This window comes from Vigna unguiculata, chromosome 4, assembly GCF_037176805.1.
Source record: "Vigna unguiculata cultivar grain cowpea cultivar isolate G323 ecotype 2 chromosome 4, ASM3717680v1, whole genome shotgun sequence".
Taxonomy (NCBI): domain Eukaryota; kingdom Viridiplantae; phylum Streptophyta; class Magnoliopsida; order Fabales; family Fabaceae; genus Vigna; species Vigna unguiculata.
This window is the reverse complement of record NC_140795.1, coordinates 47,425,296-47,539,871: the sequence shown is the minus strand read 5'-3', so window position 1 is coordinate 47,539,871 and position 114,576 is coordinate 47,425,296. Positions and strand designations below refer to the sequence as shown.

General features: G+C 29.6%; 9 protein-coding genes and 1 long non-coding RNA gene across 15 annotated transcripts; 6 read left to right on the top strand and 4 right to left on the bottom strand.

Annotated features, from left to right (window-relative positions):
- The first annotated feature begins 10,273 nt into the window (after positions 1–10,273).
- DOX1 (Peroxidase superfamily protein) lies at positions 10,274–14,010 on the top strand. Its single transcript, XM_028066691.2, has 10 exons — positions 10,274–10,448; positions 10,616–10,879; positions 11,063–11,212; positions 11,393–11,526; positions 12,002–12,215; positions 12,319–12,464; positions 12,570–12,797; positions 12,884–13,086; positions 13,174–13,417; positions 13,614–14,010. The coding sequence occupies exons 1-10, from the start codon at positions 10,326–10,328 to the stop codon at positions 13,837–13,839; spliced, it is 1,932 nt and encodes a 643-aa protein (XP_027922492.2). The 5' UTR covers positions 10,274–10,325; the 3' UTR covers positions 13,840–14,010.
- Positions 14,011–24,010: 10,000 nt separating this feature from the next.
- On the top strand, positions 24,011–28,580 carry LOC114181753 (putative boron transporter 7). The gene is made up of 11 exons (XM_085672228.1): positions 24,011–24,217; positions 24,596–24,734; positions 24,816–24,981; positions 25,426–25,592; positions 25,780–25,953; positions 26,050–26,145; positions 26,236–26,352; positions 26,441–26,748; positions 27,564–27,822; positions 27,914–28,061; positions 28,508–28,580. Exons 1-10 carry the CDS (start codon positions 24,105–24,107, stop codon positions 28,040–28,042), a joined length of 1,668 nt encoding a protein of 555 aa, XP_085528354.1. The 5' UTR covers positions 24,011–24,104; the 3' UTR covers positions 28,043–28,061; positions 28,508–28,580.
- Positions 28,581–39,106: 10,526 nt separating this feature from the next.
- On the top strand, positions 39,107–44,272 carry LOC114181682 (alpha-dioxygenase PIOX-like). The gene is made up of 10 exons (XM_085672803.1): positions 39,107–39,252; positions 39,411–39,674; positions 39,856–40,014; positions 40,140–40,275; positions 42,378–42,589; positions 42,695–42,840; positions 42,948–43,175; positions 43,263–43,465; positions 43,569–43,812; positions 43,917–44,272. Exons 1-10 carry the CDS (start codon positions 39,130–39,132, stop codon positions 44,140–44,142), a joined length of 1,941 nt encoding a protein of 646 aa, XP_085528929.1. The 5' UTR covers positions 39,107–39,129; the 3' UTR covers positions 44,143–44,272.
- A 4,532-nt stretch (positions 44,273–48,804) lies between these two features.
- Positions 48,805–50,891, top strand: LOC114180911 (alpha-dioxygenase PIOX-like). The gene is made up of 4 exons (XM_085672110.1): positions 48,805–49,174; positions 49,280–49,425; positions 49,533–49,760; positions 50,347–50,891. Exons 1-4 carry the CDS (start codon positions 48,857–48,859, stop codon positions 50,504–50,506), a joined length of 852 nt encoding a protein of 283 aa, XP_085528236.1. The 5' UTR covers positions 48,805–48,856; the 3' UTR covers positions 50,507–50,891.
- A 7,730-nt stretch (positions 50,892–58,621) lies between these two features.
- LOC114182678 (uncharacterized) lies at positions 58,622–60,531 on the bottom strand. Of its 4 annotated transcripts, none has more exons than XR_014994669.1 (5): positions 60,378–60,531; positions 60,137–60,214; positions 59,648–59,802; positions 59,244–59,471; positions 58,622–59,093 (listed from the first exon to the last, which is right to left on the bottom strand). It is a non-coding gene; the product is annotated as an uncharacterized LOC114182678 (long non-coding RNA). The 4 variants fall into 4 exon arrangements; XR_014994670.1 differs by having other exon boundaries at positions 59,181–59,458; XR_014994668.1 differs by having other exon boundaries at positions 59,244–59,458.
- On the top strand, positions 58,653–62,170 carry LOC114182677 (alpha-dioxygenase PIOX-like). Its single transcript, XM_028069591.2, has 10 exons — positions 58,653–58,787; positions 58,904–59,113; positions 59,292–59,441; positions 59,637–59,779; positions 60,043–60,256; positions 60,369–60,514; positions 60,647–60,874; positions 61,163–61,365; positions 61,459–61,702; positions 61,807–62,170. Exons 1-10 carry the CDS (start codon positions 58,665–58,667, stop codon positions 62,030–62,032), a joined length of 1,887 nt encoding a protein of 628 aa, XP_027925392.1. The 5' UTR covers positions 58,653–58,664; the 3' UTR covers positions 62,033–62,170.
- Positions 62,171–66,549: 4,379 nt separating this feature from the next.
- LOC114181181 (uncharacterized) lies at positions 66,550–67,523 on the top strand. The gene has a single exon (XM_028067541.2). It carries the CDS (start codon positions 66,743–66,745, stop codon positions 67,295–67,297), a length of 555 nt encoding a protein of 184 aa, XP_027923342.2. The 5' UTR covers positions 66,550–66,742; the 3' UTR covers positions 67,298–67,523.
- A 3,183-nt stretch (positions 67,524–70,706) lies between these two features.
- Positions 70,707–71,567, bottom strand: LOC114181307 (uncharacterized). The gene has a single exon (XM_028067727.2). It carries the CDS (start codon positions 71,354–71,356, stop codon positions 70,802–70,804), a length of 555 nt encoding a protein of 184 aa, XP_027923528.1. The 5' UTR covers positions 71,357–71,567; the 3' UTR covers positions 70,707–70,801.
- A 145-nt stretch (positions 71,568–71,712) lies between these two features.
- LOC114181309 (xyloglucan O-acetyltransferase 4) lies at positions 71,713–76,447 on the bottom strand. Of its 2 annotated transcripts, none has more exons than XM_028067728.2 (3): positions 76,071–76,447; positions 75,480–75,769; positions 71,713–72,757 (listed from the first exon to the last, which is right to left on the bottom strand). In XM_028067728.2, exons 1-3 carry the CDS (start codon positions 76,381–76,383, stop codon positions 71,975–71,977), a joined length of 1,386 nt encoding a protein of 461 aa, XP_027923529.2. In that variant the 5' UTR covers positions 76,384–76,447; the 3' UTR covers positions 71,713–71,974. The 2 variants fall into 2 exon arrangements, with proteins under 2 accessions (XP_027923529.2, XP_085528818.1); XM_085672692.1 differs by having other exon boundaries at positions 75,480–75,764; positions 76,071–76,306.
- A 5,546-nt stretch (positions 76,448–81,993) lies between these two features.
- LOC114181292 (uncharacterized) lies at positions 81,994–89,025 on the bottom strand. Of its 2 annotated transcripts, none has more exons than XM_028067710.2 (4): positions 88,447–89,025; positions 87,156–87,527; positions 82,795–87,071; positions 81,994–82,473 (listed from the first exon to the last, which is right to left on the bottom strand). In XM_028067710.2, exons 1-3 carry the CDS (start codon positions 88,555–88,557, stop codon positions 82,827–82,829), a joined length of 4,728 nt encoding a protein of 1,575 aa, XP_027923511.1. In that variant the 5' UTR covers positions 88,558–89,025; the 3' UTR covers positions 81,994–82,473; positions 82,795–82,826. The 2 variants fall into 2 exon arrangements, with proteins under 2 accessions (XP_027923511.1, XP_027923512.1); XM_028067711.2 differs by having other exon boundaries at positions 88,486–89,025.
- Positions 89,026–114,576: the final 25,551 nt, after the last annotated feature.

The following is a 114,576-nucleotide window of genomic DNA, read 5'->3' as shown; positions in this document are numbered from 1 at the left end:
TGATGATGAAATAGATTGAAACAAGTTTAATTGACTTATTTTATCATCTTGATTTAAATAAAGATTACTTGTTGAATATTATCGCATACATGTTTAATGTTTAACTTACATTTTTTCTACTCTTTTACATAACCACTGATTCCCACTCGGCACATAGGACATCAACACCTATTTATGCAGTTCAATTATTACCGAACATATTTTATCACTTATAACCAACTGAGGTCATTAATCATCCAAAATTACATTTATTTATCCAAACATACATGTTCTTTATTACGGGATTTACTTCCTCCACCTCATTGATGAGCAAATATGTATTTGCATTCATGCATTATACATTTGGATTTGTACATTATTTGTGTAAACGGATGTTTTAAGATGTGTAATCATAGTTTGGAAGGAGTTGGTGTTAAAAGTGAGAAATTCAAAACAACAAGTTCCACATGTGATTGACGGATTTTTTCATAACTTGTGGATTCGACCTAGAGTGCAAAACTCAAAACAGCAAGTTCCACAAGTGTTTGGTAGATTTTTTCACAACTTGTGGATTTAACTCCAAAATATAGAATGCAAACCAGTGAGTTTCATAGGTGGCTTGTGGATTTTGTCATAATCTGTAAATTTTTTAGTAAACAATTTTAATATTACGTGGATTGACACAAATTTAAAACGAAAAAACAAAAAGGAAAGAAAGGGGAAGCGGTTATGAGAGAGATGTAACCACCTCAATAAAAGGAGGAAACCTAGAGAGATAAAAAGGAAGAAACGAGACTACACGGGGCTCTCTTCATCATCTTTTTCTTCTTCTTCTTTGGTAGTTTTTAGTTTTTTGGCATTTTTTTACATTATGCAGAATTAATTTTCCCTTTTTGTTGGAGGATTGATGTATTACTCTTGATTATAATTTCTACTCTTCATGTTTAATGTTTGGTTAATGTGATTTATCTCAGTGTTTTGTTTATGGTTCTATTGTTTATTCTATGAGCAATTCACAATTGGGAGATCAGGGGTAAAATAACTCTAAATAAACTCAAGTCGATAATTATATTTCTTGCATAAATTGAAATGAATGAAATTCTACGGGATAAAATATGAAATCAATCTTCTGAGAATTTTATCTTAATTAAAGTTTTTTTTATAATTTTATGTTTGGTATTCTATTAGATAGTATTTATTTAAAAATTACTTTAATTAAAAATCTAGTATTCTAACGAGTTCAATTTCGGAGGACGTGATCTTAGTACTACGTTAACGATGGATGCACTATCTTCTTATCACTCATCAGTTTTAAAATCAAAACACTTGTAAACGAATGACAAATCTGTTTAAATTTGTGAAATCATTGCTTGCGGATATAAATAAAATTAATATAATCATCAATAAGATTAGTAAACGCTATGTAAGAATAATATAATTAATAACTTATATTGTGAGGATTTTCAGATTTTGTGATACTGGGTGGCTCAATATAGACAGTGACATAAATTGATGTGTAACTTCCATATTGTTTGGTCAGAGCTTATAAGTTACAAGTCTCATGTTAGCAGTTATGTCACCCAAATAAATATGTTTTATACTTAATTATACATTTTATTGCGTAGTTATTATTATTATTATTATTATTATTATACTTTGTTTATTATTTTTTATATTTTATCTTAAAATTTCAAAATTTTCAAATTTAAATATCTGGTGATTTTAACGAATAACAATGTATCATAAAAAAAGTTAAAAGTAAAATAAAATTACTTTTAAAACGATGTCATTTTGATTTTTATATATATTTTTACGAAATATCTTCCCTTTAATAAAAAAAATGTAATGAATGAAAATAAAAAAAAAATTCATAAAGAAAGTTTAGAGATAAAATTAATTTTAAAATGCTAAGATTTAACGATATAAAACTCAGAAACTAAAGTCAAAATACAGTGTAAATGTTCATTTCTACCAGAACTTTGAGAGAGAAAATTAAGAAAAGACAATGTAATGACCTTTTGAAATTAGTTTATACAAGCTAAAAATAATAATTTAAAGAATTCTTATAAGAAAATTTTTATACATTATTTTATGTATAAATTAATTTAATTTATAATAAACTTTTTTTGTTTAATATATGAAATTCTTCTGAAAATAAAATAGAAAAATTGTGTGACTAACTTTAAAAAAAACAGCATACTCAAAATTCATATTATGAATATAAATAGTCTTAAATTACAAGTTCAAAACATTTTATTTACTTGTTTTGTTTGTGTCCCTTGAAAGAAATTAGGGTTAATTTTTTAGTTTGAAAAAAATTGGAAATGTTTTATATATCTACATTTGTTACGTAGCCTTATGATGCACAAATACGACACGTGTGTATCGGATATAATACGTGTTCGATATGTCGATACATTTATTCTTAAAATAATAAGATACAATACGTGATAGATATGCGATATATGAATATTGAAAATTATATAGTAATTCTTAAAAATATAGTAAATATATGATTTTTTTTTGTGCGAATCTAAATTAAAATTACATGTATTAAAGTTGTCAACATAAAATATATAAATTATTGTCATCATAAAAGTACTATTACAAGAAAACTCTTAAACAATGACCGATTTTAGTAATAAAAAATACGTTAGAGACCAATTTTGTAATTAGAGATCAATTTAGAGACTAATTATTTTGGTAGCCAAAACCTGGTAACTAATGTTAAGGACTGATTTATAAACCAATTATTTTAGTTGCTAAAACCTTGATAGCTAATGTTGGTGACCAATTTAGAAATCAATTTATAATTGAAACTCTTAATTATCAATTTAGAGATCAATTATAATTTTTTAGAACTATTTTAGTTGTCGATTTGATTACTAAATAGTGACTAATTATATTTTGTCACTATTCAAAGATTTTCTTGTAGTGCACTACAACTTTATATATTAAATATTTTATTGATAAGTATTGATAAAATATCCTAAAATATTGGACACGATACGTATTAGAAACGAATACATGACCTAAATTGAAATATCGGTACATCATAGCTAATATTACTTCTGTAATCAATTTTCATTTTCGTGATATTAATCACAAATGAAAATGGTTGCTCTATTTGTAATTTTATTATTTTTGTTCGTATATTTATGCATGTGTCAAATCAGTTATTATTTAAGCCGGCTGACTTTTTATGATTTGATTTTTTTTCGTATGCTCAAATTAAACGTTTTGAAAATTGGAAACGTTTTTGCTTTGTTATCAAATTTACAAATTTTATAATTGAAGCAATATACATATTTGTCTTTTGCGATAACTTGTGTGGTATGCACACAAACCATTTGCACCAAAAATATTTTATTGCAAAAATTTTATTAGATTGATTTCTTCCTATTAATTTATTTATTATGCTAACTACTTTTTTTCTCTCTTTTTTTAGCCAAAATATTTGGATATAATACATCTAAAAAAAGATTAAAATTATTTTTAATCTGAATTCTCTATTAGTTTTTTTTTTTTTTGCATTATCTTACTACTAAATTTTCAAATTATATAAAACTGTATTAAAAATATGTTTAATATGTTAAAATTAGAATTTAAGACACGATAAACAATTAGGAAAGACTCTCTGGAGTCAAACAACTTATTGCAATATTGACTAAAGTTATTTTGGTTGTTAAACATTAGCTAAAACAATCAAAAAGAAAAAAATATATTAAAAATCATAGAAATAATATTTTTTTTTGCATCTAATAAAAAATATTTTTTTCATTTCTTAATCATCTGAGGGCACTAATTAAAGTCGTGGATTATTTACTGATAAATTTAGGTTTTTTGCTAAGTTTAAAGATATACTTGCAATTTTGTTTTTACAGAATGATATAATTATAAAAACTTTTTTATGTATTTAGTCAAATTTGACGGGTTTTCATTTTCTCTATTCACGTTTTTGTATAAAACAATTCTTTTCACGCTTTGTATTTAATTTAATAATGATTTTCGCATTATTGATCTAATACACTTCTTTTGTAAAATAAATAATGGACGTTGATGGCACGTTTTTAAATTTGATTCGCTGCATATTTATTCCTGAAGGAAAAAAAAAATCTATACACTATTATTCAATTTGATCTGATAACATTATCTAAATAACACTTTCGTACAATTAAAGAAAAAAATAAACATGTCTTTATGGAAACTTGATTACTTTCAACTACTTGATAATGTATCGTCTAACACCTATGTTCATAATTAATGAGACAAGCAACTAACAACTAATCTGATAGTATGTGTCATTACGAGTATTTTTAAAATGGAGAATGCTAACAGGTGTCTAAAAATATAAATTAAGAATATTAATTTATGGATTAAATATGTTTTTGGTTCCTCAAGTTTCAGCGAAATTTGGAATTAGTCTCTCATCAAAACTTTTGACTAATTTAGTCTTTCATCTCTCAAAATGCGTTAATTTAGTCCTTTTAACCAAATTTTGTTAAGTTTATTTGACGTTTCGAACGCATTTCACGATAATATTTAAGTTAACATTGAAGCAAAAATGTGTCAAACAATATAAATAATTTAAATACTATCATGAAATGCGCTTGAAATGTCAGATAAACTTAACAAAATTTGGTTAAAAGGACTAAATTCACGCATTTTGAGAGATGAAAAACTAAATTGGTCAAAAGTTTTGCTGAGGGACTAAACCCAAATTTCGCTCAAACTTGAGGGACTAAAAACATATTTAACCCTTAATTTATATTAATTATTTTTTTATATTAAAAATTGAAATATTTAAATATATTAATTAAAGTATATAAATACATATAATAAATTTTAAAAATATAAAAGTATTTTTTTTAAATTTTTAAATAATAATATACTGATATAGAAAAATAATTTTAAAATTTTCAAGGTCTCTATTAAAATGAAAAAGAAAATATTTCTAATGACACTTTAAGAATATCTCAAAATTTAAGTTTTATGAAAACAATAAATCTTTTGAATAATAATAAATTTTGATTTATATATCGATTAAAAATATATTTAACATTTGAAAATTAACTTATATCTTCTTTTTGTAGAAATTTATTTTAAAATTAATTCTTTTACATTTAACACTTTCTTATATACTGTTTACACTAACAAAAAAATAAATATTGTTTTTTTCTGAAATGGTGATTCCGCAGCCAGTGATGGAATATTCTTCGCGATCTTGACACATTCATTTGCCTCACTTCGCAGCCCCACGTGTCGTATTGGAAAACTCTTTCATCAAACACACTTTTGATAAAAAGAAATTTGATGAATTTCAATAACCTTTTAACTAAAATCATAATATATTTAAAATATCTTTTAAAAGAGTATATTAATGATATTTCTTTTTTTTAAGTGGAGGGAAATATTTAGAGAATAGAAGAATGTTAATAATGCACTTTTATTGTTTCAATACACTTTTGCAATGCATTTTTTCATTCACCGATAAAATATATTAAAATTATAATACAATAACAATACTATTTAAAACAAAATATTATAGAGTATATTAATAGATAATGATATTTTAATCTTTTTTTTTACCCACTTTTAACTTACCACTCCAATCACTTTTTAATTATTTATTTTAATTTTTTTAGTGATGTGATAATTTAAGAGTAATTGAAATCATAATTTAAAAATATGTCAAAAAAAATGAGTTAAAATGTCATTATTTTTAATACTATTATCCTAAAGTGGCGAGAGATTATAAATGTAAATATCACATTTTTTAATACAGTATTTATAGTTATTTTCTATAATAGGTTAAAACTTATTAAAAGCTATAATATTATAAGTGATAACGGTATAGCTTTATAATTTTAATAAACTCTAACCACTAAAAATATTATATATTAGATAAAAATTTTCAGAATGTTATTGCCAGCAATGTAAGTTAAGATAGTTAGAATAAACTAAACAGTCATTAATTTATGAGTTTTGAAATTAGGATTGAATTACACTTAAAATTAAAACGAGATTATGATTAGAATTATAAGAATTCATAAGATCGTAAATCATAGATTTTAATTTCCTTAATAAAAATAAAATAAATTTTTTTGTCAATAGTTTATCAGAATTAGTTTGCAAAATTAATCAACTCCTTACTATCATAAGATCATAACAGTAAGATTTAAGAAGCGTAAAAAGTTTTCTTTTATTTAATTAGGTTTTATTTTAATTGATTGAAATTTATTCAACCAGGTAAGTCAGATAAAAAGTAACCCCTTTATTTTTAATTGAATTTGAATTTAAAAGTAAAAAAATTAAACTTTAATTGTATTTATTTTTAATTTAATGGTGTTGCGACAAGTAATACATACGTGATAATATCTCTTTGATTGTATTAAATTTTATTTGAATTTAATATATTCACCTAAGAGGTGAACATGTGATACAACAACAAAAAAAAAACGATAATTTACAAAATTTTACAATTTTGTTTGAGAATTTAACTGATATAACCGATTATACATGTGATTCAAATTGTAAATACGATGTAAAATCATAAATATTATGATTTTACTATTTAAATACCGATTTTAATTATTGGGCTATAATTTATTTTTACCTTACATAATTGCCCTTGTAACAAATTATTTAAGGTTAATCCATATTAAAATTATGTTTTTTTTTTTCGAATAAAATTATCTAAATTAATTTAAGTTTAATTTTTTTATTTAGACGAAGTAATTTAGTTGCAATAAATATGAAAGTTATCATTAAATAGTACTAATAATAGTAGTTGAAAAAATTAATATATATTGATAAAGAAATTACCAGTTAACTTTAATAAAAAAATTCATTAACATTGAACAAGAAAACTATAACAAATATTAATGAAAAATATAATTATAACTTATATCTATATGTAAATAGCCTCAATACTATAAACTAAAAGATAATTTTATGATCATCATTGATTTAAAGATCTTGATTTATATAAACGTAAAAAACAGTCACGGAATAACTTTCGTCTAGTTTCTAGAAAAGTCCCTTGTTTTTTTTAATCAATTATAACGATAAACTTACGTTCATCAAATAATTTCACTTTCCCATCATAACATAAACAAAGTTGAAAATAACGTGCGAAAAAAAGAGTCCCCAATTAGAATATTATTAAATGACAACTTTGATAAGCAAGAAATATTAGGAAGATACACTTATACATTTGGTATATCATAGAAGCATGCTACTCAGAATTAAAAAATTTGTCAATCATATATTTGGTCATATCGTATCAAAATCAAATATTTTTAGTCGTGAATTTCTAAATAAAAATACATAACTTTCCATATCAATTATATATATATATATATATATATATATATATATATATATATATATATATATATATATATATATATATATATATATATGATTGAACTAGAATCGTAACTTCTCAATGAAAGGTGCTTGTGTCTCATTTTTTGTGTACTTAGTTCTTCTTTTGGCTCAATTTTTCGGTTTAATTTGTCTTTAAATGTTGTTTGATAAGTTATAGAAATGGTTAAATAGGTTTTTGGTTTCTTAACTCTTAGTGAATCTTGGAATTAGTTCATTTCAACACTTTAAAATAATTTAGTCTTTTATCTTTCGAAACATATGGATTTAGTCATTTTAATCAAATTTTGTTAGGTTTATTTGATGTTTCGTACCGTAATATGTGAATTTAGTCTTTTTAATCAAATTTTGTTAAGTTTATTTGATGTTTCGTACCATTTCAGGATTGTATTTGAGTTGTTTATATAATTTGACACATTTTTGCTTTAATGTTAAGTCAAACACTATTATGAAACACCCTTGAAATGTCAAATAAACTTAACAAAATTTGATTAAAAGGACTAAATCCACATATTTTAAAAGATGAAGCACTAAATTGGTCCAAAGTTTCGAAATGGATTAATTCCTTATAGAAAGTTAAAAGGACCAAAAGATATTTAACCCTAATGTATATTTATAAATCATCTTTACTTTTCATTAAATAAACCTAATATTTTTTAGTCAACCAAAATAAATATAAATGTCATTTTTTATTTATATCAATGAGAATTTATTATGATATTTTTATTCATATCACTATGAAGTTCATTATGGTGTAAAATAGATTTTGGTAAAAAATAATAATCAATTCTGTTAAAAATACTAATATTTGTTTTTTCTTTGGCGCAAGTATATTTCTCCGAAACAATTATATTAAAAACACTATTGAATATTAAAATTTGTACCCTCCTTTCAAAGAAAATTCAAATTACATTAATCTCACAACTTACCCCTTTTGATTATTTGATCGTTAGCGTCATTTGTTTATCGAGATCAATCACTTTTAATTAGTTCAACTTGCATTAAAATAAATTGAGTCTCTAATCTAAACTAAATCAATCCCATTATGGCTAGATTATATTATGATCGATTCATCCAGTTTATTATTAATAATTCCATAATCAAAGTTTAAAAAATAAAATAAGAATTTAACTATGGGATGTGCACATGTGTGTGTGACTTGGAAGAATGATTTTTTTTTTTTTTTCAATTCAACGTACAATAATCGTAATATTTTTATTTGAATTGATCGAAGTTATCAAATTAATTAATTTGGTGACCACTTTGCCCCTTTTGTACTGCTAGCGTGTAATTTCCATAGATGTTTGTGAGTTGACTGTTTCCTAGCCTTCGTTCTTGACTTTAACGTTTTTTTTTTTTGTTTTTTTTCTGCTATAAAAACTTGCTTCTTTTTATCACTATTCCACAATTATATGTTTTAACGATTATTTTTTCTCTTAATATTAAGAATATTTTTAATAGTTTTATAATATTTTTTTCAAGTATATATTATAAATGATACGTTAATTATAGATAACATATTAATATAAAAATAGTTTTATAAAATTGAATAAAAAATTCCATCAAACAATCATTATTGTTATAATAAAATTATGATCTTTGCTGCTCTAATCAATGATTAAACAATTCCCCACAAATCTTTAATCTTTATCTTGTGTTTTCTTTTTGTCATGTATCTTGTTCGTTTAAAATTAAATTATAAACATAACATTATTAGCTCGTGGTTTTAAAAACAAAATATTATAAATTACTTCATATGTTACTTTTCATTTGTTTTAGTTTTTATATAAAACAAATACATTTTATTCATTAGCTTATCTGTTACCGTTTATGTTAAAGATCTATAACTATATATATAAAGAAAATATTTTTGTTTCACTTTTCTATTTTTTCACTTTTATCTTTTAATATCTTTTTAAATTTAAATAATTATTTATAATAAAAAGATATTTTCAATTTTATCATAATAACTACTTTTTAAAATTTAAATAATAATTCATAATAAAAAAATTCTTTACACAATATTATTTATAATCTTTTTTATTTCAATAATTAAATTTATTTTATCAAAAAAATATTTACAAATACTACTTACAACTAAAAATTATTTTATCTATAGGTATATTATAACTATATATATAACTATATATACACTTTACGTTTTCAATTTTACTCATTTTATAACTTTTAAAATTTGAAAAATTCTTAGATATTTAAAAAAAAAATGTATACACACACGCCTTCGCTGGTAAGGATTAAAGCGACAATATTTGTCAAATAGATATAAAGACCAAAATGTTAGAATTTTAGTGTGCAGCCATTAAAATGAGAAGTAAACAGAACAAAAGTGGCAGTAAATATATGACCAAATCTAGTGTCTTGGAAGTTTTCAAAAGCAAGAGATGAAGACATAATTTTTTCCGTGTAGAATTAATAAAAAAAGATGGAATATTTGTTTCATAAAAAGAATAAATGAAAATGGCATTAATGCAAGGATTACGTTTTTCATTTAACCACTTTTAAACAACGACGTTCATTGACTACAATGTTGTAGTAATATCGGGGTTCATTCACTATGCAAACTGGGTACATAGTTTTGTATAATGCTTAAATTAATATATATAAATAAAAATATTTATTCATAAAAAAAAATGATGTTCGTTTTACTGTAAAAGAGAGAAAAAGAATATTAAAACCTGATGAGAAAGAAGATTAGAGGAAATGAGAAGGAAATGTAAGTCATCAAAATTCTTTTTGTAACATTTTCCTCAGAAAAAGACAAGCAAATAGTTGTTTTTCGATTACCACGTTAGGGTTTTGACTATGTGGTGAGTTCAGCCTCAGCCACGGTACAAAATTGAAAGTCAAACTTTAAGAGCCTATAAATACAAATGCAACCTTAGAAAACAATACACATTCATTAATTCTATCTTTGCTTTGTACATCATCTAGGAAACATGTGGTCTGTGATAACGGATCCCATCAGAAACCTTTTTGCAAATGTTCTTCACCACTTCATCCACAAAGACTTCCATGAAGCAGTGGCCAAAATGACCATAATAGATGCTTTTCTCTTCATTGTATGCACACAATTCCCTCTACATCATATTAGCATAACATGAATATTTGTTACTTTAGTGTTATGACATCATCTATATTCATTACCTAGTAGGTTTTGAAAGCATGAATTAATTATCAGAACTTTCATTAAGTTGTGATAATCATGAAATGACTATGTTTTCTGCAGATTGTTCATTCCATTGACAAGCTGGGGATATGGCCACGCTTACCTGTTTTCTTAGGGCTATTGTATCTTGCTATTAGACGTCACCTTCACCAAGAATACAACCTCTTCAACGTTGGAACAACACCAACCGGGGTTAGGTTTAACCCTTCAGATTTTCCTTACAGAACAGCTGATGGAAAATATAATGATCCTTTCAATGAAGTTGTTGGCAGTGAAGGCACTTTCTTTGGCAGAAACATGCTCCCTGTTGATCAGAAGAAAAAGGTCCACAATCATATATATATATTATATATAAAGCTAGTTATAGAATTTCATAAAATATCAGTTTCTTTTACTACAAGTTGAACTTACAATTTCACTTTCAGTTTTTTTGTTGACTTGTTCTTATATTATTTTGTTCCTGTGTTGATGGTGAATTTGAAGGCATGGTTTTTTGTTTTTGTGCAGCTATTGAAGCCTGATCCAATGGTAGTAGCCACAAAACTACTATCCAGGAGGACATACAAAGACACGGGGAAGCAATTCAATGTGATTGCAGCTTCTTGGATTCAGTTTATGATTCACGATTGGATCGATCATCTTGAGGATACCAAACAGGTCCTAAATCTATGACACTGTAACTTATTTCTAAAGCTTATTTCAATATCACTTTTAAATGTCACATATAAAACAATATATATATATATATATATATATATATTTATTTATGTGATAGCTGCACATAATATATGAAGAAGATATTTAATATGTTTATGGGATTTTGATACATATATGCAGATTGAACTCACTGCACCAAAAGAAGTTGCAAGTCAATGCCCTCTAAAATCTTTCAAATTCCTCAAAACTAAGGAAATTCCCACTGGATTCTTTGAGATCAAATCTGGATCATCAAACATTCGAACACCTTGGTGGTAAGATTTCTACTTCACATGAGCCAAAAGTTGAAACTTAATTTTATCAAAGAAAAAGAGAAGAAGATAACTTAGATGAAAAGAAAAGTGGAAGTTTAATTTTAAAAATACAACTTGTGTAATGGTTGGCTTCTGGGTGCAGACGTACATGCATGCACAATGTTCAATGTGTGGGGCACGATAATAAATATTAATAACAGTTCGGAGGCTTCAAAGGGCGGCGAAAGTTTTGTGATTTGGTTAGAGTTAGGTTGTCTTACACATGTGTACATATCCTTAGTGGGGTGGTTTTATAACAGTGATGCTTCTATTTGGTTTCAAGTGTACTTTTCAAGTTTATCAACACAATTTGTTGCTAATGAAAAAGAAAAATGACGTTTTCATAAAGAAATATAAAAAAAAAAAAAACTACTTAAAAGTAGCATATGAAAGTTATAGATGTTTAATAGTTGCATGGATTTGGTTGGTGAAATAGGGATGCAAGTGCTGTGTATGGAAGCAATGGAGAAGTTTTGCAGAAAGTGAGGACTTTCAAAGATGGAAAGGTAAAGATATCAAAGAATGGAAACCTTCTGCATAACGAAAATGGAACAGCAATTGCAGGTGACATCCGCAACAGTTGGGCTGGTGTTTCAACTCTGCAATCCCTTTTCATTCAAGAACACAACGCAGTTTGTGATTCTCTCAAGGTATAATGATCATAAATTTCATCATGGAAAAAAAACATTAACCAATCTTATTAATGAAGAGAAAACACTAACTAAATACCTGTTTTTCATTGCAATCTTTCAGAAATATTACCCTCATTTGAATGATGAAGAACTTTATCGCCATGCAAGATTGGTGACTTCAGCTGTGATCGCAAAGGTTCACACCATTGATTGGACTGTGGAGCTTCTTAAAACCGATACTCTACTTGCAGGGATGCGTGCAAATTGGTAAGCCTCTCAGCACCACACAATTTTCTCACCGTTTTTTTTATTTATATTGAAAATGTAAAACAATTTATTTATGTTTTTTTGAAATTATTGTTTGTATTTCAGGTATGGGCTACTGGGGAAGAAATTTAAGGATACATTTGGACATGTTGGTGGATCCATCTTGGGAGGATTTGTTGGTATGAAGAAGCCAGAAAATCATGGAGTCTCATACTCTTTAACTGAAGAATTTGTGAGTGTCTATAGAATGCACTCACTCCTACCTGATAACCTGCAACTGAGAGACATATCTGCAACTCCTGGCCCAAACAAATCACCACCAGTAATCAAAGAGTATGATTATAAAATCTTATATCATAGTCAATGACTGAACTATTATAAATGGTTAATGACAAAAGTTTCTCCATTTGGTATTGCAGAATCCCTATGAAAAACTTGATTGGACTACCAGGAGAGAAAACATTAACAGAAATAGGAGTTGAAAGACAACTTGTATCAATGGGTCACCAAGCTTGTGGGGCATTAGAGCTTTGGAATTATCCACAGTTCCTAAGAGATCTTGTACCACAGAACGTGGATGGCACAGAAAGATCTGAACATGTGGACCTAGCTGCTCTTGAAAGTAAGATATTTATATAGAAGTTTATGTATAGTTTTAATCTTAAGATATATACTATATATAGTTATGAACCCTAAAATTATGATGCAGTTTATAGGGATAGGGAAAGGAATGTGGCTAGATACAACCAGTTTAGGAGGGCATTACTGTTGATACCAATCACAAAGTGGGAAGATCTAACTGATGACAATGAAGCGATTGAAGTGTTGGAAGAGGTATATGGAGATGATGTTGAAGAACTTGATCTACTTGTAGGTCTCATGGCAGAGAAGAAAATAAAGGGTTTTGCAATCAGTGAGACAGCTTTTGTAATATTCCTCCTTATGGCAAGCAGGTAAAAGGAATAAAAATCGAAATACTAATTAATATGTTTGTTATAAAATGTTTCTTTAAGAAAAACATATGTAGAAGTTCTTAATTCTAAAGGATTCATTGAGTGTTTTAAAGTGTAATTTTTGGAGATTTGTGAAGTGATTTTGAAAGGGAGATTAATTATAACAATGAATGAAACTTTTTTTGTCAATTTGCAGGAGGCTAGAAGCTGATAGGTTCTTCACGAGCAACTATAATGAAGAAACATACACTAAAAAGGGACTTGAATGGGTGAACACAACTGAGAGTTTGAAAGATGTGATTGATCGTCACTATCCTGAAATGACACACAAGTGGTTGAACTCTTCTAGTGCTTTCTCAGTTTGGGATTCACTCCCAAACTCACCCAATCATGTTCCTCTTTACCTTCGTGTTCCTCATTGATGCAATTTCGATATTATGTGTTTTATTGGGATCTATCTTTTGTTAAGTTTGGATTAATATGTATATTTATATCTTGTAAAATACTATGTTTTGACCTATGTGTATTCTGTCTTAGTTCAATGTATTTGAATTTATTAGTGATTATGACAACATGATGAGAAATTCTAAATTTATACAGTGCAACCGAAAACTTTGTTTACATATGCTTTTATTATTATAATAATTCTAATCCACTTTTATCATAATAAGCACTAGAAAAAATATTGATTTGACCAAAGCCAAATAGAACAAAGTTGTGGATTGTGATCTCCGATGAGCAAAGTGAAGCTGTGGGTGTGATCTTCGTCGTGGGTGTCGTTGCCGTAGTTGCTGGAGTCGCTGCTGAGGGAGGGAAGAATTTGTCTTGCATTTTGTTCTCTTTGCGCGTCGTGTGGGTGTGGGTTTTGTGTTGCTCTAGTAGAAGAAGAAGAAGAAGAAGAGCAACAAAGGTCGTATGAGTTGTTTGTTTAGGTTGTTATGACCAAAGAAGAAGATGAACGAAGGTGAGACTTTGTGTTTTGGTTGAAGAAGAAGAAGAGCAAAGTTGAAGAGAGGAAGATAAAGGTCTGTTGAGTGAAGAATGAGAAACACCAAAGGAAACGATCTATCGGGTTGACCCGTCTTATAACCCGACGGGGTTGGTGGGTCAGACGGATGGGTTGAACGGGTTGAGAAATGAAATCCAGCACCCTTTTTCTTTAGCGGGTCAGTTCAGCGAGCTAAACTCGTTTTAACATTCCTATTTTTAAATTTCACCAAATCAATTTTATTTCGTATCAAAATCAAATCTTTTTAGCGGTGCATTAATAAAAGTAATGGATTTTAAGTTGTTATTAAGCATAGAATAAATTTCCATATTAAGTATATATATGTATTCATATGTATTCATGTGTATGTATGATTGAACTAGAATTATAACTTCTCAATGAAAGGTGTATGTGTGTCATTTTTCGTGTACCTTTGTTCTTCTTTTGGCTCAATTTTCCTGTTTAATTTGTCTTTAGATGTTGTTTGATAAGTTATAGAAATAAAGTATATTTATAAATCATCTTTACTTTTCATTAAGTAAACATAATATTTTTTAGTCAACCAAAATAAATATAAATGTCATTTTTATTTATATCAATAGAAAATTTATTATGATTTTTCTAACTTCCAACTATTTGATTCTTATTTTGTACTTCCTAATGTGATTTAGTGTGGAACATTGATTAATATACCTATATCTTTTCCTTTAAAAGAATCAATGCTCAATACTATCTACCTCAAGGAGTACAAAATAGGAGTCAAATTGTGAAAGTTAAAATATCATTGTCCTTTTATTTATATCAATAGGAAGTTCATTATGATATTTTTATTTATATCAATTGGAAGTTAATTACGATATTGGTGTACATTAGTTTTTGCTAAAAAGTTTTTTTTTTTTTGTTGGCAAAAATATGTATACATATATAATAGAGTATTTGGGATACTCTAACCCTTATACACACATGCTTATAAGATTACCAAAATACATAATATGCATATGAAAGACCTTAAAGTTTATACTTAAGCAAAAAGTTTACGAAAATTTTCCTCATGCCTATCAAAACTACCACAAACTATAGTATATAACCAGACAACCTACTAAGAGGAGAATACAACACATTGATCTACTAAGATACTAAAGCAGAACACAAATCCTCCACTAAAAGCTCACTTCACAAAATTTGCCTTCATACACATGCCTATATAGAGCTTTCCATCTTATTTAAACACCTACAAGAACTTTCTTAATGACCCTGGCATGAATGATGTTGCGTCCATGAAAGGTATCCATAAGTGAATCTTCCTTGGTAGAAACTGAACACTACACCTATAACAAAACAAAGCATTCTAGACCACAAAGTCTAGGTGATAAATCATAGATATCCCTTTACAAATACCATGTTAATCTTCCTAACTCACGAATGCCCTATTCCTCTCCCATGCTACACCTTTTAATGTAAAATCATCTATCGCAACCTAAATCACGATGGGACGGCGATATAAAAATAAATTGGTTTGGAAAAAGATATTAGAGTCACCACCATGATTTATTCTAAAAAACTATGGAAAACCATCAAGATGAAACAAAGTCCATGAAAAACAGATTTTGGAATCGGAAGTCAGTTACGCGTAAGGAATGTACTAGCACCCTACAACGTTTGTCCAAGGGCGACACCTTTAGTTAAATTTGCACAAAAGATGTGTTTATTTTATAATATTTATTTTCCCCCTAATAAATTGAACAAATATATTTTTTTAATAAAAAGGACCCGACAAGGGTTAACTTTTGTCCTACGTATTCTCATTAAAAATGAGAAATCAAAACTACGTAATTCTTTGTAAAAAAAAGTTTGATTAAATTATTTAATTTTTGAAAGTTGTCATTTTTCATTTTTCAAAATGAGTGTCATGTGACGCGTGTGGCCGAGTTGACACCAAAAACATCTTTTATATTTTTGTGTTTTCGAAGAGGTATCGTGCGACGCGAAAGATTCATAAGACACCAAAACATTTCTATGGTTTGTATATTTTGAAAAGGAGTGTCGTGCAACGCGAGCGGTCGATTAGACACCAAAACTATTTTTATAATTTTTGTATTTTAAAAACGAAGTGTCATGCGACGTGAGCGGTCCATTAGACACTAAAAGAAAAAATAAAGAAAAAAATTTTAAATTTTTATGTATTCTTATTTTTATCATTTTTTAAGATTATTTTAATTTTTATTTCAATTTAAAATATTGCTATTTTTTAAGAAGTAATGTGATTGAAATATGAGATTTAATTAGAAAAAGGGTAAAATTAAAAATAGAAAATGAGTGTGCATACGTGGGTATAATGAAAAAATTTACTACACAAATGAAAATGAGGTGCACATAGGAAAAGGACGTGGTACAAGAAGTACATAAGTCCACTAACAAAATTAAAGAAGTGAAGAAGAGAAAATGCAAGTATAGGAAGTAAAAGCAATAAACATGAAACAAAAAATGCAAAGGGGTCGGGATTATTACATTCGAGAATCCATGAAAAAAGAATAAATAAATTAAATGCCCAATTATTAAACAAATTTGAGAGGTATGAAAATCAAATTATGTGAGGTGCACGAAGTGATTTAAATCTGCCACTGTTCTTATGGGGCCAAGTTGTAATCCGTAAATCTGCTGAAGTACTCGGATATCTGATCTCTAGCTGTCTTCTCTCACTTCAGTCGGGTATAGAAAGCGGCGCAGGGGGACCTACAAAAGACACTCTGATGCTTAAGTTAGCACTGGTGATGTCAAAACCTTCAGAGAATATATTAATGCCTAATCAATGCATGGGATAACGTGCTATATATACTATTTTACCTGTGGGTCCTACCTGCAGTGGGCTTTGGAGGCCCAAATACCTATTTACCTTTCTTGGGGTCCACTGGTATGGGGCGAAAATACCAACGAGCTCCTGAGGTTTGTTATGCAATGAGTGTTGGCTATGAGTATGGGTGATAAGTTCCCTCTTTAGTATGGGGAACTCGGCATTCGGTCATGTGGATCTGAGGGGTTGGTTACTTGGTGCTAGCTTGGCTAGCTTAGGTTGTTGCCGCTGGGTGGGGGTCGTCTGGTTTGTGATCTGGGAGGTCCTAGGCGTTTTGGTGCGCGGGAATTGGTACTCAGCCTAGGGAGTTTGATGGTGGTCGTGTACCGCTAACATCCTTATCCTTGGAGGTGCTCTTAGTGCGCGGGGCTTGGCCCTCGGCTTAGGGAGTTTGATGGCGACCGTACACCGCTAACATCTTTGTCTTTGGAGGTGTTCTTAGTGCGCGGGGCTCGACCCTCGGCCTAGAGAGTTTGATGGTGGTCGCGCACCGCTAACATCCTTGGGAAAATAGCCTTGGTTAGGTTGCGTGTCGTGTGTCACGTGCATCTGAAGTGTGACTGGTAATGAGAAAAATTACTACACAAATGAAAATGAGGTGCACATAAGAAAAGGACGTGATACAAGAAGTACATAAGTCCACTAACAAAATTAAAGAAGTGAAGCAGAGAAAATGCAAGTATGTAAAAGCAATAAACATGAAACAAAAAATACAAAGGGGTCGAGATTATTAGATTCGAGAATCCATGAAAAAAAGAATAAATAAATTAAATGACCCGATTATTAAACAAATTTGAGAGGTATGAAAATTAAATTATGTGAGGTGCACGATGTGATTTAAATCTGCCACCTTCTCATTAATTCCTCAAAAATTAAAACAATGCTTCTCCTTTATTCTCATCTTCCACCTCACGACAGTTCTCCACCATGCGCGACTATCAACCACAAACATCAAACGGCCACCATCATCGTGCCACCCCCAATGGCAGTGCTGGCCATCACTCTTCCCCTCTCAGTCGCGCAACACATAATGGCACAACCCTTATTCGCGTCGTCTCCGCCTGGCCAACACCGTGCCACTCCGACGCCGTCAAGCCATTGTCGTCCGCGCTGCCGCGACATTCGAACCACGTCGCCATCTCTTATCAACAACCAAACCTCTTCACGGTGACCAGCCACCACATGCTTTCGAACCATCTGCTTCATCGTCACATTGACAGTAGCATCAGAACGTGCCACCAAAGTCCATCAAATCGGAGGAACCGCTGTTTCACCAAGACCGCGGCGGCACTGCTGCAACGGAAATTGAAAAACACTATTCTATCACTCCAAAACGGCGTTAGCACCGTTCTAATCGTGAGCGCCCTAAGATTCCTCTTCGTGCGGTGGCCCAAACCATAAAGAAAACCACACTCTAAACTCCCTCTATTTCAGGCTCCTGTAACCCAATCTTTCCTTCCCATTCAATTTTATTTTTGTTCTTATCAGTGATCATTTGTAATTGTAATAAAAAAAGGAAGAAACTGAAGCATTGTATACTGGCTTTTTAATTCAAAGTGGGAACAAGAATTCACAACATACCCTCACTGCGATTCTTCGATTCTCTTGCTGCACTGCTTCTATGTTTTGATTTTTTTATGCCCTCTGTTTTGGTTCTACCGGTTACTGTTTTTAATTTGTGCTTTCCAAAATTGGATGCGATAGAGGTTTTAATGTGTTGACTGTCGTTTGTATGAAGAATGATTGAATTGTTTTGCATAGAAGTTGTGTAAATGGATGAAGAGGGAGATTGATGATGGATTAATGTGTTACTAAGAAGATCCTCACGTAAATTAAAGAAACCTTTTTTAAAGATTTTATTATTGTTAATTTTTTTAGATAATTTAATTTTATTTTTTTTAATTAACACTTATTTTTCAATTTTTTATTTAATATTTTTATTATTTATTTATTTTATTTTTTAAAATAATTTTTTAAAAATTTATATGATTTATAATTTTTAATACGTGTTTTTGAAAAATTGAAATAAAATAAAAGTTAGAAAATATAAATTTTAAAAAAAATAAAAAATGTTTAAAATTGATTTAATTTTACTTACGGAAGTCAACTTCCGTAATGTTTTTTGATTTTCGGAAGTCGACTTCCGGTAATGTTTTTTGATTTTTGGAAGTCGACTTCCGGTAATGATTTTTGATTTCTGGAAGTCGACTTCCGGTGATATATTTTGATTTTCGGAAGTTGACTTCCGGCGATACATTTTGACTTCCGGAAGTATTTTTGAGGTATGATGTCCGTGAGTTTTCTTAAATGGTCAAAGAGTATTTGGAGAATTTAAAAAAATTTTGGAGGTGCAGAAGAAATACTTGGAGGTGTAGGAAGAAGGACCCTTGCCTCTTTTGTGATGCTGGTGTGTGATTTCCATAGATGTTGTGAGTTGACTGTTCATGCATGTGTTCCTAGCCTTCGATCTTGACTTCAACATCTTTTGTTTTTGTTTCTGCTATAAAAGTTTGCTTTTTTTTTTTATCACTATTCCACAATTACATGTTTTAACGGTTATTTTTCCTCTTAATATTAAGAATATTTTTAATAGTTTTATAATAATTTTTTTAAGTATATATTATAAAAGATACGCTAATTATAGATAAATATTAATATATTAATATAAAGATAGTTTTATAAAGTTGAATAAGAAATAAAATTCACTTTTTAACCGGTAAAAAAATATATGTTACACACGGCTTGAGGAATTACATTAGTTTTTTCAAAAATCGGGATCAAATTGAGACTAAAAAAATTGGAGGACCAACTTAACATTTTTAAACCAAGACATGAATCAAAAGAGTAATTAAACCAAATATTTATTAACATAATTTTTATTTTCCTTTTTATTTTCTTTTTAATTTTTCACAGATTGTAATAATCTCTCACTCTCATATGTCTTCTTTTTGTTTTTAAAGAAAAAAAGTTAGACATAAACTCGTTATATTTCTCATTTATCCTCTTCCTTTCCCGTCTCTTGTCTTACTTGATAATGAAAACATTATTTTTTTATTTCATAAGCTTTTTGTATAGTTTTTTTATGAATATAGAAAAAAATAGTGTATTATGTATTAATAATAATTAATATATTTTTCTTTTAATAATTACATGTCTCAATTTTTTATTAAATTATGATCAATTATTTTTTAGTATTATTTACAAAAAAGGTATATTGATAAATAATGAAAGAATAAATTAATCGTTTAAGAGTGATGAAAATGAAATTATTGATTAAAACAATATAGATTCTACCTCTTCACATATTTTGAAGCATTATACTAATGATAAAAAATGTTCAGTTAAAGAAGTCATTTTTTGAAGCATTATACTAATGATTGAATCTAATGATCTCAAAATTATATTATTTTGGCCCCTCCGACGCTTTTGGTCAAGATCCGCCACTGATGAGGATGTATATATCCCCGCGATAATACCCGTCCCCGCCACATCTCCCTTCGTATTTAAATTATTAAAATATTAATTAATTAACTATATATATATATATATATGTATATATACTTTCTATTTTCATTTCTTCTAATTATTTGGTTTGTCATGAAATCCATTTGCATCTCCAATATATTTTTCATCTTATCATAACCTTTATGTAATTATGTTAAAATGATGCATGTCAATTAAAAAAAATTATGTCTCACATTTGATTATTTCTATTATTTTTTAATATTTTTATTCATTATATATTTTCCTTTAACATGAGAATGTTTAATACTCTCAATTTAATTGTTTAATAGCATAAACCTTTCATTTACTAGTAATAAAAAAATTATTTACTTACTATTATTCATTTTTGTTTCATTTGAAGAACTCTTTTGTTTCGCTAAAACAATTTTCGTTATTTCTCAACCATTGAGTATATATGTTAATATTTGAAAACATTTCTTAAATTTCTAAGGTATTTTTCATCTTATCATATCCTTAATTATACATTTGTTTTTCTTTATGTGATTTCTTTCAATAGTCTCTCAAATTGTTTTTAAGACACACATTTGTTAATTTTTTTATATTTTTATTTGCTGTTTATTTTCATCATGTAGAATACTATTTCGATATATTTTATCTAATTATTTTTTATTTTCTAACTTATTATCAATCATACTGTAATTTTTTCACTATAAATAAAGAACTTTTATTTACTGCAATAAAAATTTAATGTAATTGCCATGAATATTTTTTTATCACCATCCAACATATATTGGAGTTCAAAAGATACAGGATCTATGTCAAAAATTTATTATTATGTTTATTATTTGTTCTTTGCATCATTTTGATCAAGTGACGTATTATAACTTTTATTAGTGTATACAAAAGAGATTTATTAGAATTTAAAAAATTGAAGTAAACAAACATTTAAAATGTATTTTAATTTGAATATTCGTTTCCTTTTATATTTTTTTAAAATATTTTTAAATTTTATCAACTAGGTTTCATTAATGTTTGTAAATTTAGTAAATATTTTAGTTCTCATCAAATTTTATTTGGTATTATAATCTAAAATGTAAACAATTATAATTTATTTTAAAGTATTTGATATCGAACAAACAATCATTCTCCTAATATTGAATATTTGATAATATTATGTTTCATTTACATAATTTTTTATTGTTTTATAAAAATTAATTAAAATTAATATTGAAATATAAGAAAACGGGTACGAGTATGGGTACAAGATTATATACGTTACCTGGTGGGGATGGAGATGAGAGAAAAATTCGATACCCGTTGGATTTGGGTATGTGGATGTTGATGAATTTTTTCTACGAATATAAATATGAAAGAGCGAAACCCATCCTCACTTCGTCCCGTTGACATCCCTACCTCCCACCTTTATATATTGGAAACAACTATATATATATTTTTTCCTAAATATAATTAACATAAAATTATTTTCAAATGCATTGTTTTTTCATACCATTAATTTATAAGGAGACATCCACTCGTCTCCGATGAAGGTTATGTCATTATATATTGGTTAAAATAACTTATTGAATTATTAGTTATGTCATTAAATATAATCCCTACTTAAACTATTTTATTCGATGAGTATCTCTTAAATAAAGTTTAAATTTATAATATTATTAATTAAAATGAACCCATTAAACTATTTTTATTAATCTTAATGATTTAAAATTATTGTTATTTGTAGTACACGAGCAAGACTTAATGAGTGGATTCCATTATTTTTTATCAAACGTAAATGAGATTAAAATATAGTAATGAATTAGGTGTTTATTCATCTAAAACCATTAGAAAAGACGAAATAAAAGAGAACACGAGCGATGATGATTAAGTCAACTTTTCTGATATGTGTTAAACGTGAGACATTTAAAAAAAGAGTGTATACTTTGTATATGTATTGACAATCACAGATTGTCGTAGGTATTGGTCTCTAAGGATGTTACAAATGGATGTACACCACACAAAACACGCTTGTCTGTTTTTCCATCACGTCCTTATTTCTGCATGCATACATGAAGCCACCCTCTTTTCATTCCTTCTCAACCCTGAGACAGAGAGAAACATCCAACAATAACACTCCTCTGGATCCTCCGGAGGGAATACTTTTTCTTCCACCTGTTCCTCCCACAACGAGACCTAGGGATTCACCTAGGCTCGTAATTCAAGTCAGTATTTTTCTTTCTGTTTTTCCCTTCTGCAGATCAAATATATATATTGTGCACTTTTATTTATGAAATGAATCTCATCATGGTTGCATGATTCATAGATAACATTGTTTTTTGTAAACATATGTGATCAAAGATTCAAGTTTTGTGGAAAAGCATTGGTTGGAAGTCCATCACAATCCATTATTTAGATATCATTACCACACCAAATGTCTTGATTCACAATTTTCTGCAATATTAAGGATTGTGATGAATCCACAATCCTTACCAACCCATCATTTAAATTAAAAAGTGTTTGCAAAGAATTTAAGAGAAGATTGTGATATATGGTGTTCAATGTCAGGAATAACAATGATGTCTATCGATTTAACCTCAGTTTGATTTTATATATATATATATATATATATATATATATATATATATATATATATATATATATATGTTCTAACACTGAATTCAATTATTTAAATCATGGTTTATGTGGCTGGTGTAGGCATTAATTGAAATCTTTAACTGGGTTTTTTTATGCATCTAAGTTGTTTGATACAGATGCTCAACCAACAAAATTATGGAAGTCCTTTATTTCATAGTGCTTAAGAAAAATGAATCTCCAAACTTTCATCTATTTTCATCTCAAGATATATTATAAGTTTTGGAAGTTTGTGATTTGATGATCTAATTTTTTTTGCATCAGAAATGGTACCTTTTGGAGGAGTCATTAGTGATATCAAAGGAAGGGCTGCTTGCTACAAACATGATTGGACCAGTGCATTATTTTCTGGGATTAAGTAATTCTTGTTTATTAAGTACCCTTTAGTTTCATATTGATGAGACTTTTTTCCCCCTTTTTACTTTTCACTTTTATCTGTGCTTAATTTTGATTTGTGATTCTCTGAGTAATATGTTAGGATACTGGCTCCAACTTTCTACATATTCTTCGCTTCAGCTCTTCCTGTTATTGCTTTTGGAGAGCAACTTAACAGGGATACAGGTAAAACATTTCTTCAACAATATGTAGTTACTTTCAGTGGTCAATGCTATGCTTTTTGTTCCATAACCAAGCATCCATATCATGTTTTTATAGGTGGAAGCTTAAGTACAGTTGAAACACTGGCATCAACTGCTATTTGTGGAATTATCCAATCAATATTTGGTGGTCAGCCTATGTTGATTTTGGGAGTTGCTGAACCAACTGTTATAATGTACACTATTCTGTATCAGTTCTGCATAAAAAGTCCAGATCTTGGCGTTGGGATGTTTCTGCCTTGGGCTGGATGGTATGTATCTATCTATGATGCTTGAATATCATGCACAAATATGATACCACCATATGATTATATATTCTAAATACATGTATAAGATATACATATGTACATAAATTCATATCAATCATATCTTACTAGACATCACTATGAATAAAAGAAAAACTGTGAATCATTTGTGTATCACAAGTAATAGTATCATATTGTTATACATACTTTATGATTCATATGTTGGTATATTATGTATATACGTACATATCAGTAAAGTATTAAAAGTTATCCTTATTTATGTGAAACAAATCAAATAATCGATGCTTCGTAGTTATATGTTAGACATTTTGGTTTTACCATGTTCTTAGTTTTTGAACTACATTATGTTCACTTGTGTTTCAGGGTTTGTGTGTGGACAGCTATCATGCTGATTTTGCTTGCAACTTTCAATGCCTGCACAGTTATCACGAAGTTCACAAGACTCGCAGAGGAGTTATTTGGCATGTTAATCACTGTCCTTTTCTTCCAAGAGGCTATAAGGGTACATTGCCGACCCTTGGAAGCAAAATAGAATGTTAATTCTGCACTTCACGATCTAACCAAAAAATCATGTGATCCTCAGGGAGTCAAGGGTGAGTTCGAGACACCCATATCTGAACATGCTTCTGCAGAGGATCATCAATTCCAATGGCTGTATATAAACGGACTACTTGCAGTCATTTTTTCTTTTGGAATACTTCTCACTGCCATGGTCAGCAGAAGAGCAAGAACATGGAGATATGGAACAGGCAAGTGGCTCCAAATATCTGCATATATACTGTCAGATATCGTTGTTTGTGATATCATTAGATATTGTTAGTTACATTATTATGTGTTAGTTTTAGATGTAACAGGGATAAAATCATCTCTTTGTACTTTCCTATATATAAATGCATAACCCTACATGTTCAACCCAGGATTCATTCATACGAGGCCATGTTCAAAGTTTTAAACTTTTCATGTAAGATTTGGGGACATTTGGAAGAACTTTGCCATAAGAATTTCTATAGAAGAAAAGAAAGTGAAAAAGGGTTATTTCTGTGAAGTAACCTATCTTAAAGTAAATTTAGTGTTTGAAGTGCTTCTCTTGTTTTCTTTTCTAGAAGTGTTTGTGGAGAAACTCTTCCAAACATGCCAATGATTTATATTTTTTTTTTCACTTTTTTTTATCTTCTTTGTGGCATTCAATGCAGGGTGGATGAGAGCTATTGTTGCAGATTATGGGATTCCATTGATGGTTCTGCTTTGGACTGGACTATCCTATACTGTACCCAACAAAGTTCCATCTTCTGTTCCTAGAAGGCTGGTTTGTCCACTTCCTTGGGAACCTGCTTCTCTCTATCACTGGACAGTGATAATGGTATTATTACCCATATTATGTGCTTTTTCTTATCTTCTAGTGAAACAGAACATGTCCTTCTTTCATGCTAGAATTAGTTTTAGTCCTTACGTTTTTGAAATGGTCAACATTGTATACTATAATTAGTAATTTTATGTCAAACATGTTCTAGAAAACATATAATATGGTTGATGATGGCAAAGTGCAGGATATGGGAAAGGTACCGGTGCTTTACATCTTTGCAGCAATTATTCCAGCTATTATGGTAGCAGGTTTATACTTCTTTGATCACACTGTAGCTTCTAAGATGGCTCAACAGAAGGAATATAATCTTCAAAAACCAAGTGCTTATCACTATGATATGTTCCTTCTTGGTATAATGGTATACCATTTTCTGCAAAACCTTGCAACCTCAAACATCACTTTGTTAACTCCACTAATCAGTTCTCTGACATATCTATATCATTTTCATGTGTAGACTCTGATTTGTGGTTTACTTGGCCTTCCTCCATCAAATGGAGTCCTTCCTCAGTCCCCCATGCATACAAAGAGTTTGGCAGTTCTCAGGAGGCAGGTAAGTATCATCTTAGTTTTACATCAAGACCCTTAAGCCTAAAACACTAACTATAATATATTCTTATATAATTACTGTATCAATTTGTAGATGATCCGAAAGAAGGTGGTAAAAAGTGCCCAGGATTGCATTAGGCAACAAGGAACCGGCACTGAATTATATGGAGCGATGGAAGCTGTGTTTGTAGAAATGGATTCTGAACCAAGTGTTAAGTATTGCTGACTTGATACTACTTATATGTGCCTATTTGTTCAAATCCAACAGCAGTTTGATAGACATTTTGAATTTGGTCCAGACTAAAGACTTGAACGATTTGAAGGAGGCTGTAATGCAATCTTCTGATAGTAATGGAGAAACGCCTGCATTTGATCCTGAGAAACACATTGATGCCTACATACCAGAACGTGTTAATGAACAAAGAATGAGTAACTTCTTGCAGTCTCTCCTGGTTGGCCTATCAATTTTTGCCGTTTCTATCATCAAAATGATACCCACTTCAGTTCTGTGGGGATATTTTGCATACATGGCTATTGATAGTCTGCCAGGAAATCAATTCTGGGAAAGAATATTGCTTCTCTTCATTGCACCAAGCCGGCGCAGCAAGTAAGTATCCCTAAAGTTTCAAGAGAAATTCTGTTATCCGGGAAAATTTAAGGATTTTGGTACTGTTGTTAAGGCACTCTCTCCCTCTCTATCTCTCTTGGTGTTCTCAAACTCATTCAAACTGGTCCAGTACCAAAAACCTTAGATTTCTAAGGGTAACTAGACCACTCAACTCAAGTTTTAGTCTATAAATAATGGTTTTGAAATAGATATATTGCTTCATGGTATTCAAAGCTTTCTTTATTGCTGGGTTTCAAGTGTGAATCTAAGTTTTACATTGGATAAAAATGGTCCCTATATAAAAAATCTTCCTAGCAAGGATTCCATGTAAGCGTGTCCCGTTAAGTTGAATGGTGGTATGAAACGATACAAAAAAAGGTACTCGTGGTTAGGAATGATTCTGATGGAGTGTGTACCAATGTGAAAGGGGCTTACCCTTGAAGGAGAGATTGTTGGATTTAAAGTGTGAGTCTAAATTCCACACGGGATAAAAAGGAGAAAGTTGAGCAAGTTAGGAAAGTTAGAAGACCTATAAATCCATTGTCTTAATGTTTTGGATTAGAAGTGGTGTTAATTCCTTACTTGGGTTAGGCTGATGTACCCATCATTTCCTTGTGGTGGAAATACTCGTTTGTAGCAGAATTGATAATCTGGCCTTAGTGTACAAAATGTAGTTAGCATTTTCACAAGGGTGCATAGTGTAGTAGGTCTTTCATTTTTCCCTTGGTGTCCAATCATTGTTATTTTCATATAGTACAAGAAGCTAATAACATTTTAAATTTTGTGATTGCTCTAATGTGAGTACTTTTTGGCAGAATTTTGGAAAGTCCTCATGCCTCGTTTGTGGAATCAGTGCCATTCAAGACCATAGCCTTGTTCACAGTCTTGCAGTGTGTGTACTTTTTAGTATGTTATGGAGTGCAATTGATACCTATAGGAGGAATACTTTTCCCATTACCTTTCTTCCTTCTCATACCCATAAGAGAGTACTTGCTTCCCCGCATATTCAAGCCTGCTGATCTTCAAGAACTAGATGCTGCTGAGTATGAGGAAATTCTTGGAGTTCCAAATGAGGTATGTCTTGTGCTCAACAATGTAGTTATATGTTTGTACACAATAATTTCAAATCCAAACCTTTTAACAATCTTCAAAACTGTTTGATCAGATCAAAGATCCAAGTGAGGATGACAACAACGCAGAGATATTGGATGAGATAACAACTTACAGAGGAGAATTAAAGCATAGAACTGTAAGCCAAAGGAAAAACAGAAGCTTCAATGAAGACAAGCAATAGACAGATATGTATGCATAAGGTATTCATGATAACATGCTGATAAGAGGCAGAAAACCTGACCTTTTTTCTTCGCAAATGATGAAAATTGAGTTTAAAATATACAAGTTTGGTTTGTTCAAATTCATCTTTGTTGAGTTTTATGGGACCTATCAAGTGAAACTTCATCTTAAATGTGACTATAAATTTGTCTGATGTATACAACCATACTTATATCACCAAAACTAAAACTTAGCTTGTAATCAAATGACTCTGTAAAAATGTCATCCACATTTCTTTTCATCTGACTATTCAAATCTGATAAACAGTCTATATTTATAGTTTTCATTTCACAAGAGAGTTCTGACTGACTACATAACCCTTTACCCTTTAAGGGTTTGAATAAATATATGCAGATATAGTGTTTGTTTTATTGTTTATCTTTGAATGATGAGTTATAGTGTCTAAACATGGAATGGTGTTGGACAGGTTCAGCAGCTTGAAAAAAAATGATGAGTCTCTCTCCATTGGCATGTTGAAACGGGCTTAGTATGACTATAATCATGAATGGAATCCTCTAGATAATTGTGAAGTCAACAAAAGTTGAAGACATACAATGTATGGAAACATAATCAGAAGAAATATGAAATGCAAATTGGAAAGAAAAAATTTTGAACTTTGATTATTTGGCCTCAATATTGTTACAAGGAAACTACATATAATTAGCTTGTTTTGTTGAAGGATCATTTTTCCTTCATTAATTGGTTACAAAGTTCTGAAAATAAATAGATTCAGCACTTGTTTTCAAGTGAAAATATAGACAATGTCTTATTTATTTATATATATATATATATATATATATATATATATATATATATATATATGTATGTATGTATGTGATGTATGTGTTCACGGGGCACTTTGAGGATTTTGTAAGCATTCTTTGACCCAAGGTTGTAGATGTAGTGAGCGTTGCATGTTAATTTTGTAGCAAAGATTTTGACAAAAAAATGATTTCATATTAGTATTTGGGAAACATAGAAGGTTAGATTTTTTTTAGGTATGATCATGTATTTTGACATCTAAGCTGAACTAATATAAAAAAAAAAATTGAATTTATTAGTTTAAGTAATGGATCATCATAAAAAAGATGAATATTCACACATAGTAACTTACAATAATTTGTTTAATTATTATCATAATGTGTATATATATTTTTTTTAATTAGGATTTGTTATCTCATGTGCAATTTCAATGGATAAATTTTTTCTGAACCCAATTCGTGACTCTATTTGTAATTTGTCCTACTTTGTGCCACATTTACACTCTCTCGGTTCTTATGTAACCTATTGTATTCCATCAAGTATAGCTACCTTCACTTCTCCATTTATGTTTTTATTTTGATTAGGATTTTTAAAATTTTTTAATTTAAAAAAATAGATTTAAAAAATGGTTGAATTAGAGGTTAATTTTTTTTAAAAAAAATAGATTTAGTATTGTGTTTTTAGTTATTTTAAGTGTTATTTGGAAAAATAAAAAAATAAATGTTACTTTATTTTATTTTTAAATTTGTTGAGTTAAAAATAGATATAGTATTGTGTATTAAGTTATTTTAGGTATAATTTGGAAATATAAAAAGTAAATTTAATTTTTTTTTTGAATTTGTTAAGTAACTTTTTTTATAATAGTGATTTTGGAAAAAAACTTTATGAATTATAATAGAGGTAATAAAAGTAAAAATAATTAATATATAATGTTTGAGGTGGTGTTGTACTATTTATTTTTTTTGTTTATTGAATATTTAAAATTAAAAAAGTATGTGGAAGTACAAATTTATATATATATATATATATATATATATATATATATATGTATATTTTACTTTGATTTATTTATAAGAATTTTATTGGTCAAGTGTTTATTTTTTTACACAAATAAATAATGTAAAATTCATCTGTATATGGTGAAATAAAATAGTAGCTATTAACTTCAAAATATAAAGTTAGAATTTTTTTTTAAAATATCCTAATAAATAATCGACCAAAAATTTGGTTGAAATTAATTAGTTTTATTTTAACTTGAAATTTTGTTTTTGTAATATATGTGTTTTTTAGTTGAAATTTATAAAGTATAATTGAACATAAAATATATTTATTTAATGAAAGACATTACAAGTACCATAATTGACATAATTATAAATAAAATTGACATAATTGGACTTTCACCGTGGAACTTGACACCATCTTCACATTGCATCATTTGACCATTGAAAAACAAGGCTCCAAGGAAGGAATTTGAATAGTTCTTTTGGGTGTTGATGCCAAAGTGTTCCATGTCAGACATTTGGATGTGTTGATCTTTTGATAGTGGTTTTTTTATGCAATACCAGAGTACACTAACTTGGTTTTGAAGTTTTTGTATTTATAGGGGAAGTAGTTGTGGGTCTTGGTATGGATTCAAATTAGGTGTATAGGACCCAGTATCCCAATAAAGCTGATACATCTTTTCATAGTGGCAGAGTGCATCTTAGCCCATTAATATGTAATGTGAATCAGGGCATGCATTGTAAGACTACTTACCTTTTACAATTCAAGCTAGTAAAAAACTTGGCACGGTATCCCAATGAAGTTGATACGTCTTGTCATAGTTTCAGCATGCATGTGATACCATTAATGGTTACACTGTGTATGACCATGTGTTCACGTATTTGTCAGCTTTTGAAGTGGTCAAATTATGTATTTTTATTGGCACACTATCCCAATATCATTGACAAGTCTTAACGGTTATTCCACAATTCCACAAATTATGTATTTTTTATCACTATTCCACAATTACATGTTTTAACGGTTATTTTTCCTCTTAATATTAAGAATATTTTTAATAGTTTTATAATAATTTTTTTAAGTATATATTATAAATGATACGCTAATTATAGATAAATATTTGATTGATTACTATTCGGTATATTCCATTTACTATAGAAGTTCCCAGAGAATTCATTAGAGGAATATTTCCAACAAAAATAGTTTGTTTTTGTATATCTTTACTACTTTTCCAAATTAATCCCGCGGATATATATAATTCAGCAGAATATGTAAGTGATTCATATACAACATCTTTTTCGCTTTTTCGTTTATCAAGGGTTCTAATAATTGATATGTTTCGACAAATAATTGAAATTCAATTTCTTGATCTGTATCCTCAATTTTTGGAAACTTAAAAAGCCCTTCTGTTAAGCCCCGATCAATGAACCTACAAAACCCTTCAAATTGTATCTAATTCAATCCAGGTAATGTAGACATTTCTTCATTTTCACTCCCAAGCATTTTCAATTTCCCCGTGAATTTTATCGAAAAATATTCCACGATTTGCTGTCATGCTTCATCAAATCACATGAATCCATTTAGCAATACTGGAATTTCTATTCTTTATACTGAATTACATGAAATCTTACCTAATCCCGTGTATCAAATATTTCTTAGTGTATGAAATACCTATTATGAAAAGAGAAAGAAATATTAGAATTTGATACTCAACTTCGAAGGAATTTGCAACAAAACAAACAGATAGAATCGAAATTCTAATCTAAAAAAGGATTGGAAATTTCTACAGGCATTTCAATATTTTTTTTAGGAATATAAAAAAATGCATTTCATTTCTATCATTATTATGATATTACATATTCAAATTCAATTGGATACAAAAATAAATCCATTCGAAATTGTCAAGAAAAGATATATTTTGAAGTGAAGTATTTTGGAGAGAATTGGGGAGAATATGATTAGAGTATGTTATGTGTAATGTAATAAGGCTTGTATTTTTGAAACATGCATATATTTAACTGCAACTATAGATCTGTCTCTAACTTTATTGCAGTCATATTTGTTCAGGATAACAAACACATAACATGTTGTGTGAATTTTTACAAATTTTCTATTGAAAATTGTAAAAAAAGGATAAGCACGATAATTTCTTGAAAATACCGTATAGTATTGGTATTCTATATCTATATAGATATGGATAAGATACTCGATTAGATAATATCTGTGTAACAGATCAAATTGATATTCTAGGATTTACATATATTGAAAGTTGCTGTTATAATTAGAATGAACAAAGTAAAAAAAAAAAGCAATATTGATTGGTTATGTATCAATTTTTATTTTTTGATCTCATTAAGAAAAAAACAAATTTCTATTCAAATATTCAAGAATAATTCATAAAAGAATAGTTAACAGTTGCGATTTGTCTCAAGATTGTTTTTCAATTTTTCAATAGAAAGAAAAGGGGGGAGTATTCTCAAAAACTTCATATCTATATTTTTATTGGCGGCATGACCGAGTGGTAAGGCGGGGGACTGCAAATCTTTTTTCCCCAGTTCAAATCCGGGTGTCTCCTGATCGATAAGAAACTGTAAATGAAAGATTATATTACGTTTTTTTAGAAAACTTTTTTTCCAACAGAAGCAAGCGAGGGAAAAGGAGTCTTGAGAATTGCGTTTGATTCGAAATTATAAGCATCAGTAGCTTAAAAAATGTTGTAAATATTTTTGTCTCGAATTCAAGGAAAGATTCTAGTAGTGAAAAGGAATCCATAAATTTAGAAATGATAGTTCGTTCACTAGACAACTATTGTAGTGCCTGTCTCTTGGCTGGGTCTTTTATTAGATTGGATTAAGAATAAGTCGGATAGGAAAGTCCATTTTTAGGTAGAGAAAAGGCAGAAGAAAAACCTTCTATACAGACTAATTTAAAATTTATGAGTGCTTCCACATTTTATCAATATTATTTAGATCAATTCTATTTAATAACTTTAATTTAGCTAATTAGCTTTCGTAATATTCAAAAAAAGTATTCTTTAGATTTTCATATTCTATATTCTAATAAAATTAAAAAGTTTTGATTCTAAAATCGAATAGAAAAGAAAAAAAGTTTTTTTAATTAATTTAGAGAACGAATTGGGAGACATTTAAGGGACTATTTCAAATAGAAAGAAGAGTATAAGTATGCAAATGAATCTGTCTTGATTCTTTTTTTATGAAATCCTTAAGGAAATGATAAAAGAGAAATCTTAATATTCCCACCTGGTAGTAACATTCATTGACTTATAACTTCCTATAATTTTTTTTATGTTTAATGTTTTATGATTTTACTAAAAATAATCAAAAAAAAATTTTTAGATGTTCTCATAACTAATAAATAGAATTAATTCTTGTTTTTCGTGAATGATGTTAGCCCAGAGTCCTTTTTTTGACTCTGTAATAGCAATTCCACTATTATAGTATTTTTAGCGAATAATACAAAGAAAAAGAATAGAATAAAAAATTTGAAACAATAATGAAATGGTTCCTTCATATTTATAGAGATAGGAGACAAAATTTACATGGATATAGTAAGTATTGCTTGGGCTGCTTTAATGGTAGTTTTTTCATTTTCCCTTTCCCTCGTAGTATGGGGAAGAAGTGGGCTATAGGGATACTAAAAGTTGAGTTAAGGGATCCAAGTAACCTTGTTTATTTCTACCTGAATTTTTGAATTTCGAAACTATTGAATGAAAATATTTCATTTAAACTAATACTAATTAATTGAGTTCAAATAGAAAATCTATCTTGATTCTATTATATTTTAGTAGTGTAATGTATTCTATGTATCTTATAGGAATTGAAAATACTCTTTCAATCAAACAAATATTTTCATTATTCCCATATTCCTATTTTGAGAAAAACAAGGGAATCAAAAAGAAGAAGAAATGGATTCCTATTCCAATCAAATTTTTCTTAAAATTTCTATTTCGATGAACTGACGCTTAACCTGGTTATATATATATATATATATATATATATATATATATATATATATATATATATATATATGGAAAATGGCGGACCGTGTAATAACCATTCCTGTTTTTTTATCCCTTTTTTTTCCTAAGATACCGAAATTGTTTGTAAAAAGAATCTGAAAAAAAAAAATTGGACGCAATTCTCAGATAGTAGAAATCAAATTGATTTCTACTATCTGAAAATTACGTCCAACACTGCTTCTATGTTTTGATTTTTTTTATGCCTCTGTTTTGGTTCTACCGGTTTCTGTTTTTAATTTGTACTTTCCAAAATTGGATGCGATAGAGGTTTTAATGTGTTGACTGTCGTTTGTATGAAGAATGATTGAATTGTTTTGCATAGAAGTTGTGTAAATGGATGCAGAGGGAGATTGATGATGGATTAATGTGTTACTGAGAAGATCCTCACGTAAATTAAAGAAACCTTTTTTAAAGATTTTATTATTGTTAATTTTTTTAGATAATTTATTTTTATTCTTTTTAATTAACACTTATTTTTTGTTATTTTTAAAAATATTTTTATTCATCCGGACGAAATTGAGTGTTGACATCACCTTATGGTAAAAATTTCTCAAGACTAAGTACATTCCTACTTTCTAAGATTCCAACAACCTAAGTGCGTGATGGGTATATGAAAAGGTTACATTTACATTTTTATGTTTCAACCATGCACATGCTTTCATTTGGGCCATACTCAAGATTTCATCTGGATCTGGTAATAATGAATAAATGACTTATGCTCTCTTCATGCTTACCACACATAGCACAATTATCGTTGTTTAGGATGACCCCCTCTATGTCTTAAATTAACCTTTGTGAGTATTCCATTTAAAATAACCCACCACATAAAAAAACTTCGTAGAAGGGATAATATTTACTCTCTAAAGGTAATTGAAGTTGATATGCAACATTTGCTTCTTGTAGCTTTTGATATGCTGATATAATAGTATAAACCTTATCTTCACCATCATTCCACATCCAACAATCATTTATTACCCTAGCAAGAATTATCTTATGAATGTCTTTTAAGAACATTTGAATTTGAGGTCTCTCCCATTCAAACTATTCTCTTCTCCAAGCCAAATTTCATTCCATTTGTCGATGTCTCATTTCCCACATTCACTTATTGTTTGTTCTTTCTTATTAGAGTTGACATATGTTAGGAATCCAAGTGTGATTCTAAGTCTCACATTGGCTAGAAATGAGAAAGTGAAGCACTATATAAGAATAAAGACCCATAAACCTATTGTCTTAAGGTTTTGGGTTGAGAGTGGTGTCAGTACCTTATGTGGTTATGCTCAGGTCTTATTGGTGTTGTATCTCCCTAGTTAAACCCCCTCCTTATAAACCCTAACAGCATATAACCTAGGATAAAATTCTTTAAGTGATTTATCACCTGCCCATGTGTCTTCCAAAAATAAAATCCTAGTTCTAGATCCCACTTTCCAATACACACTCTTTTCAAATAATGTTTGTCCTCACTAGAATCACAAATTTTTTTTAAATCTTTCCACAATTTAGATTCTCTTTGATCATTCTTTTTACATATCCTTCAGACTTTTTCAAGACCCATACTTAGATCAATTATCAATTCTATTGAAACATTGTTAACTGAATATTTCTTTCCGACATAATATATTTCATATATAAAATGATATTAATCGCATATTAAAAATACTAATATTTATTGTTTATTTGGCGCAAGTATATTTCTTGGAAATAATTATATTAAAAACACTACTGATTATTAAAATTTGTACACACTTTCAAAGAAAATTCAAATTACATTCTAATCTCACAAATTACCCTTTTAGAAGAAATATATGTATCGTTTTATTTGATCGTTAGCGTCATTTGTTTATCGAGATCAATCACTTTTAATTAGTTCAACTTGCATTAAAATAAATTGAGTCTCTAATCTAAACTAAATCAATCCCATTATGGCTAGATTATATTATGACCGAGTCTTCAGTTTATTATTAATAATGCCATAATCAAAGTTTAAAAAATAAAATAAGAATTTAACTATGAGATGTGCACATGTGTGTGACTTGAAGAATGAATATTTTATTTTGACTTCGAAGAATGAATTTTTCTTTTTCAATTCCACGTTGAATAATCTTAATATTTTTTATTTGAATTCATCAAAGTTATCGAATAACTAGTTTGGTGACCACTTTGCCCTTTTGTAATGCTAGTGTGTGATTTCCATAGATGTTGTGAGTTGACTGTTCATGCATGTGTTCCTAGCCTTCGATCTTGACTTCAACATCTTTTGTTTTTGTTTCTGCTATAAAAGTTTGCTTTTTTTTTATCACTATTCCACAATTACATGTTTTAACGGTTACTTTTTCTCTTAATATTAAGAATATTTTTAATATTTTTATAATAATTTTTTCAAGCATATATTATAAATGATACGTTAATTATAAATAAATATTAATATATTAATATAAAGATAATTTTATAAAATTGAATTAGAATTAAAAATCACTTTTTAACAAGTAAAAAATAATATGTTACTTGAGGTGAAATTTATCATTAATCTTTTTTACACTTTTGTTTATAATTAAAAAAAAATTGCTTACACATAAACAGTTTTTTCAAGTATAAATATATAAGTTCTTAAATTATATGGAGCAAGAAACATAGAAATGGTTAAACCAGGGATCTTACCTACCGGTACCTGTTAATAATTAATATACATTGAATTCTAAAAAAAATACATAAATAAATATAATAATAAATAAAATCTGACCTAATAATTATTCATGCAATTTTATTTTATTTAAAAAATAAAATTTTTAAAAAATATTATATAAGTATGTTTAATATTTTATTTAATACGTATAAAAATTAAAAACCAATTAAATAATAAAATAATTATATTTTAACGTCGCAAAAAAATAAATATAATTAAGTATAAGAAAGTTTAAATTAAAAAAAACCAACAAAAAATAATATTAAACATGTAAAAGTTTAAAAAAATTTAAATTAAGAAAAAAATCGATAAAAAAAAAGTGTTAAATATCAAAAATTTAAAAAAAAAATTAAAATATCAATTTGAGATTTTATTAATTTTTTTTTATTTTTTAGTATAAATCTTAAAAGTTTTAAAGTCTTTATTTTGTATTTATAATTTAAAAAATAGTTTTGTTTTTATAAAATTTGTTATATATATTTATAATATTTTAATTACTATACCAATTATTTCAAATTTTAATATAAAATTCATGATACCAGAACACATTAAATGTTCGTTAATAAGTAACTTAGATACTGATCAGCATGGTCCTAACAAACATCACTAATAGTATGTTTTTTTATTAATGTTTATACGGAATTCAATGCATCACAACAGATGGAGTGATAAAAAATTGATAAAGTTCATTATATTTATAATACAATTATGATCAATGATTAAACAATTCCCCGCTAATATTTATCTTGTGTTTTTTACTTTGTGTCAGGTATCTTTTTCATTTAAAATTAAATTATAAACATAACATTATTAGCCAACGTTGCCAATCAAATAATGGATAAAATACTGCAACCCACTCCTTATTATTATCCTCGTAGTTTTAAAAACAATTATAAATTACTTAATGTGTTACTTTTCATTCACGTTTATGTTATGATCTATAACTATATTATATGTTACTTTTCATTTGTTTTAGTTTTTATATAAAAAAAATACATTTCATTCATCGGTTTATCACGTTTATGTTATGATCTGTATCTTCTTTATATATATATATATATCTATAACTATATATAAAGGGGATTCCCTCTTTTGTGTCCACATTTCATAATTCCAACTTTACCCTTTATAATTTAATTATTTATTAAATTTTTAAAATTTAACGGTTACTTTTACAAGTTTTTATAAAATTATTTACTTATCTCCTTTTTCTTTTTTTCTCTTACTATTCATCAACAGTTATTTTTCTCTTATTTTCTCCGTACATTTTATTTTATTTTTTATAAATATACTTTTATTTTGTTATTTTGTTTATTAAATTAATAACATTACAATATCATCAATTATTAATATAATTCAAAAAATGCGTACACACAGGCGCGATAGCGCCTGTGTTTACACTAGTATATATATATATATATATATATATATATATATATATATATATATATATATATATATATAAAGAAGATAGTTATTTTTGTGTCCTCTCTTTTATTTTTTTAATTTTATCTTTTAATAATTTTATTTTTAAATTTAAATAATTATTGATAATAAAAAGTATTTTTTTAGTTTTATCATAATAACTACTTTTTTAAATATAAAGAAGATAGTTTTTTGTGTGTCCTCTTTTATTTTTTTCAATTTTATCTTTTAATATTTCTTTTATAAATTTAAATAATTATTTATAAAAAATTATTTTTTAGTTTTATTATAATAACTACTTTTTTTAAAATTTAAATAATAATTTATAATTAAAAAAATTCTTTACATATAGTTAAAATAATACTTACACTTTATGTTAAAAAAATTCTTTACATATAGTTAAAAAAATTTAAATAATACTTATAGTTAAAATTTATTTTATCTATAGATATATCTATAACTATATACACTTTATGTTTCTTTCAATTTTACTCATTTAATTACTATTTTTAAAATATAAAAAATTTATAGATATTTAAAAAAAAATTATACACACCTGCCTGCGCGGGTAAGGATTAAAGCGAAAATGATTTGTCAAATAAATATAAAGACGAAAATGTTAGAATTTTATTGAGCCATTAAAATGAGAAGTAAACTGAAAACCAAATCTAGTCTCTTGGAAGTTTTCAAAAGCAAGAGATAAAGACTATTAAAACCGTTCATTGAATACAATAATGTTGTAGTAAAATCTGGGTTCATATTCAATACAAACTCTGGGTACATAGTTTTGTATAATAATTAATATATATATATATAAATACAAATACTTTGTTCATAAAAAAAATGATGATGTTCGTTTTACTATAAAAGAGAGAAAAAAGAATATTAAAACCTGATGACAAAGAAGATTAGAGGAAATGAGAACGAAATGTAAGTAATCAAAGGTCGTTTTCTAACATTTTCCTCAGAAAAAGACAAGCAAATAGTTGTTTTTCGATGATTACCACGTTAGGGTTTTGAACATGTGGTGAGTTCAGCCTCAGCAACGGAAGCCAAACTTTAAGAGCCTATAAATACAAGGCAACCTTAGAAAACTATACACATTCATTAATTCTATCTTTGCTTTGTACATCATCTAGGAAACATGAAGTTTGGGATAACGGATCTCATCAGAAACGTTTTTTCAAATGTTCTTCACCTCTTCATCCACGATGACTTCCATGAAGCAGTGGCCAAAATGACCATAATAGATGCTTTTCTCTTCTTTGTATATACCCAATTCCCTCTACATCTTATCATCATTACATGAATATTTGTTACTTTAGTGTTATGACATCATCTATATTCATTACCTAGTAGGTTTTCACAGCATAATTATCAGGGTTTTGAGTAGTGATAATCATGAAATGGGTATGTTTTCTGCAGATTGTTCATTCCATTGACAAGCTGGGGATATGGCCACGCTTACCTGTTTTCTTAGGGCTATTTTATCTTGCTACTAGACGTCACCTTCACCAAGAATACAACCTCTTCAACGTTGGAACAACACCAACTGGGGTTAGGTTTAACCCTTCAGATTATCCATACAGAACAGATGATGGAAAATATAATGATCCTTTCAATGCAAATGCTGGCAGTGACGGCACTTTCTTTGGCAGAAACATGCTCCCTGTTGCTCAGAAGGAAAAGGTCCACAATCATATATATATAAAGCTAGTTATAGAACTTCATAAAATATAAGTTTTGTTTTTACTACTAGATGAACTTATAATTTCAGTTTATGAGTATTATATAATAGTTTGTTGACTTGTTCTTGTATGATTTTGTTCCAGTGATGATGGTGAATTTTGAAAGTTTTTTATATGTGCAGCTATCGAAGCTATCGAAGCCTGATCCAATGGTGGTAGCAACAAAACTACTAGCCAGGAAGAAATACAAGGACACGGGGAAGCAATTCAATGTGATTGCAGCTTCTTGGATTCAGTTTATGATTCACGATTGGGTCGATCATCTTGAGGATACCGAACAGGTCCTAAATCTATGACAGTTTCTAAAACTTATTTCAATATTATTACTTTTAAATGTCATATATAAAACAATTTATATATATATAAATATTTCATTTATTTATGAGATTTTGATACATATATGCAGATTGAACTCACTGCACCAAAAGAATTTGCAAGCCAATGCCCTCTAAATTCTTTCAAATTCTTCAAAACTAAGGAAAGTCCCACTGGATTCTTTGAGATCCAATCCGGATCATCAAACATTCGAACACCTTGGTGGTAAGATTTCTACTTTACATGAGCCAAAAGTTAAAAGTTAATTTTATCAAAGAAAAAAAGAAGAAGATAACTTAGATGAAAAGAGGAGAAGAAGTTAAATTTAAAAAATGCAACTTGTGTAATGGTTGGATTTTGGGTGCAGACGTACATGCATGCATGCACAATGTTCAATGTGTCGGGGAACGTATCCGTAATAAAATAAATAATAAATATTAATATCAGTTCGGAGGCCTCAAAGGGCGGCGAAAGTTGTCATTTTTTTTAATTTTTTTTCAAAAAAATTAAAAAACTGTCACGTGTCAGTTTATCATCGTGCCACGTGGCAGCTTACAAGCATGACACGTGGCAGTGTAATAGTTATTTTCAATTTAGTACCCCAATTTAAATTTTTGGTTCAATTTAGTACCCAAATTTTTTAAAATGATCCAATTTCGTCCTTTCCTATTTGAGACCAAATTAGTAAATAAGCTTAATTATAATTTATATAAACATGTTAAAATAATTGTTTTGAATTTATATCTCAAATCACTACACCTAAATATTCAAATTATTTTATTTTTTACAAGTGTAAAAAATTTTATGTATAAAAAATTACAAAGGTTAAAATGAAAAAAATAAAATAATTTAAGTATTTAGGTGAAATGATTTGATGTATATATATTATAAAAAGTTATTGTAACATGTATATATAGGTTGTAATTAAGCTTATTTACTAATTTGGTCTCAAATGGAAGATGACGAAATTGAATGATTTTAAAAAATTGGGGTACTAAATTGAACAAAAAATTTAAATTGGGGTACTAAATTGAAAACAACTATTACACTGCCACGTGTCATGCTTGTAAGCTGCCACGTGGCACGATGATAAACTGACACGTGGCAGTTTTTTTTAATTTTTTGAAAAAAATTAATTTTTTGAAAAAAATTAAAAAAAATAAAAATTTCATGGCTTAACACGTGTCCTGTACGGACACGGTGTTAACTCCAACTTAACGGAGAGGACCAAATTGAACCTCTTTAGAAAATTGGGGTACCAAATTGAATATTCCTAAAGTTCGGGTACCACATTGAACTTTCCAAAAAAGTTTGGGTACCAAATGTGTATTTATACCTATAAATTACTATAAACTTTCTTTGCTTATTATCTTTGTCACGTATTCAATTAATTAAATTAATTTTAAATATTAAATTAATGAAATAAAACTCCAACAAACATATATCATTAAAACATTAATGAGATTACAACTGTACCTACCAATATATTTCTGAATGTTATTCATCATGAAATTTATTGTCAAATAAGAAAATTTTATTTTTGCAGAGTCACTAGTACTAGAAACTATATTTTACACGGGTTATTTTTACCCATTACATCGGTTAAATTGTCGATGTGGATACCAACAATGTAGAAAATGTATGACATATTACATCAATTAATAACCAATGTGAAAACACTAAAACACTAAAAAAATAAAATAAAGAGTAATAGTTATATTCTAAAAGAACTTATTTTTTTAATTAGCAAAATATTTGTTAAATATTTGTTATTCTTTATATGTATTTAAATAGTTTAATCATAATATGTTAACTAATGTCACTTCTTCAACGCATCAGTTTTCTTGCTTCAATTATCTATCACAACATGCATTCATGAGTTTTCATGATATATAATTTCATGTATAATCTTTCTTTCTTTTAGTTGGAACGGTTATATTAATAATTATATTGATAATTTATTTTCATTAATTTTGTCTTGATAATTGATTTTTAATGATATAGACAAATAATACAATGATATTTCGTTTTATAATTACTATTTTGGTAAGAACAATAATTGTAGTGAAGTGATATATAAACCAATAGAAATAGAAAAGAAAGAAAGAGATATAAGCTAATTTTTGGGGAACAATCTTTCTTTTACTTTTTCTTTCTTCTTCCCCCAGAAATTTGTCACGAGCACTACACGTGGGCACCATCACTCATAATGAGAGACCATACATGACTTCTCATCATTACACTCTAAGGCCCTTTCAATTTTCTCTTCTTATAACGTACAGATCCACTCCATTTTCACTCTTCGTACACTCCACCATCAAGGTTCGTCTCCGCAGTGCTGTGTATGGAAGCAATGGAGAAGTTTTAGCGAAAGTGAGGACTTCCCAAGATGGAAAGATAAAGATATCAAGTGATGGAAACCTTCTGCATAACGAAAATGGAACAGCAATTGCAGGTGACATCCGCAACAGTTGGGCTGGTGTTTCAACTCTGCAATCCCTTTTCATTCAAGAACACAACGCAGTTTGTGATTCTCTCAAGGTATAATGATCATAAATTTCATCATGGAAAAAAAACATTAACCAATCTTATTAATGAAGAGAAAACACTAACTAAATATACCTGTTTTTCATTGCAATCTTTCAGAAAAATTACCCTGATATGAATGACGAAGAACTTTATCGCCATGCGAGATTGGTGACTTCAGCTGTGATTGCAAAGGTTCACACCATTGATTGGACTGTGGAGCTTCTTAAAACTGATACTCTACTTGCAGGGATGCGTGGCAATTGGTAAGCCTCTCAGCACCACACAATTTTCTCACTGTTTTTTTTAATTTGTATTGAAAATGTAAAAGAATTTATTTGTATTGTTTTTGAAATTATTGTTTATATTTCAGGTATGGGCTATTGGGGAAGAAGTTTAAGGAAACATTTGGACATGTTGGTGGATCCATCTTGGGAGGATTAGTTGGTTTGAAGAAGCCAGAAAATCATGGTGTCCCATACTCTTTAACCGAAGAATTTGTGAGTGTCTATAGAATGCACCCACTCCTACCTGATAAGCTGCAACTGAGAGACATATCTGCAACTCCTGGCCCAAACAAATCTCTACCAGTAATCGAAGAGTATGACTATAAAATCTTATCATAGTCAATGACTACTGAACTGTTATAAATGCTTAATGACAAAAGTTTTTCCATTTGGTATTGTAGAATCCCTATGAAAGACTTGATTGGACTAACAGGAGAGAAGAAATTAAAAGAAATAGGAGTTGAAAGACAACTTGTGTCTATGGGTCACCAAGCTTGTGGGGCGTTAGAGCTTTGGAATTATCCACAGTTCCTAAGAGACCTTGTACCACAGAACGTGGATGGCACAGAAAGGCCTGAACATGTGGACCTAGCTGCTCTTGAAAGTAAGATATATCTAAAAGTTTGTGTATAGTTTTAATCTTAACGTTGACCACCGATTTACTGACAGATTGATAATATTAATTTAACCCTAAAATTATGATGCAGTTTACAGGGATAGGGAAAGGAATGTGCCTAGATACAACCAGTTTAGGAGGGCATTACTATTGATACCTATCACAAAGTGGAAAGATCTAACTGATGAGAAAGAAGCAATTGAAGTATTGAAAGAGGTATATGGAGATGATGTTGAAGAACTTGATCTACTTGTTGGTCTCATGGCAGAGAAGAAAATCAAGGGTTTTGCAATCAGTGAGACAGCTTTTATAATATTCCTCCTTATGGCAAGCAGGTAAAAAGAATAAAATTCAAAATACCAATATGTTTGTTAGAAAATGTTTCTTCAATGAAAATTAATTATAACAACAATGAGTTTTACTTTTTTGTCCATTGCAGGAGGCTAGAAGCTGATAGGTTCTTCACGAGCAACTATAATGAAGAAACATACACTAAAAAGGGACTTGAATGGGTGAATACAACTGAGAGTTTGAAAGATGTGATTGATCGTCACTATCCTGAAATGACACACAAGTGGTTGAACTCTTCTAGTGCTTTCTCAGTTTGGGATTCACGTCCGAACCCACCCAATCATGTTCCTCTTTACCTTCGTTTTCCTCGTTAAATGCAATTTCGATATTTATGTGTTTGAGTTTGTTAGTGAGTACTCTAGTTTGTTTGAATCTTGAAGTCTTCAAGAACAGAATAAAAGTGTACCCAATTATGTCTTTTTAAAGTGTGTTTATTAATTTCACTTGTTGATGTTCTAGTCTATTTAAAACTTCTTGAAATTTGATCAAGTAATATTCTTGTCTTAGTTAACTAGGTTTCCTATATTTTAAAGGGGATTATTTTTACTAATTTATAATTTTATTACACATACAAAGAAGACACATAAAAATATTATTACTTTCTTTTATTAACTCAAATGTATACATTCATTCGTTATTAATTATATATAGTCATTAAGCTTTTATAAACAACCTCTATCTAATGAACTATTTTAAATAAAAAATATTAATGTAAAAAGAAAATACGCACTTACTTTAAAAAGTGTTACAAGAAGTTATAAATAAAAGTTATAATCTAAAAATAAACGTTATTAAATCAGTTTATGGAGAGGTAAACAATTTACATTTATTTTCAATGGAATAAAACAATCTAAAGTTATTATATTCGATCATAAAATCCTCGAGAAACCATATTTTATAAACCAACCCCTTTGTAGACATCCACCAGAAAAATGAGAAGTGTTATTCTAATTGATTATGTGGTATTTTTTCATGAACACGACGAAAATAATGGAATGAAGGAAGATGACCCAATAAACTTCCATCAAGCTAAACAAGATTCAAACTCAAAAAAGTTGATTGAAGAAATGAATATGTTCATATAAGACAACAAGGTTTGAGAACTTGTCATAATGTGTCAAACTCATTGTTTGCAAATGGACGTTTAAGACCAAGTGAGATTACAAAGGTAACGTAGAAAGGTATAAGGTTCGTTTATGGCTAGGGGATATACCAAAAAAGAAGATATTGGCTTAAAGAGATTTTGTCTTCAATTTCACCGAAAGACTCTTTTAGAACAATCGCAACTCTTGTTGTTTATTATGATTTAGAGCTCCATTAAATGGATATCAAGATAGAGTTTCTCAATGGCCACATTGATGAAAAAAAATCTATCTGGTGCAACTAGAAAACCTTGTATCAAAGTAGTGAAAAACATGATTTTATGACAGCTTATTATTATGACGGTTCTAATCCACCACTAATATATTATTTTAGGCTTTTTACGTCTATGGTAGGTCACACGTAACATCGGGAGACGTAAATGTACGTGTGTTGCGTTTATGATAGACGTAAATTTACGTCTGTTACAAAAGTAACAAACATAATTTTTTTTTTTTTTCAAATCTACATCAAATTTGTTCGTCTTCTCCTCCTTCGCTTCTTCCTTTTTCTCCTTCTCCTTGTTCTCCCTTTTCTTTTCTTCTTCTTCTTCTTTCTCTCATTCTTCTTCTTCACATTATAATGTAAAATTACACAAACCTAACACATCTAATATAAACCAAATTTTATGAGAGAAAACATAGAAGAAAAATGCAAAAATCAAGCTTTTGGTATGGAGAAACACCACTGTAGTTCTCGTAGTCACTATAGTTGGGTGAAAATACTTTCGTCGTCGCTCCTCTTGGAAGGAGACCCATTGTCGTGTCGCTGTTGTACTTGGAGCAAACACTGTTTCTGCCATCACATAGCAGTGTCCTTCACCGCCTATGCACAAAATGGGAGGGTTTCAACGTTTCGGGAAAAAAAAGGGAGAACCACGTAAATGGAGGTACACAAAAAATGGAATCAAAGAAAAAACAAACCTTTGAAATTGCTTGATAATGTCGTCACCTATGCGCACCACGAAAACCATAAAAAATTAACCCTTTAACACAGTCGAAGCCACAGGAGAAGAAGATCTGAAATATAAATTTTAGCGTTTACGTCTGATGCCCTATTGTCAGACGTAAATTTATGTGTGACTTTACCCAGTCAGATGTAAATTTATGTCTGACCATAAGGCGTCAAACATAAATTTACGTGTAACCTTATGCAATCAGATGTAAACTGCGATATTTACGTCTGACTCTAGGACGCCAGACGTAAAAAATTGATCACTTGTTTACAAGTTTGCCACCGGTCATTTTTAATATCTGATTCTTCTATATTAAACGTAAATTCATAGACGTTAATCGTTTATTTTGTGTTAGTGCACCTATCATGATAAGTGACATAATAATGTTTTTGTAATATCTGCAAAACACACTGTGACAATTGTAATTTGTCTGTCATAATAAATGACATTGTGACACTTTTATAATAATTTACACATTTATTGTGTCAATTATGACTACAAATGTTATAGTAAGATTTTAAGTAATAGTGATATGTCATGTATATTTTTAACTATCATAATAGAGTTAAATTTTATTTTTAATTAAAATGGTCTAATATTAATATATATATATATATATATATATATATTTTTTATTGAAGTCGCATGGTCAGCACGACTTCAACACTTTATTTTCATAATTTTATATTTAACCTTTCAAAATTTTAAGTAATTTATATTAATAAAATAATTCAAAAAATTAATAAAATAAATAGTTTATTAATGTTGTAATTAATTTGTAATATTTTAATTAGCTTGATTGAATATAATTATTTATATTAACAGAATCAATAAATTAAAAATTTTATTATAATAAGACTAAATATAATTCTTAAGCGATATCAAAAAATTTAATTGAGTGAGCAAATAAAAAATACAAAAATATGCATCATTGTTTATATTGTTTATATGTACAATTTCTTTGGTTATACATCCTTTTTAATCTTCCTAACATTCTTACTAATATAAATTAGGTATAAATACACATTTGGTATCCAAACTTTTTCGGAAAGTTCAATGTGATACCTGAACTTTAGGAATGTTCAATTTGGTACCCCAATTTTCTAAAGAGGTTCAATTTGGTCCTCTATGTTAAGTTGGAGTTAACACCGTGTCCGTACAGGACACGTGTCAAGCCATGAAATTTCTTTTTTTTTTTAATTTTTTTTCAAAAAAATTAAAAAACTGTCACGTGTCAGTTTATCATCGTGCCACGTGGCAGCTTACAAGCATGACACGTGGCAGTGTAATAGTTATTTTCAATTTAGTACCCCAATTTAAATTTTTGGTTCAATTTAGTACCCAAATTTTTTAAAATGATCCAATTTCGTCCTTTCCTATTTGAGACCAAATTAGTAAATAAGCTTAATTATAATTTATATAAACATGTTAAAATAATTGTTTTGAATTTATATCTCAAATCACTACACCTAAATATTCAAATTATTTTATTTTTTACAAGTGTAAAAAATTTTATGTATAAAAAATTACAAAGGTTAAAATGAAAAAAATAAAATAATTTAAGTATTTAGGTGAAATGATTTGATGTATATATATTATAAAAAGTTATTGTAACATGTATATATAGGTTGTAATTAAGCTTATTTACTAATTTGGTCTCAAATGGAAGATGACGAAATTGAATGATTTTAAAAAATTGGGGTACTAAATTGAACAAAAAATTTAAATTGGGGTACTAAATTGAAAACAACTATTACACTGCCACGTGTCATGCTTGTAAGCTGCCACGTGGCACGATGATAAACTGACACGTGGCAGTTTTTTTTAATTTTTTGAAAAAAATTAATTTTTTGAAAAAAATTAAAAAAAATAAAAATTTCATGGCTTAACACGTGTCCTGTACGGACACGGTGTTAACTCCAACTTAACGGAGAGGACCAAATTGAACCTCTTTAGAAAATTGGGGTACCAAATTGAATATTCCTAAAGTTCGGGTACCACATTGAACTTTCCAAAAAAGTTTGGGTACCAAATGTGTATTTATACCTATAAATTACTATAAACTTTCTTTGCTTATTATCTTTGTCACGTATTCAATTAATTAAATTAATTTTAAATATTAAATTAATGAAATAAAACTCCAACAAACATATATCATTAAAACATTAATGAGATTACAACTGTACCTACCAATATATTTCTGAATGTTATTCATCATGAAATTTATTGTCAAATAAGAAAATTTTATTTTTGCAGAGTCACTAGTACTAGAAACTATATTTTACACGGGTTATTTTTACCCATTACATCGGTTAAATTGTCGATGTGGATACCAACAATGTAGAAAATGTATGACATATTACATCAATTAATAACCAATGTGAAAACAATAAAACACTAAAAAAATAAAATAAAGAGTAATAGTTATATTCTAAAAGAACTTATTTTTTTAATTAGCAAAATATTTGTTAAATATTTGTTATTCTTTATATGTATTTAAATAGTTTAATCATAATATGTTAACTAATGTCACTTCTTCAACGCATCAGTTTTCTTGCTTCAATTATCTATCACAACATGCATTCATGAGTTTTCATGATATATAATTTCATGTATAATCTTTCTTTCTTTTAGTTGGAACGGTTATATTAATAATTATATTGATAATTTATTTTCATTAATTTTGTCTTGATAATTGATTTTTAATGATATAGACAAATAATACAATGATATTTCGTTTTATAATTACTATTTTGGTAAGAACAATAATTGTAGTGAAGTGATATATAAACCAATAGAAATAGAAAAGAAAGAAAGAGATATAAGCTAATTTTTGGGGAACAATCTTTCTTTTACTTTTTCTTTCTTCTTCCCCCAGAAATTTGTCACGAGCACTACACGTGGGCACCATCACTCATAATGAGAGACCATACATGACTTCTCATCATTACACTCTAAGGCCCTTTCAATTTTCTCTTCTTATAACGTACAGATCCACTCCATTTTCACTCTTCGTACACTCCACCATCAAGGTTCGTCTCCGCAGTGCTGTGTATGGAAGCAATGGAGAAGTTTTAGCGAAAGTGAGGACTTCCCAAGATGGAAAGATAAAGATATCAAGTGATGGAAACCTTCTGCATAACGAAAATGGAACAGCAATTGCAGGTGACATCCGCAACAGTTGGGCTGGTGTTTCAACTCTGCAATCCCTTTTCATTCAAGAACACAACGCAGTTTGTGATTCTCTCAAGGTATAATGATCATAAATTTCATCATGGAAAAAAAACATTAACCAATCTTATTAATGAAGAGAAAACACTAACTAAATATACCTGTTTTTCATTGCAATCTTTCAGAAAAATTACCCTGATATGAATGACGAAGAACTTTATCGCCATGCGAGATTGGTGACTTCAGCTGTGATTGCAAAGGTTCACACCATTGATTGGACTGTGGAGCTTCTTAAAACTGATACTCTACTTGCAGGGATGCGTGGCAATTGGTAAGCCTCTCAGCACCACACAATTTTCTCACTGTTTTTTTTAATTTGTATTGAAAATGTAAAAGAATTTATTTGTATTTTTTTTGAAATTATTGTTTATATTTCAGGTATGGGCTATTGGGGAAGAAGTTTAAGGAAACATTTGGACATGTTGGTGGATCCATCTTGGGAGGATTAGTTGGTTTGAAGAAGCCAGAAAATCATGGTGTCCCATACTCTTTAACCGAAGAATTTGTGAGTGTCTATAGAATGCACCCACTCCTACCTGATAAGCTGCAACTGAGAGACATATCTGCAACTCCTGGCCCAAACAAATCTCTACCAGTAATCGAAGAGTATGACTATAAAATCTTATCATAGTCAATGACTACTGAACTGTTATAAATGCTTAATGACAAAAGTTTTTACATTTGGTTAATTAGCAAAATATTTGTTAAATATTTGTTATTCTTTATATGTATTTAAATAGTTTAATCATAATATGTTAACTAATGTCACTTCTTCAACGCATCAGTTTTCTTGCTTCAATTGTCTGTCACAACATGCATTCATGAGTTTTCACTATAATTTCATCATGTATAATCTTTCTTTTATTGATAATTTATTTTCATTAGTTATGTCTTGATAATTGATTTTTAATGATATAAACAAATAATACAACAATATTTCGTTTTATAATTACTATTTTGGTAAGGACAATAATTATAGTGAAGTGATATATAAAATAATAGAAATAGAAAGAAAGAAAGAGATATAAGCTAATTTTGGGAGAACAATCTTTCTTTTACTTTTTCTTTCTTCTTCCCGCAATTGTGAAATTTGTCACCGGCACAACACATGGGCACCATCACTCATAATACATGACTTCTCATCTTTACAATCTAATACCTTTTCAGTTTTCTCTTCTTATAATGTATCCAGGATCCACTCCATTTTCACTCTTCATACACTCCACCATCAAGGTTCGTCTTCTCCGCACCGCCTAACCCTTGCCGGAGTGCCTCTACCGTTCTCAGGTAAGCCCGATCCTCTCCTGGCCTTGCTCTCTATCAAATTCACTGCTTACCATTTTGTTTCATAATTTTTGGATGGATATGATTTTAGTTGGTACATGTTTTTATGATTCTGTGAGTTTTATTTGGAATCGGAGGAAGCCTATTTTGAATGTTGGTGACGTGACCAGTTTTCAATGGAAGGATGCTTTTGGTTGTTGGAGTGAGGTTCTGGAAAATCATTGATTATTTGTTCATTATGGATTGTACCGGTTGCGTTTTTCTGAGTTCATTTTTGTGGTGCGTGTGACTTTGCTAGGAGATCTCTTATTAATCCTTTAAGTCACGGTTCTACTTGATACTGATCTCGCATATAAGAAACATCATTTGACTCTTACGATTTAAACATCATTTTCGATATGATTATGACACTGTATACACTATAATGTACAATATGTATAGTATTTATGTATATTAGGATGACTATAAACACTCTTTGTGTTCTATATTAAATCTTAGATATTTTGTAATTTTAATTATTATATACGAGGAGTTGTTTTCATGGATATATATATATTTTTAAGATACTTTCAAGAATTAATTAAAAAAATTTAATAATATTTTTTTAATTTAAAACAACGAACAAAGTATGTCTTGCTCATGCTTTGGAAGCATGAACTATGTTTATGATTGATTAGGATCTTTATAAGGATTCATCCTATGTCTAAAAGTTGAAAAAATCATAAGTTGAAATTATTTATACTTTAAAATTAAATCGATAATATATATTCAATTTGAATATTATGAAAGTAAGTAATGAAATGGTGGGAAAAAAAATGTTGATAGTTTTTTATTTTGATACCAAATTATAGTAAAACATTTAGGAATAAAATTTTGTTCAATTAACAAATTACAAAATTTAAAAACACTCATTTGTTAAGTTTGTTTAATTAGCTCTAAAAAAATACACGAGATTATAAATAAAGATCAATAGTTAATTCATTTTCCATTAGCATTCCATCATAATGACTAACTTCATTTTTTCTTTTATAATGTTGTTTTTACTACATGGTATTACTAGAGGATTTAATTATTGGAAGATTGCAAAAACTTGGCCACTATAATTCTGTCATAAAAGTCTCTTTATAATTACAAAAACAAAATCAATAAAGTTTATTATACATGGTTTATAACCATCCAACAATTTCTTCTCATGACACTCTAATTGTAAATCTAATAAACTATTAGAAAATTTTGACATAAAGTTTTCATTTAAATTTTATATATACAATAATATTTTAATATAATACTGAAAATATGATATATATTTTTTATGTGAGAGTATATATATCATACTCACCACCTTATAAAATAAAAAGGTATCATTTTTCCAATATCATATCAAAATATTATTGTATTTATAAATTTAAATGAAAACATTATGTCAGAATTTTCTAATAATTTATTAAATTTATAATTAGAATGTCGTGAGAAGAGATTGTTAGATGGTCATAAACCATGTATAATAGACTTTATTGATTTTGTTTTTGTAGTCATAAAAAGACTTTTGTTACAGAATCTTGGTGGCCAAATTTTTACACTCTTTTGATGATCAAATCCTTTGGTAGAACCATCAAATAAAAAAAAAACATTATGAAAGAAAAATGAAGTTATTCACTATTCATGGAGAATAAATGAATTATTAATAGCTATTTATAGTCTCATACATCTTGTAAGAGCTAATTAAACAAATTTAAACAGTGAACGTTTTTACATTTTGATTTTTTTTTTAATTAAACAAAATTTTATTCTAAAATGTGTTACTATAATTTATATCAAAATAAAAAAAAAAAAAACATTGAACTATATGTTTTTCTCCCATTTCATTAGGAATTATATCTTTTTCTCACATTTCATTTGGAACTTTCTTAATTACAAAATATCTGACACTTATTTTTATAGCTATCCTAATATACCCAAATACTATACATCTCATATATTTAGTAATTTTAATTATTATATACAAAGACTTTGTTTTCATGGATATATATATATATATATATATATATATATATATATATATATATATATATATATATATATATATATTTAACATGTTTTCAATAATTAATTAAAAAATTTCATTAATATTGTTTTACTTTAAAACAAAGAACAAAGTATATGTCTTGCTCATGCTTTGGAAGCATGAACTATGTATACGATTGATCAGGATCTATATAAGGATTCATCCTATATCTAAAAGTTAAAAAAAATCATAAGTTAAAATTATTTATACTTTAAAATTAAATCGATAATATATATATATATATATATATATATATATATATATATATATTCAATTTGAAAATTAAGAAAATAACCAATGAAATGTGGGAAAAAATTATTGTTGATAGTTTTTTATTTTGATTTAAATTATACTAAAACATTTTAGAATAAAATTTGTTTCGATTAACAAATTACAAAATTTAATAAAACTCATTTGTAAGTTTGGTTAATTAGCTCTAAAAAAATACATGAGACTATAAATAGAGATCAATACTTCATTCATTCTCCATGAACATTCAATCATAATGAATGACTTCATTTTTGTTTTTATAATTGTTTCCTTATTATATAGTATTATTAGAGGATTTGATTATTGGAAGATTGCATAAACTTGGTCACCAGGATTCTATTATGAAAGTCTCTTCATGACTACAAAAACAAAAGTAATAGAGTTTACTATACATAGTTTATGACCGTCCAACAATTTATTCTCACAACCATTTAGCTAAAAATCTAATAAACTATTAGACAATTCAGTCATAATGTTTTCATTTAAATTTATGAATACAGTAATATTTTGATATGTTATTGGAAAGATGATACCCTTTACTTTACAAGGTGTTGAGTACAATATAAATAATAGGAAATAGAAAAATGATATTATGACTCCCAATTTTTAATTCCTATCTTTTATTTTTTGACGTGACTTAGTGTGGACTATTGATTCTTTCGAAAAAAAAGAGAATAGTATATTAATCGATGTTTCATACTAAGTCACATAAAAGAGTAAGTAATAAGAGTAAAAAAAATAGGAGTCGTAATATCATTCATATCACTTGAATTAGACATGGAGGACTCTAAAACTTATATTCTGTGACCACAACAAATATTTTATTGCAATTTAGTTGCTATATAAATAAATGTTAATATACGCTAATTTGTGACCACTATTAGGTGGTTATATCAGTCATATATTTCCAACCAACTTTTTCTGTTGCAATTGAGATGATATGATTTATATCATACTCTCACGTAAAATAAAATGTATCATCTTTTCAATATCATATCAAAGTACTATTATATTCATAAATTTAAATGGAAATTTTACATCAAATTCTCTGGTAGTTTATTAGGTTTATAATTAGATGGTTGTGGAGAAAAAAAATTTCATGGTCATAAATCATGTATAGTGAACTTTATTGATTTTGCTTTTGTTGTAGTGATAGATTTTTGTAATATAATTTTGTTGACCAAGTTTGTGCAATTTTCCAGTGATCGAATCCTTAGTAGATTATATAATAAGAAAAACATTATGAAAATAAAAGTGAAATTATTTATTTAAATCGATTTAATGTTCATATAGAATAAATGAAATGTTGATTTATAATCTCATATCTTGTAAGAGCTAATTAAACATGCTTAACAAATGAACATCATTAAATTTTGTAATTTATTAATTAAAAAAATTGTTCTAGAATGTGTTACTATAATTTGTATCAAAATAAAAGAAAAAAAAAACTATGAAGTATATTGTTTCTCACATTTCATATGTGACTTTCTTAATATTCAAATTGAATATGTGTATATATTATCATTATAAATTATAAATAATTTCAACTTATGTATTTTTTTTAAATTGGTAGACATAGAAAGAATGCTAATAAAGACTCTGATCAATAATAAAGATAACTCATGCAACATGGAAGACATATATCTTGTTCTTTGTCAAAAAGTAAAACTATATTATTAAAAACTTTTAATTAATTCATGGAATTATGCTAAATTTATATCTATGAAAACCAATCCTAGTGAATAATGATTGAAATTACAAAATATCTGAGAATTAATTTAAAACACAAGGAACATTATTAAATTCATACCAATGAAAAATAAAATTATAATTGCATTTAATCAAATATACAAATTATTGAACATTAATATTAAGAGACTTTACCAAGTTCAAAGCTTCTTCAAATCACGTTGACAACAGCTTAGTCCCAGCCAAGTGCAACTGGTTCGAATTGCTCACTGCACATAATATCACTACACACAAAATAATCCACGTTAGACTCTCAAGTGAATTGTATTATCACATATAATAGAACCTAAAAACACTAATTGAAAAGGTGATATGCACATTAAAAATTGGCTTAGACTAATTAAGATAATTAGAGAAAAATTAACAAAATCACAAACTAAAATTTACTTTAGAATTAAGAATTCTTGAGTAAATTTGATTAAATGCAATTATTAATGTTTATGTTCAATAATTAGTATATTTGATTAAATGTAACTATAATTCTTTTTCATTGGCATGAATTTAACAAATTCCTTGTGTTCTAAATTAAATCTCACTTTGTAATTTCAATTATTATGTAGGAAGGCTGATTGTTAGGATATAAATTTAACATTCTTCTATGACTTAATTAAAAGTTTTTAATAATATTGTTTTACTTTTTGACAAAGAACAAGGCATATGTCTCTCAACTTTGTTTATGATTGATTAGAGTCTTTATTATAATTTATGTTATGTCTAAGAATTTATAAAAAAAAAAAAATCATCCGTTAAAATTATGTTAATAATATATATATATATATATATATATATATATATATATATATATATATATATATATATATATATATATATATACTTCTAAGTTGATGGTTTGTTTGTCCACTTTAGAGTAAGACTATGTCACGGTTTTGTCCTTAATAGACATCTCGGTGGGTGGAAGGAGGAAGGGTATTTAAAACGTCTTAGGCCTCGACTTTTTAGCGATGTAAGACTATTGGGTGTGATACGCTCAAAAGCGGACAGTACCTTGTGAATGCGATGATTGTTTTTAACGATGTTGCCGAAAGGACTTGGGTCGGGTCAGAACAATAATTTGTTATGTTGATACAAATTATAGTAGCACATTCTAGAATGAAATTTTGTTCAATTAACAAATTACAAAATTTAATAAAGCTTATTTATTAAGTTTGTTTAATTAGTTTTTGCAAGATATATGAGATTATAAATAGAGATCAATAGTGTGTTTATTCTCTATGAATATTAAATCGTAATAAATAATTTTATTTTTACTTAATTTTTTTTATTACATTGTATTACTAGAAGATTTGGTCATTGAAAAATTGCACAAACTTGACCATCAAGATCCTATTATGAAAATCTCTCCATGACAACAAAAGCAAAATCAATAAAGTTCATTATATATGGTTTATGATCATCTAACAATTTCTTCTCACGATTATCTAATTATAAATCTAATAACTTATTGAGAATTTTGGTGTAAAGTTTTCATTTAAATTTACGAATACAATAATATTTTGCCATGATATTGGAAAAATGATATATTTAATTTTATAAAGTGGTAAGTACGATATAAATAATATCACTAGAATTAAAAATGGAGGACTCTAAAACTCCGAGATTCTCCCGTCACAAAATTTTCAGTTACTAATTCAGTCACTATATAAATAAATGTTAATATACACTAATGCAATTGGTAGTTCGGTCACTAATTTGTGACCATTATTAGGTGGTTATTTCAATCATAATTTTTGACCAATTTTTTCTCTTGTAATTGAGATTATATGATTTATGTCATATTCACCATGTAAATTAAAAGGTATAATCTTTCCAATATCATTTCAAAATACTATTATATTCATAAATTTAAATAGAAACTTTACATCATAATTCTCTAATTGTTTATTATATTTATAATTAGATGGTTATGTGATGAAATTGGTTGGATTGTCATAGACCATCTATAGTTAAATTTATTGATTTTTCTTTTATTGTCCCGGAGAGATTTTTATAATAGAATCTTGGCGGTCAAGTTTGTACAATCTTTCAATGATCAAATTATGTAATACGAAAGCAAAGATGAAGTTATTCAATTTTTCATGAAAAATAAATGAATTCTTGATATTTATTTATAGTCTCAAATGAGCTAATTAAACAAGTTTAAAAAATGAACTTTATTACATTTTGATTTTATTAATTAAACAAAATTTTATTCTCAAATGTGTTACTATAATTTCAAATAAAAAAAAACTTTGAAACAACATTTCATCGATAAATTTCTTAATAATCAAATTGCGAACCCTAGGTATAATTGGGTGTTTGATGAAGTAGCATCCTACGCGTCTGAGTATCAATCTCTGGTGAAACTTTCTGAGTTGATACCAACGTTTAAGTTCTGTCTGAAGGGTTTGATTGCCCTACCTTACTCGTAGAGTGACAAGGTGTTTTTGTGTTTCTCATATAAGGATGGGGTAGATACCTATGTTTACGAGTTCTTTCAGGAGTTCAACGTGTCGTTTCCCTTGTTTGAATTTGAGGTCAATCTTTTGAGCACAACATCCGTGGCGTCGAGCCAGTTGCACCCTAACAGTTGGGGTTTTGTCAAGGCGTCGAGAAGGCTATGGGAATTGAGCTAATCCAGTAACTTCCATGACCCTTGGAAGTTAAGCAACTATTGTATGTTCTTGACGCTAGGACCCTGATGCGTATTTTGAGGGTAAGGCTGGTGGTTGAGTTATGGCCCGGTTTGGTATTATGTTTTGTAATTGTAGTTTCTAATTTTGTGTGTTGATGTTTGATTTGTGTTTGTGTAGAGATCATGTTGTCGATGGGTTTTGATTACAAGGGGTGGAAGGTCGTGAATGTGAAGAATGAGGGACAAGTCGCTGGCAGCCTTCAAATCCGCCAAGCCAGCCCTCAACCAATCCAGCTCAACCAACCCAGCCGGCAAGAATGATTCCACCTCTTTTTTCTTTAGTAGCTGTTCGGAGACTGCCAAGACCTTGTCCAGCCGACCCTTCTCCCCTTCAGTCGGCCCAGTCACTTAACTAATCATGCCTTTCTAAAGACATTACAAGAAAATTCTCATTTAAAAACTAATTTTAGAAATAAAAATAGTTAATACCACCAATTTAGATAGCGGTTTATAAAATTATAAATATAAATTATTGAACTGGAAAAAGATATGAAATAGAGAGTAAATTTCAAATTTTTACTTTTTTCTTATGTGAAATTTAAAACTTAAATAATTAATTTACTCTTATAAATTAGTTCTATTTTTGTAAATTTTCGATCCTAATTAATGTATAAATTATTCTCTAAAATTTTCTAACAGAAAGGATTTTGGTTATTTCATCACATTCTATACCTCGCGAATATATAAGGCAATTGCTTCTTGCACCCCGCAAATTTCAACCTGCACCAATCAAACGTTACCGTTTTGAAATTTAAACCAATTTCTTTCTTTCTTTTTCTTCTTCGCCTGATCTTTCCGCTTAGTGCTCCGCTCTCGCTTCCCCTTTCTGGCGTTTCTGTTGGATCACCGGTGACAAGCATTGCGGTTGACCATCGTTACCACCACCACTAAGGTAAGAACTTGTTTTCACTTTCCGAAATTTAACCGGATTATGAATTCTGGAACTCATCCACCTCTATTCCGGAATGCACTTTTACGCTTCCGAATTCACTCTCTTTCTCACACTGCTTTCCACTGCTCCACGTCTCTGTTCCACCGCCACAGTTACCGATCACACTCCCACTCAATCAATACTGCAACCTCACTAAGCTCACACTTATCTAATTTTAAAGATATTTTTATGGATTGCGTCTTTCATTTAACCATTTTTAACAATTTTGTTCATTTTCCTATAAAGCAGAGAAAAATAATATTAAAACCTGATCAACAGAGAAAGAATATTAGAAGCAATGAGAGAGAAATGCAGGACAAAGATGGTATGGAAGTAATCAAAATTATTTTTGTTATATGATGAAATTTTGTAACATTCTCCACACAAAAGGACAAGCAAATAGTGCTGAGTTCAGCCTCAGCCACGATGCATAATTGAAAGTAAAACTTTAAGAGCCTATAAATACAAATGCAACCTTAGAAAACTATACACATTCATTAATTATATCTTCTGGCAAACATGTGGTCTGTGATAACGGGTCCCATCAGAAACATTTTCTCAAATGTTCTTTACAAGTTCATCTACAAAGACTTCCATGAAGCAGTGGCCAAAATGGCCATGATAGATGCTTTTCTCTTCATTGTATACAATTCCCTCTACATCTTATCATCATAACATTAATTGTTGTTACTTTAGTGACAGTATCATATCATCTGTATTCAATGCATTTGTGAGGGTTTTGAGTCTGTTTTATGCAGATTGTTCATTCCATTGACAAGCTGGGGATATGGCCTCGTCTACCTGTTTTGTTAGGGCTATTGTATCTGGCTATTAGACGTCACCTTCACCAAGAGTACAACCTCTTTAACGTTGGAACAACACCAACGGTGGTTAGGTTCAATGAAGTTGCTGGCAGCCAAGGCACTTTCTTTGGCAGAAATATGCTCCCTGTTGATCAGAAGAAAAAGGTCCACAATCAATCATATACATACATAAAGCTAGTTAATGAATTTCATAAAATATCAGCTTTTTTACCACTAGGTGAACTTGTAGTTTCATTTGTTTCATTTTATGAGTGTTAGTTTGTTGAGTTCTTACATAACTTTGTTCCTGTGATGTTGAAGGCATAGTTTTGTGTGTGTGCAGCTATTGAAGCCTGATCCAACGGTGGTAGCCACAAAACTACTAGCCAGGAGGAAATACAAGGACACAGGGAAGCAATTCAATGTGATTGCAGCTTCTTGGATTCAGTTTATGATTCACGATTGGATCGATCATCTTGAGGATACCAAACAGGTCCTAAATCTATGACCCTGTAACCAATTTCTAAAACTTATTTCAATATTACTTTTAAATGTCAAATATAAAACAATTTATATTTGTCCATTAAAAAATATATTTGTGTGATAACTGCACATAATGAGCTTTTTTGTTGAGATATACAGAAGAAGATATTTAATCTGTTCACGGAATTGTGATACATATATGTAGATTGAACTCACTGCACCAAAAGAAGTTTCAAGCCAATGCCCTCTAAAATCTTTCAAATTCTTCAAGACTAAGGAAATTCCTACTGTTCCCACTGGATTCTATGAGATCAAATCCGGATCATTAAACATTCGAACACCTTGGTGGTTAGATTTCTGCTACACTTTGCCTGAGAAAAAGTTAAAAGTTAATGTTGATAAGTTTATCATTCATACTTCTTATGACTAGCTTAATTTCAGAAAAATCAGTTTTTAAAATGCGGATCAGATCTCACCTATATATTATGGTTTTGACAGTGATGGCTATATTGTGATTCAAGTGTACTTTTTAAGTTTATCAACACAATGAGTTGCTAAATAAAGAAAAAAAAAGACATTTCCATTAAGTGTGGATTTCGTTGGTGCAATAGGGATGCAAGTGTTGTGTATGGAAGCAATGGAGAAGTTTTACAGAAAGTGAGGACTTTCAAAGATGGAAAGGTAAAGATATCAAAGGATGGAAACCTTGTGCATAACGAAAATGGAACAGCAGTTGCAGGTGACGTCCGCAACAGTTGGGCTGGTGTTTCAACTCTGCAGTCCCTTTTCATTCAAGAACACAATGCAGTTTGTGATTCTCTCAAGGTATAATAATCACAAATTTCATCATGGATAAAAGAATGACCAATCTTATTTTAAACTTTAAAAACAAAACTCATTACTGAAAAGAAGATGCTAACTTATTGCACTCTTTCAGAAATATTACCCTGATCTGAATGATGAAGAACTTTATCGCCATGCAAGATTGGTGACTTCAGCTGTGATCGCAAAGATTCACACCATTGATTGGACTGTGGAGCTTCTTAAAACCGATACTCTACTCGCAGGGATGCGTATCAATTGGTAAGCCTCTCAACACCACACAATTTCTCACACAGTTTATCTACTGAAATAATACTTTAAGCTGTTTTTTTTAATTTATAAATGAAGTGTAATTTATTTCTAATTTTTTTGAAATTATTGTTTATTTTTGAGGTATGGGTTGTTGGGGAAGAAGTTTAAGGATACATTTGGACATGTTGGTGGGTCCATCCTGGGAGGTTTTGTTGGTATGAAGAAGCCAGAAAATCATGGTGTCAAATACTCTTTGACAGAAGAATTTGTGAGTGTCTATAGAATGCACTCACTCCTGCCTGATAACCTGCAACTGAGAGACATATCTGCAACTCCAGGGCCAAACAAATCTCCACCAGTAATCAAAGAGTAAGATAATAAAATCATACCCAGACCTTTCTTTTCCCCAAAATATTATCTGTTTCTATTTATAATAATAAGAATTCTTAAACTAATTTACACCACTTAAATTGATATTGAATTCTTCAGTAACTTATATTGTTTTTCAGAATTGTTCTTATTTTTTAGATTAATCATTTCTCTTTCCGTTTAGGGTGTGTTTAATAGCTATAAAGTTAGATTATCTCAAAATTTTAGGCATTTTAATATCTCAATAATAAATGTTTAATGACAAACTTTCTCCATTTGGTATCATAGAATCCCTATGAAAAACTTGATTGGACTACCAGGAGAGAAGACATTATCAGAAATAGGAGTTGCAATACAGCTTGTGTCAATGGGTCACCAAGCTTGTGGGGCATTAGAGCTTTGGAATTATCCAGAATGGCTTAGAGATCTTGTACCACAGAACGTGGATGGTACAGAAAGGTCTGAACTTGTGGACCTAGCTGCTCTTGAAAGTAAGATATATATAAAAGTTTATGTATAGTTTTAATCTTAAGATATATATATATATACTATATTTAGTTATTAACCCTAAAATTATGATGCAGTTTACAGGGATAGAGAAAGGAATGTGCCTAGATACAACCAGTTTAGGAGGGCATTACTATTGATACCTATCACAAAGTGGGAAGATCTAACTGATGACAAGGAAGCAATTGAAGTATTGGAAGAGGTATATGGAGATGATGTTGAAGAACTTGATCTACTTGTAGGTCTCATGGCAGAGAAGAAAATAAAGGGTTTTGCAATCAGTGAGACAGCTTTTGTAATATTCCTCCTTATGGCAAGCAGGTAAAAAGAATAAAATCGAAATACTAATATGTCTGTTGTAAAATGTTTCTTCAAGAAAAATTGATTATAACAACAATGAGTGAAACTTTTTTGTCGATTTGCAGGAGGCTAGAAGCTGATAGGTTCTTCACAAGCAACTATAATGAAGAAACATACACTAAAAAGGGACTTGAATGGGTGAACACAACTGAGAGTTTGAAAGATGTGATTGATCGTCACTATCCTGAAATGACACACAAATGGCTGAACTCTTCTAGTGCTTTCTCCGTTTGGGATTCACTCCCAAACTCACCCAATCATGTTCCTCTTTACCTTCGTGTTCCTCATTGATGCAATTTCGATATTTATGTGTTCTATTTAGATCTATCTTTTGTTAAGTTCGAATTAATATGTGTGTATCTTGTCTGGCACTTATTTCGACCTATGTGTATTCAGTCTTAGTTCAATGTATTTGAGTTTATGTGTGTACGCGTAGTTGTGTCATTGTAAAGTATGTTTATTTATTTCTTTTGTTAAATTCTAGCCTATCAAAGCTTATTGAAATTTGCTTAAAATAATAAAATACTTGTCGATTTTTTTGGTTAGTTAACTAGGTTTTATATTTTTTAAATGGAATTATTTTGCGTGTCTAATTTACAATTTTATACCACATTCGAAGAACATACACAAAAATATTATTACTTTATTTTTTTAACTCAAAATGTGATTGACAAAAGTAACAAAAGAGTTATAGTTCCCATTTTGTAAAAAAAAATGCAATTTTAGAAATTTAGAAATTTGAGTTTTTTTATACTACTGTTAATTTACCATTCCCATCATGCTTCAATTATTTATTTTCCCATCATTCTATAATGTGTGATGATCTAAAAGTAATTGAAGTGGTAAATTAAAAGTGGATCAAAGTCAAAATATCATTATTTTTTTCAAATTCACATGAAAGTCATTATTTTTGTAATGTAAATTGTATTTCATTTTGGAATTATTATTATTATTTATTTTATTGTCATTTTTTCATTGGACTTGGGGCACCAATATTCAAATCTTAGTTGTTTATATTCTTTTATACAAAAGTTAAACATTTTAAATGAACTATTTGAATTAAGGAATCGCCAAAGTGATTTTTCTTAAACTTATTGTTAGTAAGAAATATTAAACGATTGTATTTATGTTTATCTATGGGGAGTATTAATTTGTCTAAAAGAAATAAAAAAAATAAAAAGTGTCAAAGATTTTCATACAAAAATTAAAAGTATTTTGAAAAAAAAAAAGGAAACAGGTGCTCTAAATCTTCAGACAGAGTTTGATTTCCATGACCTGTACAACATATTACATCAATTAATAGCTAATGTGAAAATACTAAAAAACAGTAAAAAGATTGTAAGAGTAATAATTATATTTTAAATGAACTTATTTTTTAATTAGCAATATATTTTGTTGGATATTTATTATTCTTTATATGCATCTAAATAGTTTAATCATAAAATCTAAACTAACGTCACTTTTTCAACGCATCAATTTTCTTACTTCAATTGTCTGTCACAATATACATTCATGAGTTTCGTGAGTAGAGTACTTCTTTTAATCTTAAAGAAAATCTCACTACATCCTAATCCTTAACTTTGAGATTGCCATGTGCTCCTTAGGCCTTCTTCTCTTCTTCGTTTTCCTCTTCCTCCTGATCAAGACATTTTATTCTTGTTACTCTGACTTTAAAATTTAACCATATATTAACATAAATAAATCATATATTAACATAATACTACATATTTAAATCATGTTTAATGTATATTGAAGTTCCAACTAGTTAAATATGTTACCTTGATTTAGCTAGCATCTAGATTATTAGAAGATTTGAGATCTTTAGAATTAGAATCGGAGGGGTGAAACATAAAACTTTTAGTTATTTAGTTATTAGAAATTTCCACTAGTCGAACATGTTACGTTTATTTAGCGGACATCTAGATTATTAGTTGATTTGGTGGTTGAAGCATTATATTTAGCGACCAAAAATTTAGTTCTTAATTTGATCACTATACAAATAAATATCATCGTATACTAATTTGATAGTTATTTTAGTCACTAATTTGCGATTATCACTATTCGATGGCTATTTCAATCACAATTTGCGATTAATTTTTTTAATTAATTTTTTTAATTACGATTGAGATGATATAATTTATATTGTACTCACACACCACGGAAAATAAAATGTATCTCCTTTTCAATATCATATCAAAATAATATTATATTCATAATTTTATGTGGAAACTTTACTTAAGAATTCGGAAGTAGTTTATTATATTTACAATTAAATGGCCATGGGAAGAAATTGTTGGATAGTCACAGACCTTGTATAGTGAACTTTAATAATTTTTCATAACAGGGATTTTCATAATAGAATTTGGGTGGTCAAGTTTGTGCAATCTTCCAATAATCAAATATTCTAGTAGTACCATGTAATAAGAAAAACATTATGAAAACAAAAATGAAGTTATTCATTATGATTGAATCAGTGACAGATTTTGACCAGAAAGTTTGAAAGGATCAGAATAATATACTCAAAATTTATATATTTAGTCATCGTCACTAATATAACAAAAGTATATATAATCTAATATTGAAATTTTCTTGAATGTTTCTCCTTAGAAAAATCATAGTTTTGAAGATGTATTTAATATAGAACCCATTTTAAATAAATTTTTCTAATTTCATCTCTTTCACTCATTAGATACTCTTATACTTGAGAACATTTTTCCTGGTATAAGTTCAAAAGACTTAATATGAAACTCATCATCTATCACTATTCGAATCTAAAGAAATGGTTGGTCTAATTCAACAATTGGATCCTTAATATTATGCTTGAAAGTATGTAAAGAAGTCATCTATTTTGTTTTCATTTGCATGGATATCTTCCCTTTTATTACTTAAAAAAATGAATTTATTATTTTATTTTTCATCAATATACCTATTTAAAAAAAATTTAAGACTAAAAGAAATTTATCAAAATTTAATAAAAAATAGAGACATAATTACTAAAATAAATATATGTGATAATCAAGTCATAACTAAAAAATAGTTGTAAAAAATATATAATATATAACTTTTTCTTCTATACTTGTAAAAAAAATAAATATACAAAAAAATTATGAGAAAAAAAATATATTAACTATTAAACTAATATTTTACTATCAAGGGATAAAAGATATTTATCTTTTTTATCTTAAGAATAAAAGAGAACATATAAAAGATGAGAGCAGAAAGAATGAATTTGTGTTTAACTTATTATTTTAAAAAATAAAAAAAAAATATTTTAAAATGAAAGATATATAGAATATGTGAGAAACTTAGAAGACATTAAAAATATCTAATATTTTTTTTATTCTTTATTATATTTAATTTTATATTTTATTATTCATTTAAATTTAATATTATACTTCTTTATAAAAAAAACTATCTAATTTAATTTCCATCAAAAGTTAAAAATTTTGGAGATATACTTTTAGAAAAATTTAAAACTTTTGGAAGGGTCATGACACCATATAGCCAAACTAAAATCTGCCCTTGAATTTTAGAATGTTCTTAGAAATTGAATGACCTATGAATTTTATTTATAGTCTCATGTATCTTTTAATTAAACAAACTTAGAAAATAAACTTTATTAAACTTAATAATTTATTAATTGAACAAAATATTATTTTAGAATTTGTTACTATAATTTGTATAAAAGAAACTATCAACAAACTTTTCTCCACATTTCATTAGCGACTTTCTTAATATTCAAATTGAATATATATATATATATATATATATATATTTATATATATATATTTATATATATAACAATATATAAAGAGGATTCATCTTTTTTGTCTACATTTTAAAATATCAATTTTATCCTTTAAATATAATAATTTATCAAATTTTTAAAAATTGACCGTTATTTTTACAGGTTTTTTCTAAAATCAACTATCTCTCATTCTTTCCTTTTTTCTTTATTTATCAATGATTATTCTATCATCTGTTCTAATATATTTCATTCTATTTTTAATAAATATTATTTTAGTTTATATATTAACTTATTAACATCACAATATTATTACCTATAATATAATGCATCTTTACAAAATCATACACACAGACGTAATAGCGTCTGTATTTATGTAATATATATATATATATATTATTAATTACATTTTAATGTATAAATAATTTTCATTTATGAATTTCTTTTAATTCTTGGACATATAATTGAATGCTAATAAATACCTTCATTAATCGTAAACATAACTCATATCTGCAAAGCATGAGAGACATGTGTCTTGTTCCCGTCAAAAAATGGAACAATATTATTGAAATTTTTTTAATTAATTCATGGAAGTATGTTAAATTTATATCCATGAAAACCCATCCTATATAATTAAAATTAAAAAATATCTAAGCCTTAATTTAGAACACAAAAAGAACATTATTAAATTCATAGCAATGAAAAATAAAATTATAATTATAATTACATTAAATCAAATATACTAATTATCGAACATTAATATTAAGAGATTATAATTTTTTACTAGGTTTTAACTAATTAAAAATACAATTTAACAACCGAATTTACCGATTAAAAAAAAGTTCATCACAAATCGTGAACGAAAAAACTTTTTCATTTGTAATGTAAAAATTTGACTTACATTTAAATTCCCAATAATTCCAAACTCAAAAAGAATTACATAATAGTTTATATTAGCAAATAATTTTTTTTATTTAATCCACTATTTATAAAAAAATATTAATATTATGCATGTATATTTAATTTTTTGTGTGTGTGTAAAATGCAAAACAAGTAACACTACAAATAATTGAATAAGAAAAATCTGAGTACCTGTGGAAGGGTGTGAAGAGTCAGAAAGAAAAATCCCATTCCTCTTTCTTCTTATCTTCTTCTTCTTTCTTATTGGATTTGCAATCTGTGGTGAAATCTGGGATCTGCGTGAGTTTGAGAGAGAGAGATCGGAGTTAGGTTAATCGGAATCGAAGAGCGTTTCAATGTCGGAAGGGTTCGCGATCGAACTGTACTTGGATCCGGCGTTGGAGAATCAGGTGCTGAAGGCGTGGAACATTCTCGCGCGCCGACAAATCACCACTCACCTCATCGAGATGGAGTCGCGCCCTCACATAACGCTCTTCTCCGCCCCCTTTCTAGAACCTTCCAAGCTCGAATCGCTTCTCAGAACCTTCGCATCCAAGCACGATCCTCTCTTTCTCTCCTTCTCCTCCGTCGGCACCTTCCCCAACCACGCCGACAACCTCCTCTTCCTGGCGCCCACGCCCTCCCTCTCCCTCCTCCAATTCCAGTCCCACCTCTGCGACGCCATCAGAAAAGAAGGTATTGAGATCTCCGACGACTTCGCCTTCAATTCCTGGATACCTTACTGCTCGGTTGCACACCATGTCCCCAAAAACAGAATGCCCGAGGCTTTCTCTCTTTTGCGGGAACTCAAACTGCCGGTTTCCGGTTACGCTACGGAAATCGCACTCGTGCAGTTCTCTCCGGTTCGTGAACTCTTCTCCTCTGTGCTCGGTAATAATGTAGAATCCTGACCTAAGGTTATGCCTAAGTACACCGCAGTTGCTAGTTTTTTTTTTTATTTGTTTGTTAATGTTAAGTTAGTGATATTGTATTAGATTATTAACTGCGTTTGATTGTTTCGAACTGAGAATGGCTTGGGAGGGTTTTGGTTCCTCCTGAAATTCTCTTGCTGTAATGATTTATGGTGTTAGGTAACACCAAATTCGATAGATGAACTTTGTGAATTTATCTCTGCTATTTGCTCCCTTGTTGATTTGGTTTTGGTGAGTTTTAATTTTTCTTTCTCTGAGGAATAGTTTGATATGGAAATTAATGTTGATGGTGAGTTTCAAATGGATTGGTAATGTGTCTGAGGTGGAATGCTGAATTGTTAGAAATGTGGTGGAAGACTTTGGGAACTTGGTAGAGATTATTGTAGGGCTGAGACGCTGTGAAATAAAGGTTGAGGTACATATGAAATGTAGTATGAGGATTTACTCTTGAGAATTTTGAATATGCTCTGAATAGAGGTTTTAAATTGTGATCATGGTTGCAGTTTTGTTGTAATGTTTGACATTTCGGAAAATGACGGACAGGTTCAGCCACAGTTATGGTGTTGTCGTGTGCTGAATGTGTTTATTTTTATCTTAGTATTAATTTGATGGATGGAACATGGTGGTGTTTTTCTCTTGGTTGCTCCCTTGTTTATAGGGTTAGTTTGACTAGATTCTTCATTCTTTTGTGTCTGCAAAATGCCTTATGCGATTGATCTGTTTGGTATAGTTTGATTAGTTGGGTTGGGTAAAAAAACTGAAATTGGATGGAAGTAGTTGCTAGGCCTGAGTGATACCATTTTATAGTTTTTGATCCTTTTTGACGTATGTGGTCTGTTCTGTATGATGATCTATACTATATATATTAATTGATGCATGTTTCCCGCCGGATATGAATTCGTGGCCAATGTTACTTGAATACATGAATTCACTATAATTCAATTAGTTAACGTAATTTACTTGGACACCTTACAAGCTTTTTTTGAAGGAATTTTTGGCTTTTATGCTCAACCAACTGTTGTAAAGTAGATCATGTTTATCTTAGTTCACTAACATTAGTCTTCAATAAGGATGAATATTTCTTGTGCAGTTAGATATACCATTTGGTTTTTTTTTTTTGTTTATCTTTTGGGCAAATGAGAAACAAGCTGAGTAAAATCTTCATGGATTCCTATAGTAAATTAGCGGATAAACTAAGCTCTAGTTTAGTGTTTTATTTGTTTATGTGAGTCCTATTAATTTTCAAATGAGGATTCATTAAAGTCCGACCTTCATTAATGCTTTGTTTGGATTAAAAATGTGAGTGGAAAGGATGAGAAACGAGGAGGGAGAAAGGAGGAACCAAGGTTTTTGGATTAAGGGTTGTAAATGAATTTGAGTAAAAAATTTATATTATGTGATTGGTGTGATTGAAAGAAAAAAAAAATTTAGTTTGTATTTTAATTTTAATAATATTATATAAGTTATTTATTTTATTACAATAAATACAAAACGTAAATATTAATAAAAAAATACTAAAATATAATAGTTTAATTTTAATATAATAGCTATTCCCATAAACGAACGCAAATCTGACCGCCATTGATGCTCAACTATTTTGAAACTCTTTAGCTACCGAGTGTAAATATAAAATCAACCAATTGAAGATCAAGAAATCACTGCAATAAGCCAATAGTAAGTGCCTATCATCCTAGAGCCTCACAACACCAAACAGAATAGACACATTAATCTCAATTTACAGACAAAACCTCTGAATTATACCATTTTGCCTAACTTCATCCACAAAACAAAGGAGATCGATTCCATTTATATCAATTCTCCCAAATTAAGATGTTGTACTTCATTATCAACAAGCTAGTTTAACAATAATTAATTGCAACAAAACAATTTTAAATCGAACCAAGTACTCTACTCCAACGACTATCCTTTACAGTAAACCATCAAATAAAGAAATACATAGCTCTGTATTCTTGTGAAAAGTATACACAATCAAATGCCTAAAGAAACAGAACTCAAATTTTTATGCCTTAAACCTTTTCATAAAAAAATATAAAAAAAAATTGAGTTGAACTTCTCCGCATTCAAATCAATTTATGAACTTAATTATAAAATTATTTTAGCTCATGCAGAAGAAAAACACAATTCATTACTTACTTATTTCCTTATTATCCTATAATTGTTTGGGAGGAGTTTATCCAATCAGAACATGAGAAAAATCATAGAATAAACGTCTTTTAGTGAGAGCATGTTCATTGCATAAATCATACTCAGGATTATTAGGATCACGATTTTAAAACCTGAACTTATAAGACCTCTCCATTAGAGTTTGCTAACATGACATAAAATAATACAACATATAAGACCTTGGATTATAAAAAAAATAATATATATATATATATATATATATATATATATATATATATATATATATATTTATCTCTTGCTCATGTTTGAATAATTTTTATTAATCTGTAATCTTTTGCTCTGTGAACAAGTTTTTGGACAAATGTTAACTTTTAATTTTTGTCCTACCATTATGTGGTGCCTTTACTTTTTTCTTTGTATATTTGGATGACTACTTTAAACCTCTTACTCTTTAAGTTTTAAATCTCGTACTCTTTAAGTATTATAAAATATGCAATATTTTATTTAATTAAATTTATCTATTAAATTGGATGTTAGGAGACTTCGAAATATAGAATGAAGCATTCTTAAATGAAAAATAAAAAATAAAAATAGGTATCTATAACTTAATTGTTATTATTACTTTAATCACCTGTACGTGTGTTAAATTATCACTCAAAAAGTCTCATAGTTTTTGTAATTTTGACGAAATTAAGTGACAAATTGCAACTTCACCTACTGATCTTGGATTAATTACTCATTTTATTTGTATAATTGAACAAATTCTCTCTCTTAGTTTATCATGTTAATTTTAATGCCTTTTAATTCTTAGAAATTTAAACCGTAGAAGCTAAAAAACATTAAAAACATTGACCAAACATAAACTAAAGAAAATGATATTTGAGTACAGAAAGTAAAAAGAAAAGATTATATAATTATAAAACTAAATGAATAATTAAAGTTTAAATTTTATTTTTTCCAAGAATTACAAGAACAACCTCCTAACTATTTCCTATTTCCAGCCCCAACTCGAATCACACTAATTAAAGCAACTCAACAATTTTAGAATCTCTCTCTTGTCTATCATCTCCTCCGCAGGCAAACTTCAAAGTATTGTCGTGTGTTAGGAATAAAGTAAATCATAAGCTAAGTTAAACCTATAAAATTCAGCTAAGAACACGTTTATACGAGTTTTAGCATATGAGCTTCAATTAGAGAAAAACAATAAAACCAGCAAAAAATTTAGAAAAAAATTATATGAAAAAATTTATACACACAAAGTAAAGCATCAGGTTATTCTAGTATAATGGAGAAACTTGTTTCACCCAGAAACTACAATCTAGTGTTAAAGAAAAGAGTTCAGGAATCTACATTGTTGCTGAGCACAAAGGAGAAGAGTTCACGAACCGGAGAGAACTGCACGAGTGCGATTTCCGTAGCGTAACCGGAAACCGGCAGTTTGAGTTCCCGCAAAAGAGAGAAAGCCTCGGGCATTCTGTTTTTGGGGACATGGTGTGCAACCGAGCAGTAAGGTATCCAGGAATTGAAGGCGAAGTCGTCGGAGATCTCAATACCTTCTTTTCTGATGGCGTCGCAGAGGTGGGACTGGAATTGGAGGAGGGAGAGGGAGGGCGTGGGCGCCAGGAAGAGGAGGTTGTCGGCGTGGTTGGGGAAGGTGCCGACGGAGGAGAAGGAGAGAAAGAGAGGATCGTGCTTGGATGCGAAGGTTCTGAGAAGCGATTCGAGCTTGGAAGGTTCTAGAAAGGGGGCGGAGAAGAGCGTTATGTGAGGGCGCGACTCCATCTCGATGAGGTGAGTGGTGATTTGTCGGCGCGCGAGAATGTTCCACGCCTTCAGCACCTGATTCTCCAACGCCGGATCCAAGTACAGTTCGATCGCGAATCCTTCCGCCATTGAAACACTCTCCGATTCCACTTCACCTAATTCCGATCTCTCTCCCAAACTCACGCACGCTAACCACAGATTGCAAATCCAAGAAGAAGAACGATATCAAGAACAAGAAGAAGAGAAAGAACTTCTTTATAACGTGCGTCTTACTGAGGAATGAGAGAGTAAGGGTTTTGGAGTAGAACGTTGCGATTACGTTTGCGTTAGGTTTGAATGCGTGAAACTGTGCCACTATGGCTGAATCGTATAAAAAAAAAAACAGAGAAAAAAAAAAGACTTAATTCTGCCAATAAAATGTTTATTGTTTCCGTCTTTTCCTTTTTTACAATTATTTCTTAAATTTTAAACTCATGAATCTTGAATTTTTTGTACTCATAAAAGCATATAAAATATTTATTTCAAAAATTAAAAAAAAAATAAAAATGATACACTGTCTTACACAGAAATTGGCCCACTCTATACCCTCTGTTATGGTCACTCACAATCCTTAACTACAGCTAGCACCCACATACAAATCGCTGCAACTGGAACCACATTTCAGAACTAGTGCTGATAAGTATAATTAATGACACTAACAAAATCTATGATCTGTGTATGCATCTGTGATGATGAAAAATATGGTAACTAAATCTGATGAAGATGATGAGAAGCTGAAACTTTTTTGATGACAGCAAGCAACAACTCACTCCACATATCAACAGGCCCAGGCATGCACCAGTGAGTGCAATCATTGTAACCCTTCATCCACTTGTTCCCCCAATGCTCCCCAGGGTGACCGTCAGGTCTCATTAGCATGGCTCTCGCAACATCCACAACCTCAAACCTACCACCACCTTCGCTCCTCGCTCTCTCAAACTCCTCCATCTGAACATTCCTCAATTGCCAATCAAACGCCCCAAAATCCACCTCGCTCTCACTCCTCGGCCCCGTCCTGTTACAGTACCCTCCGGTGTTCCAAAACCCGTTCTCAAAGTGCGCCGCCGCAAAACTCCTCATCACCGTCACCATCCCTCTTCTTCTGCACTCCCTGCACCCACTGATATGCCTGAACGCTGTTCTCAGCGCTTTTCTGAGGGGGAAGTCGACGTTGTAGGCCGTGACGTTGGGTTCGTTGCAGTAGACGCAGCCTACTTGTTTTCCAGCTTCGTGCAGACGCATCCCTCGGAAAAACCAGTGTCCGTCAGAGATCACTGCGTAGTCTAAGTTGGGAAGCTCTTTGGCCCAGTCACTGTCTACCTTGTCCAGCTGCATGTCGAACACGCTGGTGCCTGTGCCGTTCGCCATTCTCTCCTCGCCTTCCACCAGGAACCTGCTCCACAACATCATCAGCGTGAAGTTGTGGATCGGGAAATACCATTTCCGGAACCTGTCTTCTGAGTCCTTGTACATGTCCTTTGGAACTTCACTCTGCAAGGTTTTCAACAAAATTGTCACACCTCTAAGAAAAATTATTCTTTTCACTCTCTATTTTTTATCATACGGAGAATAATATTTTGACCTCCAGAATTCTATTTCGTAGTAGAATATGTGATTTAATGCTGGTCATTTTGAGAGAAAAAAGATACTGATATATCAATCAATATTTTACGCTAAATTATATCAGAAAATACAAAATGAAAATCAAATTATAGTGATTTTTTTTTTCTTATTTTCAATTTTTATTCCTGATTTAACATGAATAATTAATTTAAAAAAATAATAATACATTAATCGATAATTTATATTAAATCACGTTCAAAAAGTAAAATATTAAAATAAAAAATAAAATATCATTGTACTTAGAATAATCACACTTTTGATCTTTCGATTTTTTTATAAAAAAATACTTAAATAATAATTAATTTTAGTATTATAATAACGAATTTTTAATGTTAATTTATAAAATAAAAAACAATTAATCAACTTTTGATATTTATTAAAATAATTATTACTATAAATAAAAATTATATTTATCACTAAATAAGTTTCAATGTAGATGCTTCTTTATAGATTAACTAGGATTTCTTTCTTCATATCAAACACGTCATGGGAAGAATATGCAATTTCTGTTTTCAACTATTGATGTCATGCTACTGATATTGACATAACATTATGTGATTGACTTTTCAAATTAAAAAAAAAAAAAACAGTAACAGTAAAAAATATTATTTCTGATAAAGGTGTAGTTTTTTTTATATGCTATTATAAATGTTCATGTAGATTTGAAGATATAAAACAATTGGGAAAAAATGCAATTTTTTGCTAATTAAAGAACATTCAGACTATATCAGAAATAGTAGTGTGAAAGTTATTAATTGCAAGTATGAAAATGTACTATATAAGTGTGAAATTTTCTCTTTTCAAAATATACCAACAACAACTACAAAGAAGTAAAAAAAAAAAAAATTCAATATATTCAAAACTAGCAAATTTAGTGGAAAACGAAAGTTAAAAAAGTAAAGTGATTGAATTAACATGTATGATAAAACTAACCATTAAACAAGCAAAAGTGAGTAAAATGATTTACAACAACATAAATGCAGGAAAAATGGTGAAACATATTAAGAATTAAAATGAAAATAAATGAGTTTGAAAAACAAAAATACTAGGAGGTAAAATAATTTCATGTAAGTCTCATAAAATGACATCAAGGTACAATGACAGAAAATTACTTAAAAATCCTTTCAAATACATTATTTTCTACACCATCAATCACGTACATCAATTCAGATGAAAATAGTCTAGTTTAATTATTAGTCTCAATTTAAGGAGAGAGTTTAGGAATTTATTTTTCCCATAGTATGATAATATTATAATATTTTGTAGAAAATAACATTCTTTTTCTAAGTTAATTTTTAAAATAGTCCTTTTTTGAAAAGTTTGGTCGACCTATAGTAGTGTAAAAAAAAGGTTTTCAATTATAGTAATTTTTTCTAAGTGAAGCATATTTTGATCTTCCCTCTAATTTAGTTTACAAGAATCACATTCTCCTTTGTATGGAAGCAAAGAATTATGCTACTCAACGTGTAAAAAGGAACCATTCACTAAGTAATGGAACTGATATAACTTCAAATTCAATCATACAATTTAGTTTTGTTTACTTGGATATAGAATAAAAGTTAAAGGTTCAAGTTATAATTTAAATCAATTATTTAAGTTAATGTGATAAATATATATTCATTTTTAATGTATTAGCAATAATTATCATTTAATAATAATAATAATCATTCAAATAAACTATTGTACTTGTGTGTATGCATTTTTTAAATATGTGTGATATTATATTTAGTAGGTGATAATATTGTAATATTATTAAGTTAATATATAAAGTAAAATTATATTTATTAAAAATAAAGTGAAATATATCAGAACAGATGAAAGAATAACCATAGATAAATAGAATAAGAGAAAAAGCAGAAATAGCCGATTTTATATAAAGTTGGTAAAAATAACGGTCAATTTTTTAAAATTTAATAAATTATTATATTTAAAGGGTAAAATTGGTATTTTAAAATGTGGACACAAAAAGAAATCCCCTTTATATATTACTAGTGTAAACACAGGCGCTATCGCGCCTGTGTGTACGCATTTTTTGAATTATATTAATAATTGATGATATTGTAATGTTATTAATTTAATAAACAAAATAACAAAATAAAAGTATATTTATAAAAAATAAAATAAAATGTACGGAGAAAATAAGAGAAAAATAACTGTTGATGAATAGTAAGAGAAAAAAAGAAAAAGGAGATAAGTAAATAATTTTATAAAAACTTGTAAAAGTAACCGTTAAATTTTAAAAATTTAATAAATAATTAAATTATAAAGGGTAAAGTTGGAATTATGAAATGTGGACACAAAAGAGGAATCCCCTTTATATATAGTTATAGATTATAGATATGTAAAATGACTACTAAAAACATAATTCATTTAGTAATTGATAAGAAAATTCATAAATCAAAATTAAAGAAAACAAATTAATAAATTTATTAATGATAAAAAAATATATTAATTATCCAATTAATACTAATTCTTTATAAGAAAAGCTTCCTAATAGTTGGGCAAAATTATCAATAACAACACCAAAAAAGTCTTAAATTTCAGCAAATAGAACAGAATTTTCTGTAATTAATTACTATTAGACACTAACCTGTGACAAGAGGCAGAGAAGCGATTCCACGTGGTTTCGAGACACAGAGTCACCAATGAAAGCCATTGTTTTGCCATGAACAATCTGAAAGAAGGTTTTGGGATCAAACCTTGGAAGCTCACATTCATCAGGTTTCCATCTCCAATTCAGAAAATCAGAGTCCTTTCTGCCATGTCTGAAACAGTTTTTGCTATCAGGGATTGTAGGGCAACTTGAATTGGTGTAATAGCTTGATGACCCTCCCAATGCCTGCACCCAATGACCCTTAGAAAGGTCACATGGTTTCTGTTCTGCCCCAAAAAATAAAGAACACAAATTTATGTAATGTCATAAACTCAGACCCATAAAATCAAGTTAACAGACAAAAGGGTGGCGATCAAAATCCATGATCATGATCAAGGTTTTAAATTACACCAATTTCGTCCCATTGTTTGATTTTAACCAAAATTTTAAGAAAAATGAAAACTTTTAAGAGGTTACAGTTGTGGGGCATAAGAACTCTATAATGGCGGGACGAAATCATGGTTGTGGACCCTTTTTTGAAACCTGAACATGATTATGATGGTGAGTGGGATCATGTTTGGGATATACCCATTGGTGGTTGGGATGATGATGATGATGATGATGATGATGATGATGACTGTGTTGTGATGATGGCATCATGTTGTTGGTTTTGTGAATGATTTTCAAAGAGGTCATGGCCTTGTTGGGGCATGAAGGTGGAAGGGTTGGGATTGTGGAGGAAGAAGAGACAGAAAATTGAAGCCATTAAGAGAGAGGACAAGACAAAAGGCACACCCTTGCCTAAGGTCAGACCCAGAAATTTCTCTCTTTTGATATGATTATTATGATGATGCTTGTCCTGAAACATCGTACTAGATGTCTTCATGGTTTTCTCCAACATCCCTCTGACACTTTACACACAGAGAGAGAAAGGGGAGAAAATTGTGGGGTCTGGTGTGGTTCAATGTGAGAGAAGAAAAGCATGAGACACCAGAATCAAAATCATCATAACCATAATAATGATAATAATAATAATAATCAGAGAAAATTTTGGTGTTATAAACTTTGTGTAGTTGTGACTGTTACGATATGACAGAAAAAAATAAGGTTGTGATGTAACTGCAATGGTGAAACTTAGGTTACGAGAATGTTTTTTTATGCTATACCATTTTTACACACTCTACTGATCTGGAAAAACCAAGATAGAAATAGAAATATTTACAAAATTATTTTTTTTGGACACCATATATTAGTTTTCCTCCAAAAATTTACTATTTTATTGTCTAACAGCCATATTTTTTTATGCTGTATTAAAAAATAATTTAATTACGCAAAGAATTATATTAATTGTCATTAATTTTTTATTGTCATATATACATCAAGATCGTTTTGAATAATTAATTACTTTAAAAATCATTTTTGTAAGATTAATTCTAATTGAACAAAAGTATAAAAAAACGTTAAACATATATAGAATTGACTGGTGATATATTAATGTGTTAAAATTCATTAATTACTCAATAGATGTTTCCTTCTGGATTTTAAACTGGGATATTATTATATGGGGTAAAAGAATATTTTTACTGTCATTTATAGAATTTATTAACTATGATGAGTCTGTGTATGGAAATAAATTGACCAGTGTTAATTAGTGGTATGATTTTTTCATTTTTGACATGAGAAACAAAATTTTTGGTGTGAAACAAGTAAGTATTAGAAAATTTGATGAGAGTTGATGGTGTCCCTGATAAGGATGGTGCAGGAAAGTAAGGTATTAGAAAAGTAGTTTATCTTATGGAAAATGATCTTTTAACTACTAAATTTTGACAACTTTCTTTTATAATTTTAGGTATCATTTTTTAAGTGATTTTTTATTTTTTATCTTTTTTATTTTCAATCATTTAAAACCACTTAAAAGATAATACATCATGTTATAAGAGAAAGTTGTCAAAATTTAGTATTCAAAATATTATTCTTTTTATTTTATTTGTTAGAATTTTAAGAAGTGTTTGTGGAAGAGCACAATACTTGTGAAAGAGAAAGCATGGCATGCAATGAAAAGTGGTACTTTTATTTTTGTCAGAAGATAACATGAAGGGTGGAATGTGACAGATGTCAAGGTAGAAGTTAAGCAGTGCATGTGATCGTGTTGGAGGTGTGGACCATTTTTCATTGACACAAACCCTAATTTTGCGCCACAATTGTTACACTCTTTTTGCAGCTGAGGTTGTGTTGTTGGTGGAGAGTGAATATGGTCATGGATCAGTGTAATGTAAGGTCATGTGACAGAGGTGGTGGATCAAGAGTTTGACCCGTCTTTTGTGGAACATGGTTGGTGAAAATTCAATCACTAGTTATTAGTGTTATTACACATCAAATTTGTGTAAAAAGTGAATAGTGATAAATATAGATAAAATATAACGACTAAATTTTATAATTTCTTCTTCTTATAATTTAGAATAACATTTTTTAAGTAATTTTTAAATATAAAAAAATTAAAATTAAAAAATTAGAAAGTCACTTAGAAAATATCATCTGACATTATAAAACATAATTATCAAAATTTAATTGTTAAAAAATTATTTTTCTAAAATAAAAGGAGTGATGAAATAAACTTGCTCAAGTTAGCATGGTGATGGGAGAAAATTGAGTAGTGTAGATAATACATAAAGCATTTGAGCTTTGTTTAAACTTTGTTATTGGTTAGAAAAAGGAAAAAAGATGAATAAAAGAAAAATACTCCTTTCATCTTTTGTATGGTTTAAGGTCTTTCGGGTAAAACAATAAATATAATAGAGAAATTTACTTAAAGAAAAATTTATAAGATTTTCTGTTTTATTATTTTTATTTTTACATAAAAATGAAAAAGACATACATAAATTAATTGAGAATTAAGTAAAGAATAAAAGTATAAAGGCTTAAATACCTTTTTGGTCCTCATTTTCGTAGTGTTTGTTGCGGATGGTCCTCATTTTGACAGAAGGTTTTAAATGGTCCTCATTTTTACAGAATGTTTAAAATGGTCCTCATTTTTACAGAATGTTTAAAATGGTCCTCATCTTCGCAATTCGTGTTTTATTTGGTCTTTTTCTGTAATGCCGTTTAAATCATTAACGGAGCATTGTACAGCTGACACGGTTTGTATTAGGGTGTGTTACGTGTACTGTACAGGTGAGGATAAATAAGTGAGCTAGGGTTTTGGTAAGGAATGTTTGGGCAGTTTGTGAGTTTTGGCAATCTTGTTCCTCCATTCCCAATTGGTGTTGCTGCAATTTTCTTCTTCCAACAATCCCATTATATAGGTATGTTACGGTCCCAATCTTCGTGCACTGTTGGTGGTTCAACGAGAAATGGATTAACCCCTAGTTGTAGCTGCGGAGAGATGGCAGCTTTGAGGATGGCAAGAACTCCAAAGAATATTGGTAGAAAATTTTGGGTACAATCTGTTTTTATTTTTGTGTTAATAATAGATTGGTTTTAATTTTTGGTTTATTGATTTACAGAGTGGTGGTTCCAATAATGTGGGCTGCAACTTTTTCAAATGGTGGTGTTGATGAAAAGGATATCATCATGACACAAATGAGGCGATTAATGATTTGGAGAAGTCATTAAAGGTTGCTGAGAAGAAGCTACAATTAGTAATAAGGTTCTTGTGTTGTTATTGTATTATTCGTACTTTTATTGTGTGTAATCTTTTAAAGTCCAATCTATTTTGTACTATTGTTAAATGAAAAAATAAATTAGTTTGATTATGTTGATATTAGTTTAATCTGAAGTAAGTGATATTGATATAAGCTTAGAAAAAAATAAATTGATCTAAGTCTGGAAGAAGTTAAATTCATAACGTTAATTCATCCTCATCAAAATGCACTACATCAATGTTTGGCAAAAGTGAAACTGAACAAAGTTTAAGGAAAGTCAAAATGCAGTACATCAATAATGGATTCTACATCAGAAATTCCAAAAAATAACTAAGACGTTTGTAGCTGCTATCATGACCTCCTCCTAATTTGTAATTTCATCCTAAACTGCTGAGATGGTTCTTCTGGTGTTGGTAGTGGTGCTGCTTGACTCTCCACTTCATTCCTTTGTGATTGAGTTGTTTGAGTTTTAGCAGTTGGTGCATTCTCAGCAGTTTGTGCATTCTCAGCAGTGTAGGCATCTGGTGTAGTCTTAGTAGGTAATTTAGAAACCATGCAGAATCACAACCATTGAATGACAAATAAACTCCAAGATAGAATTACGAAAACCCTAACCCACGAGCAATTACAACCCAGAAAACCCTAAACTCACTTACCTCATTGATGATGATTAATTGGAAAATTGAAATGAAGAGCGCAACTGCAATCCAATGATGAAATGGTCAGTATTAGTTGTTTCCTATGCAAATCCGAGCTCAAGAAAGACGAAGATAAAGAGATTTCTCTAATTGCAAAATTTTCCCTAAATTGAAAAATTAACGTTAATTGTTAATTAGCCACATGTACAGTAACACACCCTAATACAAATTGTGCCACATGTAGAATGTTCCGTTAATGATTTAAACGGCGTTACAGACAAGGACTAAATAAAACATGGACTGTGAAAATGAGGACCATTTTAAACATTCTGTCAAAATGAAGAACATCCACAACTAACACTACAAAAATTAGGAAAAAAAAGGTATTTAAGTCAAGTATAAAAGACCAAAGGGATTTTATTTTTAGAATCACGGTTACCTAAAATAAATAAAAGTTACATATATTTGTAAGTATAATTTAGTATAATTTTTACAATTTTTTTTATAAAAGTTAAATCATCATAATTATGTAATTATTCGATGGAATAATAGTACGAAGGTTTATTCTCTTGTGAGCGTATTCATCGGAGTTGTAGAAAATTGGTATACAATCGTACAATTTATTAAATGCATTGTATAATAATACAGTTGTAAAAAATAATTTCGTGAGAACGCGTTGAATTGACGTTGAAGATGAGAGTTACTGTTGGTCCATTGATTTAAATCAACGAACGTAATTTCTTCACTAAAACACATCATGCATGAAGATATAGCTTAAATGTTTCCTTTTATCAGTTTCTGATTAGAAATAAAAGATTTATCGATATTTGCAGAATAAATGTCAGCAATCAAGACCACAGATAAATGATAACATTATTTACAAGGATAAAAAATATTTGTGTTCAATATAGAATGGGATCACTAAACAAGCTTAAACTCTCCAAAACTGTGTTTTCATTAAAAAAGAAGTTATAATAACATTCAATTTGTTCTATAGCAAGAAAAAAAAATCAATTCTCACACTCTTAGAACAAAAAACAAACACACCCCTCACAGAAAATATAAGACTTTAATTATTTACATAAACACTTTTTCCTTATTCCATGGTAAAAAATTAATTTGGTCAAAAAGTAATTAAAACAAACACGTATGGTGAGAATTTGAAATGATATTAAGATCTTTAGAGCTTAGTTGTGAGAGTAAACAAACAGAAGAACCTTCATCTTTCTTGTTTTTTGAGAGAATTGAATTAAGGTATCATTTTTCAGAGAAACAGAGAAGAGATTTTAATTTGAAAGCAGAGTAAGTACACAAAATTGAAGTTTCCTTTCCCACTCAGTGGATGGTGACATCGCAGAAGTAGTCAGAAGTCAAAAGCTTTCCTTAAAAAGAGTATGGTACGAGGCTTGAGGCAGCATTTAATGTGAACTTTATCTCACGTTAATAATAGTAATACAACTAATAGCTATTGAGTAAGAATGAACTGAAAGTTATCGATTTTCCAGTAGCCAAGCAAGATCAGAATAATTGTACACAATGCTCACCAACTTGTTGCTAATTCAAAACAAAGAAATTAATCCAATCCCTTAACTCATCACTCTTATTCGAGATTGGTTACTCAAAAGTAAGTTACTGATTATATCACTATTTCCAAATTCTGACAAACAAGTGCTCATACCAAACATATTGAAACTGACTCTAAAATTTTCAACCAAATTGTTGACCCAATGCACTGAAATGTCGAATTGTATGAACAACATCCAAAATCACGATGAACTATTTGAGCTTTAGCTTTTACAACAACTTTCTTACAGCAACAAGGTATGCCACTAAAACTGGTTTCGTATTTCCTACGGTCCAGAGAGCACTTGTGTTCATAACATAAACACTTAATTTTAAATAACTAAGCGACTAAGATAAAAGAATTGTACACTTGGCAAACGAGAAATTCTTGCTGGAAGGAGGGCGAATGAATCATATCTTCTGTAGGCATATATGATGCCTGGCTGTGCTGACTTAGTTGTGCAATTCATTTTTTTCAAGGATAACTACTGTAACAAGAGTTAACGAATCACGAATTTATGTTGCAGCTAAGAACATCAAGGCATTGCCCATACAATAAAAGGAAGAATTCAAAGAAACTCTATAAACAAATTCTAGATATGATACCAAAAAAAGAAAACGACGCAAGTGCAGGGCGATAACAAATAGAGGGAAGAGACACATAGGCCATGGTGGCTAACCTGTGCATATATCAATAACCAGAATGTGAAAGTGACAAAATTCGAAAGTCAAGACTACAGCAATAACTATATATGTAACAAAAGTTGGAAAAAAAATGATTTAAAGACAAACTGGCCTCAAGCCTAGCCAGTTCATACATCCAATCCTCTCCTTCCAAATGCTCGAGAATGGATTGGGGTCGGTGCTGTCGCAGAACAGTCACAGTCAAACACTTGATGCCAATTTCTCTGATTCTAAGCGGCGGCATTATCACACCTGCTGTTTCAGTTAGATATCTACACAGGAAAAACTTATCTGCAAGCGACAATCTGGGAGCAGATTCATACAAAACAACTGCATCAGAGGATCTGGATCGCTTTATCAAGTCAGAAATGAAGCGGCACATCAGCAGCACGGGTACCATCTCTGCTCTTTGTCCATGGCTCAACACTCAAGTATCTCCAATTTATCAGACATTTTCCTTAATAGCTGCACCAGAACAGATACAAATTCAATACATTACAAATTAAGGAAATTGCATAGCAAAAATACATCAGTATAACAAACAAATAAAGACAGATATTTGGCGCATGCATAGAGAACTATTCTTTTTAACAAAATATGCTAAGATTCAAAAATACAAAATGAAAGATTATAGCACATTTAAAAACGCCAAATACAAGGCAAACTCATGGACCAAGAGAGCTAATAGAGCTAATAGGGCCGCAGAAACATGAAATAACATCCAATTTCAGCCAAGAAAATGCAGAAAAAAGGATTAGGAGGACAGAAGGCATAAAAGTGGCTAACCTCTTGAACATTTGTGTTGACGAACCATGACACTATTGCCGTGAGTGTTGCTTATAACCGAATCTTTCAGCATCCCAACCACCATCAGGCTCTTTTCTTTTCAATGCAGCAGCCCCTGCCATCTGAAACATCTTCAAGTGGTCCTCAATTGAGGGTTGTGGGTTCGGGACAGACATTTGCCTCAATCCTGAGGGCAATCTTTCGTCCCTCCGTTCTGTATCTGCTACACCAGGGCCTGAATTAAGATCCAGACTTTGACTTCCCCATTTTCTGCTGTCAGGTATCACATTACTAGTACCACCTGGAAGACTCATGACATATGGACGAGGATATGTGGATGAAACGACACCACCAGGCCCCACTGGCTGTGTAGGCATGGTAGGAAAACATAGCCCGCCCACATTCGACGAATCCATAAATGCATTTGAACCAGAAAAGGAGTTTGAGGATAATGGAAAATTGGTTTCAAATGGAAATCCAGGATATGGAAAAGCTGTAGTGGACGGATAAGCAACAGCCGGTGAGGATGAAAGTACTGATCCCCTGTAGATTTCAGGACCAAAAGGTGTGCTACCTGTTGGACCCATTATTCGTTGTGCCCCGGCACCAGTAACATAACTCTGCTCCCCTCTACCAGATAGAAGTGGCGGGACAGTAATTGCAGAATAGGAATTGCCAGGAGGAAACCATGCAGAATAATTTCCATATTCAGCACTGTTTGTTCTCGTGCTATGAACAGCACTTGGAAACGGCACAGAATTTTTCATCTGCTGACTACGTATAGGGACTTCACTACCAACTTCTTCAAGGCCAGGCCCGTTATTTAAGTCAAAGTCTCTTGAGACACTTCCACCATTAGACAACCCACTAGACAATGACGGCTTGCTTGGTAAAGCAGGAATATCCAGTTTGCTTATAGAGAAAGTACCAATTTCAGGAGTCTCATCAACTCTGTTTAAATCGAGATCAAGACCCACACTACGATCATGCGGTCCAGAATCTAAAGAACCATGTGAACCAACATCTTCAAAACATCTCTCATCTGCCACATTCAAGTCAAAATCTAAGGGGGGGCGATTTTGTTTGATAGAAGTGACATCAACAGAAGTAATATCATTAGTAGAGGACTGCATCTCAGTATTTTTCCTAGGTTCAGCTGGTCGAAATGCACTGGTAGCGGCAGATCCTTTCCATCCAAGCTCCCCCTTGATCCTCAATGGGTTTTCTGGTGGAACAACCGGCCCTTTAGCAGCGGATGCAACAGTAATTGAAGGGTGGAAGCCACCAGAGATGGACGAAATAGGAAAAGGCAACGGGCAAGGAACATGAACTGCAGATGATGTGATAGGATCATCCTGTCTGGCAATCTCCCCTTGGCTTACATCATCAACAGGAAAGCCTTCATTTAAATCAAAGTCAAGTTTTACAGCTGCATCAGCACCAGCTGTAGAGCATGCATGCCTCTCTCCTGAAACTTCAGACGGGTTTGCATCAAGCTTTTGCTCACATGATTTGGACACTTCACTCTCTGTCCTAGCCATTGCTTGTAAATCTGGCTGAACTGATGAACCAGAACACTGACCAATGGTTTCTTTTCTGCCCATATTAACTTCAGCACATTCATTAGAATCATCTGGAGCAGAAGAATCCTGCTCGATAGGTCTTACATCAGGCTCAATCACAACTGACTTCATGTCATCGGCACTTTCATCCTTGGGTACAATTAAAGCATTGCCAGAAGCAGGTGACTCCTTTTTTAAATATGCAGACTCACAGTTTTCAGCAATTGGAGAGGCCTTTTGCACTAGTATTCCAGTACCTGTTGCTTTCTCCACACTAATCTGGTTCTCATTATCCACCACACCTGAAGTTAACTCCGGCTGCTTTTCACCAGATACGTTTTCTGACTCAACATTTGTAACAGGTTTTGAAACCAACATTTTCTCATCCTCAATGATCTCCTCACTCATGTGATCAACCTTCTGATCATCATCCAAGGAGGAGGCCCTTGGCATTAATTTAGAGTCTGAAACTTCAGCGTCTGCATTACTCTCCTTTTTTGCTGTCAGTATAGTAACAGAAGTATCTTCTTTGGTTTCGGTCCGTAAGCATGGACCTTCAACATTTTGTGACAAATTTGTAGGGGAGACATTTATATGAGTGTCATGGGATGAAATGGTTTCACCATCCCCTGAAAAATCACGTGACAGAGTCATGGCAGGATGCCTCAACTCATTCTTTATCTGCAATGAATCAACTGTATTCAAAGGATGCTCCCCTGTAGCCCTACCATTCAACTCCGAAAGAGTGCGAACAGCTGCTTCACCAGAATGCTTTAACTTCAAATCATTGCCTGAGCACATTTCATCTGCTGCAGGAGACTTTCTCTCAGGGGATGCCACAGGTGACGCATTTTCAGATCTGGATATTTCCCCAGCAGCCACAGTGGCTAGTAGGTTCATCCCATCGTCTCCATGGGAAACGGATGAACTTGCTTCAGAAAACTTTACACAGCTTTCAACTAACGCATTCATGGGGCTTAAAGAAGCATCATAAGTCTGCCCTGATCTGGAAACAAACCCAGATGGCAAACTAGTTGGCTTTGATGTTTCTAATACCTTATCACTATCTTCATTTGCCCTGCTTCGCTCATCAACTATTGGAGTACCCTTACCTTCATCACCAATCAAAGCATCATTAGCATCACAAGCCTCATTCATCATATTTGACACATGGGTCAGTAAACACTCGGCCTTAGTTTTCACTCTTCTGTCCTGATTATCATTCCGGTCAGCAGGAGATGAAGCTTTGCTGCTCGTTGTAGCTGGTTCTTCAAAAGAGCCCCCGCTAGCTCCCCTTGAAGGACTGCGACCGGTGTTTGGCAACCTAAGAATCAGTCGCTGGTTATTCCCTTGATCGGCAAGGGCCTGGTCAATTGATTTTTCATGGGATGCTCGAGTTGGTGATACTTTCTCAGAAGGTGAATTTCTGGTTGCGTGTTTTGCAGAGTTGTGCTCCTTTTGACCTACCGCGGTACCAGCCCCCCCATGTACGCCATTGCTTGACTTGCGAGTTCGAGATGTACAACCATGAATTTTACTTCCACTCATTGACACTGCAGTAGAGCTCTTTGCATCTTCCCTGCAAGAACCAATAGTCTTAGCATGTTCACTAGAACAAGTTATACTGTTATTTTGAGATTGACTAGAACTGCTGCTCCTCTCCTCTTTGATAGGTGTCAGAGGTAGATCTGACGTTGCAGCAACAAAGAATTTACTGTTTTGATCTTTTGAGTTCACGCCTGCTGGGGTAGTCGATGATTTAGTAGAGGCAGGAGATGAAGACTTCGACAAAGCTTCTCCAGAACTTAACTTAGATTGGGAACTTTTAGATAATGAGGGTTGAATTGCGGAGCTCTTCACAACGTTATCAGAGGATCCGCCTGTTTTCCTATTTCCAACATGAGGAGACTCCGAGTTTGCTGGCTTTGCTGGCCAAGAAACAGCACGGTTTGAACCAGACTTTGAATCATTCATGTTCATTTCAGCTTCCACACGCCTCTTCCATGTGTCCACTAAACTCCGGGCTTTCCTCTGAATTTCAGCATTCTTGTGCGTGCGTAAATGATTGACAGACTTACCAACATTACAGGTCTGCAGTGCATGAAGGTTCACAGGAAGCTTATCCAATGCACGCAGTAAAGCTAACAAAAAATCATCAACAGACTTGTCACTTTCTTTGGGATTTCCATCACCAATTTTTCCCTTATGGACCTCCTGCAGCCATTCATCCAATACAGGTAAACCCCTAAGCTGTACAAACCAGCCCAGACAGTCGTACCGGTCTGTAAGTGCAATTACATCAACAAGCATTATCCGCCCAGGTAAATCAATCTTTTTATCAGCACTGTCAGGCTGCATAAGCTGTACCAGTTTTTCAACTCCTTCAAAGTCCACAAGCCCACCTTTATCAGTTATTTTAGCAATCTCGGACTTTAACATGCTCTCCGGTCTAAACTGACCAGAATCTCCATCTTCTATCTTAAATAACCGCTCCTTTTTAGATGAATCAGAACCCTGATCACCCCGCTCTCTCTTTTTACCCTTACCCTGTGCACCAAACGAAGAACTATTTTGTATATTGTCAGAACCAGATTTCAAAGACTGTGTTGATGCTGGACCATTCAAGGGTTTTGGAGAACGGCCTCCTGACTGCACAGCCCCATGCATTTCTAGTTTTGTCTTGTCTAATAGCTGGTTAACTTCTTCCTGTTGTTCCTGAATTCATCAACAGACCAAAAATGTATAAATAAATCATTATATACAAAATTATGACAAAACGATATTTATAAGAAAACTAACATTAAGGTAGTCCTTATCAGTTAGCCACCATAAACAGTTGTTCTCAATGTCATAAACTCGTCGACAGACAAATGCGGATATCCCTGAAGGAAGTTCAACACCTTTACGAAGAAATGCGACTTTACACGGATGGAGTAATGATGCAGCAGGTGTTTCATCCTTGTGAAAGGAGTAAAAAACTTCGTTCGGTGCAGCTTCCAGCACAATTCCTTTAGCGAGTTTTAAATCAGCAGGTCGGTAAAGCCAATGTACTTCTAAACTTGGACTTTCTTGTTTATCATAAGATAACTTGCGAATTATTCCAATAAAAGGAGGGGAGTCCCTAGGTGGCTTGAAGAGTGCACAATCACCGGCGCGAATCTTGCGTCCATCCTACAATGATTATGTACAGTGATTAAATAACCAAAATCTACAAATATTCAAGCAAAAGACAATGGTTATTTATAGAAATATATTATGAACGTAGATGCAAATAAAATTAAGAGAAGAAAGAATCTCAATGCATAACAATATCAGATAACACAACAAGGATTTGGTTATCAAATGCAGACAGCAACAATTACAACCCACAAGAGGATCAAAAATAGGAATTTGCCACAATCATATATATGGAGAAATTTAGAATCAGATACCATTATGAATACAATTTACACTCAGGATTTACAAAGAAGAATTCAATATAACTTTTGTCACTCAAATGTTATTATTAATATATTAATACATTCAATAACATAGTAGAGCAGTGAATTCCATAAAGGCAGAACCATCCTGTAGATTTCAACCCAAAATACCAGTAATTAAAAATAATGTAGCAAACAATAAATAAAACCATTAAAATACAGGTAGACAGCAAGCTTTGAAAAAATAAAAATAAAGATCAGGAAGAGAAAGATAACATTTTCCCCAAATCAGTAACAGCTTGGCAAGAGCCCAACAACAGCTTCCTAATCTCAATCTTTCACACACACATGTATTCTCTAGTATAAAAAAAAAAAAGAAAACAAATCAATAAAAACCCACAACTCATCAAGACTAAGATCGAAAACAACGAGGACACAACCGATTAAAAACTTTTTAGTAACAAAACTAAAAAATTAGGTCAAACCAGACAAAACACGATCACAAAGGAGATTACCGAGCTTTTTCAATTAAAATCACAACTACACTTTTTTAATTAAAAAATTTTGACATAATCCAAACAATCAAAAAGGACCTGGAGAGGAAATTGATCGAAAACACAGTGAAAAACTAATAACGGTTTAGATTTATATATATATATTTATATATATACTTTGCATATAAATTGAGACGGTGAAGAATCGATGGCTACAGTGGTCGCGTTAGCAGGTACAGGCCACATGTGCCGATTGTGTTTCCACTGGTCACCACCACACCCATGCATAATCCTCCATCTTCCGTGTCGATCCCAGCTTCGCCCCTGAAAAGAAACATCAATTCGAAACCGAATTCCCACGCCTCGTCTTCGAAACCCTAGATTTGGAACCACCACTGAAGGGGGAAACCCTAGATCAAGAACGACATCGCAGATCTCCTCCTCCAATCCGCCTTCGGCGAGGTAGTAAAAGGGGATTTTAGGGCTCGGTTACGCACGTTCCCAATGATCGGCTACAGAAAGGGAAAGGGTTCTTCTTCGCGTTACAGATCGAGCGATCGCTCTGGAAACTACGGAAATCCAGAGATTTTGTGCGAAGGAATAGCGAGATGAGAGAGAAAGTGAAAGACAGAGAAATCGCGAGAAGAGAGAGAAAGGGTTGGGTGAAGAGGGTGTTGCGCTTCACTCACGCGAAACGGTGAGATTTTGTTGAAAGAAAATTTGGGAGAAAAATTTTAGAGAGGATGAGAGAGAAAAGAAGAAGAAGAGAATACGAGAAAGGTAGAAAAATAAAAATAAATAATTATAAAATGGAAATTATATATTTTGATTGATTGATGTCTACGATTCCACACAGTCTAAAACGACGACGTGGATATGCTAAACGATACCGTTTATGGACACATGTGTATCTGTATCTTCCTTTCAAACTTTCCTTCTCGCTTTTCGTAAAATAATGTAGTGTGTAATACATAATATAATTCATTATAATTACCTATACCATTAATAATAAAAATATATATAAAAATTATTTATTTTATAATATTAATTTTATAAAAGTTATTTTATAATATAATTAACTTTTTATTATAATACAAACAAGTGAACTCACATGCATTGCTGTGTTTCTACTAATCAATAATAATAATTAAATAGATAATAATTCACTACAAAAATTTATAATATTTATTATTCATCACAAATACAAATAAAATTAATTTCTGATAGTGAATTGAATATTCCTTACACAGTAAAAGTACTTTTTATTCTCTATTTATAGAAGGTTATCATAATTTATTTTTACAATTAAATACAAAGATTAAAAAAATATATAAGTTGTTACATCTACAACAAAGTTATAATTTTTTTATTTTAAGGAAAAAACAAATTTGTATACTTGTAATGTTTTATAAAAGGAAATTATTTTAATATCTAATATTACTTTTTCATATACATAAATAAAATAGTGAATATATGTATGTTTTAAGATGTAGTAATATTTTTAATTTATAAACTCAATTGGAAGCATGGTATAATATCTTTCTCTTCAATAAATGTATTTGTTTGTAATTAACATTGCAGCTACTTCTTTGCATGACATAGGAGTCTTTGTTTGATGTATATGGAGTAGCAAATGATGGCCCCTCTTCAATTATCTTCTGATTATTCTATATTTTCATAATAGATTACTGTAATTAATTAATTAATTAATTAATTAATTTCCTATTATTTAGGAGGGTTTGTTGAATGAAATATTTTTAGAAATAAAGATGTTGAACATTTATTCTCATGTTTGTTAAAAGAATTTTATTTTAGATTCTCCTGTATACACGCAGTTTTTATTCTGGTGTTAATGAGTTACGATTCTAAGCAAATATGGGAAGTTGTTTTGTTACATATCTCATTATACTTTTACCTTTTTTTAGTTTAATTGTTTTAAAATTTAGAAAATATTTACTAAAATATAAAAAAAAATGAACAAAATATATTGTAAACATGTTTAAGAAATTATTCTTTATTTTATATTTTATCATGATATTAATAGGAGTTTTAATATAGTTTTGTTGGCAACAATGTCACGCAAATGACTACAGTGACCAAAATATTGATGGTTTCCCAAACAACTTGATATACTAATTATGTAATATATGTTTATTAAGTGTGTGAATATATGTATAATAAAATATATTTTTTTTAAACTTAAGATTTATATGATTTTATATAAATTTGTCAAAAGCACAACAAATAAACAGACTACAAACTCTTCCGTATTCTTCGAATACTGTCAACCTATATGTAACCTAATTTACCCTCTATAGAGTATAATAATAGTATTTTATTATAACAAAATAAAAATACAGATAAATTAACTTAAACATAAGTACATTTTCATATTTACAATATCAACACATTTTTATCATCAATTATTATGAATGATTAGCGGTTACTATTATAAATTATTATACAAAGAAATTACATCGATGAGTCAAAAAAAATATTAACACAAATAAAAAATACTAACATTACACTGTTTCTTTACAAAATGAAGAAAAAAACGTTTATATATTTTCTATTATGAATAAAATCTTAATTCGTCACATACGTTGATATTTGATTAATAATTATAATTAAATAAAAATAGCAAAACAATAATTAAAATAACCTAATATAAATTTTAATAAATGTAAAATAATTTGTTTTAATATGTTATTTTAAAAAGTTGTTTTTTTATTTCTTAAATTTTAAAATAACTTTTATTTTTATTATAATTTATATTTTAAAATTATGTTTATATTAAATTGTTTTAAAAAAATTACTTTTTAAATACATTTTAAAAAATTATTTTATAACACAAATCACATCTATTACAAATTTCTTATTTTTGTTTCTCTTAATCTAAATAACTTCTTTTTTTTACTTTCTTTCTTTTTCTTTTTTGTTTTTTTACTCTTTTCATTCCATTCAAACAATTAAAAATAATTTGGACTTTGTTGTGATGTCAAATTACATTTCTAAAGAGGAAGCAAAAGAAGAAACAAAGTGGTTTGATTAAAACTATGATTTGTGTAAGTGGTTTAATTTCTACAAAGTATTATTTTCTTTTCCGCTTTGGGTAGTTTGCAAAGAGAAATTTTCTTAGTGTAGGATTGGATATTTAAAGATTTTCTTGGAATCTTGTTAAATTTCTAAAGGTGTTCAATGAAGGTTTTTGCTAGGAAGAATGTTATTTTGAGGCAAGGAGAATTAATCATTGCATTAATAAATAGATTACTAATTTAAATATGTAAATATTGTTGTAGTTGATTTTTTTTTACGTGTAAAGTGTATATGATATTAAAAATATGCATGGAAACAATTATCAATGTAGTTGACATGTTGGACAGATCAGAGTAAATTTTTGGTGTTATTTTTGTTGTGAAGTTTCCTATAAGTTGAAAAATGTTACTCTTAGGTGCAATACCCCAACTGACTCAAACAGAATCTCCAAGTTTGCACTGCATATCATAACACATAGTGTCATCTCCACTTTCTTTGGCGCCTGGTGGCAAACAAGGTGTCGTCAGGCAGTGCATCCAGTTTTGGGTAAAAGCCCAGAATCCTCTTGCACCTATGAATCCTAAAATCACAATTATCCCACATTCCATCAATTTTTCAATCAATACACTCCAATCATTTGCTTAAGTTCACAATCATTACATTAGGTTTCAAATACACTTAATTTTATTGCCTTTTTCCATGCAAGTTATATCCAACCCTAAACCCCCAAATTTGTAAACCCTAATGTTCATATATATACCAATACTCGTTCAATAAGAAAAGTCCAGAATTCACAAAACACCACAAAACGAGCTATGGCAGTCTGTCATGCCATCAGGCGGTTTCTGGCATAAACTTAGAAAGTGAGTTGTAGTAAAATAATTAGATTAAACACAAATGGAATCAACATGACTAGAACCTAAGTTATTTCATAAGAACCAAGTATTCTCAACCACTTGAACTAGTATTATTCTTTATCATAACGTCATGCATTAAATGTCATAAAGATTTCATTCACGCATTTATATTAAATAATTATTTATTTAATTATTTAATTTTCTCAGGTTTTACAAAAGGCACTGTGAAGAAGATGAGAAAGGGTCTCTGTTATGGGCGTCTAATGAAAGAGTGTCAAGCGATCTTGGATAGTTCTTGCTATTGTTTCTCTGTATGATGGTTTCAAAGAAGAAAGGAAAGACATGAAAGCATGGGAAAATAGATTTTAGGGTTTCAATGAAAGATTTAAAGTGGAGAAAAGGGGCTACAGAGAACAAGAACGAAAAAGATGAGCGTTACTAGGAAACTCTACAAGAAATATGAGAGGGAGAGGAAGCTAGCGTTTTTTCTCTTAAAAAGATGGGTCGGGACAAGTATTCTCAAATATTGTTTTCCTGACCCGTATACGACCACTTATACTTGTTTTAACCATTTTAAATTATCCAGTTATACCTGAATTCATACCAAACTAACCGCCCACCTACTTTTTTGTTCGGTTTGGTCGGGTGTGTTCGGTTTAAGCTTTTATACTCACCCTTACCTAGAATCGTCACTAATTCAATCGTCATTATAAGTTTAAACAATTGATAATGGGTGAAATAAATCATTGTCCTTTGGTATCAAACAAGTTGGTAAGTAACGGTGACTTCATTGAATAGTTCTTTTTTAGGCTTGAATATATATTTGATCCATATTTTTGTTGTTTTTATTCAATTTAGTCATCATTTCTGTCAAATTTTAGTCAATTTGATTATTTTTACTTACACTTTTAAAATAGTTAATGTTATTTAATAGTACATGTCATGTGTCAGCTCTTTTTTTATTTTTTTTAGTTTTTTTAATTTCAAAAAAATTATTCATGTGTAATGCCATAATTGTATCACGTGTCATTTTGTGGTTGTGTTATTTTTTTGTTCAATTTAGTCTATATATTTGTTATTTTTGTTCAAATTAGTCTCTATATTTGTTATTTTTGTTCATTTTTATCCAAATTTTAGTTAAAATGAATCAATTTTGTCCCTTTAAAATTGATACCAAATTTAATATCTTTTATAGAAATTATACTATTTTTTTAAGTGAAATTTTTATTAATTGTTTCTAAATTCAATTATAAATTGTGAAATTTAATTATAAATTGAATATAATTCTTAAATTTAATTATTAAACAGAATAAAATTATTTAAAATATTATTAGAATACAATTATTAAATATTTGCTTCTGATATTTATATTCTAAAATACCGATTCTTTTAAAATTGATATTTTAAAAATATTTCAAATATTAGAAATATTTTAGAAAAGTAAAATAATATTTATAAAATAAATATTTAAATATAAAATATTTTAGAGTTTAATATCTAAAATGCAATAAAGATATTAAATATTTTAAATTTAAATGTCAATTTTACAAATGTTAATATATATTTTTAAAACATTTAATAATTATATTTTAATAATATTTTAAATAATTATATTCTATTTAACAATTGAATCTAAGAATTATATTCAATTTACAATTAAATATAATAATTTATAATTGATTTTAAAAAATAATTAATAATAATGTCAATTTCAAAAATAAATATATAATATTTATAAAAAATTAAATTTGGTCTCAACTTGAAAAAGAAAAAATTGTTCCATTTTAACAAAAACTAATAGTAAATTGAACAAAAAAGATGAATATAAAGACTAAATTAAACAAAAATAACAAATATTTAGGCTAAATTGAACAAAAAAAATAATAATACAACCACAAACTAATACGTGGTAGTATAATTGACAGGTTGTACAATTGTGACTTGACATGTGAACAATTTTTTTGAAATTAAACAAATAAAATAAATAAATAAATAAAGAGGAGTTGACATGTGGCATGTACTGTTAAAAAACGTTAACTATTTAAACACCGTTAGTAAAAAAGGACCAAATTAACCAATTTTTGAAAATGGGGACCTAATTGAACGTAAAACGGAAATGAGGATTAAAATGAACAAACACAATGAAAATATGAACCAAATGTGTATTTAAGCCTTCTTTTTAACATTAGTGGTTTAGTGAGCAACTGGAAGCGACAACACTTAGAGTGGTAATGACTAGTGGCGACAACTCTGAATGGGTCAACGACTACGAGCTTCAACAACGATTGCACAAAGACTAACGAGGTAGGAAACCACTCCTTGCAAATGCACCACGTACAAAAGCAACAACCTTAACAACAAGATGACTCTAAAGCCTTGGTGGTACAATGACCGGCAAGCTTGAAGTTGCGATGTGTGGCGAGCTTGAAGGGGCAACATGATGAAGAGAAAATGGGAAAGAAGAAAAGGAATAAGTTACGCGAAAAGCGAAAACACAACATGAGCGAAAAAGTGAAAAAAATGTTTAAAAAATGCATAACTTTTAATGACTATTGACCATATAATTGTTGTCGTATGTAAGACATTTAATAATTATTCTCAATAGAATCTTCATCGTTTATCTATACTGGACTTTTAATTACGGTTCACAGTCAATCGTCGTTAAAAATCTTCACAATCATTACAGTATTGTCACAGCGTCATTTTTTATGAGGGTACACTACAAAAATTCTAAATTTTAATTGGGGTTTATTAGGAGGGGTTAAAATAACCTCAAGTAAATTACACTTGTAACAATGGTTTTTCAAACCCTTGAAAAGTATTAGAGGTTTTAAAATAACCTCAAGTAAATTACACTCATAACAAGGGGTTTTCAAACCCTTGATAAGTAACAAAGGTTTTTTAAATGACCCTCACATTGAAAAGTAACCCTTGAAAAATTGTATTTCCCTCTCACATATTCACAGTACCACCTTTTTCAACTTTTCGAATAGCCTTTCGTCTTGCTTTTGTGACCTATTCATTCTCTTCTCTTGCCTGTGTGAGCTAACAGAGTCCCCATTACTTCATTTCTCAATCTCAGTTAACAAGCTTGTGTTTGCCCTCTCTAAATCTCAATAAAAGTTCTTTCGTTTTGCCCTCTCCCAATACTAGCTTCCAATCCCTCTGGATTTCTCTTTACAAATCTTCATTGGTGAATCGCAACTTCAAATTGGTAATGACTTTCAATTTTTTTTCTCTTAGTTTTCCTCTTTCACCCAAATTTGTTATGCTTTGTGTGATTGCAAGTTCAGTGGCTCTAGTTTGTGCGTTGCAGGTTTGGTCGTTCGTGTTGTTTCTCAGTTGCGTCACGTGTTCACAATTGCTTCGCATGTTTGGTACTTGACCTAACCTAAAGCTATTACCAAAATTGAACAATAGATGTGTGCGTAGATGATATGTTTGTGATTTCCTTAGGTTTGTCATTCTCACTGAGTGTTATGGTCTATTTGGATTTTGGATATAATTAGAGCGTATGAAATGAGAGAAGAGGAGTGAGAGAGTGACCAACTAAACAGACGCAAAAACAAAAGCAAAAGAAGTTGGGGGAAGCAAAGTAATGTTGCACTTTTCAAATAATCTTTTTTTTTTAAATTAAGTTTAGGAGTTAAAATAATACTCCTCTAAGTTGGATTTGGATGCACCTTCAGCCTGTGTACTCCTTAACATACATAAACCTAGCTCCACTCACTAATTCTTTTATTGCTTCCTCAACAGTCACCTACACCTCATTCTAATTAAATTAAATTTGATTTATAGGTATCAAGTTTGCGAATTAGCTGTTAGTGACTGGTTGGTCTCTGCTTTCTCTTTTTTTTCTAGCTTGAAACTCCATCTCTTCACGTTTAGCTGAATAAAAAGACATATTGTATTATATTTAAAGCTTGAAACTGGAATTTCAAGTTCACTAAATCAAGGAAAAAAACTAGATGTTAGCATTTATATTTCAGAAATGATGGTATTTTAATGACTTCAGGTCATGGACGTTCACTGCAACAAGATAAATGGGCTTTAAATTTGATTAATAATGAACCTGCTCTTGGAAACACTATCAACAGAGTTTTTGAAGCAATAAATATTTTTTCCTTAGTGTTTTCACTCTATTTTAGGTTCACACTTTTATGAGTAGAATATTCTTAAGGAAATCATTCCTTCTTAATTATGTGCATAGGGGACATTAAGAGAAAACATATGACATTAGAACTTGTTTGAACACTTTTTTTCTAATTTCCTCTTTATAATCGTAGATGGTAGAATATACAAAGAATAAGCATGCCACTTTTTCAAACATTAAAACATTATTATTCCATTAATGCGTTTAGTATATTTATAATCTCATATATATATATATATATATATATATATATATATATATATATATATATTGTGTGTGTATGTATGTGTGCGCTCCTATGCTTGCATCCTCTATTCAAGAAAAAAACCCCAAAACTAAAATTTAACTATGTTATTCTCGTATCTGAAGCAGTGTCTTCACCGCAGAAATAATCATGTAACTTTTTCTCTCTTATTTTCTTACAGTAATAGCACATAATTTGTCATGAATAATCATCAAATATAGTGTTTCTGATGTATTGATACACTTCCATTTGGATTTTGATAACTTTCATAGCAAACTTTTGGTTAGTGTGTTCATATATTGTTCAGATGCATTGCTCATAGAGATGTTTTATGTTGAATTGATCTGATGAGTCTGGTGTTATATGTGGAGGTCCTTGGTGTGATTTCTTTAATTCTGATATTGGGATCAGTGAATGTGAAGGTAGCAGAAAGTAGGGTTCACAGTGAATTGGCGAAAACTAAATATTTTGTCATCAATTGCAGAAAACACAGTACAAGTTTGAAAGATTTTGGAGGAGTTGGTGATGGGAAAACATCAAACTCATTTGGCCACATGAAATCTCTTAAATTCTTGTAAGCACGTTTATGTTAATTGACCAAATTAAAAACATAAACTATACACATTTTATTGAATCAAATAATTCTGAATTTAGCTTTATTTATGTTGATATAAATGGTTGACCAACAACGAGTTGTCAAGATAAATTCCATGCAAGGATTTTTTTCAAGTCTCCTTTTCTCTTCGTTATTGTGAATTACTAGTTACATGTTTGATTATTACTAACGTATTGCATGCAGGCATACCTTCCAAGTGTAATGCCAAAGCCACTTCTTAAGTACATAGAAGAAGAACTAGAGAGTTTAAGAGGGGATGGAAGAGTTGCAAGAGTGGGACATGGTGTATGACTATGCATACTACAATGATTTGAGTGATCCACATAAGAGTGCAAAGTATGCTGGTCCAGTTCTCAGAAAGTCCACTGAATATCCATACCCTCGAAGGGGAAGAATTGGTAGTTAACATTGAATTGTGCTTCTTCTAGTTAGTTAACATTGGAGGCTGATGTACCCATGCACACACTTGAATTTTACTTACGGTCACTTATTATTTGGTTAAGACTTAATTGTATTCAATAATAATTATGAATAAAATGTGCACCTTTAATGCTTACATACTTAAGATTTATCTTAACTCGTATTGTGTTGTTGATGCAAAACTGGTTTAATAAAATCTTATTATAAAATGTTTAGACAATCTAATACAATATAATATAGATCACGTGAAGGCAACAACAGGGGTTTTAAAAACCTCAGGCAATGGTGGGGGTTTTAAAAACCCCAAGCAGTAATGGAGGTTTCAAAAACTCCATATAATAGCAGGGGTTTCAAAAACCCCAAGCAGTAGCGGAGGTTCAAAACCCCAAGTAAGTTGCACTTTTTCAAGGGTTGCTAAAAACCCCCGGTAACCTGTTAGCTACGCGAGCTCTTCCAGGGGAATTATAAACCCCTGGTAAAGCCATTAATGGGGGTTAAACCCCCAGAAACACCAAATATAACCCCACTAAAAGCAATTATTTTTGTAATAGTCCTATAAGTGTCTTTAATATATATATATATATATATATATATATATATATATATATATATATATATATATATATATATATATGTGTGTGTGTGTGTGTGTGTGTGTGTGTGTGTGTGTGTACAAAAACATAAAAGAAAAACAAATTTTCATTTACTTAAAATCAAAGTAAAAAGATAAAATGATAGATGTCTCATTCCCTTACCTTAGTTATGGAAGATATACTTTTGAAGATGATCTTTGTATTTTATTTTTCTTCTCTTTCTTTTCTCACACTTGCAAAAACTCTCTGCTTCTCCTCCCTCTCTTTCTTTTTTTTTTTCTTCACTGTCTCTCTTTCTTTCCCCCATTTGATTCACTTCATCCATATTTATACTACATTTTGTAATGATTACACTTAGTTTAAATTGCACTATCTCATTTCTGTTTCAATTCTTCCTTGGTTTAGTTTAGTTTGTTAAAGATTGGCCTATCAAGATTTTTTTTTTGTTTATCCAATCTGTCTTTAATATTAACCTATCATGGCATTAATTGTGATTTGCCATTTTGACAGTGCATGTACATGAATTGTGACGTGGCGGTGGAGATTCAATCTAAAAAAAATTCTTTTGTTTACCTTATCATAATATATAAAGTGTCTATACATATATCATAAAGGTTCAATTTAGAGAAGACTATAAATATTATTTTTATTTTTATTTTTATATTATTATTATTATAATAAAGGCAAAACATATGTTTTTCGGAAACTAAAATGTAGCTATAATGTTATAAGTATTATAACTTATTTTATTATTGAAGTATATTATTTTGTAGTAATATTTTTATTATTTTAATTACAAACACTTAAATTTTGATTTCTTGAATAATTATAATTTTTATATCATATGTTCAAAATTTATTATACTAGTTACAATACCTATGAAAAATAATGTATCATAAACTTTTAGGTATTGACACACCGAAAACACTATGGTACAAATTTTGAGATGTTACAATTCTCCCCTACTAAAAGAAATTTCATCCTCGAAATTATTATTTTTTTAAATAAATAAGGGTAAAGGTTTGTTATTTTCTCTTCTAATTCCCATGTAATATCTCCATTAGCTTCATTTCACAAGACCTTCACTAGAGGGATCTGTCTGCCTCTCAATTCTTTGACCTTCTTGTCCATAATCTGTACATGTATTGCGTCAAATGTAAGGTTATTCTTTAATTGTACTGTATCAGGTCTTATCACATGAGTTGGATCAAAAATATATTTTCTTAATTGAGACACATGAAAGACAGTATGAAGGTTGGAAAGGAACGGAGGTAAGCAAATTTGATAAACAACAAGACCTATTTTTCTAAGAATTTGGTAAGGGCCAATAAACTGGGGAGTGAGTTTCTTTGATTTCATCACTCTACCAATTCCAGTGGTTGGTGTTACTTTCAAGAATACATGATCGTCTTCTTGAAATTCAAGAGGTCGTCTTTTCTTGTTAGCATAACTTGAAATTCAGAATTTGTCCCTGATCATTTTGATTTTCTCTGTTGTCTGTTGAATCATGTCAGGACCTAATACTAAATTCTCACCGGTCTCAAACCAACACAAAGGTGTTCTACATTTCCTTCCATATAATGCCTCATAGGGTGTCATACCTATGCTGTAATGGAAACTATTGTTATAGGTGAACTCAATCAAAGGCAGGCATCGATCCCAACTATTAGAATTTTCTAACACACAAGCTCTCAGCAAATCTTCCAAAGATTGAATGGTTCTTTCAGATTGTCCATCAGTTTGGGGATGATAAGCTGAGCTAAGGTGAAGCTTGGTACCTAAAGCTTGATGTAAACTTCCTCAAAATTTTGAAGTAAATCTAGGGTCCCTATCAAATATAATACTTATTGGAACTCCATGTAACCTAACAATTTCTCTTATGTATAATTCAGTCAATTTTTCCAATGAATACCTAATGTTAATGGGTAAGAAATGAGTAGACTTTGTTAACCTATCCACCATAATCCATATGGAATCAAATTTTTGAATGGTTCGTGGGAGGCCAACTACAAAATCCATTGTTATACTATCCCATTTCCATTCAGGTATATCTAAGGATTGTAGCATTCCTGCTGGATTTTGGTGTTCTATTTTAGCTTTTTGACAAACTAGACATTTTGCTACATATTGTGCCACTTCCTTTTTCATTTTGGGCCACCAAAACATTTTCTTGAGATCTTGATACATTTTTGTTGTGCCCGGATGTATGCTTAATTTGCTTTTATGTGCTTCCTCTAGAATCATTTCCTTAATTTCCTCATTATTGGGTACACACATCCTGTCCTTAAATCTCAAAGTTCTGGTTTTATCTATGCCAAAATTCTCCCCACCCTTTTGACCTATCAAATTCTTTTTCTTATTAATGAACTCATCACTTTCTTGTGCCTCATGGATTTGCTTTTGTAAATTGTTAGTGATCTGAATGGAGTTTAATTGCATTTTATCATGGATTAGGGTGACCGACAAATTCATGTCTCTAAATTTTTCTAACAAATTCATTTCATGAATCATTAGTGAAGAGACATGTAAAGATTTTCTGCTTAAAGCATCTGCCACTACATTTGCCTTTCCTGGATGGTAATGTAATTCAAAATCATAGTCTTTTAGAAATTCCATCCATCTCCTTTGTCTCATATTTAATTCCTTTTGGTCAAAGAAGTATTTGAGACTCTTATGATCACTAAAAACTTTGAACTTACCACCATAAACATAATGTCTCCAAATCTTAAGTGCAAAAACAATGGCAGCTAGTTCCAAATCCTGGGTTGGGTAATTTTCTCATGTGTTCTTAATTGTCTAGAAGCATATGCCACTACCATTCTATCTTGCATAAGAACACAACTTAATCCCATTTTGGAAGCATCACAAAATATAACAAATTGCCCAGTAGAATCAGGTAATGCTAAAACAAGAGAAGTGGTTAATCTTCTCTTGAGTTCTTGAAAACTATTCTCACATTTCTCTGTCCACACAAAAGATTGGCCATTTTTGGTGAGTTGTGTTAAAGGCATAGCTATTTTAGAAAATCCCTCAATATGTTTATTTTTATTTGTCTGGGGTCTAAAATACTTTGGTTTGATATTTTGGTTGTTCTCAAAATCTTCCAAAAATCTACACTTGTGAATAAGCGTAGGAATATCAGCAATTTCTAGTATTCCTACTGCTTTTCTATATTCATCCCTAAGTCCATTTTCAAATTTTATACAATTCATCTTTTCCTCTGGGTGATAAAAGAAAGTAGAGTATTTTCCTAACTTTTCAAACTTGGAAGCATATTTCCCTACTGTCATACTTCCTTGCTTTAACTGCATAAACTCTATTTCTTTTGCTCTCCTCACATCATTAGGGAAATATTTTTCTAAAAACTTTGTTCTAAATACATCCCAGGTAATAATTATTCTTCCTCCTTCAAGTAATCTCCTGGTACCATCCCACCAATATTCAACTTCTCCTATTAACATAAATACAACATAATTCACCTTTTAGTTGTCAGCATAGTTCATCACTCGAAATATTTTCTCCATCTCCTTAATCCATAATTCAGCTTTTTCTGGATCATATCCTCCAGAAAATTGTGGGGTTTTTTTCTCTCCTAAATTCAGCTAAACATTGTGATTAAGGGTTTCCTTCAGGTCTTCGATTCCTTATCAGAGCAGCAGCCATGTCTCTGATAGTTTGCATTGCTTCAGTTAATTCATGGTTCCTCCTATTGTTTGCCATTTGTAATCATATGAGTTAGTAAAAAAATAATGAGCACATTTCACAGATCTCACATGAAACGTTGCTCTGATACCATCTAATGTGACGATAATTTTTTTTTTAATTAATAGTATTATAATCTACTTATAAATTTTAAAGGCAAAATCATACTTAAAATATTCCCATATATATATATATATATATATATATATATATATATATATATATACACACACAATATTGTACACACACAATACTGTATGCATCCTATATCTACACTGTTTAGTACATCTTATATCTCCTACACTAGAAGAGGAAGAAGTGTTATTTATTTACAGTTTCCCCCTCATATACGGGTTATCAAATAAGTGAAGGGAAAAAGTTATGGATAGGGTTCACTTGGACTGTTGGGGGTAAATAGAAGGTAACTCCGATTTGTCCTTCGATGACAATTGACGCGTTTGAAGCAGAGAGAAAAGTAATGGTAGAGTTTCTCGTTCCCTGAAATGTTACAAAATTATTTACTGCATTGGTTTGTCATGCATTTCTCGGAAAAACAGCCACAATGTCGACGAAGAAGGGATCAGGCATGTTGGGAGCAACCATTTATGATAAGGTTATAAAATTTTGTTTTTTACACACAATAAAAAAAAATAGGGAAGTGAGACAAATATCACATAAAAAAATACAGTATATCATAATAAGATAAAACGAAATGAAAATTCTCCCAAGTCCATAAAACTGGATTTTATTATACTTTATAAAGATATTGATTAATTTTGTAGTGACTAGTCAGGATAAATGAGCTCATGGCCAACAACGTAACTCAAGAACATCTCATCTTGAGTAATACTAACTCGTTTAAATCCCCAAGGTCATACCTCCAACTACAATAATCAAATATTTATTTATCATAAATTTTATTTCAATATTAAACCATATAATTATATAAATAAATAAATAGGATCAATGGATAATAATAAATATAAATAAATAAAAAGGACCAGTACGTAACTGGAGATAAATATAAATAAGTAAATGAGAGTAAATATAAATTGAATAAATAGGACCAGTGCACAACTAGGGATGAATATAAATAAATAAATAGGAATGGGAACTAAATATAAATTAGAATGAGGTTAGGGACACCTCACTTAGGGTAAATATAGAGATAAAAATAATTATGAATAGATAAAAAAATAATCAAAGTAAAAAGATAAAATGATAGATGTCTCCTTCCTTTACCTTAGCTATGGAAGATATACTTTTGAAGACGATCTTTGTATTTTATTTTTCTTCTCTTTCTTTTCTCACACTTGCAAAGACTCTCTGCTTGTCCTCCCTCTCTTTTTTTTTTCTTCATTGTCTCTCTTTCTTTCCCCCCTTTGATTCACTTCATCCATATTTATACTACATTTTGTAATGATTACACTTAGTTTAAATTGCATTGTCTTGTTTCTGTTTCAATTCTTCTCTGGTTTAGTTTAGTTTGTTAAAGATTGGCCTATCAAGATTATTTTTTTTGTTTATCGAATCTGACGTTAATATTAACCTATCATGGCATTAATTGTGATTTGCCATTTTGACAGTGCATGTACATGAATTGTGACGTGACAGTGGAGATTCAATCTAAAAACAATTTTTTTGTTTACCTTATCATAATATATAAAGTGTTTATACATATATCATAAAGGTTGAATTTGGAGAAGACTATAAATATTTTATTATTATTATTATTATTATATTATTATTATAATAAAGGCAAAACATATGTTTTTTGGAAACTGAAATGTAGCTATAATGTTATAAGTATTATAACTTATTTTATTATTGAAGTATATTATTTTGTAGTAATATTTTTATTATTTTAATTGCAAACACTTAAATTTTGATTTCTTGAATAATTTAATTTTTATATCATATGTTCAAAATTTATTATACTAGTCACAATACCTATGAAAAATAATGTATCATACACTTTTAGGTATTAACACACTTATGGTACAAATTTTGAGATGTTACAGAATCTATTCAATTAAAATAATGAGATTTTACAGCTGTTTATATATATATATATATATATATATATATATATATATATATATATATATTTAAATTACTATTTCACTTTTTATACAATTACTTTTACATACTTATACACTTAAATGTTTTATTACCGTGACTTATATTTATACACTTAAAAATTATAATTCTAAATGTAATGTAAACTAAATTTAGCATAGTGTAATACAAATTTTAATATGTAAAATAATTAATTTTAAAATTACTATATCATTAGTTATTCAATTAAGTTGTTTTAAGCAATATGAAGATTATTATGTCACAAATTATTAATTTTTTTATTTCTTTCCAAAATCTCTTTTAATAAAATATATATTATAAACAAAATTTAATATAATACAATACAAATTTTAATATAAATAATTATTTCTAAAATTACTAATACCAAATTAATATTATTAAATTATAACAAATATTTATTATTAATATCAACTAAATTATTCTTAATAAAAGTATCTTAATAATTACATGTAAAATATTTAAACAAAATTAATAAATAAATCATGAATCACCTGTGCCAACAGGTTCAAAACTAGTTAATAAAAAAATTATAACTAATTTATGAATTGGAGTATAAATTAGTCTCTACACTGTACGATCGTCCGTCACGGATGAACCTCGTAGTAGACGCTAAGGCGACCAACCCATCGGAGTCTTAGCTTTGAGCACACTATATTCGCTACCTGTCGGTCAGACGGACTAAACACTCCCTCCGCTTTCATCTTCATTTGAATGTTGTCTCCATCTTCATAGAGACTCTCACCTTTAAAGGGCAACCCGTCAGGCCGTGCGACCTCCGGTCGATCGGCCAAATGGGAACCTTGACCAGTCAATCAGATTAATTAAGATAAAACAAGTCAGTAATCAAAATTAAAAAGCCATTGGGCCATGATTAAGGAGCCCTAATCACAGGCCCAAACTGGAAACTATAAATAGGGGCCTAAGGTAGGTTGGTGAGAATCTTTAATTCACATTTATTACAGCAGTTACGATTATCTACCGATCGGTCTTAACTGACTTAAGTATCTCGGAACCTTTTAGACAGGTACACCGATCGAGGAATAAGGAAGATTGTGTGGAACAGAGGATACGACAAGCTACATAAGAAGAAAGCTGAGGAGAAAAAGGTAATTTAAGTGTTGATTTTAGGTGTTTGGTCCCTACACTCAAAACAATCTCTAATATTAGTTATTAAAGTTTTAGTCACTTAAAATTATTTGATTTTAGTTATCCAAAAGTTTCATATATGCATTGTACAAAAATTAAAATGATAGAAATGTTTTGGAATTAAATAATTAGATTTATATTTACTAATTGTAATTATTTTTAAAAAGTGATAATTAGCTTTTAGAAATTTCAAACTTTTAAAATGACCATAAATACTGTTTTGAGAATATTTGGAGTTAAATTAAACATTATAATTCATTATTAATAACTACTGGAATCACATAATCGTTATTAATGACTAGTAGAATCACACGATGAAAATAATATTACAATAATAATTATTAAAATGAAAATAGTAATTATTAAATTACAATTTGCATAGTTTTATTAGAGGTAACTTTTTTTTAATAAGCGGATAGTTAGAAAAAGGGTTACTTAAAAAAATAGTAAAAATTTATGTACGGGAAAAAACACTAAAATGATTTTATTAATATTATAGATAGTTTTTGAAATACTATTCATATAAATTTATTCATATAATGTGATATGATTCGAAAGATAAATGTAATTTTGATATTTTTTTATATAAGGAATAGGTTATATGAGAATTTTTTTGCAAATTTGTTAATAAAATTTGCAAGAAAAGACTTTTTCCTATTATTTTTTTTAAGAATTTTAATTGGTAGGTAATTCCTTTGTGGATAATTATTTTCTACAAAATTATAAAATTCACAAGTATTTCTTATAAAATTTGTTGCAAAAAATGTTTTATACAAAATATTTTTCAAAAAAATTGACAGTAATTTCCTACAATTTTTTTTCATAACAAAATTTATAAATATTTTCTAAAAAAAATCAAAAAAAGATTGACAGGAATATAAATTTTTTAGTAGTATATATTAATTTTGATATCACTCATGAATATTATGAGGAATGTTGAATAGAATATGCAACACCAATATCAACACACAAGATATTAATATTACGTTTAACCTAAAATTTAAAAACGATGAATTTATAAGTTTTTTTTTTATATTGTATTCAAATCTCATATTTTTACTCCAAAACTTAAAATTACATTAGTGACAATTTATTTAAGAAATTATATATGGTCGAGATAGAATGAAGGTAAATTGCACTAAGATGAAAATATTTAAAAAACAATTATAGAAAACCTTTTTCTAAATACAAATTATGATTTTAGAAATTACGGGAAGTGTATATTTAGAATTCTACAACTTATAATAATAGATATTACCCTTCGTGTACCATGACTTGTATAATATATTAATAGATTGCAATGATCGTGTAAGTCTTTATTATTTTAGGAATTGAAGGAAGGTTTTGCCAAAAAAAAAATTCTAAATTTATATTATACTTTCTGATAACAAGTGTGTTCAGAACTAATATAAAAAGTTATGAAGAGTCAAATTAATCCCAATAATTGTGAATGATCAAACCAATTGCAACAAATATAAAAGTTGATCAAACTAAAATTTAACAAAATAAAATTGAAAAATCACATATACATGGTTGAGTTAATTTTTTTAGTTTTGTTCTAAAAAATCAAATCAAACTAAACTAAAATGCACATTATATTTACATTGATTTTACTTAATGGTTGTTTAATGTTATATGTTATTTAAAGTTTGTAATAGTTATAGTTGGTTATTTATATTATGGTTCTTATTTATAAGATATTTGTAAGATGTGACGTACTTCTTTTAAATTGTAATCAAGTGGCACATTGTACTTTTCTTAGTGAAAAGAAAGTGTACGAGTGTTGCTAGAAATATTGTTAAATGTGGATTGGTGCACAGTTTATTATTACGTACTAAAAGAGATTTGTTCATGCTATTATAATATCTTATTTGAATAAAATTTAATAAAAGTAATAGTTTGTTCTTATAAATATTAGAAAATAGTATTTAAAGTTAAAAAAGAATGGTAGTTGTATTTTAAGTTAAAAAGTTATATATAAAAGTTAAAATAACTATTTTCATTTTTATAAAAATCATCAATTTTTAAGGTTTAAAACCTGTATTTTATTGTTAGATGATTTAGGTCATTATTTTTTATAAGGACTATCAAAATTAAGGATGGAAAAAAAAATTTGTATTCACGGATAAAACTTGCAACGAGTAGGAAATGAATATTGAAGATGAATATTGGCGGGTAACAGGTATGAATATTTTTTATACCCACATGTTAACATGGCAGGTACAAGTATCATAGTATTCGTACCGATGAATATATGTATCCGCTATACTATAATTTAAATTAAAAAAAATATTAAAACATTAACACATTGATTTTGAATGTGTTATTTTTTATCAATTGGTTTTAAAAAAATCTTCATTTATTTGTAAATTGTCATTCAACACTATTTAAATGAGTTATTTTTACTTTATTTGAAATTTATAAAGGTTATGCATTGTATTTTTATTTGATTTTATGGTTAAATTTTTTTATTAAATATTAAAATTTTCTTTTGTAAATATCCGCAGATATTAAAAAAAATATGAGTAAGATATGAGAAAACTACTACCCGTACCCTACGTGTCGTGTTGACATCCCTGATCATAATCCAAAAAATAGTCAATAACAAACCTAACTTAACTAATATCAAAATATGATAGTATAAATTTATAATAATATACATATTTATTTAAAAGTTTTTTTTAAAATAAATTTGGATTTCTCATCTTACCAAGTTCATTATCTTTTTTAAAAGTCTTTTTTTAAAGAACAACGTGTTTTTTGAAAGTTAACATTGAAATGTGAGTAAGGTTATAACGGCACGAAAGAAAGTAGTAGAATGATTTAGGAACATATTAAAAAGTAAATCATTGATGTTGTGTTGTTGAAAATTTGATTAGATTTTAGATGTTAATGAAATATATGAAAGATTGGATAATTTGAGTATTAACTTACATAAATTGTAGATACGTTGAACTAGTATAAAAATCTATTTTATGGTGGATTAATTATTTTCATGAGAATAATATGTATAGATTTTTTTTTCAAGTTTATCCTTTTTAAAAAAATAAAGCTAGTTTTGAAATGGATTTAACATGTTTTTGACAAGCTTGAGACAATTTGGACCAATATAATCATGTGTTGGAATATAATCAATATGGAAATGACTACAAACATATTTTTTCATATTCCCAATCTTTAGTCAATATCCAATTGTTGAAAAATGAATATTAGAAGTACTATAGTTTAATGAATATAAAAAATGCATAATGACTTTTCCTTTTCTCCTCTCTTTCTTCATTTAATCAAATGAAGCATAATAAACTTGAAGAGACCTCAAACCAACAAAACTTATAATTTATTTGGCTTTGATCATGTAAAATATATAACTTCAATTCGTAACAATTTCAATTTAGAATCACATTCATCGTTTACCAAGTAATCTCTCATTTAAGTTTAAAATATATAAATATTTACTTTAATTCTTTTTTTTTTCAAATACAAGATATTGTCGAGTTTAGCTCCTAATCAGACATATCTTCTCGATACAATCTCAATTTTAAAACATTCACAAATTGATACAATCTTATTTGATTCTTTAGAAAAAAAAAACACACACATACATATAATATAAAACTATGGATTCTTTTATTGTGAGACACCTTCTAGACATATATCAAACTTAACGAAAAAAATATATTTATCTTTACATTTTTTTTATTTAAATAGTTTTTTCCCTTATAATTTAATATGTAAACAATGTTAATAAAATACTAATAGTGGTAAGTTATTTTATTCTTTATAGTCTTAATTACTCGATTCTAGTTAACATACTTAAAAAATAGATAATTGAATCATAATAAAAAACTAAATCAAAAGATATATATTATTAAAGTCAAAAAATATTTATGGTAATAGATTTTTTCTCTAAATAACATGTGTATCGTAGAAGAATGTGTAAGTTAAACATGAGAGATAAGCAAAGAAGATCGTAAAATTATTATATTACATGTAATTTTTTACATAACATCTAAATTGTGCATATTTTAACAAATGAATTTTAAATTTAATTCAATCTTATAAAATTATCTAGATATTTGTATTTATATTTTATAAATCTATCTTACGACTAATTAATGTGAAATTTCTAAACATTTTTTTATGTTGAAATATATATAAAATAATGATATTTAAACTTAATTTTAATCTACTATTTTAATTACCTTTTAATTATTTATTTTAATTCTTTTAGTAATATGATATAATAAATTAAAAATAATTAAAATGATAAGTTAAAAATAAATAAAAAATGGATTAAAATAACACTGAGATTAAAGAATAATGTAACCTCATTAATTCACACTGCCATTTTATTTGTTCAAATTTAACTTTCACTCCCACCACCCATTCATCTTCACCGTATAGTTAAATAGAGTTTGGTTGCAAATTTATTTAAATCCTCTTCTATTTTTTCTCATCTAATACAATAACTTTATTACAGTATATTCGGGGAGGCATAGAGTACGGTTTTTTAAAATGTATAATATTATATTAGTAGGTGATAATAATGTAATGTTTTTAAGTTAATATATTAGAAAAGATGAGATAATAACTGTTGATAAATAGAGACAAAAAAAAATAAACAGAGATAAACAATTTTTTAAAAAAACTTGTAAAAATAACAGTCAATTTTCAAAGATGTAATAAATAATTATATTTTAAAGGGTAAATTTGATATTTTGAAATGTGGAGACAAAAAAGGAAATTCTCTTTATACATTGTTATAGATTTTTTTTTCAAACCTAGTAGTCTATTATCTTAAAATTGATAAATATTTCAAACATTTTATATGAGTTTTTAAAATACACAAAATAAAAATCATAACAAAACATCATCGTAGTTAAATATGTTATTAAATAACAACACAAACTTATTTCAATTAAAATTTGAGGAAAATTAAGAATAGACTTACGGTGTATATGTATTAACAAATTATGACAAATAATTCTCTCAATTTTTTCAATAAGATATTTTGATATTTAATACAAATCATCAGTGTTTAACTATTTATATTAATTCTCAAATGGGAAACATAGACGGTTCAAATGTGTTCATGTATACAATACTTAATTTAAATAAAATTAGTTCAACAAAAGCAAATAATATCATGCAAACATTTTACTATATATATTATTCCTACAATCAATCTAAACTATAATATCCCTTTTAATCTCCCTACAATACATTTTACAATTTTCCTATAATTTAGTCTTTACAATTTTAAACAAACCACGACTAATTTATTAAGTCGCTCTTAGAAACTAACATAATTAATTAGTCCATATAAATTTTAATATTACTAAATTTTAAATTACAGCTTTTAACATTTATAATAACATTAGTCATTTATATTAAATCAATTTTAACAATTAATTTCAATATTTCAAACTTGTAAAAATTAAACAAAAAATAAATAAATATCAACAAAAATAATTTAATGGATACATTCATACATTGTGTGGTGATTGAAGTCTAAAAAATAACTACGATTTCAATTTGAAGAAGAAAATAGTGATCTAGAAAACGAATAACCGAGACGAATGTTCACCTACAAATACTTCAAGCAAAATAAACATCTCGAATAAATCACAGACAGAAAAAGAACGGCCAAACGAAATTAAACTATAAATCACCTTATTGTCGTCATGAAAAAAAAAATTCAAAATAAATCACATTACTCATCAAATGTAAGATAAAAAGATACTAATACAAAATTTAAATAGTTTCACAAAATATTAAAGATAAAAAAATTTAAAAAATTACAAAATTATCATTGTATATCATATTTTTTTTTTAAAAAAACAAAGTGGGTGAAATAAGTGACATAATTAAATTCTTCTTTTTTTTAAATTAATAAATAAATATTAAGATCAAGCGATTATCATTAGACTAAAATTATAATTTTTATTTAATTATAAAGATTATAATTGAATTATAATCTTTATAATTTTTCTGTATGGCCAATTGTATGACTAAAAGCTATAGATGATACACAACTCTTCTTTTTACTTGAGAGTATAAAAGTCTAAGCATAACAATTTAATTATAATCCGATCACTTGATGTAAGACCCAATAGTTTCTGCCCTAAATTAAAAGGGTTGTCCCATGTGAGTTGAGCCTAAGGGTTGGCCCAAAGGGAAACAAACCCTAAGTCTGCCCTAAACCTCATTCCTCTCACTTTGTTGAAACATATTTCCTAACCCCCTTTGAGTAGCTGTCACCCTCTCCGATAGGGTTCAGCCTTGGAGCTTCGTCGCACTTGTTCGAGCCAGTTTCATTCCACCTCGCTAAACCGCTCTAGGAGCTGCTGCCTTTCTCTGTTTACACCCAAGAACCCAACTGTTGGCCCTTTTCCAGGTAAGGGAAGCTATAACCCTCTGGTTGTGTGATGCGTTTTCTGTGGTTGTGTGTTTGTATCGTGATTGTTTGAGATTTGCATGTTATTGTGAACGTATGAGATGGTTGGAAATATTATTGGGTGCGAATGTATAATTGATGCAGGTTGAACAGTGGCGTAGTCTATTGATCTCGCCCAAGCGACTTGATCTTGCCTAGGCGAGACTTGCAGAGAACCAACCTCAGCTCGCACTCGAGCTCTCGCTCAGGCGGAGGGTCTTAGTTTTGAGCGAGGTGTTATCTCGCTCAGGCGAGAGACGGTCGCCTAAGCGAGCTTGCGTGGGGGTTCGAGGATGGGTCACTATAGTTGCAGCCCAGGCGAGGGGCCTTACTTTTGGGCGAGGAGCGGGCTCGCTCAGGCGAGGAAGGACTCGCCTAAGTGAGTACGCGAGAAACACCCGTTCGCCTCTGTCGCGATCTCGCCTAAGCGAGGGCTTGTCGCTTAAGCGAGAGAACCCCTCTCACCTGAGCGAGGGCCTCTAGCCTAAGCGAGGGTTGGGCAAGAGAATGTGGGGGTACTATTCGGAATCCTTATTTGAGGTATTAAATACATGCTTGGTTATATTGCTATGTTAAAATATGAAATGAATGAGTATACATGAAATGCGAGGGCGTATGAGTTGTGATTTATGAGCTCTAACTTGATGTGAGTATGATATATGTATGAGATGATTCATGGAATTGAAATGATGAGTTTGGTATGAGTTCGACATGAGACATGAAATGGTTGGTATCAATGTGGCATGATAATGATATGAGACGGAGTTCCATATTCATAGTTCGAGAATAATAAGTTGGTATGGTTTGGCTGGGAATACGAAAGAGGTGAATTATGAGAAACTGTATGTGATGTATATGTATATATGTGTGTATGTATGTTGAATCCGTTTGATTGATTAAGAATGTTGGTCCGTGTCAGTGCGTAATTCCTTGGGATCTCTAGGTGAGATTTTCAGGGTCGTGCTTCAGTGGTCGGGACGTAATCCCATGGCCCCTGTTAGTGGGTGTCCATGGTGGTGCCCCATCTGTATAACTAGGTAAGGATTCAAGGTAAGGTTGCATCCTGACACTCTAAGGAATCAGTTAGTCTCACCTAGAGCGGATTGACTCCTGTGGTGAGAGAAGCAGGAGGCTTGAAATTCATTAAGGACTAACCTTGTGGTGAGGGAAAATTGATTCATTGTAACACCTGTAACACATAGCTCGGGGGTGAGCAGCTCGGGGGTGAGCAGAGGTATCCACCACATGTGCAAGCATCCGTTGAATCCGACCAGGTTATACGTATCCGGATGAGTCGAGTCGAGTCGTAGTGTATTGATTTGGAATGCCATAACATGTTTGGGTGATGTATGTATGTGGGACTGTGATCGTAGATATGATTCATTGATGAAATCTTTATGGCTCTACCTTACCCTGTCTGCTTGTTTGATTGTCTTGTATGTTGGTCTTCTACTTTTGCGATGATCATCAACTTGTTGATATGAGCAGATGCGAGAAGCACTCGAGGTCAACCAGGAAGAGATGATTCCGCTGCATAGTCCATTTGTGTTGGACATCGCATTTTGTGGGGCTTCGTTAGGGCTATGATCCATGTTTTGCTTGCTCTTTAATACTCTACCTTTACCTGTTAGACTCTTCAATTGATTTACTGTTGGCATCGTGGTGTACCTAATTTTGTAGGGGTCGTGTTTAAGACCCCAGATTTGCACTGTTACACTTTTTATATATGACGTTTCTTTTAATTACGCTTATAATTAAATAGGACGTTACATTTGAGTCTGTTACATAATAATTAATATTATATGTAACAATAAAGCTAGTTATATCTCCCGATATTTTTGTGAGTAGAGTATGAGAAAATGGAAGTGATGGCAATATGATTTAATATTTTAAATTTGATTTTGATGATGTATGATGTGTGAGAATGAAAGTAATTTTAGAAATGGTAATGGAGAAAAGAGAGTGAAGGTGGTCACATGGTTTGTCTTTTCCTTGTTTGGTGTTTATGATATGGTTGACACAGTTGTTTGTGCTTTCAGACTTTTGAGAAACCCCATAAGGAAGAGAAACCGTCCAAGCCCCACGGGTCTTTGATGTTGATGCATTCATTGTCTTTTTCTTTTCTTTTATTCAATATCTTTTTCCAGATTAAGACATCATAATATTATTATTATTACTATGTTTTAATTCTTAATCATCACATATAAACCCTCTCTAACCCTAAATCACATATAATAACAATTTTCTTACATTCTTTATAATATAATGTATGAAAAAAAAATGTCGGATGGTAGTTACAAAGAAAAGTGGATGATGATGGCCACATCTTCATGTCATGTGGGTTACCTGTTATGATGGTGACTCATGTTAATGATAGTCCATTCATTTTAACAGAGAAAAAAAATTTAATCTCATTCTATTTGATAAGGAATATATATTAGTTACATCCTAGGTACCATATGAATTTTTCTTCTTCTTAATTATCATTATTAATCAATTTTTCTCCTTTGATTTTTCAGAAGGGTGTTATTTTTTTCACTATTCATTAGTTGCTTTTCAAAAGGGCAATATCCTTTTTTGGGCTAATTATTTTCGAACCAGTATGTCACAGATTAGAAAATAATAGCTGAATATGAAATATGTAATCCAGTGATTATCTTTTAGAAAAAAAATAAAATAAATAAATTAATTGATGTATGTTTATGATTCAATAAATTCTGTTTATTTTTGAAAACTAAAACAAACATTTGGATTTATTTTGTCTTTAAAGTGTTTCGGCCTGTAAAACCTATATATATATATATATATATATATATATATATATATATAAAAGTAACTAATGTTGCACTGAATGTATAGTACTTTAAAGAATTAAATATTATGAAACCATTTTATTATTAACTCATAATTTTCAAGGACCAATTTAAAATTATGTTGTATTTTTTATTAAGTTGTAAAAATTTAAAAATCGATTTATTATTAAACAATATAATAAGTTATAATT

Coding starts and splice junctions, on each gene's coding strand:
- LOC114181307 (XM_028067727.2), bottom strand. CDS start 71,356: ATGGCGGAAGGATTCGCGATCGAACTGTACTTGGATCCGGCGTTGGAG.
- LOC114181309 (XM_028067728.2), bottom strand. CDS start 76,383: ATGTTGGAGAAAACCATGAAGACATCTAGTACGATGTTTCAGGACAAG. Junction 75,770..76,070: donor ATCATCCCAACCACCAATGG/GTATATCCCAAA, acceptor TTTTTGGGGCAG/AACAGAAACCATGTGACCTT. Junction 72,758..75,479: donor TTCTCTGCCTCTTGTCACAG/GTTAGTGTCTAA, acceptor AAAACCTTGCAG/AGTGAAGTTCCAAAGGACAT.
- LOC114181181 (XM_028067541.2), top strand. CDS start 66,743: ATGTCGGAAGGGTTCGCGATCGAACTGTACTTGGATCCGGCGTTGGAG.
- LOC114181753 (XM_085672228.1), top strand. CDS start 24,105: ATGTTGATTTTGGGAGTTGCTGAACCAACTGTTATAATGTACACTATT. Junction 25,593..25,779: donor ATCACTGGACAGTGATAATG/GTATTATTACCC, acceptor GGCAAAGTGCAG/GATATGGGAAAGGTACCGGT. Junction 26,749..27,563: donor GCACCAAGCCGGCGCAGCAA/GTAAGTATCCCT, acceptor ACTTTTTGGCAG/AATTTTGGAAAGTCCTCATG.
- LOC114182677 (XM_028069591.2), top strand. CDS start 58,665: ATGTGGTCTGTGATAACGGGTCCCATCAGAAACATTTTCTCAAATGTT. Junction 60,257..60,368: donor CAGTTTGTGATTCTCTCAAG/GTATAATAATCA, acceptor GCACTCTTTCAG/AAATATTACCCTGATCTGAA. Junction 61,703..61,806: donor TTCCTCCTTATGGCAAGCAG/GTAAAAAGAATA, acceptor GTCGATTTGCAG/GAGGCTAGAAGCTGATAGGT.
- LOC114181682 (XM_085672803.1), top strand. CDS start 39,130: ATGAAGTTTGGGATAACGGATCTCATCAGAAACGTTTTTTCAAATGTT. Junction 43,176..43,262: donor TCTCTACCAGTAATCGAAGA/GTATGACTATAA, acceptor TTGGTATTGTAG/AATCCCTATGAAAGACTTGA. Junction 43,813..43,916: donor TTCCTCCTTATGGCAAGCAG/GTAAAAAGAATA, acceptor TGTCCATTGCAG/GAGGCTAGAAGCTGATAGGT.
- LOC114180911 (XM_085672110.1), top strand. CDS start 48,857: ATGACTTCTCATCATTACACTCTAAGGCCCTTTCAATTTTCTCTTCTT. Junction 49,175..49,279: donor CAGTTTGTGATTCTCTCAAG/GTATAATGATCA, acceptor GCAATCTTTCAG/AAAAATTACCCTGATATGAA. Junction 49,761..50,346: donor TCTCTACCAGTAATCGAAGA/GTATGACTATAA, acceptor TAATGTATCCAG/GATCCACTCCATTTTCACTC.
- LOC114181292 (XM_028067710.2), bottom strand. CDS start 88,557: ATGCATGGGTGTGGTGGTGACCAGTGGAAACACAATCGGCACATGTGG. Junction 87,528..88,446: donor CGTCTCAATTTATATGCAAA/GTATATATATAA, acceptor TAATCATTGTAG/GATGGACGCAAGATTCGCGC. Junction 87,072..87,155: donor CTGATAAGGACTACCTTAAT/GTTAGTTTTCTT, acceptor TGATGAATTCAG/GAACAACAGGAAGAAGTTAA.
- DOX1 (XM_028066691.2), top strand. CDS start 10,326: ATGTGGTCTGTGATAACGGATCCCATCAGAAACCTTTTTGCAAATGTT. Junction 10,449..10,615: donor TAGATGCTTTTCTCTTCATT/GTATGCACACAA, acceptor TGTTTTCTGCAG/ATTGTTCATTCCATTGACAA. Junction 13,087..13,173: donor GGACCTAGCTGCTCTTGAAA/GTAAGATATTTA, acceptor ATTATGATGCAG/TTTATAGGGATAGGGAAAGG.